At 39.3% G+C, this 109,810-nt stretch overlaps 1 protein-coding gene and 1 long non-coding RNA gene across 3 annotated transcripts; both read right to left on the bottom strand.

The window, feature by feature from the left end:
• Positions 1-6,262: 6,262 nt before the first annotated feature.
• Positions 6,263-7,688, bottom strand: LOC132115969 (uncharacterized). 2 transcript variants are annotated; one of them, XR_009425591.1, is made up of 6 exons: positions 7,526-7,688; positions 7,275-7,455; positions 6,898-6,972; positions 6,762-6,824; positions 6,527-6,679; positions 6,263-6,328 (listed from the first exon to the last, which is right to left on the bottom strand). It is a non-coding gene; the product is annotated as an uncharacterized LOC132115969 (long non-coding RNA). The 2 variants fall into 2 exon arrangements; XR_009425590.1 differs by having other exon boundaries at positions 6,762-6,972.
• Positions 7,689-11,371: 3,683 nt separating this feature from the next.
• On the bottom strand, positions 11,372-77,923 carry pxdc1b (PX domain containing 1b). The gene is made up of 5 exons (XM_059524423.1): positions 77,048-77,923; positions 37,947-38,038; positions 37,639-37,756; positions 32,162-32,273; positions 11,372-12,045 (listed from the first exon to the last, which is right to left on the bottom strand). Exons 1-5 carry the CDS (start codon positions 77,295-77,297, stop codon positions 11,916-11,918), a joined length of 702 nt encoding a protein of 233 aa, XP_059380406.1. The 5' UTR covers positions 77,298-77,923; the 3' UTR covers positions 11,372-11,915.
• Between the last annotated feature and the right edge of the window lie 31,887 nt (positions 77,924-109,810).

Genomic DNA, 109,810 nt, shown 5'->3' with positions numbered 1-109,810 from the left:
TTGAGGAGGGACCTCCTCTCGCAGGCCAGGGGTTCGATTTGGCACCCTCAACCGGAGTTGTGGTCCCTCCATGTGTGGGCGCTCAACGGTTACCCGCTGATCTTGCAGTGGGAGTGCTAAATACCATCACTCAGGCTAGAGCTCCGTCAACATGACAGCTGTATGCCTCGAAGTGGTCAGTGTTCTCCAGCTGGTGCACAGCTCGGGGATTTTCACCGCTTAGTTGTGAGGTGACGGAGGTTCTCTCCTTCCTACAGGAGCTGTTGGATAAGGGCAGAGCCCCATCCACACTCAAAGTTTATGTGGCGGCCATCGTTTTCTGAGACAGCGCTCGGTCAGTCAATAGGAAGGAACGATTTGGTCATCCGCTTCCTTAGAGGAGCTAGGAGGCTGAATCCTCCCAGACCTCCGTCAGCCCCTATGTGGGACCTCGCAGCGGTTTTGGAGGCCATGAAGGGTCCCCCTTTTGAGCCTATCCAATCAATTAGCCTCCAGCATCTGTCGTTCAAGACAGTATTCTTGTTGGCTCTCGCTTCAGTGAAGCGTGTGGGTGACCTGCACGCGCTCTCGGTGAGCCAGTCGTGCTTGGAGTTTGGGCCTAATGACTCAAGGGTCATACTCAAACCTAGGCACGGTTATGTGCCGAAGTCCCTCAACACGCCGTTCTCGGGCTCAGGTTATTGCCCTGTCTGCCCTGTCGGTGTCAGGAGAGGATAGAGACTCGAGCCTTCTTTGCCCTGTTAGGGTTTTAAGAGCTTATGTGTCTCGCTCCGCTGTCTTTCGACAGACTGAGCAGCTGTTTGTCTCATTCAGTGGACGTTGCAAGGGAATGGCTGTTTCGAGACAGACTCTATCCAGATGGATAGTTGATGCCATAGCATTAGCTTATGCTTCCAGGGGCCTTCAGTGCCCACTGGGCGTCAGAGCACACTCCGCAAGGGGCGTCGCCTCTTCGTGGGCGTGGTCTACTGGGATCTCCTTGCAGGATATATGTATGGCGGCAGGTTGGGCCTCGCCGTCTACATTTATCAGGTTCTATAACCTGGAGGTTCCCGCCTTGCAAGCAAGGCTGCTGTCGGTGTAGTCGAATCAGGGCCCTGAGGGGAACTCTGAGTTCGTGAGCGTTATGCGCTGGTGACTGTTATATGGGCAGTATTGCGTAAGACCCGCATTGCCACATTGGTCAGGCCTTGCCTCGGCTGTGTGATGTCATATTGCCGCATCTGCGGATGCTGCTAGATATGGGATGGAGGGCTTCCCCCCTTCCTGTCCTGGACTCTCTGTGAGTCCCTCGGGTGACTTTGCACTGTAAATCCTGGGCGTTGCTTCAGGTTTATTGGTGTGTGATCCCTGCGCGCACGGCGTTTTACATAGGGTTCCCGTAGCGTCTTAGCTAAGACGCAGTACGAGAGAGCTCTCGTAAGAGAACGTACTCGGTTACTAATGTAACCTCGGTTCTCTCTAGAAGAGCAAACGAGTACTGCGTTCTCTGCCGTGCATACGATTCACTCTGGTTCGCTTCGGCGATGAAATAAATCAGGTGAGTCAGCCTTTTCGTGCTCCTTTTATACGTTGGGCCACACCCGTTTTGGCGGGAAGTGGCATGAAGGGCATGAAGGGCGCGAAGCGCCCTTATTGGTCTGATGTTGCATCAGCCTGCACTCGATAGGCTGTGCAGTTGCCGCAGAACAGCCAATGAGCGAGCAAGCCGTCTCGCCTATGGCTGTGTACTGCTGCAAATGCGCTTTACAAAAATACAAAATTAAGGATAATTTTTTGCTTCAGTATTTCGTGAAAAGAGACTTTTCCCATAGCGTCTTAGCTAAGACGCAGTACTCGTTCGCTCTTCTAGAGAGAACCGAGGTTACATTAGTAACCGAGTACGTTTCTACACACTTTTGTGCGCTTTATTAAAGAAGAATTCCACAGGGTGGCAGGTTTGCTCTAAGAAATTCTACTTCAATTAAATTACATTTCTTAATACGTTTATTTTGACTGCACACACATAAAGGCTACACAGACTTTTTAAACTTGTAATAAATCTTAATTTCAGGGTTCCCAAACGTGATTGGGTGCATTGATGGCACCCACATTCCTATTAAAGCTCCATCTATCAATGAGGGAGACTATGTTAATAGGAAGTATGTGCATAGCATTAATGTGCAGGTAATAGGTATATTTTGGCTCCTTAATATTGGTGTTACAAATAAACTTCTTGCTCTCTATAGGTAATAGGTGATGCAACCCACCTCATCACTAATGAGGCAAAATGGCCTGGGTCTGTACATGATGCCAGAATATTTAGGGAGTCATCTCTGTGCAACAAATTTCAACAGGGTATGTTTTGTTAGACAAATTCTTGTGGTCTTTATTACATTTACAAAACACCTCAAACATTACAGGAGACTTCTATAGTTACTTGCTTGGGGACAGAGGATACCCTTGCCTCCCCTATATGATGACACCCTACCCTGATCCTGAGCCCGGACCACAGACACGCTTCAACCTGTCTCACAGCAGAACACAGGCCAAGGTGGAGAGGACAATAGGCATTCTGAAGGCGAGGTTTCAGTGTCTGTGTGGGCTCAGGGTCACTCCAAATAGGGCATGTGACATCAGTTGCTTGTGTGGTACTTCACAACATTGCCACAATAAGAGGAGAGAGGCACCCCCCCTGTCCGAATGAAGAGGACCTAGAACAACACCCATTGGATCTAGCAGACCACAGAGATGGCAGAATGCTTAGAGACATAATTTGTCAAAATCACTTTATTTAATGTGCTATTTCTTCATATCCTGAAGTAAAAGAGACATGACAGATTTGTATTTATTGCTTTACATTTTACATTATGTTCACATATGATTTTCACTTAAGGCGATGCTCCAGTAGTTCGATTTCAAGTTTGGCCTTTTTAAATGGCCAGCCTTTTCTCCTCTAACTGAAGCTGTATAAGGTCCATGTCCATATCAGTTTTTTTAATTTGCCTTAATAGATGGACCTTATATAGCTCATTTGCAGACAACTAGGAAGGCAAAGTAAATAAGATGATTAAAGAAAACCTGCTACATAGTAACATTATGTAAATAAGGACAACCAGGGACAAGTTCTTACACTGCTAAGACTATGTGTCAAGGTAGATGGACCCTCATCTGCATGTACATCCCCAGCTAGATTCTGTGACAGGACATTTTTCACTCCATCTAAAAAGCTATGCATTGTCCAGTATATGCATCATACCTCTGTGGGTCTCCCAGCACTTTCTAAGTCAGTCACAGCAGATGTGGTCTCTTCATCATCATCCTAGAGTGGAAATATGCAAGGTCTGGCAGACAAAGTGAAAGCTCTAAAAGCAACTGGTTCTTAAAATGCATCACTAACAATTGTGACAGACTGTGTTGTTTCAGGAGGATCCAATAATACAATGCGTCCATCAGCAACTGCAATAAAAAAAATTAAAAAAAAGATACTCAATGTGTAAATTACTAAAGTATGACAGACACTGAATAATGGCATTAGGAACGTGCAATAAAAAAAATTACTGTGTAAAGAATATGCTTTAAAATAGAATATGTATGCATAATGCACAAGTGAAACAATGAATGCATTTGGGAAGCATTTAGCCTTCTTCCTAATGAAGAGTTAATGATCGTTTTGTCCAAACGCATGACTAAATAATCATAAGTACTACTAAGTCACTTGAGTTGTCATGGGAGGAAGTGAAGTCTGACGAAGTGCCCTCTGGAATACCATCAACCACAGGGCGACCTTTATTAAGTGATAGAGCCAACTCCTCAGATGGGGTGAGTGGAGGTGGACCCCCGCCAGTTAGACGGGCCTCAGCCTTCTTTCTATTAGCTATATAGGAAGAATACTTTAAAAGTAACTCAAGACATTGATCTTAAAACAGTTAAAATAAAATATTACCTTTTTGGAGAATGTTTTTGTGTTTCATTTTGACTTGGGAAAGAGTTCTTTTGGCTCCAAAAGGATTACACCTTATAAAACAAGAGGCCTAAATATTTCTTGTCAATATACATTGCACTGTAAGCAACTGATGTAGAGAAAAGTAAATGCTTGTCGAGTCATGCCACATGCTCAAAAAGACAATTGTTCAACTTTGCAAATTAACAAAAGAAAGGCAAGCATATTTAAAAAAAACAAACAAAAAAAAACACGCATTTACTCGGTCAGTTATTTTTTGCCAAGCCAATTGTCTTTCCCTCGCTTATGCAGCTGTATTGCTTTTTTTCATTATAATTGGCTTGAACTCCTCATAAGCCAACATTAAAACTTCTAACTACACTTCGGAGAAGTACGCGGCACATGACTTTTCACCCTTAGTTTCCATGGTGACTCCTGAATTCGGCGTTCCATTGAAAATGCCTTTAGTATGCTCGCCGTGCGCGCGCATTAACTCGAGGTTATTAGCAGTAGGTTGATTAAACTAACTCGACACAGGTGTTTTGGAACCGACATACCCTGAGTAAGCAGGTTTTGGGTTAATCAACCCAGAGTTCATGGTTAATCAGATGGTAAGTTAACCCAGCTTTCTGGAATACACCCCTGGTTAACGGTCGCCATGATTTTGCCAAGTAAGACATGTTTATCAACATCAACATAACTTTAAAAATATATAGACTTAGCCCAGGCCCAATCCCTACCCCTAAACCTAACCCTGGCCATAATTTATTCTTAAAATCAGAGGGAAATGATAGCTAATTAACAAGGGTGCAGAAGCAAGCCTGAATGTAAGCCTAAAACTGACATTTCCTGAAAAGTTATCTCTTTATTCTGGGGGGTATTCCAGAAAGCAGGTTATGTGACATACCTGGGTATGTTTAAGGGTAAGTTCGTGGATAACCTCAACGTTCGGTTCCAAAAACAGAGGTAACTTTCTGGGTATGTATGTAACCATAGCAACTGACTCTCTGAAGATAACCTGCTCGAGAGCAGGTTATGTTTCAGTGTAACTTCGTTTCAGAAGGTTGGTGAGCATGGCGTGCCCTTTTGACGAGGATCCTGTGGACGTAGAAGCACAAATTATACGAGGTTTTTTTCGTCGGGAGAGGGTTATAAGACCGCGTATTGATGTGTTTGCATACCCTAATGAATATTTAAACGAGCGTTATCGTTTTTCAAAAGATTCATTAGTTTATGTAACACGTCTTTTAAAACCGCATATCGCAAATGTGACAAAAACCGCGGCTCTGCGCTTAGCACAGAAAACAGTCTGTGCATAGCACTAAGATTTTTTGCGTCTGGCCATTTTTTGTACAGTGTGGGCGATTCAGAGCATGTGGGAAAGGCAACTGTGTGTAGAGCCGTTCGTACAGTGTGTCTGGCACTTAAACAGTTGTTACCCACGTTTGTACAGTTCCCTGGCCATAAACCTCTGCTTGTTATTAAAGACGAATTCCACAGAGTGGCAGGTTTGTCCTTTGTAGTAAAATATATGACGCATATTTAATATTTAGTCATATTATTAATATCTATACATGTATTCATTATGCACACACTTCATACTTCCATAACTTTCTGTTTCAGGGTTTCCAAATGTAATTGGGTGCATTGATGGCACTCACATTCCTATTAAAGCTCCATCAATAAATGAGGGAGACTATGTTAATAGGAAATCTATTCATAGTATCAATGTGCAGGTAACAACTTAATTTTTTCCCCTTCTTAAAATCATCAAAGTCATTACTTTTTCCACTAACTATAGGTAATATGTGAGGCAACCCAAATCATCACCAATGTCGAGGCAAAATGGCCAGGATCTGTGCATGATGTCAGAATTTTCCGCGAGTCATCATTATGCCAGACATTTCAGCAGGGTATGATTTGCTTTATACAATTTTTGTTTTTACGTTTTTTCTATATTTGTGTTGTACACTTCAATCATTACAGGACAGTACAATGGTTACTTGCTGGGGGACAGAGGATACCCTTGTCTGCCCTATTTAATGACACCCTACCCTGAACCTGAGCCTGGACCACAGACACGGTTTAACCTGGCTCACAGCCGAACACGGGCCAAGGTGGAGATGACTGTAGGGATCCTCAAATCTCGGTTTCAGTGTCTGCGTGGGCTCCGGGTTAGTCCAGAGAGGGCATGCGACATTATTGTGGCTTGTGTTGTGCTTCACAATATTGCCACTATAAGAGGAGAGAGCCACCCTCCTTGTATTGAGGAAGATGGCCCAGAGGAACACAGACAGATTTTAGAGGCCAACAGAGACGGAAGACTTTTGAGAGACAGGATTTGTCAAAATTACTTTTATTAGTTTTTTTTGCACTGGTCTGCCAGGCAGTTTATTTCTTCATTTCCTGAAAAACAATAAAAGTGCAATTCATTAAAATGTTTTTTTTTTTTTTTATATTGCTTTACACATACATACATACATGCATACATACATACATACAGACAGACAGATAGATAGATAGATAGATAGATAGATAGATAGATAGAGACACAGACAGACCACTTTTAACATGCAACAGATTAATATTCAGACAAGTTCTCACCTTAAGGCGATTCTCAAGTAATTCTATTTCAAGTGCTGCTTTTTTAATGAGGAGCCTTTTCTCTTCCATTTGAAGCTGTATAAGGTCCATCTCCATGTCACTTTTTCTTATTTGTTTTTGAAGATGGACCTTATACAGCTCCTTTGCTGGCAACTAAGGTGGAAAAATGTAATAAATGAGATTGTTTGGTCAGACAATAAAATTCAAATATGGACACATGGACACAAGTTCTTACCCTGCTTCGATTGTGTGCTGAGGCTGAAGGACCCTCATCAGTGGGCAAATCCCTAGGTATGTACTATGAAAGGACAATGACAGTTTGTTACTCTAATGCAAAAAGGGGCCATACATCATAATGGTATGCATCATACCTCAGTGGATCTACCAGCATTGTCCACTTCTGTCACAGCAGATGTGGTCTCTTCATCGTCATCATCATCTTCATCCTACAAGACAAATATTCAAGTATAAATTATTTGGCAAAAAAAAAACAAAAAAAAAGTAAAAAACCTAAAAGTACCTGACAACAAATTTCTTTCTGGAGAGTCCAATAATACAATCCGTCCATCAGTATCTATAAGAACACACAACCCGTTAAATTCTCAATATTATCAAAGAAAATAATACATCATATGCAGTTAAATAAAATAAGCCTACATAAATTAATCTTGTTCAAAAAGCCTTTAAGTGACAGAGATAGTAATTTATCAGGACAAAAAATGAAACCAAATCATAGAGGTAAACTTACATGTCACCCTTTTTTCACCATCACTTGTGGTGCATAGTATGTGTGATGAACTGCCCCCTGGAATGCCAGCAACCACTGGTCGCCCTTTATTAAGGGACAGAGCCAGCTCCTCAGATGGGGTGAGGGGAGGTGGTGGTGGCCTCCCCGCCAGTTAGACAGGCTTCAGTCTTCTTTCTGTTAGCTGCATGACAGAATGAATATACTAAATCCTGTTATAATAATAGTTCAGTAATTGTGTAATCAAATATTACCTTTTTGCAGAATGTTTTTGTGTTTCATTTTGACTTGGCTTAAAGTTCTTGTGGCTCCAGAAGGATTACACCTTATTAAATAAGAAATATACATTATTATTTCAAGCTAAAGAAATAAATGGCAGGAAAAGTAAATGCTTTCATAGTGATTTAACATATTCAAAAGGATGTATAAGTCATAGGCCTACTTCATTATTTTGCATTTCAATAAAACGGGAGCCAATACCAAATTTGTAATTTAATACACTCACGCATTTACTCTTTCCGTTATTTTTTGCCAAGCCAGCTCTCTTGCTTTAGCCGATGCAGCTGTATTGCTTCTTTTTAACATTATTGACTTAAACTCCTCATAAGCATGCATTAAAACTTCCAACTCCGCCTCTGTGAAATACGCCGCTCTCTTTTTTTCGTTCTGAGTTTCCATGGTGACTCGTGAAATCGGCGATCCATTGAAAATGTCTTTATACATGCACCGTGCACGCGCATTAACTCTGGGTAACCAGTCAGAGGTTGATTAAACTAACTCTTCTCAGGTGTTTTGGAACCGACATACTCATGGTATGCCTGTTTGGGGTAAATCAACCCAGAGGTTATAGTTTATCAAATGGTAAGTTAACCAAGCTTTCTGGAATACCCCCCTGATCAGTGGATTAGATGTTGATCCAGGAACATGTTGTTACTTTGTGAAATCACGTTCACCACTGGGGTCACTTAACTTTATTTACATTTGTGTTGTGTTGTCAAGGACAGTCGCTGCCAAAGTACTTTTTTGCATTGATCACAACAGCGTTGGATTGACCCAAATAAACTATATTAAACTCAACATTCCAATTACATTAAATTCTGGATTGCCCAGCTCTATTAAAAACAAATAAGTAAAATAGAACAACAAACAAACAAAACATGCATTCTGCTTGCATGAGGTCCACTTGAAAAATAAGCTGTCAAGTTTCCCTGACAGACAGATATATTTTCAGGTTATTAGTGTCAAATCGATGTTCGGATAGCATTTGGCGAATCTATTGTGTTACAAAGTGAAACTGAGAAATAAAGTTCACGACTTGGGATATTTCAAATTAAAAGTAATCAACTTCTGATGATGTGACGTAGACTATTGTGAGCAGCACACCAAGCCCAATAATCGACCAAGCGCCGAAAAAAATGACTTGATGTGATATTACCATGTACTTTTACAGGCTTGAACGGATTCAGCAAGCATCTTTTATATGGTTGACTCGTGTACAGGCAGTTTTGATTAGCCTACTTAAACTGTTAGCCTTACAACTGTCATATTACATTATCACAATAAAGATTTGGATTAAATATATATATATATATATATATATATATATATATATATATATATATATATATATATATATATATATACAAAAATATGTTGTAACATTTGAATTGACATCACTTTCACTTTTAATCAATTAAGTGCATCCTTGTTAAAGTATTAATTTCTTTAAATACACCACCTTACTCACCACAAACTTTTGATCTACCGTTTTTGTGATGTACAACTTACAATTTAAAAAATACTATGAATGAACGGCAGGTGTAAACATGCTCTAATCAATTAATAGTGGCCGTCATAAAGTGCAGCTTATCAGAAAGAAGAAATTACAAATCAATCCAAGTAAATTTTAACACACACATATATATAAACAAACAGGTAGATGCTATTTGGAATCATATTTTGAGGGCTGCATGCACATTAGCTACGCTATTTTGAATATCTTTCTGTGAATAAAGTTGCTTTAAAGGATCAGGTTTGTTATTATAACTTAGTCTGATAATTCTGAAGAAGAAAAAAAAACTAAATCATAACACAAATTAAACATTGTTTAGCCACTGTAAAAGCTTTAATGACATGTTATTTATAAATTATTTACAAGCTGTACAAATTACTACAGTATAATTAGCAATACATGATGTGGTGCCCAGAAGTCAAAAATGTTTAACATAATGCTGCATATTAAAAAGTATGAAAATCATAACAGAAACAGGCAATGTGAAGTAATTATTTTCAATGCTTATTAAAATCAATATTAACTCAAAATTCCAGTGATCAAAAATAACTTCTTTAGGATCTTTTCTCTGATATGTATCATACTTTTTTGCAGTGTGCTCTGCATTTGGTCATGTCTATGTACTTTATGTACTTTAAGCACAGTCTATCTTTCTTGCACTTTGTTTGTGTCTAACAATACATGAATATCTTTGCTCACATGCATCCGGTTTTAGATGTGAGACAGGGAGTATTTCATGGTGAGGCATGATGGATATGACATGTCAGAGAATATGTTCAAATATATTATGTGCATCTTGAAGAATAAAACAAATTTAACTAAGCATCAGATCAATTTCAAATAGCAAAAATATGTAAATATCCTCTGTAATAGAATTACTTGAACCAGTCTCCCACAGTTTAGATCATTTTATTCTTCCTATTTGCATGCTTTAAAAGTGGGAGCGGAATATTAAAGCTACAAAATTTGTTAACTAAAAAAAAAAGAGCAGAACTTTCTCACGGGTAGAAGGGAAACTTGAAACATTACAAAGTAGGGGGGGTGTGTGGGTGTAATTGTATATGTGTGGACTAGGAGCCATGTGCCAAGTGAGTGTGCAAGCCCTTTGTATTCAAGAGAAAATAACAAAGTGCAGCTACTGTCTACAGTCATTTAGTAGAAAAGAGGTCATAAACTAATAAAATTATCTTTTGAGAGTGATTTAAATTATCTGACAAGAAAGACACCTCTACACATCTGCAAGCTTAATTTTGCTAACCCCTTAACACTACGCTTAATAAAGCAGTGATTTCATAACAAGATCAAAGGTTTTAGTTAATAAAATGAATTTGCATTTTTACATATGCCCTTTTTTCAGTTTTTGTCTATTTGAATCAGCATTTTAATTTACAGTAGCATATACAGTACAGACCAAACGTTTGGAAACATTACTATTTTTAATGTTTTTGAAAGAAGTTTCTTCTGCTCATCAAGCCTGCATTTATTTGATCAAAAATACAGAAAAAACAGTAATATTGTGAAATATTATTACAACTTAAAATAATAGTTTTCTATTTGAATATACTTTTAAAAAATAATTTATTCCTGTGATGCAAAGCTGAATTTTCAGCATCATTACTCCAGCCTTCAGTGTCACATGTAACATCCAGTCTATCACATGATCATTTAGAAATCATTCTAATATTCTGATTTATTATGAGTGTTGGAAACAGTTCTGCTGTCTAATATATTTGATGAATAAAAGGTTAAAAAGAACTGCATTTATTAAAAAAAAAATCTAATAATATATATTCTAATAATATATTTTCTTTACTATCACTTTTTATCAATTTAACACATCCTTGCTGAATAAAAGTATTGATTTTATAAAAAAAAAAAAAAAGAAAGAAAAAAAATGACTGACCCCAAATTACTGACCAGTAGTGTATATTGTTATTACAAAATATTTATATTTTAAAAACATAGCTTCTTTTTTTTTTTTTTTCTAAAAAAGTATCACGTTCTGAAAAAATATTAAGCAGCAGAACTGTTTCCAACTTTGATAATGAATCATCATATTAGAATGATTTCTAAAGGATCATGTGATAATGATCCTAAAAATTCAGCTTTGCATCACAGAAATAAATGATAATTTAAAGTATAATAAATTTAAAAACAATTATTTTAAAATTGTAATAATATATCACAATATTAAATTTTTTTCTGTATTTTTGATCAAATAAATGCAGGCTTGATGAGCAGAAGAAACTTCTTTCAAAAAAATTTAAAAATAGTAATGTTTCCAAACTTTTGGTCTGTACTGTACATCAAGATAATATTCTTGATATTGATAAATCCTTATGTGGATCTTCTTCTCCAGGAACATCTGCATATCATCATCTAATGCCAAAGGATTGTTTCTAGAGTAACCTCTTTCTGAAGAATAATTTTTTCAGGCAGGTTTTCTAGGCCTTGGGCCTTGAAAAAAAAAAAGAATCACAACCTCAAAAACAGTACAGCCTGAGCTTTACAAACAAAAGAAAATTAAATCTTTCAGGCCACCATCAGTCTGTACACAAGAAATAGCATTTCTTTTTTACAGTAGTACAGCTACAACATGATTCTACGTTGAACAATGAGGCACGTGGGTGAATAAGGTGTAATTTTGGGCTGAGGCCAACAAATCTGATGAACAAAGTCAAAGCAGGGAGCTTGCAGTAATCTCTGCATTCAAACTCATCATAAACACTACCAATCAGAAAATATAAGCGCTGGCACATCCATCACTTGGCAGATATTACATGCTGGATCTGAACTGTTTAGGTGGGATTCAGTGCTCCCCTTAAATGTCCACCCATGCAGAATTGTTTGTGTTACTCCAAGATGTCAGTTTCAAAGGGAACCAGGTGGTAGTAGGACAGGTTAGTGACGTAAGCTTCAGGATCATCGTCCATCAGGTCTTGATCCACAGGATCCAAAGATTCTCTCCCATCGTCATCATACCTGCATATTTAGAGATAATACAACCATTTGAATACATTATATATAAATTTTTTTAAGAAACAATATAACTCCAAAACAAGCTGCCTACTGGGACAGTATATTGAATGCCCCGATATACTTCAAACAAAGTTATTTTTTGTTCTTCGTTTGGGGTCAAAAAGAAGTTTGAAAAGGCGACGGTATACTGTTTCTGAACATTTCAACACCCTTGTGCTGGAGGCGGTGTGTAGATTAAAGTAAATGTGTCGCGCTGCTTTGATAAAAACAAAGGTTTATTATTATTATTTTTTTTGGCATTTCATTTATTGTACCCTTTAAATTCGCTTACTGAAAACAGCAGCAGCAGCACCATGGTGTAACATTTATTTGAAACATGTATTTGGTACTTTCATTCTTTCCATGGCTTTGGAAAACGTGTCTTGGATGTTCCTCTATGTCGCTTTTTGCATAACTCCGGGTCATCCACACCAAGCGTTGTTGCAATTTCTTCCTAGGAATTAAATGCTTAAAGTCTCTCTGCTAGCGATCATATGGGTACGGATATATTTTTGCCAGCTCAGCAATTCGATACAGTGTATTCAGGAGATGTTGTTCTATGCTTGGATCTCCGTATAGAATGAGAAACGAACCTGGGAAAAAAATGCACGTCAAAGAAGGTGGAGTTTCAAAACACACACACCGATTGCGTAACCGCCATGGACCAATGGATGCTCAAATGTGTTTAGGAGCCAAAACGAACACCCCTGGAAAGTTTGTTTTGGTGAGCTGTTTCAAACTGCTGAAACAAACTCAAAACAAACTTCATTTTGGCCTGACTTTGTTGGAAATTACATCATATTAGTTCTTTCTACGATTTTGTTTGAAGTATATATTTCTCCTTAAGGCATCATTAGTATACTTCTATGATAAAGGAATTAAGGAAAAGTTTGCTTTTTCAGCTGTAACAGGACTTCACAGTACCCCTACATTCATCTTTCTGTGTGAAGGTACCATATAAGGAAACACACAATATCAACAAAAAATTAAATTTATATGCCAAGGAAGAATATTTATTTATTTTTTGTTAAAACTATAGATTGTACACATTTTTGTAACCACGCTCATGGATTGGCTAACAGCCGAGTGTTTTATGGTTGTTGAAGTTTTCCTACACTGTCACAATTTTTGTTCTATATTATTTAAATTAACTGGATTTAGTTGGTTTTTAACTGTTCTTTGCTAAATCAGCAGGTCTAGCTGCAGCCGGACCACCCTGCAATCAACCTCTCTTAAGCCTCCTATCACCCCATTCAACTTGAACTGGGTGCAGAGGGAAATGTATTGGTTGTAAACTCTGGCCCCGCTCAAGCAACAAATCGCTGTTAATAGTGGGAAAAATAAAACGCATTCACTTTCAAAAAGAGAGCAAATTTCCTTTTCCATTTCCCATGAGTGTGCTGCCTTCAGGCAGCTTGTCACTCGAGCTAATCCAACCCCTAGCAACGTGGGCTGTGGCCTGGCAGGCCATTCCTGGTGTGTCATAGTGGGTTATGGGGATAATAAATCAAGGATATTCACTCCAATTCGGTTGAAGACCCCCGCGCTACAGCAGCATGGTCTCCACCTCAGTAGAAAGCAAGGACGCTCACGTCCTGCAAAAAAAAAGTGGGCTCTGGCTCATCCTTTATTTCAGACACCTGAATCGTGCCCTCATGAAAAGGTCGTTCAGGATGACTACCCTGAAACAGATCCTCTCGCAAATCTGCTCAGGGTACTGGATATTTTCTCTGGACCTGAAAGATGCATAATTTTACATCCAAATAGCCCCTCGTCATAAACTATACTTTAGATTCGCCTTCATGGAAGTGGCTTATTGGTACATGGTCCTCCCCTTCAGGCTGTCCCTGGCTCCCTTCACTTTTATGAAGTCCATGGATGCAGCTCTTTCTCTGAGGCAGATCGGAATCTGCGTTGTCAATTACCTCACCGACTGGCTCATGCTCAGGGTCAGGGACAACTTCGCCAAGAGCATGCTGCTCCCCAGTAAACAGATACCATTCCTGGGGGCAGTTTTCGACTCAACTCGAATGAGAGCTGTAGTCATGCTGGAAGTCATCCTGAAACCAAGGCACAGTTATACACCCAAGGTGCTCTCCTCTCCATTCAGAGAATGGGTCATTACGCTCTCTGCGCTTCCTTCCTCTTAAAAGGATCACAAGTTATCATTACTCTGCCCTGTCAGAGCTCTAATATTTTACATTGAGCGTTCAGCCCTCTTTAGAAGGTTGAAACAGCTCTTTGTTAGCTTCAGTAACATTTTTGCTTAAAGGAGACACTCGCTGCATTATACAATCAGTTGTAGCGAATTAGCTCAAATGGGGAATATGAATAATGAATTATAACTAGTTATAATTATAAATATTTAGAAGACCCACTGTAAGTATTTGTAAAGATGCAAATGATACTTAATGTATCAATTATTAAGACTAAGTTTGATACTTGCTAGTCTCGAAAGAGAGTCCTGATGCACTTTGGGGCTCCGGTAGGTTGGCTAAAGTTAGGTGATGAGAAGGAACCATTCTAAGTCAGAGGATCTTGATGAAAGGAAAGTCAAGGCCAAAGTACTGGCACAAACTTAGGGTGTCCTTAGAAGCGTTCTAACTCAAATCCTTATTTCTTTCCATCCTTATCCACCAGATCTAACAGAACCACAGACTGCCTAAGCAATGTGTTGGGAATCACTGGGCATGCCTGCAGCAGCTCAGGCTCTCCACACGGACACAGAAGACTTAGCAGAAGAAGAAAACAATGCGCGGAACTGTTGGCTGAGCCTTTTGAAGTCTGAGACAGTTCACACCTCTCAGGATGTGCTTGTTCAATGAGAAAGGCTGAAATTCCAAGTGGGAGAATGGAAATACTGGGGACTTTTATGACCCTTTGTCTGAGAGCATGGCAGTTTGCAAATGTAACTGGATCAGAAGTTGATATACAAACTAGTAAAGATTGTTAGAACACTTATATGTTGCATAAGTATCAATATATAATATACACACTCGTTTAGACCATTAGAAGGCTATTTGATAGAGACCAAATATGGTATAAGTGAGGTTATATTAACTAGTGATCTATCATAAGCATGCATAAAACAGTCAAATTCAACAGACAATATACAAGAAAAGCACTAATATACACAATGATCTGAAGGATATTGATATATGTGTATTCATTCAAAGAGAGGTTTTCTTATGAACTTATTAGAAAAGAGTCCATTTTATGGGCATTATGTGTCTCTTCTAAGGGGACATGACGTGAGTGTTGCCCTGCCCGCATTCTTTTCGGCAATAAAACTAGTGTTTTCTGAAGCCCGTTTCACACTGCACGTTGGACCCGGAAAATTGCCGGTACATTGCCGGGTCGCCTTCTGTATTAAAGCAAACACGTCTCGGGATTGATTCTGGGATTGATCCCGGGTCGGGGACCTAGTAACATTGCCAGGTTCAGTCCCGGAATAAGCGCTGTGTGAACAAAAGCAAGAACTAATGCCATAAAGTGTGTGTCGTAGTGATGACCGGCTGTTTTGAAGGCAGATCAACGTTCGCGATGAAACAAATATGTGCAAACTGAGATCAGTTAGTTCCTCACTTTCTGCGCTGAAGCTGAGATCATTCGCCAGCTTCAGTGAAAGTAAAAGTGCATAGCGTTTTCGACTCGTACATTACACGCCACACCCTGATGTCACATGTCTTTATGGGACCTTTACGGGTTGTGTGTGAACGCACACACATATTCTGGGTAATCACTGGCTGTGTGAAAGTGCAAAATCTAGCGACCCAGGAACAAGTGCCGGGACACATTACCCGTGTATTGTCTGGAATCGCAGTGTGAAAGGGGCTAGATAGTGTGTCATTAGCGTGTTTCCACTATCGAGTTTAAACCGGGCGTGCTAGTGCGTGCCAGGGCCAGTCGCGTTTCCACTGTCACTTCCAGGGCTTGATCGTGCCTTGCCGGGGCTTCCTCTGGGCCAACGGTCAGGGTTTTTTGGCCCGACGAAAACCTTGGGCCAAAGCAGGCCAGCTGGGGCTAGAGGAGGGGTTATGAACAAAGGCGGAGTTTCTCCGCGTCTAGAGAGCTCAGCACTGCGGATCAATTCAGAAAGATAACAGCTTTAACACCGGTATTAAAGACTTTTTAAAATAAGTTGAGCTCAAAACTCACTCTTAGTTAGCAGCAAGTGTTTGAAATAACTTGATCCGATGTGGATTATAATCACTAAACAAGGCAGAAATATTTAAAAGCGATGTAAAAGACTATGCACGCTAAACATTAACGTTACAATAGTAAACATGGTAAATATGACCGCTTGGATAAATCAGACGTCAGCTTCTTATTCTCTATCACAATTGTCTATTTATTAAGTAACATTTTATCTGTCGTCTGGTTTCGTGAGTTTAGCTCCACGTTGCATATCATCAAAATATAATGATTTTTGTTCGGGAGCTTTTATAAAAATAGAGAGTCTGCGCTACGGATCATTTCAGAAAGATAACAGCTATAACACCAGCGTTAAACACTTTTTTAAATAAGTCAAGCTCAAAACTTACTTTCAGTCAGCAGCAAGTGTTTGAAATAACTTGATCCAATGTGGATTATAATCACCATACAAGGCAGAAATATTTATAAGCAATGCAAAAGTCTGTGCACGCTAGGCATTAACATTACCATAGTAAACATGGTATGACCGCTTGAAGAAATCAGACGTCAACTTCTTATTCTCTATCAGAATCATGTATTTTAGTAACTTATATGATCCGTCACAAGCCTCGTCTCGAGAGTTTAGCTCCACGTTGCCTATCATAAAAAAATATAATACTGTTTTTTGTTCGGGAGCTTCTATAAAAATAGAGATATTATCATTCATTCTAAATGTGACATAGGCTACTGTGTCTACAAATAAACAGAAACTGACTCGACTGAATAAGCAGGCTATTTTCATAAATGTTAAAAATAAATAAAATAGAAATAAGTGTATTTATGTGTGATTAATTTTGAGTCCTGATAATTTAAATCAATATGATCAATGTATCACTTATTCTATAGTTAAAACATTGATGCTTTTGAATTAGAATATATAACAAAGCATGCAAACAAACGGCCGCTTTTATCATGTTCGTTTTGTGATTGCACATGTTCCAGTGACTTATTTCTTAGTTTTGTGATAACTTCTCTTTGTTGGTTAAATGATGAGGTTGCGTGACGTTGTTCTGAGAGGCGTGTAAAGGGCGTGTTTTAGTGAAGCGCAGCGGAGCTTCAGGCTCCACTGTGGAAACCCTGCGCTATTCTGGCCTCGGTGCTACTGGCCCGAGGCTATGAGCCCCGCCCGGCCCGCTTTAAGCCCTGGCTTGCACTGGCCCGACAGTGGAAATGCGGCTTTTTGTTACCATGGAACCAAAGGCACGTTGGCCTTTTTGAGGTGTTAGTTGCATTTCGGGGGAAGGATCCATAGACCCTTTGGTTAGATGAGGGGGTGTTAGATATTATTTGTTAAATATAACAAATAGGTGTGTGCCTGCTTGGTCCAAATGCTGCACAGTTGTAACAGAAAGTCTTTGACCGTAACACGCTTAAGATCTTGAGTTAGCTTACTTTTCGGTTCTCCACCCCTGGGGTACCAAAGTTATTTTTTCCCCATAGCGTCTTTAAACAAGACACAGAACTCGTTCCCAAATCTGGCATTTTGGAGAGGTGTTCTCTTCACGGATGAATCCTGGTTTTCACCGTACAGGGCAGATTGCAGACAGTGTGTATGGCGTTTTGTGGGTGAGCGGTTTGCTGATGTCAAAGTTGTGGATCGAGTGCCCCATGGTGGCGGTGGGGTTATGGTATGGGCAAGCTTAATGTTATGAAAAATTAACACAGGTGCATTTTATGGCATTTTGAATGCAAAGAGATACCGTGATGAGATCCTGTTGTGCCATTCATCTATGACCATCACCTCATGTTGCAGCATGATAATGCATGGCCCCATGTTGCAAGTATCTGTACACAATTCCTGGAAGCTAAAATTATCCCAGTTCTTGCATGACCAGCATACTCTCCAGACATGTCACCCATTGAGCGAGCATGTTTGGGATGCTCTGGATCGCCATAAACGTCAGCGTGTTCCAGTTCCTGCCAATATCCAGCAACTTCGCACAGCCATTGAAGAGAAGTGGACCAACATTCTACAGGCCACAATCAACAACCTGATCAACTCTATGTGAAGGAGATGTGTTGCACTGCGTGAGGCAAATGGGGGTCACACAGATACTCACTGTTTTTCGGACCACCCAATACAGTAAAAGTGCACATTTTAGATTGGCCTTATTGTGGCCAGCCTAAGACACACCTATGCAATAATCATGATGGCTAATCTGCATCTTGATATGCCACAACTGTGAGGTGGATGGATTATCTCAGCAAAGGAGAAGTGCTCACTAACACAGATTTAGACAGATTTGTGAACAATATTTGAGAGAAATAAGCCTTTTGTGTACATAGAAAAAGTCTTAGATCTTGGAGTTCAGCTCATGAAAAATGGGGGCAAAAACAAAAGTGTGGCATTTATAATTTTGTTCAGTGTAGATTACCACCAGAATGAATTTCAAATCAGACCAAGAGTGTGAGATATCCCTGGGTGGCCCGTACCGAGGTATGGACCCATTGCATGATTAGTTGTCATAAGTTGTGAGGTACATACTGTTTGTTTGGGGGGAAGTTATTAGGTGTTGGGTCAAGTTGTTGTTCCTGCTTTAATTCCTCAATGATGTCCCAGAAAATTGGAGCAATGATAACTGAAGGAGGAAGAATGGGTTCTAGGGTAAGCCTTTCAGTAGAGGGATCATAGCGTCTGGACAATGCATCTGCCTTGCTATTCTTACTGCTTGGTCGGTACATGACTATAAACTGGAAGTGAGTAAAGAACAAGGACCATCAAGCTTGGCACATGGAAAAAGCCTGCCTTGTTGGCCATGATGCTGGGAAAGTACAGCTCCGATCCCACAGTCTGAGGCATCTACTTCGACTACAAATGGGAGATTGGGGTCTGGATGTTTTGAGATGGCTGCTTTGGTGAATTTTTCCTTCAGGGTATTAAATGCATTGATAGTCTCTTCCGTGTATCTTAGTTTTAGGGGCTTGCCCTTCAGGAAAGATGTTAATATTGATGAAATGTTGTGATTTCAAATCAAACGTCTAAAGAATTTAGTGAAGCCCAGGAATTACTGAAGTTCCTTTACCGTGGTTGGTTGGGGCTATTCGGTGACTGCCTTTACTTTAGTCTTGTCCATCTTTACTCCATCGTGACTAATGTGGTAACCCAGTAAGGTTGTTTGTTTTACGTGGAATTTACACTTTTCCACATAAAGCTTGTTCTCCAATAGTTTAATAAGAACAGTTCTGACATGGTTGATGTCTTCCTTTTCAGATCTAGAGTAAATCAAGATATCATTGTGGCAAGTGGGGCGGGGCCGAGAGCCGTGGGAATGGAGCGAGGAGTAAATTGGGAAATGAGCGAGACCTGCGGAGGAGTCCCACGGAGGAGATGGAAGGATATAAAACAGGAGAGACGACAGTGAAGGACAAGAGAGGACCGGCCTAGATTTATTTTATTTTTGGTTTTGTTTGTGTCTGTTTTGTGTTTATTTTGATTATTAAAGTCATTTTAATTGTCGCCTCCTTCTTCCCGATGATTATGAATCATAATCATAATGCGTTACACTGGTGCCGAGGCCTGGGAGAAGGAGGGACGCACTGCTGAAGATCCCTCGCTGCTGTGGTGAATCCGCGGTGCCATTGAGCAGGGCGAGGAAGTGTGCTGCCATGGACGCAATGTGGAGGGGCGACTGCCGTCTGTGAGGGAGCGGAGGAGTCAGCGCCGTTCGCCGGAGAACCGGAGCTTGCTGCCGTACACCTGAACGGGGAGGAGCAGGGAATGGGGGACTCCTGCCGGCTGCCCAAAACCAGAGGAGCCATCAGCGTCCACCGGGCGGCGGAGGAGTGTCGTGCCGCGCCAGGTGTCGCGCCAGGCACCGCAAAGGAGATCACCCAGCTGGTGGAGGGCCGAGCGGCAGTGCGTCTGGGAACCAGAATTTTTTTTTCTCTCCTCTCTCCCCTCTCTCGTCTCTGTCGCTCCTCATCCTTCCATCTCCTTTTCTCTCACCTCGTCTGTCCTAACCCCAGGTTCCCGCAGGTCACCGTGAGTGGTCCCCCCCCCCCCCCGGAGGGAAGGGGGGGTGGGAGTAGAGCGTAGTCTCGTGGGTACCCGCCGGCATGCGAGGGGCGATGGGGGTATGTGGCGAGTGGGGCGGGGCCGAGAGCCGTGGGAACGGAGCGATTGGGAAATGAGCGACACCTGCTCGACCCACCGGTCTCGAGTCCCATGGAGGAGATGGAAGGATATAAAACAGGAGCGAAGACAGTGAAGGACGAGAGAGGACCAGGCCTGGATTTATTTTGTGTTTTGATTTTGTTTGTGCGCGGCAGTCATCCGTGAGGGGCTGCCGTGCTGTTTAGTGTTTATTTTGATTATTAAAGTCATTTTGATTGTCTGTCGGTTCCTGCCTCCTTTTTCCCGATGATTATGAAGTTTGGAATGCATTACATTCATCAATGTAGGCGACTACATACTGGTTGAGTAGGTCTCTGAAGATTTCATTAATGAAGGATCAGAAGACAGCTGGTGAGTCAGCATGACCTGATATTCATAGTGCCCCATATTGGTGAGGAAGGCATTTTTCCATTCATCTCCCTCCTTTATACTAATCAGATTGTACGCACTTCTTAAATCAAGCTTGGTGTAAATGGTGGCTTCACAAAGTTGTTCTAGAACTAATGGGAGTGGATAACAAAATTAAACTGTTAAATGAATTCTCTGTAATCAATGCAAGGTCTTAATCCTCCATCCTTCTTTTCTACAAAGATAAAACCTGTGGCGGTTTGATGATGTGAAGGGACGGATAAAACCTGAGCTTAGGGCTTCCTCAAAGTTTTCCTCCATGGCCTGGCTTTCAACTCCGGATAGTCTATGGAAGCATATGGGTAGCATTATTCAATTTGGAATGTAATATGCAAAATGACAATGCAATATGTAAAATGACAATGCATTTCTGTATTTACATTTACATTTTCCAATACATTTGTGCAACGTTTGGTGCAAAATGAAGATGAAAATTAAATTACATAATTTTCATTTGCCATTTCATACACCAGTTTTAATATGTAAAATGAATACTAATTTTAACGCTTTATAAGTTGCAAAATTAAAATGAAAATGTATTACAGAAATGATTAGATATGTCTAACATGTTCAAGCAAAAACTGTGGCAAAATGATCATTTAAATGCTATTTTTCTTAAATGCATTAACACTCACAGTCAAGACACTTAAGATTGCATTTTCATTCAGTGTCCGGCAATGAATGTAGCAAAATTCAATGCGCACATTGAAAACGCATTCCGAGCCGATCACGTCTCCGCCCCCTCGCGCCATGTCAATCACTGCGTGAACAAGGCGGGGCTTGCAGAAGGTCAAGAGACTCAAATCTCAAGAAGAGGATTTAAGTGAGAGAACATGGACAAGACAGTTGGCCCGTGTACGTTTTGATCATTTCGGTTTATGGCTTCAATATTTCATTCGCACTTGTAGGCGGAGCTGAAACGCTGCTTTTGTCTGATGGGTCGAATCGCTCCAGCTTCAGCTCGGTCTTTTCATTCTTTCAGGCAGAATAAGAGTCAGTGCGAGTGAAGCACTGTAATGTCTGAAACTACACTCACTGTTAATTAGCATAATATTTGAATCAGATGTAGCTGGGCACATAATTCGTGCTGCTGCGACTTGCAAGAGACCCCGTTAAATTATTTCTAGGTTGTATACTGTATTGTATAACTATTGTCCCACTGATAAAACAGTGCAAATAGTTCTGTCTCCTTGGATAACAGTGAAGTGGAAATAAATATAGTTACATTTATGAAATAAAATAAAATAGGATTTCTTGGAAAGGTAAGTCTGGCCAGTTAAATTAAATTATTTCTAGGTTATAGTATTGTATTAATATTGTCCCGCTGATAAAAACAGTGCAAATAGTTCTGTCGCCTTGAATAACAGTGAAGTGGAAATAAATATAGTTAAATTTATGAAATAAAATAAAATATGATTTTTTGGGAAGGTAAGTCTGGCCAGTTATACAGCAACATGAGTCAGACGAGTCTGAAGATCTGAGCTGAATTTGGTGAAACATTAAAGTTCTAGTCTGTGTCAATTACTCTCATAATAAATAATAATGTTACCCGTATTTTTCGGTATAAGTTGCATCAGTCCAAAAATACGTCATGACGAGGAAAAAAACATATATAAGTCGCACTGGACTGACTATTAAGTCGCATTTATTCAGAACCAAAAAAAACATTACCGTCTACAGCCGCGAGAGGGCGCTCTGGGGTAGGCTACAGGAGCACTGAGCAGCATAGAGCTAATTTTACTATTTTTATTTAGAAATGTAACTATATTAATTTTTACAATTATTTATTAATGTCACACACACATACCTAGTGCCTTATGACTTAAAATATGAGAGTGGTAAATATTACAGACATGGAACTGTTCAGTCTATTATTGATTTTTATTTCCAATTCACTTTTATCCAAAGAGAGAGAACTATTTGCACTGTATTTATCAGTGGGACAATATTCATACAATAATACAACCTAGAAATAATTTGCAGGTCGCAGCAGCACGAATTATGTGCCCAGCTACATCTGATTCAAATATTATGCTAATTAACAGTTAGTGTAGTTTCAGACATTACAGTGCTTCACTCGCACTGACTCTTATTCTGCCTGAAAGAATGAAAAGACCGAGCTGAAGCTGGATCGATTCGACCAATCAGATGAAAGCAGCGTTTCAGCTCCGCCCACAAGTGCGAATGAAATATTGAAGCCATAAACCGAAATGATCAAAACGTACACGGACCAACTGTCTTGTCCATGTTCTCTCACTTGAATCCTCTTCTTGAGATTTGAGTCTCTTGACCTTCTGCAAGCCCCGCCTTGTTCACGCAGTGATTGACATGGCGCGAGGGGGCGGAGACGTGATCGGCTCGGAATGCATTTTCAATGTGCACATTGAATTTTGCTACATTCATTGCGGGACACTGAATGAAAATGCAATCGTAAGTGTCTTGACTGTGAGTGTTAATGCATTTAAGAAAAATAGCATTTAAATGATCATTTTGCCGCAGTTTTTGCTTGAACATGTTATACATATCATTTCTGTAATACATTTTCATTTTAATTTTGCAACTTATAAAGCATTACAATTAGTATTCATTTTACATATTAAAACTGGTGTATGAAATGGCAAATGAAAATTATGTAATTTAATTTTCATTTTCATTTTGCACCAAACGTTGCACAAATGTATTGGAAAATGTAAATGTAAATACAGAAATGCATTGTCATTTTACATATTGCATTGTCATTTTGAATATTACATCCCAAATTGAATAATGCTACTACCCATATGCTTCCATACTAATCTTGGGTGGCATGGCATTGGGAAGCAGATATATTGTGCAAACCCATGGTTGGTGGGGTGGTAATTAGAGCTGAAACAACGAATCGATTTAATCGATTAAAATCGATTATTAAAATAGTTAACTAATTTAGTCATCGATTCGTTGCTAAATAATTTTTATTTGCCGTAAGCGGCTCATTTCATGCATATTTCAAATCTGCGGGGACCAAAGTGTGGCAGTAATGAGCCACCGGAGGTTTTACTCAGCCAGTACAGCAGGAGAAGTAGCGAATAGCCAATAGCTGGCCTCGTTTTATGTCACGTGCTTCCCGAACAGCGTCTCTGCAGCATTCAGCGTGATGTGGGAGTACTTTACTTTGAGCCTTCAAAAAAGAAGAGTAACCTGTAAACTCTGCACTACGGAACTGTTTAAGGGGACGTTCACATATCGCGTCTTTTGCGCGCTCAAGTTCGTTATTTCCAACACCGCACCGCATCGAGTTAAAAACATTTCAACTTTTCAGAATGCCGCAAGCGCACCGCGGGTCATGTGATAAGAACTAACCAATCAGCTTCGTCCTTTCCCGTAACAACGTTAAAAAGCTCAGTCAAGATGAAAGGAACAGCTGATCATAGTTGTATTTGGATTTCCATTTTGAAATAAATTTAGTAGCAGAGCTACTGCAAGCGATTTTTTGAGCTGCAAATCCATTTATCCTTTGCTGAAATATCCGCGTCTTCAAGGAGAGAGCACGTCATGGTTGCTTAGCAAAGGCAGACGCCTCAGGGGCGCTTCTGCCCGAGCGCTTTGGAAAGAAGGAGAAAGCGGTGCGCCTAGCGTTTTCCACGCGTTTTTAGGCACGATTTGTGAACGGCCCCTAAGACTTTCATTTGTGCAGATTCTCCAGTACAATGTTGTCTGCAAATGTTTAGTAGTAAAAGCTGATAACATTGCTTTTTAACAGTTAACATTTAAAGCTTTACAAACATGTTCGGTGATCAGTTTGTCGTTTACCAGTTCAAAATTCAGTCCTGCAGCCTAATTATGACTGAATGAGAGAGGTAAATGTTTAAAGATATTTGAAATGCACTTTTTTTCTAAGAATTTACTGCTCTTTTTCACACAGCAGGTTTTTTGTGTGTGTCCAATTTTTTTTTTTCTGGACAACCTTCTGATGGATTTTACTTTCAATTGTGAGTTCCATTAAGGTTTCATGCCATTGACACTTTTTTCGAAGGATTGTTTACAATTTCACAGCAAAAGCTATAAAGCTGTTTCCCAGTAAATAATAAAATACAATGCACTGCAATTTTATTCTGTTTTATCCTTATTCTTCGTGAAAATATGTTCTGAAAGATTCCTTAATAAGCTTTGTTCGGGATGTTAAACTACTTTAGGAGCTCTAAGGACTGCCATGGTGAAAACATTATTTGAAATCTACTTTTGAAATTTGTATGGGTCAGTGTTCTGATTGCAGAAGAGTTCGACAAAGGATTACTAACACAATAAAACAACTCCAGGTATATTTTTGATGAGGATATGACAGTGCAAAATGGTTAAAATCTCTTTAAAATCTATGCTGAAGGATAAAGACCATTTATTAATAATTTACTTGGGGAAAAAATTGAAAAAACTAAAATATAAGTACATAAACTGATTAATCGATTAATCGTAAAAATAATCGACAGATTAATCGATTATCAAAATAATCGTTAGTTGCAGCCCTAGTGGTAATTGGGTGGCTTTGGTCTTGCTGAACACCTCTGACATGTCGTCATAACAAGAGGGGGTTTATGATTTTGTGGGTATCTGGGCTTTCGATACTGGTTGTGAGACATGGTTGTGGGGCGGTGTAGTAAAACAGGGATTAATACAAAACATGGACCACTGGATTAATTCACCTTGATGCCAAGAGATGTCAGGGTTGTGAACCAATAGGCAGGGGTATCTGAGAATGTTTTCATGTTTAGGGGAATCAACAACGTACAGGGTAATGGACTCCAACATAGGCCAACATGGAGGGTTAGAGTTCTGGTTTGTTGAGTAATTTCCTCTCCAAAGAGTGTGTCATCAATTGCTTTGATCTTGATCAGGGGAGTACAAGGTTGAGTGGGAAGAATTTAATGGTCAACAATGCTTCTGTTTATTAATTTCAAGGCAGCTCCTGAGTCGATCATCACTGTGAATTCAAGAGAAACCTCTTCATTCTTAATTGTCACAGGTAGTGTGAATGAGTTATTACTCAACAATGAGAAATGTTCAGTATTCACCCTCGGAGCTGCTTGGGGCTTGTGTTGACATCCAGGGCTGTGGTGGCCTGCCTCACCACAGTAAAAGCTTAAACGAAGCTGTCAACGTCTTGTTCTTTCCTCCAAAGACAATCTTGATTTACCGAGTTACATGGGTTCGTTGTTAGGTTTAGTTTCAACTGGGGATAAAAGCTGAGAGGGATTTTTATGACATTTAATGACTCAAGTTGGACTCCTCTACCTCTTCTTCTTTTTTCGGGGCTTGTCTCATCAAGTTATCAATTATGGCTAGCGTAACAAAGTCAGAGAAAGACAAATCCTCTCCTTTACAAACAAGTTCAGTTTGTAATTTGAGGTTAAGGCTTTGCTGAAAGATCGCTTTAAGAGAAATATCATTAAATCCACTCTGAGCGGCGATCATTCTGAACTCAACAGCATACTCAGCAGTCGTGCGATTACCTTTTAATATATTTAGTAGTAGGAAGTTTTGAATCGTGTGTCTGTATCCCAAATGACTGCTGCCCAATCGATTGCTCTACCCGTCAGTAAAGTCATTAGAAATGCACACTTCTTTGCTTTGAAGCTTTACGGGTTGTTCCCAGTAGCCCTTTAATATCTCACTTTGTTAGGCAAAGGCCATTAGCAGTTTTGAAACTTATAGTGGATTCATTGGTGGCGAAGTATTCTGTAATGAGGATGCTAAGGCCGAGTCTGAATCCATGTGCGGGAGTTTATTAAGGGTAGCTTCAGTAAACAGTAATGTGAAGGCAGGCAGAGGGTCGAAACCAGAATAATGCTGCAATCATGTCAACACTTACAGGGGCAATCCAAAAGGCTAAGGTGAGCAGGCAGGCAAAAGGTCCAAACACATTTATCAGTCTGATCAGGCAAAATAACAAGGGGAAGAATCCAGGTAATCGGTAAACAGGCAAACAGGCAGAGTCATACATGGCAGTCAGAATATCAAAGAGAAAAACTTGGTAAGGCAGGTTAACTGGCAATACTTCGCAATCAGTATGAGCACAGTCTCTGACAATAAAGCAACCAAACAGGAAATGAGCATAGAGGAAGCAGAGGAAGTGGAACACAGTCAGTACTCGGGTGAGAGCTACCTCTGCTGGTTTGGCATTACACAGGCAAGCAGATGAGTCTTAGTGCTGCGTTCGACACCATAGATCATGACATACTCATAGATCGATTACAAAACTATACAGGTATTCAAGGGCAGGCTCTAAGATGGTTTAGATCCTACCTGTCCGATCGCTACCATTTTGTTTACTTAAATGGGATGTCATCTCATTTATCATCAGTTAAATATGGAGTGCCACAAGGATCCGTCCTAGGTCCCCTTCTATTTTCAATATACATGTTGCCCCTTGGTAATATTATTAGAAAATAAGGAATTAGCTTCCACTGTTATGCTGATGATACTCAGCTATATATCTCAACGAGACCAGATGAAACTTCACAATTATCTAAGCTAACAGAGTGTGTTAAAAATGTAAAAGATTGGATGACAAATAATTTTCTCCAATTAAATTCGGATAAGACAGAGATATTAATTATTGGACCAAAAAACACTACACAGAATCTTGTAGATTACAATCTGCAACTAGACGGATGTACTGTTACTTCCTCTACAGTCAGAAATCTAGGTGTTATATTAGACAGCAATTTGTCTTTTGAAAATCATATTTCCAATGTTACAAAAACTGCATTCTTCCATCTTAGAAACATTGCCAAGCTAAGAAACATGTTATCTGTTTCTGATGCAGAAAAGCTAGTTCATGCATTCATGACCTCTAGACTGGACTATTGTAATGCACTTCTAGGTGGTTGTCCTGCTTTGTCAATAAACAAGCTACAGGTAGTCCAAAATGCACCAGCTAGAGTCCTTACGAGGTCAAGAAAATATGATCATATTACCCCAATTTTACAGTCTCTGCACTGGCTACCTATTAAGTTCCGTATCAGTTACAAATTATCATTACTTACCTATAAGGCCCTAAATGGTTTAGCTCCTGCGTACCTAACTAGCCTTCTACCACGCTACAACCCATCACGCACCCTAAGGTCACAAATCGCTGGACTTTTGGTAGTTCCTAGGATAGCAAAGTCCACTAAAGGAGGTAGAGCTTTCTCATATTTAGCTCCCAAACTCTGGAATAGCCTTCCTGATAATGTTCGGGGCTCAGACACACTCTCTCTGTTTAAATCTAGATTAAAAACACATCTCTTTCGCCAAGCACATGAATAATGTATCTTTTAAATTGTGAGTGTAGTTGCATCTGATCAAATGTGCATTCTTATTCATTAGCTTGGGTTAAACTAATTTTACTTTGTTGGATCAGCAGCTATGCTAATGATGTCTCTATTTTGTTTCTATGTTTTGCCACGGGATTTACATGCCGTGGTAACTAGGATTTACAAAAGCTTCAGTCTGGATCCAGAACACCTGAGAAGAGATGATGCTGACCCTCAGAGGACCCCAGATGATGCTAACCTTGAATCAACAAACAGAACTAACAATTATTGCTACATGTGTGACTGCATCATATAATAACTATTAATTAATAATATTGATAGTTCATCGTCTAGCTGACTACGTCTTGTATTATTATTATTATTTTTTATTTTTTCTAAAATCCTGTCAAACATGCACAAACTACTAGCTACTACTAAATATTGTAGAAACATAATTTTCTGTAAAGTTGCTTTGTAACGATTTGTATTGTAAAAAGCGCTATACAAATAAACTTGAATTTAATTTAATTGAATGAGCCCAGAATGCAATGTGCAACGTTAAACATTTTCCTGCCATATAGAAAATTATTGTTAATAAAACATGTGGTGTAGCTCTATGGACAAAGACAGTGATATAAAAGATCGGTAGACATTTTATTCTATATTAGTGTTGAGCACAGTTGTCAATTTTTGTTTACTGTGTTGAGATTTGCTGTGTTTGGTCTCGTACTCTATCGCATATGTTGTCAGTGTTGTGTGCTTGCTTAGACCTTTGTTGTGATAAACAGTCACTTCAAGTCTATTCAGCTGAATTCAATTTCCGTTTTGTCCAACGGGTATAAAAAAGGTTAGTATACCGCGGCAGCGGTCACGGCAGCCCTCATGTTAACCCCTCCTCGTATGAAGAGAACTCGCAAACCATGCATCACACACTGTAGGCAGCGTAATCCTAACAACCTGCACACTTTGCCTATGTTTGCTATTACACTTCTTTCTTTTCCTATTGGTCTCTGGAATTGCTAGCCTGCTGTAAAGAAAGCCGATTTTATTACTTCTATTATTAGTCATTCAAACCTCAATCTCATGGCCTTGACAGAGACCTGGATCAAACCAGAGGACACTGCTACACCTGCAGAACTCTCCCATAATTTCTCATTTTCCCACTCCCCATTTGAATGGAATAGGTGGAGGTACTGGTCTGATTATCTATAATGATTGGAAATGTAATCCTTTACCATCTTTGGGTATCAACAGCTCCTTCGAACCTCATTCAGTTACTATTACCTACCCTCTTAAAATCCATTTTGTAGTTGTTTATCAACCCCCAGGGCCACTAGGTAACTTTTTGGATGAATTAGATGCGCTGCTCTCAACCTTTCCTGAGGACGGTACTCCTCACGTTATGCTTGGAGACTTCACCATCCACCTAGATAAACCTCAGTCTGCAGACTTTTACACTTTGCTTGCCTCAACCATATTAAACTATTAGCAGCTTTTAATGGTAACAGTGCTACTGATACTTTCTGCTCCACTCTTACATCTTGTTTAGACACTTGTCTTCCAGCCCATCCCATACCACCCCTTCTGCCCCTTGGTTATCTGATGTCCTCCACAAACATCGTTCTAAGCTTAGAGCTGCTGAAAGGGAGTGGCGCAAATCCAAAAATACTACTGACCTTAATGTGTATCAGTCACTCCTCTCATCCTTCTGTGCTAATGTCTCCACTGCTAAAAGTTAATTTATTACACCATTCACAAAAGAAAAAAGACCTCTAACACTAGCTTGCTCTATTATTTTTCTATTCTGTTTCCTTTTTATTATATTATTTAAAAAGCTCTTGTTATGTGTAATATGTTAAACTTACTGAGACTTGTTATAGCACTTGTATATCATTGCTCTTTTATTGATTTTGATTGCTTCCATTGTCCTCATTTGTAAGTCACTTTGGATAAAAGCATCTGCTATATGACTATATAACATCTGCTATAAATGTTATGTAAATATGGAAAAATACTTAACACAAAACTGTGTGTTGCATTTATTCTGGGGCTCACCTGCTTGTCTGTACATAATAGTTAGGTATTTTAATAATGAAGAGGGGCATAATGAGTTTGGTTTTTATCATCTTAGTCTATTATGCCACATTATGCCATGTTTTGCTGTATTGGAGGAAAATACTATATGCTATACATATTATATTAATAAACTGTATATTGAATTTGATATTTTAATAGCATCTTAATTCATTAAGCCATATTAAGTGATTCTGTTTTTCTACGGGAGGAAAACTTTGAGCATTGCATTCATATTCTGCTATTCTGTGGCCACAGATTTGTGGGTCTTGTCTTTTTCTTCTACAGATGACTTGCAGGACCCTGTATGTTATAGTACTAAATTAGTTTTAATGGTTTAAGCATCAAAGCGCCTTGTCTCCATTGGCAACACACGATTTGAGTCAATTACAAGTGACATTGCAGGTAGCAGAGAGTGCAAGTGGAGATTGCAAGCGACTTCGTAATTTAGTTTCCTTTTTCTTGTCTTCACCAATTGGCTACTGTTGTAAAATGTTGAGGGATTCAATCAAAAAGTAATCAATACATAAAAAAAAAAAAGACTGCAAGTGATGTCAATAACGGAAGCGCAAGTGTCTGAGAGTGCAAGTCTAAGAGTACATTTTTAGCTTTTGTTTTGCTATATTACCTGGTTTTAGATGTTTTTAATTGTTGTTTTTTCCTAAGCACTCAAAGTGCTTTACATTGTCAGGGGGTATCTCCTCATCCACCACCAGTGTGCAGCATCCACCTGGATGATGAGATGGCAGCCATATTAAGCCAGAAAGGAGACAGAGAATCACCCAGAGTGATTAAGCCAATCAGCAGATATGGGGATTGTTAGGAAGTCAGAGGCCAATGGGTGAAACCACAGAGAGTCAGGACCTCAGTTTAACGTCTCAACCGAAGGACAGTGCTTGTTGACAGTGTAGTGTCCCCATCACTACACTGGGGTGCTAGGACGCACACAGACTCCAGGTGGAGCACCCCCTGCTGGCCTGACTAGCACCTCTTCCAGCAGCAACCTAGTTTTCCCAGGAGGTCTCCCATCCAGGTACTGACCAGGCTCAGCCCTGCTTAGCTTCAGTGGCCAACCGGTCTTGGGCTGCAGGGTAATATGGCCGCCGGCTGGTTTTGTCTGAATTTTAAATGGTTCCTTTTGTTAATTCAGCTGGTTTTAACAGATTTTTTGATGTTTTTACTAAGTCAGATGGTTTTCATTGGTTTTCACTGATTTTAACTGGTTTTGTGCTAAACCATGCTAGCAACATGCTTACTGACCGTAATCCAACTAATCTAAGTATCCTAGCAAAACCCTAGCAATCACCCCAAGTGAACAGCTATCAGCATGGACAGTAGTCATCGATCACGTTATTGAAGAGCGCATATTGAGTCCGTGAGTAGCCCTACCTCTCCGCTCGGATCACAGGTGGATTTCCCTCACTATATGAGTGAGAAAGAGCGGCGCTAGCACGTACAGTTTTATGTCAACAAAACTGGATGCTCTCTCTCTCTTTAGATCTATCATCTCTGTCTGTCTGTCTATCTCTTCTATTGTTTAATCAAACTTCAGCTTAACATCTTTCAAACTACAAGCTTTAAAACCACTTCAGTCTAAATCTTTTATATGAAATTGTAAAAATATTGTTTATTTATTATGAAATTGTGTATGAAGACCTACATAAAAATCTTGATGATGATGACTTCACAATGTATTAGTCAACAGTGTTTGGGATGGAAGGAGGAACTGTGTAAATCATGTATTAGTGTGTGAGTAATTTCTTCAAACATCTAATAGGGAAGGTCTTGAGTTTCATTCCAGAGCTTCCTTCTCACACCCAGGGAAGGAAGTACCTTTTCCTGTGTGTGACACACTACTATGCACTCATGAAAAACATTACTACATGAATGTTGTCAATGGCATATATTTTAATATGAATGTAATCAGGGCTCTCTGACAGCAAAGCTTTCAAGATACATTTCTTTTATTGTTATATACTCTGAGACTTGGACTGGGATGACAGAGGCAATGCCGGACACTTACGAGTGCTGGGCTGAGTCAGTGGAGGAGGGTCTCTCTTTGTCCAGTGGAATACTCTCATCAAACACAATGGTCTCTGTGTTTGCCAGGCAAAACCCATTAGACCTCATGATCTCTGTAGAAATGTCAAGTGAACAGTCAGAAATCAAATAGACAACTCTGAAATACAACTCTCAAAGACTATTTATACTGTAGTATTATATATATTCGTAATAACTTTAACAAATGTAGTAATATGTAATACAGATCCATGAAAAATCGAGACATTAGCCACCTTCAAAGTAGGCACCTTGGAAACTCAAGTTCTCAGTTCTCAGAACTCAGTTCTCCCAGCATCTCTTCTACTATTCAAAACAGTCTGTAAAATCTTTGTTGTAATAGCCATCATCTGCCTTGCTGTATTTTCTTAAATTTCTTTGATGGTCTGAAATCTCTTGATGGTCTGTTTTTTTGTTTGTTTGTTTTTTATTATGAAAATCCATTGCTCACTGGCTCTGAATACATATATAGACAAGTCACGGGTCACAGGAGGGGATGCTCCCGATCAAATTATTAAGGCTAAGGATCAGCATTCACAAACCACTGTCCACTGTAATCATGACTTTATAAATGGGAAATAATGAAGTTTCTGATAGCATGTAAAGAACAGCAGAGAAGTGCTTACTCAGCACAGTGGAGTGCATTGTTTTGTTAACGTTGTGGTTTATTATATTGAGTCATATGGGACGCGGTAACACACAGCCCTCTCACAATATATTGCTTTACACATCTATTGCTTTTGCCGCTCAGAAATATTCACGCAATCATGCAGCACTTATCAGAAGATCTGCACTCTGGCGTGGTCAGCGCTCACACTCACTTATCTATATATAACCGCACTCTGGCCCACCTCTTCCAACTGATCTTAGCTGAAAGGGACTGCTAAACCGAATGATTACACTAGTCGTGCAGGTCTCTTAAAAGAAGGTGCCTTTTTAAAATGTTATGATCGAGGCTCTGGACTCCGAGCATTACTTGTTTTTCTATAACAAACTATAATATTTTCTATTAAAAAAATGTCCTTGAAGTGACAAATAGCTTGTTTTATATTTAATTTAATTAATGTTATAAGTTAAGATTTACAATAAATATTTTAACTTGCTACTATGTAAAAGGAATACTGCTGTAAAAAGCACCTTATTTGTTTAAAGTGTTTGCAAACCAAATGTTATTGCACTTTTGCTCATACGGCAGTACTTTTAAATGAAAAAAGTGCACAATACACTACTTTTGAATGAATTATTAATTTTGTGCATAACAATGCGATTAACTGCAATTAATCACAGGCAATCATGCAATTAATTGTGATTAAAAAATGTAATTGTTGCCCAGCACTAATTTAAAGTAAAACATTTAAAGCTTTTTTTTTTTTTGATGATTAGAGCTTAAAGCTCATGAAAGTCAAAAATCCAGTATCTCAAAATATTAGAATGCTTATATTTGAGTTTCATTAAATGACCATGCCTACAGTATACATTCTGAGTATCTCTTGTTCTTTGAAACCACAATAATGGGGAAGACTGCTGACTTAGCAATGGTCTAGAAGACAATCAGTGGCTACGTTCACATGCAATCAAATAATCCGTTTGTAATTGGATTGACAGCTCAATCGGACTGAAAAACGTTCAAATAAACACCTTAATCGATCTGATTGAGCTCAATCTGAATGAAATTTCGATCGGATTGAAGGGGGTGGTTTCTTCCTCTTCTAATACGATTGAGCATGCATGTAAACACTCGATCGGATTGAACCACGATACTGAAAGGACTGCACATGTGCAATGACGCAGAAATAACAATGACGTATGACGCACGGAACAAGCGGCTCTTCCTTTTGAATAAAGTGTTATTATAAAACTTTACTTTCAATCGGCAACTGTGAAGTGAGCAGGACAACCTTGTTTTGGAGACTCATCCACAGGCAACCCATTTTGGGCGCGGGGAGGGGCTTTTTTTATTTTTTGTGATAAATATGAGTAGCACAGCACAGTGGTTATTATGTGCAAACAGTGAGAAACTCTATATTTTCTATGTCACTTTCACTTTTCACTTTCACTATTTGAGCAGTGTGCACATGTCAAAAAATCTATTCCGATTTGTAACTTGTGACATATAAACCCACACATCAACTCGATCACTTTATTTAGCGTTCATGTAAACACTACAATCCGATTCATCAATCGTAATGAATTCTATGGAGCCAAAAGAGTCTCAATAAAGATAAATGCACACACTACATTCACATATGCACACACAGGATTCATACATGCACACACATGATTCATAAATACAAACACAGGATACACAAATGCGCACAAAATTTACAAATGCACACACAAAATTTAAAAAGCACAGAAGATTCACAAATGCATACAAAATTCAGAAATGCACACAAAATTCAGAAATACACACACAATTCAGAAATGCAAACAACATTTCATCTGATGCACACACACATATATCTTGATTTACAAACTGCTTGCGGTCTGTGAACTTCACTGCATTTGTGTGTGAATTTTGAGACTCCCCTGACTTGGCTCGACAAACAAATGCCTTTTTTTAAACAGGGAATGATCTGCAACCAATCAGATATCTCCCTTCTTTTAGCCAATCACAAGAACGCACTCCACGTGGGGGATTGTTTACTTATAAGCCAATCACATGAACATGTTCACACAGCGCGATATGCCTGTGGTGCGGCATATTATAGCCTACTTATTTATGAAATTGTATGAAAATACAGATGTTTAGATTCAGGTTTATTTTTGATTATTTTTTACAAAATATAAATTTAAAATGTCTCAATACATATAGCCCAGTGACTGCAGAAAAAAAGTTAACCATGGATTCATAAATTTGCAATAGGCAATTATTTCATTTTATTGAAATATTAATGAAAGTAAAAAAAAACGTTACACCTTTTTGAATATTTAAATATATCTAAATATTCTTTTGGATGCAATATAGAAGTCACTTTAATTATAATATTCGGTCCCTACATGAAGAGAGAGTCAGTGGTCCGCTGCGAGAGGAAAGTGACTCTCCGACTGCAAAAAGTGGGTATCCGGCTGCGTGAGGAAAGTGAGTCGTTCGCTTAGGAAAGTGAGTTGATCGCTGCGTGAGGAAAGTGAATCGTTCGCTGAGGAAAGTGAGTCGTTCGCTGCGTGACTCGTGAAGAAAGTGAATCGTTCGCTGCGTGAGGAAAATGAGTCGTTCGCTGCGAGAGGAAAGTGAGTCATTCGCTGCAGGACTCGTGAGGAAAGTGAATCGTTCGCTGCGTGAGGAAAGTGAGTTGTTCGCTGAGGAAAGTGAGTCGTTCGCTGATTGGCTTATAAGTAAACAATCCCCCACGTGGGGTGCATTCTTGTGATTGGCTAAAACAAGGGAGATATCTGATTGGTTGCAGATCATTCCCTGTTTAAAAAAAGGCATTTGTGTGTAGAGCCAAGTCAGGGGAGTCTCAAAATTCACACACAAATGCAGTGAAGTTCACAGACCGCAAGCAGTTTGTAAATCAAGATATATGTGTGTGTGCATCAGAAATACATTTCTGAATCTTGTCCTGTGCATTTGTGAATCTTGAGCGCATTTGTAAATGTTGTTTGCATTTCTGAATTGTGTGTGTATTTCTGAATTTTGTGTGCATTTCTGAATTTTGTATGCATTTGTGAATCTTCTGTGCTTTTTAAATTTTGTGTTTGCATTTGTGAATTTTGTGCGCATTTGTGTATCCTGTGTGTGTATTTATCAATTATGTGTGTGCATGTATGAATCCTATGTGTGCATATGTGAATGTAGTGTGTGCATTTAACTTTATTGAGACTCTTTTGGCTCCATAGAATTCAGTCCAATTGAACCAAAATGTGTGCATGTAAACATAGCCATTGACACCCTCCACAAAGAGGGGAAGTAACAGAAGGTCATTACTGAAACGGGCGGCTGTACACAGAGTGCTGTATCAAAGCATATTAAATCCAAAGTTGACTGGAAGGACGAAATTGAGTAGGAATGGGTGCACAAGCAACAGGGATGACTGCAAGCTTAAGAATACTGTCAAGCAAAGTCGATTCAAACACTTGGGAGAGTAGTGGACTTAAGCTAGAGTAACCACCCTCAGACATATTCAGGAAAAGGGCTACCAAGCCACTTCTGAAACAGAAACAATGTCAGAAGCATCTTGACTGTGCTAAGGAGAAAAAGAACTGGACTGTTGCTCAGTGGTCCAAAGTACTCTTTTCAGATAAAAAGTTAATTTCGCATTTAATTTGGAAATCAAGGTCAGGAGTGTGGAGAAAGACTGGAGAGAATCCAAGCTGCTTGAAGTCAAGTGTGAAGTTTCTGAAGTGATGATTTGGGGTGTGTGACATCTGCTGGTGTTGGTCCATTGTGTTTCTAAAGTCAATGCAGCCGTCTACCAGGAGATTTTGGAACACTTTATGCTTCCATTTGCTGACAAGCTTTGTTGTGTTGCTGATTTCCTTTTCCAGAAGGACTCTAGCACCTGACCACAATGCCAAAACCACTTCCAAGTGGTTTGCTGACCATGATATAACTGTGCTTGATTGGCAAGCCAACATGGCTGGCCTGAACCCCATATGGAATCTAAGTGATATTTTCAAGAGAAAGATGAGAAACAGTCAATCCAACTATACAGATGAGCTGAAGGCTCAGTAATGCCACAGACTCATCGCTTCCATGCCACATCTCACTGATGCTGTAATTTGTGCTAAAGAAGCCCCAACCAAGTATTGAGTGCATTAATTAACATACTTTAAAGAATTTAAGAAGTTTTGCTAATCCTTTTTTGATTGATTATAGGAAATATTATATTTTAAGATAGTGGATATTTTACTTTCATGAGCTGTAAGTTCTAATCATCAAAATTAAAACAAACAAACAAAAACCTTTTGAAATGTTTTTCTTTACATGTAGTGAATCTAGAACATATGAAAGTTACACTTTTTGAAATATAAAAAAAAAAAAAAAAACATTTTCATGATATTCATTTTTTTAGATGCATGTATATAAACTGTATACAGTACGTATATATGACTAAGCTGCAGGTACGGTATGCCTAATGCGACAAGGACTCTAACAAAATATAGAACTAGGGACAAATCAGTCAAAAAGGATGAGGATAGAGCAATTGTCTGTGGCCATCACCTGCAAAACCATTTCCTTTTTGGGGTTTGTATTGCTGTTGCCTCTCCAGTCCACCTGTTGTCACTTTCACACAATCACTTATGCTTCATAACTGGACAGATTGATATCCCTGAAGTTTAACTGACAGGCTGTTAAACGAATAAATTTTCCATAAAACTTTTAACAGTATTACAATAATTACACTATTAATGGCATTACTTAAATTTTAACAATATTACAATATAATATAATTTTGTAATATTAATAAATATTAACAAGCAGTTTAACATTAACTATACCTGAAATCTTAACTGGACTTTGAAAGCATGGCTGAATTTTGTGGACATTGTCGTTCCTCAGGACCTGGTCAAGCTGCGAGCGTTCAAAGAATGTTAAGACAACTTCTGACCTAGAAAACTGAAAAAAACATCCTTTTAGTATGCAATTTAAGATAACACTTCCAGCAAACCATTCAGGAATATGTTCAGGTAATTATATTAAGCTGTTAGCTGGCAAGAGGTAATAAAAAAATTACAGATGTTTTTTTGTTTGTTGCACTCAAATACACAAGTCCTTTTCTTGCTGGTGTCATAGTTGGATCTCTCACCTTCCAGGGCATGTTAATGGCATTCTTCAGCAGTCGCTCCACTTCATTTAGCTTTGTCTCAATGTCTCTTGCTTCTTTAATCTTGACAAGCCCTGTGTGAGAGCACAAAGATAACAGCATATTCAGCCTTTATCATAAGATAAGCATTCTGCCTCTCACCTCAAGATTTTATGTGCAGTTCAAATTTTAAGATGTGGCTCACTGACTAATTGGGTAACAGACCAATAACTATTTTACCACTTCTTTCATGAGCTTAGCAATCATTGTGCAGTCTAGACGAGGCAAGGAAAGGCAAGGCAAGTTTATTTATATAGCACATTTCGTACATAATTGTAATTCAAAGTGCTTTACATAAAATAAAATCATGAAAAGAAAAAGAATAACAAAAATAAAACAAGCAATTTTAAAACTTTAAAAATGATTAAAACATTAACTTAAAATGAATTTAAAAACAGTTAGAAAATGATTTTACATAAAAAATAAATAAATAAATAAAAAACAGTGAAAATATAGTGCTCATTCAATAAATGCACAGCTAAACAGATGGGTTTTGAGTCTAGATTTAAATGTGACTAGTGTTTAAGCACATCTGATCTCTTCTGGAAGCTGATTCAAACTGCGGGCAGCATAGTAACTAAAGGCAGACTCCCCTTGTTTTGTGTGAACCCTTGGTATTTCTAACTGACTTGAGCCTAGTGATCTGAGTGCTCTGTTAGGTTTATATTCAGTGAACATATCTGCAATATATAATATAGATGCAATATCTGCATCTAATTCTTGCAATGTTTTTTAAATGATAGTATGCTGATTTAGTTACTGCTTTGACATGACTACTGAAACTAAGGTCTGTCTCCAGAATCACAACAAGATTCCTGACTTGATTTTTAGTTGTTTGACCCCTAGAGTCAAGGTATGCATTCACCTTGAGAACTTCATCTTTGTTTCCAAATGCAATGACTTCAGTTTTTTCCTTGTTTAACTGAAGAAAGTTCTGGCACATCCAACTATTAATTTCATCAATGCATTGGCAGAGGGAGTCAATGGGGCTGTAGTCATTTGGAGATAAGGCTAGGTAAATCTGGGTATAATCAGCATAGCTGTGATAGGCAATTTGGTTCTTTCTCATTATTTGACTTAGTGGAAGCATATACAGGCTAAACCAGAGCAGTGCAAGAATTGAGCCTTGTGGGACTCCACATGTCATGGACGTCCACTTAGACTTATGCTCTCCTAGACTCACATAATAGCCTCTCCCTTCTAAGTATGACCTGAACCATTTGAGTACCATCCCAGAAAGCCCGGCCCAGTTTTCCAGTCTCTCTAGTAGTATGTTATGATCGACAGTGTCAAATGCAGCACTGAGATCGTCTTGGTTACGTATGTAACCAACGTTACGAATGGGATCTCCCCCGAGAGCCCAATCACCTTCGAGTGGTACAAAATGAGCCAATGGTACACAAAGTACCTTGGTCTGCGGGATTTGCATCGCGAGCTCCGCCCCGCAGAGCGGGTATATAAGGAGCAACGCGACCAACTCGCATTCAAGTCTTCGCTGAGGAGCCGAGCCAGTGACCCGGCCGTTCAGCGGAACAGCGGTGTGGCAAGGGGACGTAACGTCTCCGTTCCCTCCTTCAGGGAACGAGGGTTACATACGTAGCCAAGACGTTCCCTTTCAGTTGGTCACGTTCGACGTTACGAATGGGGTCCCTTACAAAATGCCACATGGCTGTCTTCCAGCGACCCGTTTGAGTGATAGCACCCTGTCGTGAGGCCAGCATGAGTGAGGGCCTAAGCTCACACAGAATACACTGGGTAGCATATTCCAGCTGGACGTATGCTAGCAGGCTGCCTGCCCATGGGAGGACTTACAGAAGGCAGGTATCTACCAAGGTGGTGATACATAAGAACTCTGAGGTACCCAGCCCGCAGGGTGGAATTTTCAACGACAGAGCTGGCAAGGGGCTTGCCAAGGGAAAGACACATGCTGCGGAGAGACTTACTGTGGACATACACACGTGGGATTGCCCAGAAAGGGGAATCATAACACATGGAGGCACCTAGTCCCACACAGGGCTGACCAAAGGGCATGTACACAAGTGTTGGACATTAACAGTGCTGGAGGAACCCAGGGTTCTGACTGAGGAACTCACCTGAGGGGAATAGCACACACATCCAGTCCGCGGAGTGGAATGGCGCAGCAAGCGGATTGACACCGAGCAGGTCCTTACTGGCCCGAAGAGGCGAGTACCCGGGAGGACACAGGCTCTACACGGAGATTATAAAATCTCGCGAATGTGTTAGGTGTCGCCCAGCCCGCAGCTCTACAGATGTCTGCTAGCGAGGCGCCATGCGCCAGCGCCCAGGAGGAAGCTACGCTCCTAGTTGAGTGAGCTCTCACCCCTAGGGGGCATGGCAGGTCTTGAGCCTGATAAGCCAGGACAATAGCATCCACTATCCAGTGGGATAACCTCTGCTTGGAGACAGCCTTTCCCTTCTGCTGGCCTCCGTAACAGACAAAGAGCTGGTCTGAGGTCCTAAGGCACCGAGTTCTGTCCACGTAGGTGCGGAGCGCACGTACTGGACAGAGCAGCGCCAGGGCTGGGTCTGCCTCCTCCAGGGGCAGCGCTTGCAAGTTCACCACCTGATCCCTAATCCCTAAGTGGTGGGAACTTTGGGCACGTACCTAGGCCGGGGTCTCAAGATAACGTGAGAGTTAGCCGGCCCGAATTCCAGGCACGCTTCGTCAACTGAAAATGCCTGCAGGTCCCCGACCCTCTTCACCGAAGCCAAAGCCGTCAGGAGCGCAGTTTTCAAAGATAAAAATTTTAGCTCTACTGAGAGCAAGGGTTCGAAGGGAGCTCTCTGCAGTGCTGATAGAACAACTGCGAGGTCCCAAGAGGGGACTTGTTGAGGGCGAGGCGGATTGAGCCTCCTTGCTCCTCTCAGGAACCTGATGATCAGATCGTGCCTCCCCAGAGACTTACCTTCAACAGGCTCATGGTGAGCCGAAATGGCGGCCACATAGACCTTGAGGGTGGAAGGAGACAGCCTTCGTTCCAACCCCTCCTGATGAAAGGAAAGCACTGACCCAATCGGACATTTCCAGGGGTCCTCACGCCGTGAGGAACACCAAGTGACGAAGAGGTTCCACTTCAAAGCATAGGCATGTCTAGTGGACATGGCTCTAGCTGAAGTGATGGTAGCTACCACCTGTGGTGGCAAGGTACCTAAACCTTCCGTGACCCGTCCAGAACCCACACATGTAGGTTCCACAGATCGGGACGTGGGTGCCAGAGGGTGCCCCGTCTCTGAGAAAGGAGGTCCTTCCTCAGAGGAATTGGCCAGGGAGGGGCTGTCGCGAGGAGTACAAGTTCGGGGAACCAGGTCCGGCCGGGCCAAAAAGGTGCAACCATGAGGACCTGCTCCTCGTCCTCCATGATCTTGCACAACGTCTGTGCAAGAAGGCTCACTGGGGGAAACGCATACTTGCGCAGGCCCAGCGGCCAGCTGTGTGCCAGGGCGGCCGTGCCGAGGGTGCCCTCGGTCAGTGAGTAAAACAACTGGCAGTGGGAATTTTCTGGAGAGGCAAACAGGTCTACCTGAGCGTCTCCGAAGTGTTCCCAGATCAGCTGGACCGACTGGGGGTGGAGTCTCCATTTCCCGGGGCGAGACTGCTGCCGTGAGAGCTCGTCGGCTGCACGATTGAGCCTGCCCGGAATGTGAATGGCACGAAGCGACCTCAGATGCTTGTGACTCCACAAGAGGAGATGGCGAGCGAGTTGCGACATGCGGCGGGAGCGTAGACCACCCTGACAGTTGATGTACGCTACGGTCGCAGTGTTGTCCGTGCGGACCAGAACGTGCTTGTCCTTCAGCAGGGCCCTGAAGCGGTGCAAAGCAAGACATACTGCTAGCAACTCGAGGCAATTGACATGCCACTGAAGTCGGGGTCCTGTCCAGGAGCCCGACGCAGCATGCCCGTTGCACATGGCACCCCAGCCTGTGGCAGAGGCATCTGTGGACACAACAACATGTCTGGACACCGGTTCTAGGGGCACGCCGGCCCGTAGAAACGAGGGGTCCAACCACGGGGTGAATTTTCTGGAGGCTGGAGTGATGGTCACTCGGAGCGTGCCCTGTTGCCATGCCCATCTCGGGACTCGGTCGTGAAGCCAGTGCTGAAGCGGTTTCATATGGAGTAACCTGAGCGGTATGACTGCCGCTGCGGACGCCATATGCCCCAGGAGCCTCTGAAACAATTTCAGTGAAACCGCTCTCTTGCCCTCGAATTGTCTCAGGCAATTCAGCAGTGACTACGCGCACTCGTTCGTAAGCCGCGCGAACATGGCGACCGAGTCTATTTCCATACCGAGAAAAGAGATCCTCTGCACAGGGGAGAGCTTGCTCTTTTCCCAGTTGACCTGAAGACCCAGTCGGGCGAGGTGTCTGAGCACCAGATCCCTGTGCTCGCACAACTGCTCTCGAGAGTGAGCTAGGATCAGCCAGTCGTCGAGGTAGTTGAGGATACGGACACCTTGTTCCCTGAGAGGAGCCAGGGCTCCCTCCGCGACCTTCGTAAAGACGCGGGGAGACAGGGCCAACCCGAATGGGAGAACCTTGTACTGATATGCCTGCCCCTCGAAAGCAAACCGAAAAAACGGTCTGTGTCGAGGAAGAATGGAGACATGAAAGTACGCATCCTTCAGGTCGATCGCTGCAAACCAATCCATCGGCCGAATGTATTCGAAAATGCGTTTGGGCGTTATCATCTTGAACGGGAGTCTGTGCAGAGCTCGGTTCAAGGCACGCAAGTCCAGAATTGGCCGTAACCCACCTGTCTTCTTGGGTACTATGAAGTAAGGGCTGTAAAAGCCGGACTTCATGTGGGCTGGAGGGACCGGCTCTATCTCACCCTTTGCCAGCAGGGTCGCGACCTCCGTGCGCATGACAGGGGCATCTTTGCCCACCATCGTCACGTGGACACCCCGAAACCTGGGGGGACGCCGGGTGAACTGAATCGCGTAGCCGAGCCTGAGCGTCCGGATGAGCCAGCGGGAAGGCCTGGGGAGCTCTAGCCAGGCTCCCAGAAACCGGATCAGCGGGGTCAAGGGGACTACAGGCGTACCCACGGTGGGGCAGCGTGGTGGAGCAGACAGCCCCGGCATGGGAGGCATCGCGTCCCTTAGCGGGGACGGAGTGCGGGCACTCATCTGACTCAAAGTAGCAAAGAGGGCATGAGAAGGCGGAGCGTTCTCGGGCCGGCTTTGCCTGGAAACTGGCAAGGGGAGAGGGGGACGAAAGCGGCGAGGAAGCACGTCGCCAACTGTCGTTCGTGGCCTCTTGGGACCCGGAGGTAGAGGAAACAGCTCTTTTAGTGAAGGTTTGGGTACCACCGGCCGCAGGGCCAGTGGCGGAAAAAAAAGAAAACGAGAACAAAGGATTCTCCCCCAGCCCTCCTCCGGGGGAAGGAGTGGTCCTGCTACCATCTCCTGACGAGCTGACGTCTCCAACTCTGGGTCGCCCGTCTCAGGAACGCCGCTCGGCCTGGCGTTTGGCAGGCTTAGGGGCAGAGACGGGTTGCACCACTCCTCGCTGTGGCCGGGGTGAAGGCAGCTGCTGTGGCCGAGCAGGAGTGGAGGAGGCCGCAGGGGGGCGCCCTCGGCGACGAGCAGGCTGAGGCGGCTGCGCCAGTGGCAGGGTGGAGGCAGCAGAGGGCCGCCGGGGCAGGATGTGCTTGATGGCCTCGGACTGCTTCTGGGCGGCAGAGAACTGCTGGGCAAAGCTCTCTACCGCGTCGCCGAAGAGGCCATCCTGGGAGACCGGGGAGTTGAGGAGCTGAGTCCGGTCAGGCTCCTTCATGTCTGCTAGGTTCAGCCATAGGTGGCGCTCCTGGACCACCAAAGTGGACATCACCTGACCCAAGGAACACGCAGTGCCCTTCGTCGCCCATAGAGCGAGGTCAGTAGCAGTGTGCGCCTCCTGCAAAACCCCTGGGTCAGCACTACCCTCGTGCAGCTGCCGGAGCAGCTTGGCCTGATAGACCTGAAGTGAGGCCATGGCATGCAGGGCAGAAGCGGCCTGGCCCGCAGCTCTGTAAGCCTTGGCCACAAGCGTGGATGAGAACTTACAGGCCTTGGAGGGCAGCTTGGGACCACCACGCCAAGCGGAGGCACTCTGTGGACACAGTTGCATCACAACAGAATGCTCCACCGGGGGAATCCCAGCATACCCCTTGGCCACCCCGCCATCGAGGGCAGTGAAGGCGGAGGAAGTACCAGAACGGTTTCGGGCAGTTAAAGGTGCCTTCCATGAACTGGTTACCTCCTGGTGCACTTCCGGGAAGAAAGGAACCAGAGGGGGGTGCTGGCGATCTGCATGAGCAGCCCCCAGGAACCAATCATCCAGCCTCGAGCGCTCAGGACAGGGTGGAGGGTTCCACTCAAGCCCGATGCTCTCCGCTGCCCGGGAAAGCACGGCCGTCAGCTAGGGATCAGACTCGGACAACGCTGGCACTCCCGAGGGAGGCAACGCAGCCGAATCCTCATCTCCCGAGGACTCAAGCCCACCTTGTGATTCGGCGATCTACATACGGTCCTCTTTGCGAGCCCCGAATGAGATGTCAGGAGCCTGAGAGGGTCCAGCAAACTCATCCGGAAACTCGACCGGCTGCGGCGTATGTGAGGGGGGTGTGGCCTGAGGAGGTTGGCTCGTCGGGGAAGCCCACACGGAAACCCTCAGATCACCCTGGCCACCAGCCGAAGTAGCCCTTTTACGAGAAGAAGAGCTAGAACGGGGTGTGGCAGAGGGGACTCTATACCTTTTAAGGTAATCGAGTCTCGATCTCAACGCCGAGATGGTCATGTCCCCGCAATGAAACATGAGCCATCCACGAACGCAGTCTCAGCGTGCTGGAAGCCCAGACACGTGACACAACGATCGTGACCGTCACGAGGAGCGATGTATCGACCGCACCCAGAAACACACGGGCGAAATGACATCTTTAAAAAGACGCAAATCGGCCCATATCTCTTTTGTGAAAGGAAATTGCTCTTTCAGAGGTGTTGAAGCGCTCAGGGGAACGCGGGAGCTGTCGCAGGAAACCCAGACGAACCACTGAATCGCGCCGTCACACCAACACCAGCTCTTGCTTGTAACACTCCGGTGATTGCAGCAAGCGATGTGCTCGGCTCCGAAGCGAAAGCTTGAATGCGAGTTGCTCGCGTTGCTCCTTATATACCCGCTCTGCGGGGCGGAGCTGGCGATGCAAATCCCGCAGACCAAGGTACTTTGTGTACCATTGGCTCGTTTGGACCACTCGAAGGTGATTGGGCTCTCGGGCGAGATCCCATTCGTAACGTCGAACGTGACCGACTGAAAGGGATCTAGCAATACCAGCACTGATATTTTGCCAGAGTCACAATTTAAGCGAATATAATTTATTATCTTAATGAGTGCTGTCTCTGTGCTGTGATGCGGTCGAAAACCAGATTGAAAATTGTCCAGGTATCCATTTGAGTTTAAGTATTTGTTCATCTGATTAAAAACTACCTTTTCTATAATTTTCCTATAAAAGGAAGATTAGATATTGGTCTAAAATTGCTCAAAATGGTGTTATCAAGATTGCTCTTTTTCAGGAGGGACTTAACAACTGCAGTTTTTAGGGAGTTTGGAAACATCCCAGAAAGAAATGAGGCATTCACCACTTCTAAAAGATCTGCTTCTAAGCAGTTAAGCACACTTTTGATAAAAGATGTGGGAAGTGTGTCAAGACAGCAGGTTGACGATTTTAGGTGCTGCACTATGTCTTCCAGAATTTTGCTATCAATTGTTTCAAAAATAGACATAGTATCTTTTTGATATTGTGGCCGAATCTGTCTGACCTCTGCATTACTTGAGGATGTGCTAATCTCCTTCCTGATATTGATGATCTTCTCAGAAAAGAAGGAAGCAAACTCATTGCATTTGCTGTCTGATAGCATTTCACTGGGAATCTGACTTGGGGGGTTTGTCTGTCTCTCAACAGTGGCAAAAAGAGTACGAGTGTTATTTAAGTTAATGTTTATAAGGTTTGATAAGAAATTCTGCCTAGCTGTGGCTAGTTTCACATTAAAAGCATGAAGGCTGTCTTTATAGATGCTATAGTGAATTTCAAGTGTTGTCTTCCGCCACATCCGCTCGGCTTTTCTGCATTGTCTTTTCATAGTTTGAACTGCTGTTGATCTTCTCCAAACTGATTTCTGTCTGTTTGTTTTCTTACTGACTATTATTGGAGTAATATCATCAATAACATTCTTAACTTTTGAGTTGAAGTAATCAAGGAGAATATCAACAGAGTCTGCAGAAATACTTGGTGTTAAAGAAATAGCCTCCATAAATAGTACACTTGTGTTCTCGTTTATGCATCTCCTTCTGACAGAGGCAGATCTAGATTCAGTGGTAGCAGAGATCAATATATCAAAGAAAATACAGAAGTGATCAGATAGTGCTAAGTCCTTAGTAACAATGGATGAAATGTTTAGACCCCTACTGATGATTAGATCCAGAGTGTGTCCACCTTTGCGTGTGGGTCCATGCACATGCTGAATCAGGTCAAAAGTGTTTAGAACCATTATCATTTATTTTGTAGTTTTGTTTTCTGCTTTATCTATGTGAATATTAAAATCCCCTGCAATTGCAAAACAGTCAAACTCTGTGGAAATCATCAATAACATTTCTGTGACCTCTTCAACAAATGCTGGAGAGTATTTTGGAGGCCTGTAAATAGTAATAAACAGAATGCGTGGAGCACCTTTCAGCACAATCCCTAGATATTCAAAAGACAAGTACTGACCAAATGACACTTGCTTGCATTGATAGACATCTTTAAATAGAGCGGCTACTCCTCCACCTCTCCTAACAGTCCTGCAGACACTCATGTAAGTGAAGTTAGGAGGGGCTGCTTCATTTAGGACTGTTGCACTGCAGCTGTCTTCTAGGCATGTTTCATTTAGAAACATAAAATCCAGATTGTTTGTGGTTATAAAGTCATTGATTATAAATGATTTATTTTTTAGTGAGCGAATGTTTAAAAGTGCTAACTTGATGGCAGTGCTTTGTGTCTTTACATCAATCTTAGTTTGATGCATAATAGGCTGCAGATTAGATGAGTTTGCCCTTCGGCTTGAGAAGGCCTTAGACTTTCTATCACGTGATAAAACTGAAATAGAGAAAGCTACAGGCACACTGGGTTCTGTAAGCTTGTTCTGTAAGCATTTGTGAATGTTGCTGCTATAATAGCGGGGACCCGACACATATCACTGAGTGCTGCTATCAGTTGTTTTTGGTTCACCTTCAGCAGATAGAGAGTTTGGGCCCTGGCGTTGTGGCAGCGGTCTGAGAGCTCTCATAGGAACAGGGCCCACAGGTGGTTGGGGGGGCTCGCCGTTTTTTTGTTGATATCTGAGGGCTAGCAGCGAATGAGTGAGAGAGTTTAGTCCGAGCATAAACCAATTCCTCCATTTTTTGTGAGAAGCACAAAAGTGGAGATGCTGGAGAGAGGCATAATGTATCTGGTGAGATGGGCTGTGTCTCTGGTGTTTCCGGTGGCTGTGATATGTTGTCCTGGCTTCCCTGGCTTTTTTCCAGAAAGTCGTCCTTGGGTGGTGAATTTTGTAGCTGTTTTGATATATCACAGTCTGTCTGTGAGGAGCTCTGTGGGCAGGGCTCAGCCGGGATAGTGTCCGTCCGCAGTGCTTGTTTTGGCTGTATGGTGTTATCAGTGTCCTTGTGTGATATGTCAACCACATGATGGCTCGGACCCGGTGTGTGTGTGCTGAATGGATTGACACACTCTGCTGAAGGATGACGGAGGAAGAAGTAGATATTTTCCTTAAGCACTCTAGCACCAAGTTTGTTTGGGTGGAGGCCATCCGGTTTAAACAGTTGTCTATGGCCCCAGAAAAGTTTGAAGTTGTCGATGAAATTCACTCCTTTTATACTGCAAGATCTTTGTAGCCATATGTTCAGTCCAAGCATCCGTGAAAACATATTTGTTCCCCTTGCTGGGAGTGGTCCACTGATGAACGACTGAACTTTAAGTCTTCGAAGTGTTTCAAAGAGTTCACTGAAGTCCTTCTTAAGGAGTTCTGACTGCTCTTTCCGAATATCATTCTTTCCCACATGGATGATGATTTGATTTGCAGTCTTGTGCTTTATCAGAATGTTCTTAAGTTCCTTGTTCACATCAGAGACCATTGCTTGAGGAAGGCAGCATGTTGTTTTAGTCCTGCTACTAATGTTTCTGATAACAGAGTCACCCACTATCAGAGTCCTGGGCTCGGCTGCGCTCTGAGCTTAATGCCACTGTCTGCTCGTCCTTGAGCGCCTGTTAGTAGTGGTGTTAGCTGCTGGCTGATCCGATCCATGTTTAATCACATTTGGGGGTTCCTCACCCACATTCATAAATGCTTGAAATCTGTTCTCAAGATGTATAGGGGGTGGTAGAATACCAGTATTTACAAGCCTTGTCATAGTCGAATCTGGGGTAGAGGAAGCTATGGCAGCAATACGAGAAACTCGTGACAATCTGATATCTCGTGTTCCTTTGGGTCTCGCTCCCTGTTTGTGCCATCGATAAGTGTGGCGATCTGTTTCGGCTTGTTCCTCTACACTTGGTATAAACTGTTGAGATTCAGAAGATTCATGGGAATCACCGGCTGTGTGCTGAGGGGTTCCATGACTACGATCTGCTGACTGTTCCGTCTGTTTTGGAAGTCCAGAAAGTAACTTTGTTTTAAGAATCCCAATCCTCTGTAGAAGTTTGCAGCAGTTCATACAACAAGTAGATCCAACAGGAGGCATTTTCTCTCTCTTCTGTTTGAATGTAGGCAGTTGTTATCCCGTCTCAGGAATGTAAGCTGTTAGCAGTGGGAGACAAAGTCTTCTTTTTGTAGTATTATTCCAGTCCCAATGTTTTTAGTTTTAGCGTTTGTGGCAAAAATATGTTGTTTGAGCACTGTGCTGATCTGCTGAAGTAAAAATCTTAGAAAAATCTGAGAAAAGTTCAGAAATAAGAAGCAAAGCTCAGAGCAGTAAGCTAGAATGTCCAAACGGTAGCAAAGCCGGAAGCTTTTTCAAGGGCGCAGCTATATCACTTTCAGGCAGAACCTAAAACAACTTTATTTGACCCCATATAACGTAATGGATCATAAAAATCTTGCCTAATTTAGTAAAAGTTTGGCTTAAATGTGAGCAGGTCTGATAAAGGTCCTGACCTTTTATGTTAACAATACTCAACATTTTTTAACAAGACATTTTTCTAAATTACATAATTTACAAGAGTGGCATACAAGAGAGAATGTACCAAATTACATGGAAGGCCAGGCATTTTTTTTATTCTCTGATGAGCAAAAACAAATGCTGCTAATATTTTCACACAGCTGCTTATGCTTTTCTGTTCAATGAGCACACATGGTGCCATCCCAGTGACAATTCTTCCAGCGTTTATCCTTGTCCTGTCCCATGAATGGTATCCCAGTCTGTCAAAGCATTAAATACTGCTAGATCCGATTACTTTTCTTCTCTTTTAGAAGAAAACAAACATAACCCCAGGTATTTAATCAATACATTGGCTAAATTAACGAAAAATCGCATCAGATAGTGCACTATAGAATCGTACTTTTATGACCACCATCAGTTCGTAGCAGTGAATGAAGATTCACTGTATCATATCGATCACAAGTGCAGTATGGAGTACCTCAAGGCTCAGTACTAGGGCCGATACGCTTCACGCTTTATATGTTACCCTTGGGAGATATCATCAGGAAACATAGTGTTAGCTTTCCATGTTATACTGATGATACTCAGCTCTATATTTCTTCGCGGCCCGGTGAAACACAACAATTTGAAAAACTAATGGAATGCATAGTCGATATAAAAAACTGGATGACGAGTAATTTCTTACTGCTAAATTCTGAAAAAACAGAGGTGTGAATTATAGGACCTAAAACTCTGCATGTAATAACCTAGAACACTGTCTAAGACTTGATGGCTGCTCTGTCAATTCTTCGTCATCAGTTAGGAACCTATGTGTGCTATTTGATCGCAATCTTTCCTTAGAAAACCATGTTTCTAGCATTTGTAAAACTGCATTTTTCCATCTCAAAAATATATCTAAATTACGGCCTATGCTCTCAATGTCAAATGCAGAAATGTTACTCCATGGATTTATGACCTCAAGGTTAGATTATTGTAATGCTTTATTGGGTGGTTGTTCTGCATGCTTAGTAAACAAACTACAGCTAGTCCAAAATGCAGCAGCAAGAGTTCTCAGGAAGTATGACCATATTAGCCCGGTCCTGTCAACACTTCACTGGCTCCCTATCAAACATTTTAAAATATTGCTTATTACTTATAAAGCCCTGAAAGGTTTAGCACCACAGTATTTGAATGAGCTCCTTTTACATTATAATCCTCTAGGTCCGCTACGTTCTCAAAACTCAGGCAATTTGATAATACCTAGAATATCAAAATCAACTGTAGGCGGTATCCAACTCTGGAATAACCTACCTAACATTGTTCGGGAGGCAGACACACTCTTGCAGTTTAAATCTAGATTAAAGACCAATCTCTTTAACCTGGCTTACACATAACATACTAATATGCTTTTAATATCCAAATCCGTTAAAAGGATTTTTAGGCTGCATTGATTAGGTAAACCGGAACTAGGAATACTTCCCATAACACCCGATGTACTTGCTACATCATTAGAAGAATGGCATCTACGCAAATATTAGTCTGCTTCTCTCTTATTCCGAGGTCACCGTAGCCACCAGATCCAGTCTGTATCCAGATCAGAGGGTCACTGCAGTCACCCGGACTCAGTACGTATCCAGACCAGATGGTGGATCAGCACCTAGAAAGGACCTCTACATCCCTGAAAGACAGGGGAGACCAGGACAACTAGAGCTCCAGATACAGCTCTCTCGCCTTGGGCACCAAATAACCTAGAGCCGGCCCTGGACTTGATTGCAAAATAAATGCACAGACACTATTTAAACTGAACAGAGATAGCATCAGTGAATTCAATGATGAACTGCCTTTAACTGTCATTTTGCATTATTGACACACTGTTTTCCTAATGAATGTTGTTCAGTTGCTTTGACGCAATGCATTTTGTTTAAAGCGCTATATAAATAAAGGTGACTTGACTTGACTTGACAAACTCCAGCACTTTACCTCCAATAAATTCTGCTCAAAGAACTTAATCTGGTTCCCCTTTCAGGTAGGCATGCCCACATGCACATCAGATTTTAAAGAGACATCTTTGCTTTTAAAGTGAAACTTGATGAAGTCTGTCATTGATGGAAATCACTCGACTGTTCTAGTCGCTGATTAACTTTTGTAGCTTGAATAAAGATTAATCTATATAGTTTATGCATACAATTTATAGTTTATGTGAAGATTGTTTTACATTCAATTAAATTAAAAGTTGTTATATTTTTTCAGAGCGTAGATAAATGTTAAAAAATAACACTTAATAATTCTACTGTAATGTTGAATGGCTATAATTAATGGCTAAAATTGAGAGGAAGATGCGTTTAATAGAGACAACATCAGCAGTATTATTTGTTAATAATGAGATTTTGTAAAGAGATGTCATTAAATATTTAACCTATACCATCTTTATGTTGTTTCTACTTTCATTTGGAGGCTCAGTGTGAAATGATGACAATATATTAGTAATCAATTAGTCACTTTACAACAATCAATTACAGCAAATGTGTGATTAATTCGTTAGTTTTATTTTAATTATTTTTTTATAATAATTATTTAATTATTTTGTGTTTTTTGATTGATTGACAACACAAATGTTAACCTGTAATAGAAGTTTCTGTTAATATTAATAAATTTTACTGCTGAATATGCATTTAATTTTAAATTCATTATTTTATAGAGCCCCCATAAAGAGATTGGGATGGCCCCCAACCCCCTTGGCCACCTTAAAATTTTCAATACGATAATCCAGCCCTCAAATGAAAAAAATAAATAAATAAAGGTGGCTCGACTTGACTACAGTTTTTGCTTTCAGCTTTTGGTATGGTTCTCTAAACTGACCATTGTGAATACAAATTTTCCCCCATTCACCAATTTTATTTTAGTTGGTCATCAGATGCTTCTGTATTAATTGGTTATTTGTCATAGCTACTTCTTGTGGCAGATTTCTTCAAGTTATGTTTATGACACATACATTGTTGTGTTAATTATATTAAACCACTGTATGGATATTTATATGCTGATATCACCATTGCTTTGTGCAATAAATGCTTTAAGGAAGATAATATAAAATAAATGTAATTAATAATAATTTGAGTTTTAAAATCTTTATTTCAGACCATAGCATCTTTCTTGGACATGCAGGCACAGTGGGCTGTTGTGTAAAGCATTTTCTTCTGCGTATTCTGAAGATCCACTCGGTTCGGGCCAAACAAACATGTTAATTCAACTTGCAAACAGCGTAAATGCATCTGTGCTAAAATGTTCAGTGACAGTCCTTAGAAACCCTAAGAAATAAGCATACCTATATATTTGTTTTTAGCTTCTTTGTTTTTATTGAGCAAACAAATCAGTATAAGTAGCTACAGCATTAGAAATGTTGAAATTGCTTAGAATAATACAAAACAATTGATGAATGGCAATCTAGAATGCTAGTGATAATCTAGACTAAATTATAACACGGATTAATTTCATTCATTAACGTTCAAAACTCAGCAAATAATAATAATACTCTAAAATAATAATAATAATAAAAAATGAATTAAAACTCATTCATCTTGCTGCTCAGAACCGGATTCGAACCGGATATCATACACTGCAGTGAACGCGCTCACAACAGACCCGGAAGAGAAGACAATGCTGAATAAAGTCGTAGTTTTTGCTATTTTTGGACCAAAATGTATTTTCGATGCTTCAAAAAATTCTAACTGACCCTCTCATGTCACATGGACTACTTTGAAGATATTTTTATTACCTTTCTGGACATGGACAGTATATCATACACACAGTTTCAATGGAGGGACTGAGAGCTCTCGGACTAAGTCTAAAACTAATCTCGGACTAATATCTTAAACTGTGTTCCGAAGATGAAATGAGGTCTCACGCGTTTGGAACGACATGAGGGTGAGTTATTAATGACATAATTTTGATTTTTGGGTGAACTAACCCTTTAAGAGTTTATGAAAGTCATGTTTAGTGACAGTTTAAAGATAATTATAATTTGTTTAAAATATAAAATTACTACTAATAATAAATAATTTCAGATCAGTAGCCCATGTACAAAGTAATTTGTACATGGGCTACTTTGTTTAAATTAAATTTGTACATGGGCTTAAATTTGTTTAAAATATAAAATTACTACTAATAATAAATAATTTTCAATCAGTAGCCCATGTACAATGTTGCTCATTATATGACACCCTTAAACTGTAATTTACTGTTTATGTATTCAGTTGAGTTTACAGCAATTATAGTACATTCATGGAGTGTAGCAGCACTATCATAGAATTCAGATCGCTTTATTAGCGAAATTGTTAATAGCAATGTGCATAGCAAATCAAGTCAAATTATTACTTTTGTTTATAGCAGCGGCAACAGAAAGTATCTGGTTGCATGAAATTTCAGCGATAACAGTAAATTAACTCTTTAAAATTGAAAGAGGCTTTTATAAGGAAAAGCAAGGCAAGGCAAGTTTATTTATATAGCACATTTCGTACACATTGGTAATTCAAGTGCTTTATATAAAAGAAAGTAAAATAATCATAAAAAATAATCACAAAAATAAAACAAGGAATTTCAAAACTTTGAAATTGATAAAAAAATGATTTTAAATTACATTAAGACAGTTAAAAATAGAAAATGATTTTACATGAAATGCAGTGCCATCATTTCGGGTTGCATAAAATACAGTGCAAAACATAAAATATAGTGCTATCAGTTTGGACATTACACGACTCATTCAATAAATGCACAGCTAAACAGATGAGTCTAGATTTAAAAGTGGCTAATGTTTTAGCACATCTGATCTCTTCTGGAAGCTGATTCCAACTAATTCTTTGTCATTATTTGACTTAGTGGGAGCATATACAGGGTAAATAAGTGCAGAGCAAGAATTGACACTTGTGGGACTCTGCATGTCATGGATGTCCACTTAGACTTAAAAGTCCCGTTCTTCGTGATCCCATGTTTTAAACTTTAGTTAGTGTTTAATGTTGTTGTTAGAGTATAAATAATATCTGTAAAATTCTAAAGCTCAAAGTTCAATGCCAAGCGAAATATTTTATTTAACAGAATTCCCCTACAAAAAACGACCCGTTTGGACTACATCCCTCTAGTTCCTGCAGTAATGACATCACTAAAACAGTTTTTGACTAACCTCCGCCCACAGGAATACACAAACAGGAGGGCGTGGTCTTGTTGCGCTCCGACGAAGAAGAGGAAGAGTTCCGTTTGTGTTTGTCGCCATGTCGTCGAAATGCTGTTATTTTCATCTCGGAGTCCAGTCAGCTTTGTTTGGCCTTCCCAGGGACGCCGTACTTGGAGATTAATGGTTACAATTTATGTTAACTCGGTTCCCGAAAATTATAATCCACATGTAAAACTATGTACAGCACATTTTGCTGAGGACAGCTTGCTGAGGACAGCTTTCTCAATCTCAATCAGTTTAATGCCGGATTCACACAAAGATTATTCCTGAAAGATGGAGCAGTTCCCTCTTTGTCTGGAGAAGGCGTTGTTTATGGACCACAACCGGTAAGTGTATTTTATTATTTAAGTTAGTGCGTTTAACAGTTTCTGTAACTTATTACACAAAGGGCAACGCTGTTTAGCTTTGTTAACTAGATGTTAGGGCTGTGCAAAAAAATCGAATGCGATTTTCATGCGCATCTCGTCAGTAAAAACGCTCCTGTGATTATAAGTACATCTCCAGCACATGCTCCTGAACACTTGCTTCTCAAAACTAGCCCAATCTCGTTTCCAGGAGGGCAGCGCGCACTAAGCTGGTGTCGAATCACAACACAGGAACCGCTGGCACAATCACAACTCGTTACGTATTTCTGAAGGAGGGACTTTATAGAACAAGGAAGTCATCAGCCTGTTTTTATGACAGTGAAAACAGCGTTATACAGATAATACTGAAAATACTGTGCTTTTTTACACGCGAGATATGAACACGTTATATTGCACACTGTAAACACAATCAAAGCTTCAAAAAGTACCATTTGAGTACCATCCCAGAAAGCCCAACCCAGTTTTCCAGTCTCTGTAGATGTTATGATTGGCAGTGCCAAACGCAGCACCGAGATCTAATAATACCAGCACTGATATTTTGCCAGAATCAGTGTAAAGACGGGTCAGAGACGTTCGGATCCATATGTAAAACTTTTATTATAAGAATGGTCAGACAGGCAGTAATCAGGATTGGCGTCAGGTATGTCAGAGAAATCCAAAATCGGTAACAATGACAAACAGAGATCGGGGGAGACAGCAGAGAATCACAGTCGGTATAACAATCCAAAGGTCAGACACGGAAGGAACAAACACAGGGAAAATGCTCGGAAATGTCAGACAGGCTAAACAAGACTTCACAATGATTGACAGTCCAAACACAGTTTATATAGGGGAGTGGTAATGGGAAACACCTGGTGGTGATTAGTCCTAAGCATGGGACTCTGGGAAATGGAGTTGGAGATGAGAATGGACACAAAATGTAAGTCCTGAGTGGAATGCCCTCTGCTGGAGTTCATGGGCATTCCCGCTGATGATCGTAACAATCAGAATTTTTAGCGAATATCATTTATTATCGTAATGAGTGCTGTCTCTGTGCATAGATGTGATCAGAAACCAGATTGAAAATTGTCAAAATGGTGTTATCAAGATTGCCCTTTTTCAGAAGGGGTTTAAAAACTGCAGGTTTCAGTGAGTTTGGAAAAGTCCCAGAAAGAAGTGAGGTGTTCACCACTTGTAAGAGATCCACTTCTAAACAGTTAAGCACACTTTTGAAAAAAAAAAAAAAGATGTGGGGAAGTGTGTCAAGATAGCAGGTTGACGATTTTAGGTGCTGCACTATTTCTTCAAATATTTTGCTATCAATTGCATCAAAAATAGGCATAGTATCTTCTTTTTTAAATTGCGGTCAAATCTGTCTGACCTCTGCATAACTTGGCATGGGCATGTGCTAATCGCCTTCCTGATGTTATTGATCTTCTCAGAAAAGAAAGAAGCAAACTCATTGGATTTGCTGTTGGTGAGCATTTCACTGGGAATCTGACTTGGGGGTTTGTCAGTCTCTAGCAAAAAGAGTGTTGTTCAAGTTACTGTTTATAAGGTTTGAGAAGAAACTCTGTCTAGGTGTGGCTAGTTCCACACTGAAATCATTAAGACTCTCTTTATAGATCCTATAGTGAATTTCAAGTTTTTTCTTCCGCCACATCCGCTCAGTTTTTCTGCATTGTCTTTCACACTCTGAACTGCTGTTGATTTTTGGATCAAAGGAATCAAGGAGAAGATCAACAGAGTCTGCAGAAATGCTTGGTTTTAAAGATATAGCCTCCATAAACAACACACTACTGTTCTAGTTACTGTATCTTTTTCTGAAAGAGACAGATCTAGATTCGGTGGTAGCAGAGATATGTAAAAGAAAATACAGAAGTGATCAGATAGTGCTACGTCTTTAATTAAAATGGATGAAATGTTTACTGATGAGTAAATCTAGAGTATGTCCACGCTGAATCAGGTCAAAAGTGTTTAAAACAGTTATCATTACTTTTGTAGTTTTGTTTTCTGCATGATCTATGTGAATATTAAAATGCCCTGCAATAAGAGTATTTTGGAGGTCTGTAAATAGTGATAAACAGAATGCGTTTAAACACAATCCCTAGATATTCAAAAGGCAAGTACTCACCAAATGACACTTGCTTGCATTGATAGACATCTTTAAATAGAGCAGCTAGACCTTCACCTCTCCAAACAGTCCTGCAGACACTCATAAAACTAAAGTTAGGAGGGGTTGTTTCATTGATGACTGTTGCACTGCAGCTGTCTTCTAGCCATGATTCATTTAGAAACATAAAATCCAGGTTGTTTGTGGTTATTAAGTATTTATTAGAATTTTTTTTTTTAAATAACTTTTGAGCAAGCGAATGTTTAAAAATGCTTACATGATGGCAGTGCTTTGTGTCTTTACAGCAGTCTTAGTTTGATGCATAATAGGCTGCAGATTAGATGAGTTAGCCCTTCAGCTTGAGAAGGCCTTAGACTTTCTATCACGTGATAAAACAGAAATAGAGAAAGCTACAGGCACACTGGGTTCCCGCTTGTTCTGTAAAAATTTGTGAATGTTGCTGCTTTTATAGCAGGGACCCGACACATATCACTGAGATCTGCAATCAGTTGTTTTTGGTTCACCTACAGCAGATGGAGGGTTTGGGCCCTGGCATTGTGGCAGCGGCCGGAGAGCTCCTCAGGAGGAGGAGGACGAGTTGGGCCCACAGGCTTTGGTGGTTGTGGGGTCCGCCATTTTTTTGTTGATATCTAGGGTCTTGCAGCAGATGAGTGGGAGAGTTTGGTCCCAGCATACACCAGTTACTCCATTTTCTGTGAGAAGCTTAGAAGTGGAGATACTGGAGAGCGATAATATATCTGGTGAGATGTTAGATGCTAGCTGATCTGATCCATGTTTAATCACATTTGGGGATTCCTCACCCGCATTCCATTACTTCTTCAAATCTGTTCTCAAGATGTATAGGGGGTGGTAGAATACCAGTATTCACAAGCCTTGTCATAGCCGAAATCTGGAATAGATGATGCTACTGCAGCAATACGAGAAACTCATGACAACCTGATGTGCATTTGGGTCTCGCTCCCTGTTTGTGCCATCGATTACTGTAATGATCAGTTTCAGCTTGTTCCTCTACACTTGGTATAAACTGTTGAGATTCACTAGATTCATGGGACTCACCGGCTGTATGCTGAGGGGGTCTATGATGATGGTCTGCTGTGTGTTCTGCCTGTTTTGGAAGTCCAGCAAGTAACTTTGTTTCAAGAACCACAATCGTTTGTAGCATTTTGCAAGTAGCAAGTTCATGTAGCAAGTAGATTCAACAGGAGACATATTCTCTCTCTTCTGTTTGAATGTAGGCAGTTGTTTTTCGGTCTCCAGAATGTACACTCCTGGTAGTGGGAGGCAAAGTCTTCTTTTTGTAGTATTATTCCAATCCCAAAGAGTTTTCAGTTTTAGTTTTTGTGCCAAAAATCTCTTGTTTGAGCAGTGTGCTGATCTGCTGAAGTAAAAAAATAAAATCTAAGAAAGGTACAGAAATAATGAGCGTAAGCAGGAACGTTCCAACAGTAGCGAAGCATGTAGAAATAATTACTATATTTAAAAGTGCATAGAGATTTTGTGAACTCTTCAAAGTGAAATATTTAATTTCTTATAGTAATTTTAAGTACTTTTATGCAGCTGTAGCAGCAGTATGCATAGCTATTCAGATTTTTCAATTTTTCAATATTCAGATCGAGAATTTAATAGCAGTAGAATGGCATAGCAAATGTAGATGCAATGTTATAAATAATATTAGCAGCAGTCTGCATAGCAACCAATTATTATTGCTAATACAGCAGGGGCAGTAGAAAGTACTTTAGTTGCATGAAATTTCAATGATGATGCATGGATAGGCTACACCAATTCCAGTACTTTCATGAAGTGTAGCAGCAGTATCTACAGAGTTTCAGATTGTGTTATTGGCAAATTATTAATTTCAGTATGCATAGCAAATTAAATTAAGCTTTCAGTTGCAGCAGCAGTAAGTAGACCATAGTTGCTGACGTTTCAGTGACTAAAAATGGATGGTATGTGAACTCTTCAAGTGAATAGGCATCATTTGCATTTTGTTTATTTAAAAGGGGCTTATAGCAATTCTAAGTACCTTTGTGCAGCTGTAGCAGCAGTATGCACCGTTATTCAAATATAGAGAATATAGAGAATTTAATAGCAGCAGCATGAATAGCAAATTTATATGCAATGTTAGAAATAATATTAGCAGCAGGAAGTCAAATTATTGTTGCTAGTATAGCAGCAGCAGCTGTGAAACAGACATTTTATTTCTTTGCTTATTTAACAGGGCTTACGGTATATTTTGTGAACTCTTCAAAGCGAATAAGCTAAATTTGATTGTGTTTGCTTGTTGATATAGACACTTATAGCAATTCTAAGTACTTTTGTGCAGCTGTAGTAACAGTATGCATAGCTTAGATTGCTAGTTTAGGGAATTTTAATAGATGTTAAAATAATGCTTGGATAGTAGTGATTTTTTTTAAGTGAAATAGGCATTTTATTAATTTGCTATTCAATTAAACAGGGTTTATATATCTCTTCAAAGCGAAATAAACATTAATTAGTTGTGTTTTTTATTTAATAAAAAGTACTTTTGTTCAGCAGTATGCATAGCTATTCAGATGCAAGGTTAGAAATAATGTGAGTAGCAGCTTGCATAGAAAGTCATTATTGTTGCTGATATAGCAGTGGCAGCAGATAGTGCTTTAATTGCATCAAATTTTAGTGATAACTCATGGAGGGTAAATTAACTATTTAAAGTGTAGTAGGCATTTATAACTTTGCTTATTCAACAGGGCTTACTGCAGGTTTAGTGCCGCTAGAGTAGATTATGCTTAGCAAATTCTGATTAAATATTACAACCGCAACAGCTTGCATGGTAAATTCCTACTACAATATTGTGAATATCATGAACAGCAACAGTGTGTACTTTAACTCAGTATTGAAATGTTAGTGAATATTATCAATAGCAGCAGTAGCAGAAGTTTTGTTGCTTTCACCATATTGCACTGCATACAATGCGGACAGCTTTACCTAACATAACGGGTCTATTAACTTTGTCATGTTGAGGCACTGGCATCTGGTGTACACACTGTGTTAGAGTAAAATAGGCATTTGCCTAGCTAATTATATATGCCTAATTAATGGAGCCTTACAGCAGTTCAGTCTCTTTGTGCAGTAGCACCAGCATGCATACGCATTCAGTCATCAAAATTTTTCTCAGCAGCAGCATTTCAATATTGAAAATTTTAATTTGGACACAATTAATATAAAGGGAGACAACTACATTTAAAGGGGTTATATGATGCAATTTAAATTTTTCCTTTCTCTTTGAAGTGTTACAAGCTCTTGGTGCATAAAGAAGGTCTGTAAAGTTTCAAAGACTAAAGTCTCAAATCCAAAAAGATATTCTTTACCAAAGTTAAGACTCTGCCACGCACCCCTAAAATGGCTCATTCAAACACACCCCCACATGTTTACATCACTATGTGGAAATATGTAATGCCGCCCAAATGTTCACGCAAAGAAAGAAGGCATGGTTTCAGTAACCGCAGATAGTGTTGAAGCAGCCATGTCAGGGAGATGCTGTGTGTATCTAGGCAAAAGCAAAAGCACTTTATTTGGCCTTCCAAAAGTAGATGCATTTAGGATTCTTTAAGATTACTTACAACAGAACAGCAATGCACTTTATGGATGAACCGTTTCGTGAACCTAGGAGAGGAGGTAATTCTGACTTTGCTACGACAATCTGGCGCTTCTAAATCAGCTACTGTAAGTATGTTTTATTATTAGTTGAAGTATTTGCTACTGAATGTTCAAATGCAGAGTTTTGTGCGTTGGGTCTGTGTGTGTGTGTGTGTGTGTGTTTGTGTGAGAGAGAGAGAGAGAGAGAGACAGGGTCACAGTGGAGTCAGCTGTCTTAACCATACGCTCGTTTACTGCAAACACATACGAAATGTATCACTGTGTATGTCACACCACTCTGTTCCCCTTTCGGGCTTGAACTGATGGTAAAACTAAGGATATTATTAACTGTGCTTACATTTATTTTGAAAGATTGAGCTCGTGATTATGGAAAGGGCCGTTACATTTCCTGCTCTTCATGCTGCTGACCCACGACTGCACTGTCAAGTTTAGCTCCAACCACATCATCAAGTTTGCAGATGATACAACTGTGGTAGGTCTCATCAGCAACAGCGATGAAACACACTACAGTGGCACAGCTGGTTGAATGGTGTGGCACTAACAACCTGTCCTTCAGTGTCAGTAAGACAAAGGAGGTTGTGATGGACTTCAGGAGAAAATCCGTTGACCACCCCCCACTGACCATCTACTGCTTAACTGTGGAGAGAGTCAGCAGCACTAAATTCCTGGGGGTGCACATCACAGAGGATCTCACCTGGACCACCAACACCATGTCACTCTCCAAGAAGGCACAACAGCGCCTACACTTTCTCCGCCGGCTGAAAAGAGTAAGCCTCCCTTCACCCATCCTCACCACATTCTAAAGGGGCACCATTGAAAGCGTGCTGATCAGCTGCATCACTCTCTGGTATGGGAACTGTTGTGCAGCAGACCGCAAGACCCTCCAGCGGACAGTGAACACAGTTGCAAAGATTGTTGGTGCCCCTCTCCCCTCCGTCCTGGACATTTTTCTTACACAATGCTCCAGCAAAGCCAACAGTAAGTGAAGGACCCCACCCATCCAACCCACAGTCTCTTCCCGCTCCTACCATCAGGAAGACTGTACCAGAGAATCAGAACCCGCTCTTTTTCTACCAGGCTGTGAGAGCCCTGAACTCAAATCACCCCACCTCCCCTCTGAAACCCCACTCAAACCACCTACCTCCTGAAACATGGACCATCTGGACATCTGTATTTTTGTAGCACCGTGGTCCTGTTTTCATTCCACTGTATGTCCACACCAGGGCTGGGCCATATACATATATATATATATATAAAAATCTCGATTTTGTAACAAAAAATTACGATATTCTATATATATCTCGATAAGTTTGCATTAGTTTTTAAATAATAAAGAAACATTAATTTATTTTTGCCCCCATTAAAAAAAAAGAAAGTAAAAAAAGCTATTTAGATTGAACAGCTATTGTTGTAAATACAAAATGTTTAGTGCAAATTTAAGCAGTTAAACAAAATCTAGACCAAGTGATCACTTACTACTTTTCACATATACATAGTGAACACATGTATATGTAACTGAAGTAGTGCAAAACAAGTACAAGTGCATGCTGTCAACTGTTTTAATGCATGCAATTCAGAATTTAAACTGTACAACTGGGGCAAATAATTCAACTAGTTTTTAGCTAAGAACACAAGTCTGTCAACTGTCTCTGGTTTAAGAGAAGTGGTGTGGCATGAAACTATATTCCCACTGGCACTAAAAACCCTCTCAGATGTGAAGCTAGTTGCTGAAGAACATAGGTATATATATATATATCTATATATATATATTTTTTTTTTTATTTAATTTTTTTTTTTTTTTTTTTTTTGGCGAGTATCCCGGTTCCAGATCAGTGCTGCCCTAGAAACGTCACCCCCACACTGATCACACAATCAAAACACCTGTGCGTGATGAGTATGATCATCTTCACCAAGCCTGGGTCTTCCAGCCAGGGGAAAGGGTGGTGGTTCTGGTCCCAACAGCTGCGTGCAAGTTCCTGGCAACCTGGCAGGGGCCCTACACCGTGGTGGAACAAATGGGGCCAGTTATGTACTATGAGCGGCAGCCCAGCTGGAGCAGATCTACCATGTGAACCTGTTCAAGAAATGGGCTCCCCGGCCGGATCAGCTCGCCGCGCTCGCCCACACTGCCCCTCCAGTTGTGGACATGGACCCGAAGCTGTCAGCGACCCAGAAGACGGAACTCGAGGCCCTAGTCCGGCAGTTTAAAGATGTGTTCTGTGAAACCCCAGGTAGAATCACCATAATCGAGCACAAGATCCGCACGCCACGAGGAGTCGTAGTCTGCCAGTGGCCCGAATGTCTTTCTGCTCATTCACAGACTCTGTTGGTGCCCCGGGAGAGAGAACTTCACCACAGCACTGCACCCCATGAGTGGAAGCCTGCACCAGTCACCCGAGCACGTCTGATCAGTTGTGTGTAAATCACCCTCCGGGGCACTTACCAGCTGTACCGAGTCTGTGTTCTCATTCATCCTTGACTATATATATATATATATATGAATACCAAAGACTTATGCACTCTCTCTCTGTCTATATTATGAAAACTGGTGAAACAAATGCAAAATATTATAACCGTGAAATTCCTAATAGTAATTTCAAATTGTCATAGCCTATGTTTCTCTATTCACACAACAGTGACTGAGTAAGTGCATTTATACAGCAATCCCAATGGCAAACAATACAGTCTATGTCTCATGACAGAACACAGACTGGTTGAGTGACACTTTCATTTTGTTCAGAATTGGTTGTGAGTGACAACCAATGGGAGTAAAGTCAGTGGAGAGCATGTAATTCATCTGCTGTAGTGGAGCGTTAATGAGGGTAACCATTCGCATGGTTGCCAGATTGCTTTATATAATAAAAACAGCAGTCAGAAAATGTATCCTTGTAACGGCGAAGCTCTTGATATTTAAACTCTTGATATCTGGCAACCACACCCACGAAAGCTCACGTAGTAGAGGCATGTAGACCAGTCCGCAATAACATGTTGTTTTCTCCTTTTTTGGAAGTTTGTTGCATTATTTTGGGAAAGTATGCTTGAATTTGAAATATTTAATATTCATGATATTTTCAAATTTTACATCGTCAAAATTTTTGCAATATTATTACTAATATTCAATATATCGCCCAGCCCTAGTCCACACCGTTAGCAGAATGAAAAAGCTCAACTTGAACTTGAACTTGAAAATTAACATTGTCACCATGCTAAAATCTTCAGAGATGTAATCATTGAAATATATATATAAATATATAACTCTCGATGGCGCAGACTGACGGGTTGTTAATGTAACTGATGGTATTCAGAGAGTTAAACGACTTCATGCTGCATATGCAGCCATTAGCGTACTGCTCTATATGGCTGGCTAACATTCACTTGATATTCCTGCAGTGTGCTTTCAGAGTTTCTCTGAAACCGTCCACATTCCCCAATTCCTCTTGCATACATCTGCTTCTGGTTATTTTATATGTTATTTGTGCAGCAGCAGTATGTCTTAAATACTCACGACACTGTATCGCCATATGCATCGGCAATATCAAGTTTCTGTACTTGCTTGCAGCAGCAGCTATAATCTACAACTACAGCAATAATCAGCAGCTGACCAGATCTATCCCGCCAAGACCAAGTACATTAACACTGTCATATCCATCACCATGCTAAAATCTTATGAGAGTTGTCATGATTGAACTGTTTTTCCCAAAAACTTAAGTTATAGTAGCTTAAATGTATTTACAGTTTTTTACAGACGCTAGGACACATTTTTCAATACTTAGGTCACTTTTACAAAACTCTTCACACAGTTCTCCTAACCAACTTTCAGCTTGGCAAAGCAGTTCATTTAACATTCAAAATGCACTACAACTACCAAAAAACTTTCTTCAGGTCTCAAATCAACTCATTCTTCCAGAACACTAGCAAAGGTTGACAGCCGACAAACACACTTTGTCACACACAAAACAATGACCTAAAAAACCCTAACAACATGTAGCATTATACAATGTTTTCTTGTGTAAAACGAGGACACATCTCTGTTTATAAATCACTGCAATATATGTTACTGGAATGAATCAGACATGATGCAGAATTCGTCAATATTTTATGTCGTTTATTTATTTTAATTTTTTTGCACTGAGTAATTCCAAAATACATGAATTTGTATCCACACCATCCACTGATACAGATACAATAGTAATGCTAATCTACTAATTGTCCAATTGTTTTTATAGCATTTAATTTTAAGATTTAAAATATATTTCTTTAAAATATTACTGTAGAAATGTAGCAAATTGCTGTCTTATTCAGTTTTGTATTATGTTGTTGTTTTGAACATAAGTTTAACAGTTTTGAAAACAGTATGTAAGCATGTGCAAACTGGCCTATACGTACAAAGAGTTTTGGCAGTTGTTGTGTCTGAGTGAGAAAATAATTCATGAAATTTGAGAGATGTAGTCATTGAATGCATCTTGTGCCAAAGCAATGATAATTGATCCTCAGTAGGGCTGCAACTAACGATTATTTTGATAATCGATTAATCTGTCGATTATTTTTACGATTAATCGGTTTATGTACTTATATTTTAGTTTTTTCAATTTTTTCCCCAAGTAAATTATTAATAAATGGTCTTTATCCTTCAGCATAGATTTTTAAGAGATTTTAACCATTTTGCACTGTCATATCCTCATCAAAAATATACCTGGAGTTGTTTTATTGTGTTAGTAATCCTTTGTCGAACTCTTCTGCAATCAGAACACTGACCCATACTCTAGCAAATTTCACAAGTAGATTTCAAATAATGTTTTCACCATGGCAGTCCTTCGAGCTCATGGCAGTCCTTAGAGATGTTAAACTACTAAAAGTAGTTTAACATCCCGAACAAAGCTTATTAAGGAATCTTTCAGAACATATTTTCACGAAGAATAAGGATAAAACAGAATAAAATTGCAGTGCATTGTATTTTATTATTTACTGGGAAACAGCTTTATAGCTTTTGCTGTGAAATTGTAAACAATCCTTCGAAAAAAGTGCCAATGGCATGAAACCTTAATGGAACTCACAATTGAAAGTAAAATCCATCAGAAGGTTGTCCAGAAAAAAAATTTGGACACGCACAAAAAACCTGCTGTGTGAAAAAGAGCAGTAAATACTTAGAAAAAAAGTGCATTTCAAATATCTTTAAACATTTACCTCTCTCATTCAGTCATAATTAGGCTGCAGGACTGAATTTTGAACTGGTAAACGACAAACTGATCACAGAACATGTTTGTAAAGCTTTAAATGTTAACTGTTAAAAAGCAATGTTATCAGCTTTTATGACTAAACATTTGCAAACAACATTGTACTGGAGAATCTGCACAAATGAAAGTCTTAGGGGCCGATCACAAATCGTGCCTAAAAACGCATGGAAAACGCTAGGCGCACCGCTTTCTCCTTCTTTCCAAAGCGCTCGGGCAGAAGCGCCCCTGAGGCGTCTGCCTTTGCTAAGCAACCATGACGTGCTCTCTCCTTGAAGACGCGGATATTTCAGCAAAGGATAAATGGATTTGCAGCTCAAAAAATCACTTGCAGTAGCTCTGCTACTAAATTTATTTCAAAATGGAAATCCATATACAACTATGATCAGCTGTTCCTTTCATCTTGACTGAGCTTTTAACGTTGTTACGGGAAAGGATGAAGCTGATTGGTTAGTTCTTATCACATGACCCGCGGTGCGCTTGCGGCATTCTGAAAAGTTTAAATGTTTTTAACTCGATGCGGTGCGGTGTTGGAAATAAAGAACTTGAGCGTGCAAAAGACGCGATATGTGAACGTCCCCTTAAACAGTTCAGTAGTGCAGAGTTTACAGGTTACTCTTCTTTTTTGAAGGCTCAAAGTAAAGTACTCCCACATCACGCTGAATGCTGCAGAGACGCTGTTCGGGAAGCACGTGACATAAAACGAGGCCAGCTATTGGCTATTCGCTACTTCTCCTGCTGTACTGGCTGAGTAAAACCTCCGGTGGCTCATTACTGCCACACTTTGGTCACCGCAGATTTGAAATATGCACGAAATGAGCCGCTTACGGCAAATAAAAGTTATTTAGCAACGAATCGATGACTAAATTAGTTGACAACTATTTTAATAATCGATTTTAATTGATTAAATCGATTCGTTGTTTCAGCTCTAATCCTCAGTTTAGCCCACATAGACTTCTGTTGTGCTCACTGTGTGAAGAGTTTTGCAAAAGTGACCTAAGTGTTGAGAAATGTGTCCTAGCGTCTGTAAAAAAAACTGTAAAGTGAAACAGATTTATTGTTGTAGATTAATATTGTGGGCCCTATCTGGGCCTAGTGAGGGCTACCCTTCTAATTCAGACTGTGAAGAGTCTACAAAAGTCCCCGCTGATGTAATGACTGTTCATTACTAATGTCTCATGCTGATGACATCACCTCTTAGGGCAGTACAGTTTTAGGTCATTAAATCATTTTTAGACCGTTTTGACTCTATAGTCACAGCTGAGTTATGCTGTTAATGTTATACCTTTAAAATTACTCTGGACAGAAAATATAAGTGTAGAAGTTTTTTTTGATAACACTCCAGTAGCATGAGTCAGACAGATGCAAAAGTACATTCACACTGCAGCAAATAATATATATATAAAAAACTTGTTAACTAGATGAGTCTGGACTATAATGTTATCTGTGTGTCAGTATTTCATGCATGCCTTCCATCTTAAAGGGACAGCATTCCAAATTAAATACCTATCTGTCATTAATGTTAACCAACAAAAGATGTTAAATAAATGTATACATGTTAAGTAAAACCTACAGTATCTGAAAAATGTATCTCTATACATTTAATTTGTATCTCTATTGTATTTGTCTTATTGTGCTTCTTTAAATATATAAATAAATGTATATATATATATAGGGTAACACTTTATTTTGATAGTCCACTTTAGACATTCTACTAGCAGTAAGTAACTTTGCAACTACATGTCAAATAGCAGTTAGTAGAGTATTAATAGACTGTCTGCTTAATATCTTCTAACACTTTCTTTGTCAACTTATTGTCAAATTATACTAAGCCTAAACCTACCCCTAACACTAACCCTAAACCTACCCAGACAGTCTACTCTGAGAGTTAGTAGACATGTAGTTGCAAATTTCTGAGATTTAGTTGATATGTAGTTGACATGTAGTTACAAAGTTACTTATAGTCAGTATAATGTCTAAAGTGGACTATCGAAATAAAGTGTAACCACACATATATATATATATATATATATATATATATTTATTTATTTATTTATTTATAAGTTGCTCCTTTTTCACTTAAAGGGATAGTTCACCCAAAAATGAAAACTGTCATAATTTATTCAAGGTTTTCCAAATTCAGTCCTTGATTCAAATTTCTCATAAGCTTAATTGATTTGGTCTAAACAGAGAAGAATAATGATTATTTTTATTTGAAAACTACATATAAAATAGCTACCAAAATTAATTTTGGTAACTACAGTTTGGCTGACTAAAAGTAGTGACTTAAAGTTGACAAAAATGCAATGACTTTTCGTCGACTAAAACTAGACTAAAACAATGAAAGACTCAAATGACTAAAATGTGACTAAGACTATTAAGCATTTTTGTCTCAAGACTAAGACTAAGACTAAATCAAAAATGCCTGCCAAAATTAACACTGTTTTCAGTTACTGTTTGTAAACAATATTCAAACCTTGTCCCTCCTCATGAATAGGCTCAGATCATTCAGAAGTGTATACCCCTGCCCTTGACATGATATAAGTTGCCAGAACACACACACAGCCCAACCTGCAGCAACTCAAAAGTGGACTATTTGTGGGAAGATAAGCGATGAGGTGTTTTGCAAGTATTGTTTTAAATATTGCATTAAATATGCATTTTTTTTTTTTGTATATAGGAATGAATAGTTACAATAAAAAAAAATCCTTAGGGGAACAAGAGGGCCCTGCGCCCATTGGCTCGGGCCCTAATTAGATGACTGGCTGTAATTTGCAAGTGAGCTGTCTTCAGTCTAGCTCGCCAATAAACAATTGTGTCATCATAAAAATGTAATAATAATGAATATCAATCTGACAAGTTAGTAAGACAATAGTAACATAAGTAAATTGTTTTAGTGTCGAGATATTACAAATTAGTGGAGCTTCCCAAGCTTCAGACACAGACAACACACCCACTGGATAAAGGATGCAGCCCAGAAATGAGCACAGCAATAGAAGATTCAAATAAGAAAATACAGGCAAAGGACAATATCTATGTAGATAAAAACACCACCACACACTTCTAGTGGATCATAAAGTAATGGATTATTTTTGTAAGAGTCTACAGTTTATTTTTGTGAAAATCCTATAGTGTGCCTTTAAGGAAGATACGACTCTTTCCCAAACAAGATACAAGCTAAATGTGACTTAATCCAACTATGCTGTTTTCCTAACAGATATCCATGCTCTTCCGGTGATCTTCCTGTCAGGATTTGCAGTGGAAGTTTTTGTTTCCTGTGGTCTATAGATTTAAGCCTATGTGGGGTAAAAACTAGGGTCTTTTTTGAGTTTTAAAAGACACTTTCAAGTTGTCTAATTCCAAAAAGTTTACATTCTGCTAACATTTTGTCACCATTTACTTTGAAATGTTTCCATATGGATAACAAAAGAGTAACCAGTGTTAACAGGCACCACGCAGATGGGGGGAATGAGAAACCACTTTGATACCTGTTTTTTCTCCGAGTTTATTGATTTTGTCCCCTAATCAGCATTCAAATTTCAAACTGTCCCTCAGTCACAGTATAACACATTCAGATTTGTTGAAAACAAGCATGATGTGGCTTAACATGCAGTTCACTCAAGCAGATGTACTGAACTGATAAGAACAAAACTGTTTCACAAGAAACCTGTATGATGTTGAAAAAGACAAAAATAAGAGCAAACATATCTAGTTATGTTTGTTTATTTAACTGTTACAGTTTTTTCAGACGCTAGGACACATTTCTCAATACTTAGGCCACTTTTGCAAAACTCTTCTTACAGTTCTCCTAACCAACTTTCAGCTTGGCAAAGTAGTTAATTTCACATTCAAAATGCACTACAACTACCAAAACACTTTCTTCAGGTCTCAAATCAACTCATTCTTCCAGAACACTAGCAAAGGTTGACAGCCGACAAACACACTTTGTCACCCACAAAACAATGACCTAAAAAACACTAACAACATGTAGCATTATACAATGATTTCTTGTGTAAAACAAGGACACATCTCTGTTTATAATTCACTGCAATATATGTTACTGGAATGAATCAGACATGATGCTGAATTCGTCAATATTTTATGTTGTTTATTTATTTTTATGAATAATTCCAAAATAGAAGAATTTGTATCCACACCATCCACTGATACAGATACAATAGTAATGCTAATCTACTCAGTCTTCTCCATTTGGCCACAGGTTCTCATCCACATCACATCTTATCTAGGGTAATACACCTAGGAGAGAATCTTCTGGCATGCCTGATCCATCCCCTGTCAATCTTCTGCTGATATGTCCAGGCATCCAGCATTCATTGTGTCCAGGAGGGAGATTTGATCATGTGGATGGTCATATTTATAATTGTTTTAATAGCATTTAATTTTAAGATTTAAAATATATTTCATTCAAATATTACTGTAGAAATGTAGCAAATTGCTGTCTTATTCAGTTTTGTATTATGTTATTGTTTTGAACATAAGTTTAACAGTTTTGAAAACAGTATGTAAGCATGTGCAAATTGGCCTGTACGTACAAAGAGTTTTGGCAGTTGTTGTGTCTGAGTGAGAAAATAATTCATGAAATTTGAGAGATGTAGTCATTGAATGCATTTTGTGCTAAAGCAATGATAATTGATCCTCAGTTTAGCCCACATAGACTTCTGTTGTGCTCACTGTGTGAAGAGTTTTGCAAAAGTGACCTAAGAATTGAGAAATGTGTCCTAGCGTCTGTAAAAAACTGTAAGCATTAACACTATCTTAGGGCTGAACAATAATGACAAAAATCATATTTGTCGATTGTTCCCTTTAAATTGAAATTTACATTTACAGTTTTTTCTGAATGCTTAAGTGCTAATCGTGATTCTTGTAGCACAATTTCTAAAACTATTAATACGTATAGCAAAACCACTCACTGAGTTTGCAAAACTAAAAGCACAAACACTGCTTTGCACTCAGTTTGCAATTTTGTAACACACACTTTGCAAAACTGTAGGCACAATTCACTGCACAACACTCTTTTTGCAGAACTTTAAACACAACTCACTGCTTACAATCAATTACCAAATTTCCAACACACTCCTAGCAAAATTATACACATGTATGGCTATCATTAACACTATTTTATAGGGCTGTGAATCTTTGGCAAGGCAGCGATTCGATTCGATTACGATTCATAGGTTTTCGTTCGATTCAAGAACGATTTTTGCAAATTTAGAACGATTCAATTCGATTCAATTCACAATTAAATTCGATTCGATTCGATTATAACGATTCAATTCTGCATTCTTTACGTGCATTCACGGGATTATTTACAGTTTTTCTCAATTGCTAAAACACTAAACCCTATTGTTTGAACCAAATGCTCAGTTGCCTGAACCCACTGATTGAATCAATCACTCTTTTGGCAAAACCATAAGCACTTTTCACCTGTTTAGACACAACTTGTCAACACATTTTCATTGTGATGCACCTGTGCTGCAGAATGGTGAGCACAAGTGACAAAAGTCAAACACAATGAAAGCACAGGTGTCACCAGTTGAACACAACAACTCAAAATTGATCACACTTGTGGCTAATGATGTGAGGGAACATATAAGCCAGTTCAGAGAGCACTGGTTTGTGAGGTCTTACAATGGATAAAAATCTGAGAGGAAGAGTCCGTGTGAGAGGTTGTCGAGGTGGTCAAGGTGGTCAGCAAAGACAAAGAACAGTAATATCTGATGAAATCAGAGCTACTGTGATTGACCATGTTCTTGTCCATGGTATGAGCATGAGGGAGGCTGGACAAAGGGTACAACCAAACCTTAGTAGATTCACTGTGTCCACCATAATCCGAAGATTTAGAGAAGAGAACAGCTAATAACTTTTTTTTTTTAATTATAGCCTAGTATGTAAATGCTGACAGCAATTACTGTAAGACATACTATATACTGTATCACAGTATACTGTAAGTAAATATATGTTCCAGTACACCACTTTACCAATGTACTGTAGTATTGTAATGGAGGGTTGGTCTAACTGTTTGTAGGCCTAGTATTCCATGTATATTTTTTGTAACTCCATGTTCTCTTTTTGTAGAATTGAAAGACTGCCACATGGGGGTGGCAGGACAGGTATGTTCTCCCCACACCAAGAGACCCTAATTGTTGATATGGTCCGTGAGAACAATGCCATTAAACTGCGTGAAATTCAGCAGAAGATCATTGAGGACCATGTAAATTTTGAGGGTATAAACAGTGTCAGCCTCTCTACTGTTGATCGTGTCCTCAAGTGCAACAGACTGCGCATGAAACAGCTATACAGAGTGCCTTTTGACCGCAACTCAGACAGAGTAAAGGAGCAAAGATTCCAGTATGTACAGGTTGGCATACATCCAGACACATTCAATGTTGATTACTGTAGTGATTTACTGTAGTGGCCTAAATCACTTTCCGTATCACTTACAGAACTATATCTATTTCTACAGAGGGTTTTTGAACTGGATGCAATGGAAAGACCCCATGAATACATCTATATGGATGAAGCTGGGTTTAATCTCACCAAAAGGAGAAGGAGAGGCCGTAATGTGATTGGCCATCGGGCCATTGTTGGTGTTCCTGGGCAGCGTGGTGCCAATTTCACATTATGTGCTGCCATCAGCAATCATGGGGTTGTCCACCATCATGCCAACCTGGGGCCCTACAACACTCACCAGCTCCTCATTTTCCTCAATAACATGCGAGATGCTCTGTTGGGGCAGCAGGATGAGCATCCCATCTATGTGGTTGTTTGGGATAATGTGAGTTTTCACAGAGCCCTCCAGGTTAGAGAGTGGTTCAATATGAACCAAGATTTTATCAATCTTTGCCTTCCACCATACTCCCCTTTCCTAAACCCCATTGAGGAATTCTTCTCCTCATGGCGGTGGAAGGTATATGAACGCCAACCTTACACCAGGGTAAATCTCCTGCAAGCCATGGGACTTGCCTGTGGTGACATAGGTGTGGAGGCATGCCAAGCCTGGATACGGCATGCCAGGGTTTTTTTTCCCCGTTGCCTGGCCAGAGAAAATGTGGCCTGTGATGTGGATGAAGTCCTGTGGCCTGACCCAGTACGGAGACATGATGCTGTGGCTGAATAATTCACTTATTTGTATTTTTTGTACTTTATATTTACAGTATACATAGGCTTACTGTACACAAGTGGTAAGCACGTATGATTTCTGTTTGTTTTTAAAAGTGATACAGTACATGTAAATGCACAAGATTTCTGTTTTGTCTTTTTGTACAAGTGCTAAATGCACTTTTTTTTTTTTTTTTTTGCAACTTGCATTTAGCCTACAGTGAACAAACATTTATTTCACCAGCTTCATGTCCTGAGTATTGTGTTTTCTATTTTTCTACGTAGTGTTTAGTGACTGTTCAGTAGTTTTTTTAATTTTGATTGACTCGGGGCACGATTTGACAACATAGTTCAGTTTTGAGCACAGATTGAACTGTTTTGAGGTGAAAGTTTGGTTTTGCAAGAAGTGTCTGAGGTTTTGTAAATGTAGCTTGAAAATTTAGTTGTGTGTTCACAGTTTAAGAGAAAAGGTGAGCTGCTTTCAAGAAATGTGTTTTAGCAATCAAGAAAAACTGTAAATGCTTTTACTAAATTCTTTAAATGCTTAGTCAGGGGGCAAATTACAGTAGCATTTATGGTTAGAGAACTATAGGTTAGAAAAAAAACAAAAAAAAACTTTTGTCCATTGTTAAATGCTAGTTTAATGATGCGACATGGCATACGTAAAAATGTATGTAAGCCAAGTTTTTAAAAAAGAGCTTAAAGAGTATTATGTATAAGCTAACATTTTGTCACACCAGGGCCGTAGCCATAATTTCAGAAGTGACAGAAATGTCAAATACAATCATTTTATGTATGTAGCCTATATAATAATAATAATAATAATATATTTTTTTTTACAAGAAATTATCTTCTTTTTTAATTACTTTTAATTAGCTGTAATAAATCAAATACACAGCTGGACAATAATCAATCATTTGTAATCAATATTTTTTTCCTAATGGCAATTTTATGATTGTTTTATATACTAGGCTAGATTTAATTAGCAATTATTTAAATTTTCTGCACAGAATAAGGTAGAAAATATACTTTATAGTTTCTGTACTGTAATAAATGTCAATTAGCACTGCATCATTTATAAATTGTTTGTGTTTTTTTTTTACAGAGCGAGATCGTTTCTCTTTCAGTGTGAAAACGTCTTCATCTCTATTTAACTTTTCCTCTCCATCAGCGAATGATTCTGAGAGAAAACGTGCCAGATGTCTGTTTGCTAATGAAACAAACGCTACTTTCATGCATCTGATTATCAGATAAATCTCGCGCTCTTATTTCAAGGTCGTTGTTAATGCTGTGCGTATGATTTAGACACTTACATTTCTGCTCCGTCCATGCAATAAACACAGCTGTCGACGGCTCCGGTAACTCCGTTGGTAAGATGCAGAGAGCCATTGACAAACTACAGAAAAGTATAACTACTTCACATTAGCATTACTGGACACGAGTCCTATAGATCACACGTCAGCTGCATCAGAGACGAACGGAGTGCGAGCGCAATCCTGTGACAGTCTCAGTCGGTAAACAGTGGAGCGCGTGAAGGACAGATAAGAGGCACGATTCACGAACACTCTTCAAGGTCTCCATTAATTTGTGCGTGTAGTAATTTAATGTGTATACATTTTGAAAGCATTGAAACGCTATAGAAATCGTGATTCATTCGATTCTTAGTATTTTGAATCGATAACTGTCCAAGATCGGTGATTCACGATTAAAAAATCATGTTTCAAGATCGATGCATATGAATTGACAGGGTTTGTAATCGATGCATCGAGAAAACGAGTGAATCGTTACACCCCTACTATTTTGCCAACTGTCTGGCACACTTTCACATGTGAAAACTGTTTTAGATAATTAGTTCACTTTGCAATCAGCCTAAGCACTATAAATAAGCCACAGGTAAGCTGTCTGTGTGGAGTACAATGGAAGGAGCAGTAAGAGTGAGAAGAGTGAGAATCAGAGGAGGCCGAGAGAGAGGACCTGGAGGTGAAGAAGTTGGAGGAAGAGGACGTGGAGGTGAAGAAGCGAGAGGGTTATAGAGAAAGTTAGAGGAAGAGGACAAGGAGGAGCAAGAAGAGGATGAGGAGGCCGAGGGAGAGGACGTGGAGGTGAAGAAGCGAGAGGGTTAGAGGAAGTTAGAGGAAGAGGACAAGGAGGAGCAAGAAGAGGACGAGGAGGCCGAGGGAGAGGACGTGGAGGTGAAGAAGTTGGAGGAAGAGGACATGGAGTTGAAGAAGCGAGAGGGTTAGAGGAAGAGGACAAGGAGGAGCAAGAAGAGGACGAGGAGGGAAAAGAGGAAGGGTAAGAAGAGTAAGAAATAGAATAACTGATGACATCAGAGCTACAATAGTGGACCATGTCATCAACCATGGGATGACCCTGAGGGAAGCTGGCCAACAGGTTCAGCCTAATTTGAGCCGCTACACTGTGGCAAACATCATTAGGACATTTCGAAATGAGAATCGGTAAGTACTTTGTAGCTCTGCCATACTCTAATGAGAAACACAACAGTACTACATGCAAAAATACTGAAATTGTTACTTTACAGAATTGCTAGACGTCCAGATGTTGGGGGCAGAGGAAGAATGTTCACTCCAGAGCAAGAGACCCATATAGTGAACATGGTGATTGCCAATAATGCAATAAGACTTAAACAATTAATTGCCGCTTTGAATGATTATGTAATTGTGGTCGCAATTTGAAACTTGATTAATTGTGCAACCCTGCTTTATCTACATATTCACACTGGGATTGTTGCAGTGAGTTTTCCAGCCATGGATCTACATGTTATGCAATGTCCGTGTAATTCACAAATACAAGTGTGGGTGTTTACATTTGTACCTGATATTCACTACATTATGAGGACCAAATGCCTCCACAAATATAGTTATACAAGTGTATTCGAAAATTTTGGGGACTCGTGAGGAAACAAGCCTCCAAATCATATAGAACTAAGTGTTTTGAAAATCTAAAATAGCAGAGAATTTCCTGTGAGGGGTAGTTTTAGAGGTAGGATTAAGATAACAGATAGAAAATACAGTTTGTTCAAAACCATTACGTCTTTGGGAAGTCCCCATAAAACATAAAAGGATTAGTGTAAAAGGAGGCACCCCTTACAACACACACTCAGCCTCAGTAATGATATAAGTCAGAGAAGCAGTATATTGTATATTATACTTGTTGATAAGCTTTTTAACTCAAAACAAGCAAATAGGTATCGTTTCAGAGCTATTTCCACATAAATGTAACTAAATTTATGCAAATTTAACCTTCTGAATAGCATAGGATTTGGCCATGAAGAGAAGGTCCAAAAAACAGACTTTTGTTCAACACTGATGCAAACATAAAACCTGAGTAGCACTGTCAGATTCAAACTCTAGATCCAATAACATCTGGACCACAACAAGTAAGGTAAAATAATAATAATATCAGGGAAAGATGAGCAAAAAGGGTCAGTATTCTGGAAAGAAGTAATTTTCTTCTTGTCTTGTTTCTGGGGTGCCGGTGATATTGTTTTCAAAAGTTGTGAATGCTTATTTCCTTAGTAGAGTGATATGTGTAATGTTCTGTCCTGGTATGTGAAATCTAAAAAAAAAGAATAAAAAACAAGGCTGCTCTATATTCAGAAAGCTCTTGTCACTGAGTCATCTGTTTCAAAAGGCAAAGAGCCACATGATAGGTCTGGTTTGTGTGTCACTGTATCTAGTACAGTGTGAATTATTAAGCAGAATACTTGAACCTTGTTCCCAAACCAATAAACACATTTGCTTCCAGTGGGTACTTTTAGTGGAAACCATCTGGATTTTTAAAGTAGAATACAGTACAGTAGGCATAACTGTTTTTATGATGAAATATTTTTGATATGACTACTTCAATAAGCCTTACTACATAACATCAACACAAATCATTTTCATTTGGCTAAAACAGCTCATTGAGTTTATAACCACAGATTTCCAAGTGTAGAGAAGAGTAGTCTAGTGTAATCGAGTAGAGATGTTTTATTGCGCTATTAAGTCACAGATGAGGCGAATAGTTATTCATAAATGTTGTGATTTGCAAAATTTTTCTCTTTAAAATGCAGCAAGCAAAAGTAAACAAAATATTAAATAAATCGAGTAAACGAAAAATGATTTGTAGAATAGAATAGATGATTCGAGTAGAATTTAATAACACTTGGCACCTACCTTTTATCAGTGGGGACTTTAATAAATCTCTCCTGTCTTCAGGGAAAGACTCCACCAGTCTTTTTAAAAGTTTTCCCAAATCTGAGGAGCTTCTGTGCAAGTAGAGTATATTTCTGTCCGACCATTCAGTCCTTATTTCAAAGAACTCCTCTTCCTCTCCTCTAATGATGAGCCTGCGGATCCCGTTAACCCAACAATCCTTGACGAACATGTTCACCAGGGATGTGCCCTCAAAAATCGCCGATGCCATATTCAGTACCCTCACACCAGCATTCTGTAATGGGTGGATTTATCCTTCTGGTCAACTTCAACAGCATTGAAGCCAGTCAAACTGACTCATGGTCTAGTTTGAGGGGAAACCCACACATGTGAAGGATAATATACGAGTTGGCCTTCTTTAAAGGAAACGACGGTTTCGATTCGTTTGCGTCTTCAAACGTGGCAAACGGATATGCAAGAATAGCACATCTCTAAAAACAACTACACAAATAAGTAGCTAGTTAAGATATTATCCTAAATAAGTATTTCCATTCTTCCATTCGTTTTTCTTCAGCTGAACGCGCGGATCTCAAATCGTCGAACGTTTTATAAAATTACGCCCCATCCTTCAAAAAGTTAGTTTAGGCGTTCTCTTAAATGTTTGACACAGTTTAATATAACGGACTTCGATAATTCGCTTGTACGCATCGGTAATTTGAGCCTCTTTAATCCCATTAGATATTGTTAATCACAGATAAAGTCCAGAGACCATCATCTGACCAGAGTACGAAAACAGGCCGAGTTTTCTTACTGGCATAAAAAAAGCGTTTCCTTCTGTTGACAGAAGTTGAGTCTTCACCCCTCCTTCCCTCTCATTCTCTTTCCCCAACAGTGCTACGCGAGGAATTTACGCGCGCGTGTGTGTGTGTGTGTGTGAGAGAGAGAGAGAGAGAGAGAGAGATCACGCCTAACGAACGTCATTATATGAGCATGTGGTCTTTATTTGAGAAATGTTGTCATTTTACATGCGTGGTTACATGTGTGGTCGGTACTACGACAGTGCCACGTTAAAAATAAAATGTAAAAATCTAAAATGACGAGATTATAGTCGTATTGTTTTGAGAATAAATTAAAAATTACGTAAATAAAGTAGAAATGTTTTGAGAATAAAGCCAAAATTACGAGAATTAAATCGTAGCAAATAACGTTATAATATTTTGAGAATATTGGCTGTGTTCGAGATGGCATACTAGCTTACTGCTAACTGCCCAGTACACAGTGTATACTGCCTACTATTTTTAAAGAATAGTGTGTTAAACAGTATACAATGAGCAACAAATGTTTCAGAGTAGTGTGCTAGTCACATGACAAAAAATTAATTCAGCACAGCTGCTGAAGTTGTTACCTCACAAATAAATGTATTAACCATTCTTTTTACAAAATTCATAGCCTAGTAAACAATGCTATATTGCCCAATTGAACTCATTTCATAATTAATAGACTTTACATACTGAGCAGAATTAATAATTGTGTAAATAGTAGTTAGGTGGTAGATATTTATATTTCAGTACTGTAGTACAACATAAAACAGTATGCAATAACATAGTGTGTTTAAATTATCATACTTAAAAATATTATTAAATGAATGCAATTATTGGAACAAAAACCTCCCTGTGCTAACCACATAATAATACTGTATTATTAATAAGAAGTTTTATTTCCAATTTTAAAAATAAATGCCTTTCTGATCTGATATGTGGTGGGAAAAGGAGTAGCCTAGAACAAGTTTTGGTAAAGGGCGGCCTCGAACTCAAAATCTTTCATCACACGTCTTTTACCTGCTGCGCTACTTATATATTATATTACTTCAATATTTTTATTATTCAATTATCTTTAAAATAATCTGTACTGTATAAAACACTTTAGAAATAAAGGTGACGCCATTTGACTTGATCGTAAACGTGCTGTAGAGATTAAAGTACAATTTATGTCCTACTTATGATATTGTTTTTTAGATAAACAGCGATAGTTTGTTGTTTACAGTAACATGTACTGTATGTATAAAATTGTTTTATATTTACCATTCCCCGCCTCCAGTTCACTCACAGGTTTGAAGATGAAACATTACATGGAGTGAATTGCGTGGTGTTAGCGCAGTGGATAAGACACATGCCTTTGGTGTGAGAGACACGGGTTCGAATCCACTGTGAGACACCAATGTTTCCCTGAGCAAGACACTTAACCCCTAGTTGCTCCAGAGGTGTGCAACCTCTGACATATATAGCAATTGTAAGTCACTTTGGATAAAAGTGTCAGCTAAATGAATAAATGTAATGTAAATTGCGTTCTGGGAAACAGTATCCCATGCAGTGTCTTCAAATGCATACATCAAATTTCAGCAAATGTAGCAGGTGATCAGGGCATTCCATGCATACAGAACATTCTCTTACTATTGACAGAATAGACGCAGCATACTGCAATATAATAGGAGTTGTGTGGAAGTATGCCATTCTGAACACAGCTTCTTTACTGATTTCAGTGTACTTGAGTTATATTTAGCAGATTCTGGTAAATATAGTAAGTCACCCAGGTATTTCTTGCATACAGAAAATTTGCACACTATGCACAGCATACATACTTCTGCAGAAAAAGTAAGAGTAGTATGATAGTATGGCATTTTGAACACAGCAACTGTGCATGCAATTGCCCGGATTGGGAGCACCAGGAGTTGTCAGGACTTTCAAAAAGGTACGTATATGTTCCCAAGCATTAAAAGGTACATATATGTACCATTTCATTTAAAGGTTAAGGTACAATATCAAGAGCCAGCCCTGATTGGCTGCTTGATTTTCATTTGAAAAGAACGTCCAGTTGGCGGTCTTTCTTTTGGCGGAGACGAAGTCATAGGTTCTTTCAGGGCTTTCAGTAAAACCAGCAGTGTAATATTTGCAGTGTTAAAAGTAATTAATTCCCAAAGAGTTGAATTAAAAATCTACAGTGTTAAATAGTAATCAAGTTCAGTGTTGTTATATGGTGTACTTTCACTTTTACACTAAAAGTGCGGAATAAAAAAACCTGCCGAATTGTCTGGACTCCGCCCCTCAGTGACTGCTGCCTCGCTAGGCGAAGACGCCATTCTTTCTTCGAGCGACCGAGACGGTAAGTTGGATTGCTTTTCCCTTGATAAAAGTACACTGGAAAAACATTTTTGCTGATAATTTTTAATCAAAATATGATTGGTGGTGAACACATTTACAAATTACTAACTGCGAGTGTTTTTGTCAGGTTTAATGATGATTGTGAGGTGCAGTTGTAAGTTACAGAAGCGTTAAAGTTTCTCATCATTCGGTTTCCTCAAAAAAGGTAATTAACGTTACGTGTAAAATAACTTTTTGGAATGTGCTTACAATGTAAGTCATTTATGCTTTACGCTTCTTTTTTTTTTGTTCGTCGACACGTCCTCTCGCCTCTGTTCCCGAGGCCTGGGTTTACTGGAGTCTGGCGCCGAAGACTGAAGCAGCTAACTTTACACTCGGTACGTTTTCTACTCAAATGAGAGAATTCATCAAATGGTTAATGTATTTGTTTTTGAAAGCATTGAGTGCGGCATTTCATTACGCGCTAATAACAACTTTGTTTTTCTGACTCATAACACCATGTTGAAGTGCCTGTCTCCTCGCTGCAGATGTGCAGTCTTTCTGCAGCCAGAGCTGCTATAACGCGGAACATTTACCAGTCATTTGGTGGACGTTATCTAAAGCAAAATTCTGAGACTAGAGCACGTTTAAAATCTTCTATAAGCCACTGGCTTGCGTTGCTTGTTCTCAGTGCTGAATATCATGTCTGTCATTTCATATCTGCGTCAAGACCGAGCGCCAACCTCCCGCTCTCTCTGGTGAGGCCAATAAGGAAGTGACTAAAACTGCAATTCATCGACTGGCAGCTTGAGGGTGGCTGCAAAAGGGAGTCAGTCCCATAGACTCCCCATGTTAAAATGGCCAACTTTACAGCAGGAAAAAACATGTTTACAGCCTGGTTCAAAACATGATTTTGGTCTAAATAGCTAATTTTGTCCTTTATGACAACTGTGAGGGGGTGATTTTTTTTTATAACTCATCCGTTTAAATTATATTAAGACTTAAAGTTCTGCATAATTAAGGGCGTAGCCACTTGAGTGACAGGTGGATTGCCGCTCCTGACACTGCCGTCGTGCTAGGTGGGTGTGGCTTCAGCAACTAACTCCCGCCTTTTTGTCCATTTTTGATTGTCCGGGAGAGTCGCGCGGTGACGCGCTGCCAAGATGGCGACGGCCCGCTATACACACTTTAGGCTTCAAAAACACACTTCAGGAGTCTACGGGTGACGTCACGGACACTACGTCCATGTTTTTATACAGTCTATGGTCAAGACACAAAACGCGCTATCATCAAGTTTTTCTTAAGACGTTAAACGTTACGTTTATGCAAGTATTGTGAAAGTACGCGCAGCCCAGCACGTCACCTGTAGGAGAAAAAAATACAGTCCGTGGCGACGGTTTGCAATCCATCCTGTCAGTTCATAAACCGAGGGAACAGTTTAAGAATTCGTGAGTACGGTTTATAAACCGATGGGACGGATTGCAAAACCGTCGCCATGGATTGTATGTTTTTCTCCTACAGATGACATGAAAGTGAGTTAAAGGTAGGTTAAACTGCAAATCTGTCAGTCTTTCAGTTTCCTTCAGTGCCCACTGGCAGAGCGTGCATGTACTTTATCAAGTCATATGGCATCCTATTTTGGTTTAAATAATGTCCTAAATACTTCCAGATATACAAGGTTACGGATTAATTGAGAAATATGTCTGTATCTATCTATAGTTTCTTTTCACATTATAAATAATAAATAGTCAGATAAATTCTTAACAAGTAATGTAGTAGGCTACACTGTTCATTTTAACATGTCTTATTACTCATGTTACTCATTAAAATTATGTACAAATGTAATACTTGAATAAAAGTTGTAAAAATACAAATGTATTTAATAATCAGATTAAATACATACTTAAATTGTTTCAGGCCTCCATGTAAATATTGCAGAATGTTTCATTGAATGAAGGCTATATAAAAAATAAAAAATAAAGTTTATGATTTGACACCCATTTTATAGACAGTTCTCATCATACTCATAATTAGGGGTAATCACAATTGTTTCACCACATTTACTTATTTAAATAACTGAAATAAGTGTTGTTGTTTTTTTATCCTTTTTCAATAGAATTGGCCCAGACTTCTGCAGTGTCAAGTGAAGGAAGCTCCCATGAGTCTGATGACTCTGTGTGTGATTGATGGAAGCCCTTCAAGAAAGGAGCAGAATGCTGAAGATGACGCCAGAAGTGTGAGTCTGTCTCATTTATATGTTATTCTGTGTGCAGTAGAAATTTAAAATGCACAAATGAATATGAAAAATTTAAGTTTAACTGGGCAGGCACACAATTTTAGTTTATGTTTACACCTGGAATTTACTAATTACTAATTTAAGATATCAAACTGCAAAAAGATAAATGGTAAGTTGACCCAACAATGGAAAAATTGTCATAATTTCTCATTCTCTGTGATTCCAAACCTGCAAGACTTGCATTCATTTTCAAAACACAAATTAAGATATTTTGAATGAGATAATTTCCTTCCATCAACAGTCTACACAACTACCACTTTAATACTTCAAGAAGTTCATAAAGAGATCATAAAACTAATCCAAATGAATTGAGCGGTTTAGACCAAATTTTCTGAAGAGACTCGATCACTTTACAATGAACAGAATTACTTTTTTTAACATTGATCAGGGAACATAAACAGAAAATTTGGACTAAACCACATGATGCATATAAATTACTTCTCTTTATGGATTAGATCTCTTTATGAAGTATTAAACTGGTAGTTAAGGGACAGAAAACTTATATTCTATTAAAATATCTTCAGTTGTGTTTCAAAAATAACAAAAGTCTTGGCTGAGTAAACTAATGAAATGTTAATTTTTTAACGAATCCTGTAATAAAAGTGTATGGCCATATGTGTCAGCCAAGATGTGTGCTAATGTCAGGTTGTGAACTGAGCCACTGTGTGACTACACAATCAACTTAGCAAAATGGTTCCTGAGAGAGAAGTGAGAAGTTTTCTCCAAATAGCCAAGTTCCTGGCTTCTGCCAAGACCTTCAAGGACCCAACTGACCTCGAAGTCAGCTGTAAAGGAGGAAGAAACCAATTGTCTAAGGTTAGACTATATTTCAGAATAACAATATCTATATTTTTGCTGTATTTTGCTGTAACTGTAGTCTGTGTTCATGCATTTATTTTATTTTTTTTGCTGATTTTGTCATATCTGTTATCTAGAATGGACAATTGGTCTTCATTTGATTCCCACATCATCACAAGGCTGCAAGGGACCTGGAAAAATGTCATCCTGTCAAGCTGAAAAACATCTTCAAAAAGGTACATTTGGACATTTCTGTCACTACCTTTTGTCTGCCACAAAATATTGCCAGATGGGTGGTATATCAAAAACACATTTAATATAAATAAAATCAGTTGGAGAGCTGACATTTACTGTTACTTTTGTCTTATATCTGCAGGAACTAACAAGAACAGCTTGATTGCTGAGAAGAGATCACACAGCCATACCTGCATGCTGATGGGACAATGAGGAACATCATTCATGGATGCTACACAACTCAAATCCACACGTCATATTTGTTCATGTCTAGGTAAATTTGATGATGTTGTGTTTTATTAACTATTTTATGTTTATGTGCAACACTTAATGAATGTAACTAATTAACCTCTACACATCTGGTATATGCTTTAAAGTTGCCAGTTTGCCCATTTGTTCAATAAATGTTGAAATTTACACATCTGTCTGAAGACTCTTTATTTTATGTCTAATCTTGTACATTACCTTTATTTTTAACATAATAATTAACTTTTTTTTTTTTTGCACTGAAAAGAGGACTTAATTAATTACACTTAAAACAACCCCAGGGGTGTTAAATACACTTACTCAGTAGATGAACGTTTATATGTCACAGTTAGACATTGTTTAAAATGAAATGTAAAATGTGAAAATGAAAAGGATTGAATAAATTCTGATTTTAATTCAGCGTGTGTGTGTAAATTATATATTTATGTCATATCAAGGATTGTACCCTGTCAAAGCCAATTTTGTACCCTTTTTGAAGGGTCCCTTTTTGTACCGTTAAATACAAAACTGGTCTCTTAAGGTACAAATCACAAGGGTGCAAATTTGTACCCTATGCCAAGGGTACAATAACTGTACCCTTGAGGGTACAGCCCCAGTGACAAGCCATTGTACCCCTAAAGGTACAATTATGTACTTTATTTCCTGAGAGTGTAGTGTGCCAGCCACCTAATAACAGCAATAAGATTTGTGCTTTTGGTAATTTTAATAGTTTATAAAAAATTATCAGCTTTTTAAAATTTATCATTTTTATAGCAAAATACAAATTCTAATTCGATTAAATTAAAAACAACAACAACAAAAAAAATCATACTATTGTCACGATCTTCAGCTGGAGTGCCCAGGAGAGGAGAGTAATTTTAATAGTTTATAAAAAAAATTATCAGCTTTTTAAAATTTATAATTTTTATAGCAAAATACAAATTCTAATTCGATTAAATAAAAAAAAAACAACAACAAAAAATCATACTATTGTCACGATCTTCAGCTGGAGTGCCCAGGAGCTCCTCTAGAGGGTACTCCATCCCAGAGCTTTGCCACAGTCTCAACCTCAAGGCGATATACTTCAAACGAAATCGAAGAAAAAACTGATATGACATAATTTTGAATTAAATCAAAAGTTCATTTTGAGTTCATCTCGGCAGTTCGAAACTTTCTGGGAAGTTTGTTTTGGCTCCTAAACACCTTTGAGCTCCTATTGGTCCCTGGCGGTTATGCAATCAGTAGGTTTGTTCTGAAACTCCACCTTCTTTGGCGTGCATTTTTTCCCCCCTAGGTTCGTTTCTCATTCAGCGGAAGTCTGAGCATAGAACAACATCTCCGGAATACACTGGAGTGTCGAATAGCTGAGCTGGCACAAATATATCTGCACCTGTACGATCGCTTGTGGAGAGACTTTAAAGATTCAGAGAAAGCATTTCATTCCTAGAAAGAACTTGCAACCAAGCTTGGTGTCAACGAACCAGAGTTATGCAAAAAGTGACATAGAGGAACATCCGAGACAAGTTTTCCAAAGCCATGAAAAGAATGAAAGAAAAAGAGTAAAGATATAAGGTAGCAAGTACAGAATAGTGTTTCAAATAAATGTTACATCATGCTGCTGCTGCTGTTCTTTCAATAAGCGAATTTAAAGGGTACAATAAATGAAATGGCAAATGGTTATACAATAATAAACCTTCGTTTTTATCAAAAGTAAATCATGACACCACATAAAATATAAAAAGGTGTAACAGTTTATCCAGTTTCATAAAATAAACTAACACTAATAAAATAAATGGACTCCCAATATTTTTTTCCACATCATGCTAAAGTTTTCAGTCTATGAGCCATTCACACTTCCCATAAAAGACTGAATATGTAAATAGAATGGCTCTTTTGTATTACAAAGATGATACTTGACTCTGAACTGCTGCTAATCATTATTCTTTTGTCTGTAATATTCGGGCCCATCTCACACGTAGATTGTCTACACTTCTTCATTTCATTGTTGTTTTGTTTAGGGGATACGCACAAGCAGCGTGACACGTTTACATTAATCTACACCCCGCCTTCCAGCAGCGTGGGGGTGTTGAAAAGTTTGGAAACAGTTAACTTTCGCTCAGCCTTTTCGAATTTCTATTTCCCCCCAAATGAAGAACAAAAACGAACTATGTTTGAAGTATATAAGGGCCTTCAGACGTCACACCCATGGACCATTGGCTAAATGTCTGATGCATACGGCACACAAAAGTGGAAACACTTCAAGAATCATCGGATTGGTGGAATTATACAGGATTTCCAGTAGACGTGCATGTCGTGTTCTGTAATGTTCCAACTGGAAATGATGCCGTGACGCCAAATAATGAAAGAAGAAAGCAGTGTTGGAAATTTGTCAAATTTGCGGCATAAAATTTTTTAAAATACGTCTGAGAGTTTTACACACCGGTCTGTTATTGTCGTGACATTTCCACGCCCTGAAACGTGACGATGTACTGTATTTGGTTGAAATCAACATTTTGGTCAAATGGCCTCATGTGCTGACCATGAATTCGAGACCTTCAGCCGTCAGTCTTGTTTTTGCCTTGACTTGTTTTTGACCTAGGATTGTTTAATTTTTTCTTGTGATCGTTTGCAAAAACCGTTATTATGAGGAAATTTATACATTTACAGTGCCACCCACTAATATTTTATATGTATGTATATATATATATATATATATATATATAATATTGTCTCTTTGACCCCAAGATTAAGCTACAGTAATTTCTGCAATTCTCCGGCTGTGATCCCTGGAGAGTCTTTGGCCACTCAAACTCTCCTCCTCAGCATGCATTAGAATGATATAGACACATGCTCACTTCCAGGCCGATTTGTCACATCTTTAGTTAATTGGAACTGCCAAATTATTGCCCTGATGGTGGAAATTTGTATTTTCAATGCTATAGCAATTTTTTTACAGCTACTTTCTATTTTGTGAAGCTCAACAATCTTGTTCTGTATTTACAAAAAAAGGATTTACAAATGGAAACTGTCTTAATTGCTTTCTTATTAAGTGAATAAAAAATCGTCTTCACATAAATTCGAATTTCTTTTTCAAGAACCAAAAATAAAGGATTGGTTTTACTGTACTTACATTTGTTGATATGAAATTTCTCAAAAATGAAAATTAAATGTATAATGTAATACTCTTTGGTTTTATTTGAAGGGATATTAGTAAAACCAAATAAAACGTTTTCTAAGCACAAAAGAAAAGTGATTGAAGTGACATTCGGCCAAGTATGGTGACCCATACTCAGAATTTGTGCTCTGCATTTAACCCATCCGAAGTGCACACACACAGAGCAGTGAACACACACACACACTGTGAACACACACCCGGAGCAGTGGGCGGCCATTTTTTATGCTGCGGCGCCCGGGGAGCAGTTGGGGGTTCAGTGCCTTGCTCAAGGGCACCTCAGTCGCGGTATTGAGGGTGGTGAGAGAACTGTACATGCACTCCCCCCACCCACAATTCCTGCCGGCCCGGGACTCGAACCCACAACCCTTCGATTGGGAGTCCGATTCTCTAACCACCAGGCCACGACTTGAAAGTGGGGTCAATGTTATCAATTATAAATCTAGTCAAATCTTTCCAAAATATTTTTAAATAATAGCAATGCCAAAATAAATGAAACAAAGTTTCAGTACTCATATTACAAAAAGAACAATTCAAATCAATGTCATTTTTAAATTTAACAAGAAAATTATTTACTGGGTAATAATTTTAAAAGATACTTTTATGAAAGCAGGATAAGCTTAAAGGAATTTTATCTATTTTGTAACTGAAAATCAAGAGAAATCTAAGACCACCTAGTTTGGAAAATACAAAATTAGGTTTAAAATTCCACAGAGAATTTGGATTTAGAGTAAAATGTCTGATCCAGTTAATTTTAAAGGTATTATTTAGAGTGCAGAAATCAAGAAAGTTCAATCCTCCTGATTCATATGTATTCATTATTGTAGATTTTCTAATGTAATGCATTTTATTTCTCCACAGAAAATTAAACAAAGCAGTATCAACATCTTTACACATTTCCTTAGAGAAACTAGTGAAGTGGCTGCATAAACTAATCTTGACAGTCCCTCTGCTTTACACAACAAAACTCTACCTTTTAGGGATAAATCCCTCAAAAGCCAATGATTCAGTTTTGCCTTAGTTCTCTGAAGAATAGATTCAAAATTAATCTTACACCTAGATTTCTGATCTTTCGTGATAACAACCCCCAAGTATGTTACAGAATCCTTCACTGGAATATTAGCAATTTGTTGTAAGTCACAGTCTTTAATAGATAACAATTCACATTTATTAATGTTTAAACAAAAGCCAGAGGCTTTAGAAAAGGCCTCTATTACTTCAAGAGCAATTGGGACCTGATAATGATTTTTCAAGAATAGTGCAGTGTCATCTGCTAGTTGGGATATGATAATATTTCTACCAGCTACAGATATACCTTTTAAGTGGCTTGATCTAACATAAATATTCATTAGCTGAACACAAAAAAGAAAAAGGTATGGTGAAATGGGACAGCCTTGTCTGACACCACGTTTTAAATCAAATCTAGAGGAAGAACCTCCTTTAAGTTTAATAGAACTCTTTGTATTCGTATACATTGTTTGTATAGCTTTACAGAAGAACTCTCTAAACCCAAATGTTTTTAATGACCTAAAAATAAAAGCATGCTCTAAAGTGTCAAAGGCTTTATAAAAGTCTAAGAAAAGAATAAATCCTTTATCCATACATAAATTAGAGTAGTCCAGCAAGTCTAAAATTAGCCTTATATTATTTGAGATATGCCTTTTCTTTAAGAAGCCAGATTGGGCCTCATCTATAAGGGGATCTATAATTGACTTTATTCTATTTGCAAAGATGGCGCCGCACATGGCTGCTTCAGTGCTTGGCTCTCCAGTGTTTGTACTGTTTTTGTTCGTTTTTCCTGTTTTTTGTTTAACAAACACGATCAGCTTCACCAGGGATGAACTGCTGAACATTCGGCAGAACACACCACATGATATTTTTCCGGATTTCTATTATACAGACGTTTTACTGAACATTGTTATCGGAGGAGCAGCGGCGCTGATCAAGCGCTTCAGGACGCGCAGACGGGGAAAGCGAGCGGGAGCGCTCGTCAGACTCAGGAAGCGCGGATTTCGAACGCCGTTGCCTAGCATCCATCTCGCAAATCTCCACTCTCTACCCAACAAAACGGACGAACTCCTTCTGCTCTCTCGGACAAATAAGGATTTCTCTCACTCTGCTGCTCTGTGTTTCACGGAAACCTGGCTGAATGACGCCATACCGGACAGCGCACTCCATCTGCCGGGCTTTCAGCTGTTCAGAGCGGACCGCGAAGCAGAATCAACGGGGAAATCGCGCGGCGGCGGGACATGCTTTTACATCAATGAACGGTGGTGTACAGATGTAACTGTATTAAAGAAGATGTGCTGTCCTGATCTAGAAACACAGTTTATCAACTGCAAGCCGTTCTATTCGCCGCGGGAGTTTCACTCGTTCATTCTGGTTAGTGTTTACATCCCTCCTCAAGCGCAAGTAAGTCTGGCTTTACAGAAACTCGCTGATCAGATCACAGAAACAGAACAACAACACCCGGACTCTGTTTTAATCATTCTTGGGGACTTTAATAAAGCCAATCTCTCCCGTGAACTGCCAAAATACAGACAGCATGTTACCTGTCCCACCAGAGACAGTAATATACTGGATCACTGTTACACCACAATAAAGGATGCATATCACTCTGTTCCACGAGCAGCTTTGGGACGTTCTGATCACTGTCTGGTTCATCTTATACCGACCTACAAGCAGAAACTTAAATCTGCTAAACCTGTAGTAAAGACTGTGAAGAGATGGACCAGCGAAACAGAGCAGGATTTACAATCTTGTTTTGACATCAAAGACTGGAGCATTTTTGAAGCTGCTACCACCGATCTGGACGAACTCACAGAGACCGTAACATCCTATATTAGTTTCTGTGAGGATATATGCATTCCTACCAGGACTTATTTAACATTCAACAATGATAAGCCATGGTTTACAGTAAAACTCAGACACCTTCGTCAGGCCAAAGAGGATGCCTACAGAAATGGGGACAGGGTCTTGTACAATCAGGCCAGGAACACACTGAACAAAGAGATTAGAGCGGCTAAAAAGACCTACGCTAAAAAGTTGGAAGACCAGTTTACTTCCAACGACTCTACTTCAGTTTGGAGAGGACTGAGAGCCATCACAAACACCAAGACACCATCCCCTTGCACTGAGGCTAATCAACGACTTGCTAACGACCTGAATGAGTTTTATTGTAGATTTGAAACCCCCAACACCCACTCTGACCATCTCCCTACACAACCATTAACACCTCCTGCAATCCCCCTCTCCATACCTCCTGCTCTTCAAATCTGTGAAGATGATGTGCGCCAGGTCTTCAAGAAAAACAAAAGAAGAAAAGCACCAGGCCCAGATGGCGTTACACCAGCCTGTCTGAAAACCTGTGCTGACCAGCTGGCCCCCATCTTTTCACAGATCTTCAACAGATCTCTGGAGTTGTGTGAAGTGCCTTCCTGCTTCAAACGCTCAACCATAATCCCCATTCCAAAGAAACCCAAGATAACAGGACTTAACGACTACAGACCTGTGGCTCTAACGTCTGTCGTCATGAAGTCGTTTGAAAAACTGGTTCTGGCTTATCTGAAGGACATCACTGGACCCTTAATGGACCCCCTGCAGTTTGCGTACCGAGCAAACAGGTCCGTGGATGATGCAATCAACATGGCATTGCACTTCATCCTGCAACATCTGGACAAAACAGGGACTTATGTGAGGATCCTGTTTGTGGACTTTAGTTCGGCTTTCAACACCATCATCCCAACAACCCTCCAGACCACACTGACCCAGCTCTCTGTTCCTAGCTCTATCTGTCAGTGGATCACCAGCTTTCTGACAGATAGGCAACAGTTAGTGAGACTGGGGAAATTCATGTCAAACAGCTGCTCCACCAACACTGGTGCCCCTCAGGGATGTGTTCTCTCCCCTCTGCTCTTCTCCCTGTACACCAACGACTGCACCTCTAAAGACCCCTCTGTCAAGCTCCTGAAGTTTGCAGACGACACTACAGTCATCGGCCTCATCCAGGACGGTGACGAGTCTGCTTACAGACAGGAGGTTGAGCAGCTGGCTGTCTGGTGCTGTCTTAACAACCTGGAGCTGAACACGCTCAAAACAGTGGAGATGACTGTGGACTTTAGGAGAAACCCCCCTGCACTTTCCCCAATCACCATCATGAACAGCACTGTGACTGCAGTGGAGTCATTCAGATTCCTGGGAACCACCATCTCTCAGGACCTGAAGTGGGACAATCACATTGGCTCCATTGTGAAAAAAGCCCAACAAAGGTTGTACTTCCTTCGCCAGCTGAGGAAGTTTAACCTGCCACAGGAGCTGCTGAAACAGTTCTACTCAGCCGTCATTGAGTCAGTCCTGTGTACTTCAATTACTGTCTGGTTTGGTTCAGCAACAAAATCAGATATCAGAAGACTACAGAGAACTGTTCGGACTGCTGAAAGGATTATTGGTGCTCCCCTGCCCACCCTCCAAGAACTGTACACATCCAGAGTGAGGAAAAGGACTCAGAAAATCACTCTGGATCCCTCACATCCAAGTCACCCCATCTTTGAACTTTTGCCATCTGGCCGGCGCCTCAGAGCCGCAAATACAAGAACAGCAAGGCACAAGAATAGTTTCTTCCCCCAGGCAATCTACCTCATGAACAGTTAAATGTTTCCCACTTAAACTTATGTAAAAATGTGCAATATCCTTATATTTATTTGTTACCCCTCCATCCTAGAACATTCCTGCATCTCACTCAATCCTATTCCATTATCATTTATAGCACAATTGTTTATACACTTATTTATTTGCCAATTTGTAAATCTCCTGTAAATTTTTTTTTTGTCTGTGTGTTGTTGTCTCTGTTTACTGGAAGCTTATGTCACTAAAACAAATTCCTTGTATGCGCAAGCATACTTGGCAATAAAGCTCTTTCTGATTCTGATTCTGATTCTGAAGATCAGGGCAAAAATCTTATAATCATTGTTTAATAGTGAAATAGGCCTCCAATTGTCCAAAAGCAACAGATCTTTTTTGGATTTTGGAATCAATGTTATTAATCCTTGAGTTAATGTAGGTGGAAGAACTTGATTTTCTATACTTTCCATATAAACCTCTTTAAGAAAGGGAGCGATAAGATCAGAAAACGTTTGGTAGAACTCGGCTGTGAGGCCATCAACCCCAGGAGATTTATTAACCTTAATATGTGAAATAGCACATAAGACCTCTTCAATAGTAATTGAGCTTTCACAAAGTTCTTTTTGCAGAGGGTCGATGGCCTCACAACTGAGCCCAGAGATAGAGTTAAAAAATTCAGAAGCAGATTGCTCAGAAAATTTGGAGGAATATAATCTACTATAAAATTCTGTACAAAATTGATATTTTAGCATGATCATCTGTTACAACCCCATCTATTTTAAGTTTGATTAATTAAGTTTAATTTGTCCAATTTCAATTGTAGGGTTGCTAACTCCGCTTGTTCATTTTCATTTGGACATGATAATGAGGAGAGACCAGCTAATTTTGATATAATATTAGCCTCCTGAACACGTCTCTCTTTTGCCTTTAAGCTTCCCTGCTTTCTAAGGTACTTGGCAGTCTCAAATTTGAGTAGCTCCCAATTACTGCAGAATTTATTTTCTGAAAGTGCTTTGTACCAGTGATTTAAAATTATATTTTTAACATCTATCTTAATATTATCAAAATGCAGCAATGAATTATTAAGTTTCCAGAATAAACTTCTACCCACAGAATATGAAGAGTTTTTGAGGTTAATAGAAATAATGACAGCTTTATGGTCACTAAAAGGTGAAGGAATCACATTAACATAAATATCCGAAGAACCTAGATTTGCAGATACCAGCCAGTAATCTATACGAGATTGTCTGTTGCAAGCTTTGTTACTCCCAAGTGTACAGTGATAAATCAGGAAACTTCAACCTCCATATATCAACCAAGTTAAATTTCTCCATAAAACGTTTAAGATTTTCATTCTGAGTATAAGATGTTCTTGTAGGAAAACAATCAAGTAATCCATCCAAAACAATTTTAAAATCACCCCCTATTACTAAAGTTAAATTTGGGAATTGTGACAGCCCTTTGAGAATATAATCTTCTAAGGTTTTTGGATCATTTTTGGAATTATAACCATAAACATTTGCAATTAACAATATAGTACCGTGAACTTTTATGATTTGACACACAAAATGACCTGACCCATCACAATCTGATTAACGATGGCAGTTTGCACGCACAGCTACTAAAAGATTTACATCGGTCAGACAGGTTGCTGACGTCATCAAGCTTAGTTTGAGTCTGTGCGTCAGAAACGGAAGTGCTAAAAATCGCTAAAAATGGGCTTCACTTGTCTCAATTGAGTTCCAATGGGGTCGCTGTGTCCATTTCTTTTACTGTCTATGCCGTTAGCGGCTGACAGTTGCCATGGATACATGCCGCGTGCCCTAAAGTGACATTCGGTCATGTGCTCATTTGATCGACAGCTGCTTGGATCCTATCTCCAGTGTAGCTATATTACTTTTTTATTAGAGCTCTATGTAGTTTAGCAGTCTTAAATGCAATAACTAAAATAATTTATTTCCTAAAAAATTTTCTTGTCGGCTTACCAACAGTTTATACAATACAAGTTTATTTATATAGCACAAATAAACAGTTTAATATGTAAATGAAAATAATTAATTTATTTGTCTTAACCTGTGTTATTTTTCACTTTCTTTTCTTCATGTTTTTCTTGGCATTCATTCTATAACATTCTAGTAGAGCTCCTGGGATGCAAACATATTTTCTTCATTCATGCATAAACCTAATTGTAGCTATGTTCAATTATATTATTGAAGGGCATCATGATTTTGATGTTTAAATGCTGAAAACAGACTCCTGATTTAATGACGTTTTTTCATTACAGAAGTTACTCCTATTTTCTTTTTCCAGAAATGAAAATTATTATTTTAACATTAACTTTATTATACAATGTATTCAAATCTATATAGTAAAAAAAAAATAATATATATTTTTTTTATTTTGCAATCTGTTATTATTACAGTTTATTTTAAGGATTTTGTTTTAGGCAAAAATACCTTTTAAAATCAAATATGAGTTTATATTAGTTTGATTTTGTCAACTATCTTTGTCTGAGTTGCAAGGTGTCAGGTCCTGTGTTGGGAAGGTTACTTTGGAAATGTTATAGGTTACAGATTACAAATGACCTTATTTAAAATGTAATATGTAGTGTCACTGTTTCAAGTGACTAAGTAATTTAACTGATTACATTTGATTTTTAAAATTTCTATTGTTTTCAAATTTTGATTATTTTGAACCATTTAAAGCAGGCAGGGTTAATGTTAGAGTGGTACTCAACACTGATTACTCTCAGATTTCAGAATCCTTCTTCACTTGAATTAAGACTATAATTTAATTGTAAAGTACAACCACCTCAAAATAGGACTTTAGCATCTCTTTTTACTTTGCAATCTTTTTTAGATTAAATACAGATTTAAAATCATAAGATATAGTTTAATAGCTATGATACTGTTTTCGAAATCAAATCTTTGCATAGGAAACATTGGCATCTAACAATGCCTTGGAAAAAGCCAGTCAATCTAAAAATAAAATAAAATAAATAATCATTTACATAAACCAAAATAGTAAATAAAACAGTTATGGAATAAGCATGTGTCATATTCTGTGTCTCCAACTCCAGAAACATTGGTGTCTCATATTTTAAAAATTTATGTGTGTGAAAATATTCAAATGTAACACCCTTTGTAATCATTAAAAATATCATAATTAACTGTAATTTAATTACAGTTTACATTACATTAACAGATTACAGCTACATTTATTTAGCAATTAAATTTAGTTCGGGCCCGAGCAAGGAGGGGGCACGTGATTGGCTGTGGAGCAGATTGACCACGCCATCTGATGAATGAGTCAATGTTTTGTTCGTTATCTGGCTCGGCTCGGTGTTCATCTTCAGTTCTCTCTTCACATCAGTTCAGTCAGTGTACTGTTTGAGTACATGAATTACTCTGGGATATTGGTTTGTTTGAACTCGGAGTGTCAGCCACATTAAAAAAGTTAACAGCTTAAGTCATTTGTGGATTAATGCGTATTAGAGATGCGAACCTTTTAAAACGATTCAGTTCGATTTGGTGAACTGTATGATTCGTTCGCGAACCGGATATCCAGACTGCTTTGATTTGAACTCTCTCTCACAACAGACACGGAAGAGAAGACAATGCTGAATAAAGTCTTCGTTTTTGCTATTTTTGGGCCAAAATGTATTTTCGATGCTTCAAAAAATTCTAACTGACCCTCTGATGTCACATGGACTACTTTGATGATGTTTTTCTTACCTTTCTGGACATGGACAGTATACCGTACACACAGCTTCAATGGAGGGACTGAGAGCTCTCGGACTAAATCTAAAATATCTTAAACTGTGTTCCAAAGATAAACGGAGGTCTTACGGGTTTGAAACAACATGAGGGTAAGTTATTAATTACATAAATTTGCTATCTGGGTGAACTAACCCTTTAATATTATATTGACCGTTCGCAAAGACCCGCCTCTTTTAGTTACTGTGTGACAAGCCGCTGTAAGGTCCAGGCACTCGGCCCAAGGAAGGTATCCGGTGCTGGATGAAGGTTTCCTGCGTGTTCGGTCTTTCAGCGCGTAGAGTTATTCATTTTAGGTTAAACTCAAATCTGACTCCATTTCATCATTTAATCTGACTCCATTTTAATATGACCTCGAATTTAGGTTGGAATGCAAATTGGTTGTATGTCTGTTTCTAATTAGTAGGCCTATTCTTCTGACATCTGATTATTCTGGTTAAACTCTTTAGTTTATATTAACTTGTTCATTCGGGTGCTCATGTCGCTAACAAGGATTCAACGTAATCTACTAGAGTCAATAATTTCAGAGTAAAACAGAATAAAATCAAATATAACAATTTATTATCAGTCAGGTAAATATGTATTCTGCCAATTACATATCCAATTGAAACACATCAAATCATATCAATACAAAACATCAAATTCTCAAAGATGAATCTAAAAGTAAAATATGCATACCTGACCTTAGAAAATACATAGTATGAAGTGAAGAGACACACAATACACTACGGGCTTTCTGGCTACAGAAATCGCCCTGATCCTTTTGCTGCAATCGTTTAAATACCTCAGACCAAGACAAACATCCCCCGAGATGAAGACAGAAACTTTTTACATGGAGGACCCTAGGAAAGGGCACTCCCATCACAGTAATCAAGATATCTCTTGACTCTTCGGATCTGTATTATCTTCTAATCTACTTTTGTGAGATTGAGACCATTGTACCAGTTGCACTGAGACATTTCAAATGATACCAGACATGACTGTTAGTTCACTTGCATTGACATTTTCATGTAATCATTTTGAGCAGACTGAGTAGAAGGAAGAATGGGTGAAGGGATTTAAAATGAAACAAATGGCCAGAAGGGGAGGGGGTCTCCTGCTCCTCCACTCTGTGGGGTGTCTCGAAGATGCCCGTGTATGTTTGTATTGTCTGTTTCTCAGGAGATCAAAGTATCTCAGGTTCTTTCATCCTTACAGTTCCTCCGTTTGACCCCCAATGGGTCACATTCAGATGAATCCAATGGGGTCACTGTTAGATGATTGTTTATCTTCGAGATGTTATCTCAAAATTGTCTTTATGATGCCAGCAGCTTTTAGAAACCTTATGAGGGCTGTAAACATCTGCAGAACACTCAGTCTCAGCATGTGTGTGTTGCTTGAGTTTGGCAGGTGGATGAATGTCTCCAAGGTTTCTACCTGTGGTTGAGCTCAGAATGTGAGCACAGTTCATTGGGTCAATCTGAGCCTTTACGACTTGTTCATTTTACGCGTCATTCCTTTATGGAGAAACCTCTGCTCCTTATGGCACCTTCTCTTGGACGGTAGTCTGACCCATCTTCGTGAATCCTCTCACCTCCAGCGGTGCAGTTTTCTAAGCAGACTTCAATAGGTGAAAGTGTTCTCCTTGCTTACACACTGATTTGTTTGGGACACGTGAAAAGCATCTTAATGGCCATTCAATGACTGAATTCTGATCAGCTTAATGTCATCACCCATGGAGTAAGATAGAAAAGTCATAAGTTAACATAAGAACAATAAAACAAAACAAAAAAATACCCTGATGAATTCATGTCAGCCAGTGCAAGTGGTACATCTGATGTTAAAAGTTTTTCGAGGTCAAATATGGTAGAGTGGTCCCATGTACGCATAAATTTTGGTATGAATGAATCAAAGGAAATGCAGCAAGAGGTCAGTATAACTTGAGCATTAATTTAGAGGTATGCATCAATAAACATCATATAATAACAATAATAACAATATTCAATCACAATTATGAAGGTATATACAATAATCACACTGTTAATTCAGGAATCTTCTATTGCAAGACACTTTAGAAGATCTAAGGTTTTTAAGAAGTGACTTAGAACATGATTAAAACATTTTTCTACAATGTAAATCCTAAATTCCTTGTAACAGGTGTGTGTGTGTGTGTGTGTGTGAATGGGTATCTGATATAAAGGCTAAGTCACAGTTGATGGTTTGGTAAAGTTTAAAATTTTATAATTGATTGATAGAGATGAAGTGCAGGCACTTCATATTTGATCATTTTAATAATGTTTATTGTCATTAGTGATGTGTTGGGAAACCAGGGGCCCTCTGGCTTGTCAACCATCCTAATAACAGAAAGATTCAAAATTTTAAATTGTAAAGGCTTGTCTGCCTCTGTGTTCAAAAATTTGCACCATCGATCTGTGTCTTGTTGTGCAAATGTGTGTTACAGTGTTGTTCCATGAATTTTTTAGACAGTTGCAGATAGTAGATATGTTGTTTCTTTTGGGAATGTAATTAATTCTATTGTCCTGTGTGTGTGAGGCTGTGTGGTTCTGTCTGTGTGAAGATGGACAATAGATCTTTAGTGGAGTACCACGTTTGTAATCTAAGCCATCATTGTCTTCTGTTTGTAGTGTACAGACTGGATAGTCTAAATGAGGTGATGCAATGGTGGAGGTGTGTGTTCTGTGCTCATGTCTGGGAGATGAATGGAGCCTAATCTATAGCAATCAGTGTTGCAAAAATTTAGTTCCGGTTCTAATCCGGGAGGTCATGTAGATATTTGTATAGTGATGTTCTACTGTGAGATATGAATGGCCCCTTCATGTGTCTTCTCATTCATCTCCCACATTTCAGGCTATGTGACAATTCTCCTGTCCTGGCTTGGTGCAGATGGGACCAGGCACCTTCCTGGTATCTGTCTTCCAAAGAATTGCAGTGGTCAACCTGAGACAGAAACAAATACAAAGAGAATCACAGTTAATTTTGAACTTTTCATCAGTTTCATGTTCAGGCATGTGGAATTATTTTAACTACATTCCTCCTCATGTACTGTAGTTTTAATCCAGATGTCACATGAAATGGAGTTCGGTTGGTCAGATCTGAATTACTGCTACTGTTTCAGTGCAGTCTGAGTGTGTAACGCCTGATGCTGCTCTTGCAGTAGAGCCCTCACAGTCTGCTGTGTCATGAGCATTAGAGACCCCAGGTCAGCTTGGGACATTTTCTAGATTAATTGGTGTTTTTATCACCCATGTCGTCATGCATTCCAATGGATCAATGTCCATGGCTTTAGTTGCTGTTGCTCTTATTACAGTCAGAACTGTGGGCAGAAATGTGTTCACCTGTTTCAGTGTTGTCTGTTTGACAATTGTTGTTTTATGGTGTTGTTCACACATGCAGATCTCTGTGGCACATAAAGACTTTCTGTATTTTACACCCCACTCTCATTATTTTTCAAGTCAATTTAAAAGATTAAAATATCAAATGGTGTTTTGTGGCTGCATACGACTGTGGCTTTGTGTAAATGCTGTCATGCTCCAAACAAAGGAAAGGAAGTTTTACAATTATGTAAATTTGGTCCTGTTGCTGGAACAGGTAATAGCCTCTAAATGCGAGTGTGAGGTGAGATCTGGCTCAAAATACTTCCGTAAAATGTTTTATTTTTGCAAGATTAGTTGCAAATTCAGTTTCAATTTACAAATAATATTAGCCATTCTCTCTGATCAGATCAAATTTTTAGTTGGTGCTCCTCAGTGAAGGATGAATTGGTTTGCTATCGCTTGTGCCACACTATTGAAATGAAATCACACTTCCTCCCTTTTGGCACTGTGAAGCAAATTAATCTGCCACAAGGTTTAAGTTCTCACATATTGCATTATTGTGTTAAAAAAAAGTTGGGGTGAGGTACAGTGACTTTTTGCTGATATGTGAGGAGATCGTTTTCATTAAGACATTTATGAAATCACACTGTGGCCACATGGCAATTCTATGCTCCTCTACATAGTTTAACTGCAGCTATATGGAAAATAGCAGAGTGTACCACTCAGGAGACAAACAAATTCTACATAGATAGACACACATGCAACTTGAAATTGCGATGTAATTCCAGTATTAAAGTTATTCCAGTTTTACACAAGACACATGGTCTAGAATGCATGTAGCATATACAACCTTAAACCTAAGTGTTTACACACTTACAGTAAAGCAGTCATGTGTTTTTTAAAGAATAAACTCAACTAAGCTATGTGTACATTTAGTAGCACAAACAACTATAATGTGTGTTCTATGCGCACAATGTTTAGCACAATTATAAATTTGAAAAATGCAAACAGGATTATTGAAATTTGGATGTTTCCATATTAAACTCATTGCTATTAAACTGCTAACCCACTAGCAAGTGAAGTCAGTAGCTGAAGGCCTTGCATGAACAATGCAGTCAACTCACTAAGAGTTTTATCTGAGGTAGACTTGTTACATGTAAACCCCTGATCTTTGCCTTTAGAAAGCGATATTCTACGTTTCAGAAAATAAGGTGGAGGTCTACCCCTTCCCAGTGACCAGCATTTTTCCTCTGTATGGCCTATTTTCTGTCAGGAAGAACAAAACCTGCTATCTTTGCCACAGGTTTGTTTGCTGTGTTCTCCTGAAGTTTGAGGATTTTCATGACTCTGTAATGCTTTCTTTACACAATGCGCTCTGGTCCACGACTCTGCGCTATTATGGTGCTGCATCTCCTTAAGAACTGAAATCGGCACACTTTCTTGAGCAGTGGCACAGGCTTCCTCTGAACTAAAAGTTCTAGATTCATCACAGCAAGTCACCTCCTCCAAGAAGTGGACATGCTTTTCAGTCCCATTTCTTTTAGAATAATTCCCTTCTGTCATCCACTGCGCAGATGCAATTGTTTGGGGCTTTGATTTCCATCGGTTTTCTATCCTTGAACCCCAATCTACAATCGCTCTGAATGTGTTTTCGGCTGAATCTGCTCCGTTTAACAATGTGTGGCAGTGGAGGGGCACCTAGGACAGTAGCAGACTATGCCACGATGGGAGTTACACCCAAAGAATCTTGTTCTCTCGTTCTAACCAGGCACTCAAGTTCGTGGATGGATCAGCCAGAGACAGTGGTCCATACAAAAATGCATTTTTTATTATTACTTAAAAACACACAATGATCACACCCCCGAGAGAAGAGGAGGACAGGGCGGAATCTTACCAGTGGGAGACTAGTGGCTCGAGCAATGAGCATCCTTAAAAGACACCCCAATCACACGTGTCGATTTCACACACACACACGCACCGCAAGGGAAATGGCCACACTCAGTGAACACAGCCACAGCACACACCAAGGGACCCACCACCGCAAGGGGCACTGCTCCCACTGGCAGTTCTCAGCACCTGGACAAAATGGACACTTGAAAGTTAAACAAACGAAAATAACAATTACAACACAATGTCTAATCAGTCACCCGTTCCAAGGCCCAAGGTTATACTGGGGTTAGCAATATGAACAGGGACTCAATCACACAATAAATCAAAAATAAACAATCAAACCTAGACAAATCACATAAAAAGGTCAAATGAAAACATCACAACTGAGTTCAATCCTCCTTGGTCCAGTGTAAAAAGGCAATCGGGTACGACATAAATCTGTGAACATATAACGTGAAGAGTATAAGCAAAGCAGCAATTGTTCAGCGTAGATGTAGCCAACTGGCGGCCGCACCCCCGGTTAAATAGCACTCCCTATGATTAACGACATTGCGTCACAGGCGCTGAGCTCTGATTGCTGATAGCAGAGCGCACACTCAGCTGGTGAAAGGGCTGCTGCCGCACCGGGGATTCTGCGGCGCTATGGTAGACAGGTAACCAGGCAGACATCAGGTCACTGGGCAGGTAAACAAGACAAGTCGCGTACCGGTGGCATCATTTATCCAAAGAAAAGTCCCGGTTTATAAAGGGGGAGTAGTCCTCGCGATTGGCTCAAAGTTACCTGCCCAGAACCACCCACAGCTGCAGCAAATCAAGCGTCACCCAGGGAAGCATGAGCCAGAAAACTGCATCCCGCCACAAATGCATTTTGGACTGGAGTGCCAGCATTGTTCTTTATGAGTTGTAATAATGGTTCGTGATCACGGCTTGCATTTTCTAGACCTGAATATTCTTTGTATGTCGTCCACAGACGTTCAGCGTATGTTTCAAATGGTTCATTGCTTTCCTGCTTAATTTCTAGTATCCTGCTCCAATCTGCGCTTGTTGGACCCCTAATATCTAGCAATGCCTGTTTTAATCGTTCAAAGATACTTTCGTCAGTTTCGTTATTGTTTCGCTTGATTATGTCTCCAGATTTCATTTGAGGGGTTAATTTAGATCGGAGTTCTTCAGGAATGGTTAAGAGTGCGATTTGCCATACATCCCTAGTTTCCAATTTATACACTATGGCTTGTAGCATCAGTGTTTCCCAATAGGGTTGGAATGTTGGAATGGAATCATTCCCACGATCTGTTTGTGTGTTGTACACTCTTCGCATGTTAATGGGCGGCTAATCGTGGTTATTTCATCATTTGCATTTGTTATGGTTTTGAGTACAGCAATTTTAACTGATTTGGAAGGTTTTTCGCTGAATTTTGCTCTGGTTTTAATCGGACTTCGCTGATTTTGTTCTCCGTGTCTCTGAACAGGATCTCGGTTTCTCTGAGAATCTAATGCGGCAACATCATCATCATCACTATCGCTGTTTCTATCATAATCAAAGGTTTCATCCAGTGCCGCTTGCTTAACTGCAGCCACTGGGAAGCCTGCATTATTACTGCAGTCTTCAAGAGCTGATATATAATTATTGCCGGTTTGTAGTTTCTTTTGAAGCTCTTCGAGTTTTCTTGACATCATCTCACTCTTCAGAGCGCGCTTTTTTTAATTTCTTTGATGCTTGTTATTGTTCGTTTGTTTTCAGCTATTGTCTCGAGGTCATTTTTACGAAGCAGGTAGATGATAGCAGTCGGGATATTTTTATATTTTGATTTAGATGCCAATTTTTTGCCCTCCGCCAAAAACCAGGCTATAATTTCGTTGTTTTTCCATTTGAGATTGAATCCTTTATCGTTTAAACGAAGAAGTGTGTCTTTTATTTGTAATGCTTGAATTTCCATGATCTCCTGATCTACACTGTCACTGTATTGTCCCTGAAAAGCCATGTTTCCCGGTTAATTCTCCCCCCACCGGATTTCTACGGTCTCCGGTCTAACAATGGGTATGTCGACCCGTTCTAAAAATGTGTCTATATGTGAAATGCAAAAAGCTTTCCCTCAACACTTCTAATAAGAAAAAGGAATGAACTTAACACAGCAGTTGTAGACAGGGAAGAAGCTCAAACCTTATATCTTCAGAGAGAATCAATTTGAAATTCGCGCTGGGAAGACGTCACTCGCATAAGTAGGCAGATCACGTCGGCTGGGTCACCACTTTGTAAGCTCCAGGCACTCGGCCCAAGGAAGGTATCTGGTGCTGGATGAAGGTTTCCTGCGTGTTCGGTCTTTCAGCGCGTAGAGTTATTCATTTTAGGTTAAACTAAAATCTGACTCCATTTCATCATTTAATCTGACTCCATTTTAATATGACCTCGAATTTAGGTTGGAATGCAAATTGGTTGTATGTCTGTTTCTAATTAGTAGGCCTATTCTTCTGACATCTGATTATTCTGGTTAAACTCTTTAGTTTATATTAACTTGTTGATTCGGGTGCTCATGTCGCTAACAAGGATTCAATAATTTCAGAGTAAAACAGAATAAAATCAAATATAACAATTTATTATCAGTCAGGTAAATATGTATTCTGCCAATTACATATCCAATTGAAACACATCAAATCATATCAATACAAAACATCAAATTCTCAAAGATGAATCTAAAAGTAAAATATGTATACCTGACCTTAGAAAATACATAGTATGAAGTGAAGAGACACACAATACACTACGGGCTTTCTGGCTACAGAAATCGCCCTGATCCTTTTGCTGCAATCGTTTAAATACCTCAGACCAAGACAAATATCCCCCGAGATGAAGACAGAAACTAACAATTCGAATTTGCATTAACTCAGGTCCCAAGCCTGGGTGGTTTTACAACTCAAAGGGAATAAAGGGTAATTTACATGGAGGACCCTAGGAAAGGGCACTCCCATCACAGTAATCAAGATATCTCTTGACTCTTCGGATCTGTATTATCTTCTAATCTACTTTTGTGAGATTGAGACCATTGTACCAGTTGCACTGAGACATTTTAAATGATACCAGACATGACTGTTAGTTCACTTGCATTGACATTTTCATGTAATCATTTTGAGCAGACTGAGTAGAAGGAAGAATGGGTGAAGGGATTTAAAATGAAACAAATGGCCAGAAGGGGAGGAGGTCTCCTGCTCCTCCACTCTGTGGGGTGTCTCGAAGATGCCCGTGTATGTTTGTATTGTCTGTTTCTCAGGAGATCAAAGTATCTCAGGTTCTTTCATCCTTACACCGCTCTCACGAGTCACGTGCATCATGTTCTCACCATAGACTGTATAAAAACAGGTTCTCACTCACGCAGTGAAAAATACATTGCGGGGCAAAGACTAGAGTGATTACGCACCGACATACAAGAGAGAGCTCAGAGCAGCTTACTGGGTTGCCAACCATTCTGTATAATACGGAATCGTCCCATATTTGACACATAAAAGTCTTGTAGTTGATATGAAAGTGATTATATTAAAAGAGATGGTACAGGTTTACCCCAGTGTTCCCCCTTGTTGTGTTCCTGTCTCCCTCATAATGTGTCAATCATTTCTGATGAGTTTCTTAAGGTATCTGGAGGAGGGAAATAATAATAATTTAATTAATAATTGTTTTTTATCTATTATTTTTTTGCACTGGAAAGAAAGTTAATTATAATGGAAGTATAATTATATTAAGATATTTGCACTACACTTCCTTAAAATGTTGTCTAATTAAATTACAAATATTTTTTTGCACTGGAAAGAATATTCTAGAAGTCTAATTCTATTGAATAAGTTTGCACAAGGCAACAGAAAACTGATGTGTTTATTTTTCTTCAAATGCAGTCTAAGCCAATGAGTTTTGAATGTTATATGTTGTATTTGTTTAAGTTTAAATAAAACGTATTATAAACTAAACAAATCCATGGTTCATTGTTGGCAAAATGATCATGATAGCCTTTATATTTCACATCTATGTGGTTCAGTCTTGTATATTGATTAGGGCTACTTTGCTATTCTATAAATATATAGGCCTAATAAATTGTATTATATTATGCTATAATGTATTAAATATATTTATCTAAATGTATCAATTAGCTTCCACAATATTCACCAGAAGTCATCATTTCAGGGGTTATTTTTCAAAATGTTCTTCAGTGGGGGCATGTCACCGGGAGAGAATTCATTTTGTAAATGCTCGTTTTGAGACCATGGTGAACTTGAGATGGTTTTGCACAGGGCACTTGTTTCTAGTTCAGACCCTGAGGTGTTAAAGTGAAAGAAGCTCCTAATAAAGCTGCTGTCGCCATTTGTGTCAATGTTAATCAAACATCAGAAAGAAATTAATTTACTGCCCTTGACTGAATCACGTTGATGACTTTATACAATATAATATTATTCAGTGCTTTAAGTTTTTCAAGTAGCTATTTTCTTAATTGTATATTGTAAATTGGAATTGGTCAACTGTTATTCTGAATGATTCTAGATTATATTTATGTAAAACAACTTAACCCTTGTGGATTGTTCAAATTCACTACCCTTTCGAGTTGTTCGGGATGAAAACATCCACTCAATTAAACTGCTGTAAAAATGAGATTCATATTTTTTTTTAAATGTTTTTTTGCATAAATCTGTTAATCAACCTCAGTCCTGATCAAAACTACCAAATGTTTTTAAAAAATCCAAGATTTTAACTTTTTAATTGCTAAGTTCATAAATGATGTCACTGATTTGGGGGGGCACACACAAAATGACTTATTTTCAATATAAAAGTAATTGTGGCTGGATTTTTTTTTTTTACTTTTTATAACAGTCTTGGGCATGTCAAAGATTAGTAGCAACATTGGCTTTGATGCATTTTTAGTTTTTGTGCAACATTAGATTTAATTTTTTTCTCCCTAATTTGTTGTTGGTGGCTGTTTTTGCCCCATTGACTTCCATTATAACGACATTTTTTGATTGCAAAGCCATGACACCATGTAATCATGCATTCTTGATTGTTTGTGGTTTTCCCTTTTGGGAAGAGGTAAAATTTGTTATTTTTACAGTTGATCACTAGGTGGGACCATTAACCATTTAGATAGGCCTGTGCAAAAAAAGCTTAGTTTCTGACTTGTATATGAAGCTATATGGAGTATAACAGCATATTATATTGAGTGTGTATGTGTGTGTGTGTGTGAGAAAGAGAGAGAGAGAGAGAGAGTGTGTGTGAGAGAGACCTTTGCGCACTTACCTTAATGTATTTCAGAAAATCACAATGTACACCTCAGCTCTTAGAACTACATGGAGTAAACAAAAGTGTATTTATGCACCTGCTGCCTTTTAATGGTGGTGAAAGTATTCGGTTGTTAAGTGATGACGAAGAAGAAGCCTTGTTTTTCCGGGTCCAGGCCTCAACTCGCTTCACTTGAGAATATGACCTCAGCAGCCGTTTATGAGCACTGTTTATTCATATTGATCATTTAAGTTGAACGCTTTCAAACTTACGATATACACTACAGTCTCCGTGCTCACAGCGTCCCAAACACAAATAATTTTTATAGATTTTTTTATATTTATATTTTCATTGTCTGGCTATCTGGTACTTCGGTATAGAGTTAAAGGTTAATATTATAACTTTTTTGCTAGTATTCTATCACATTGTGAGTTTATATTAGCACCTTTTGTTGTTTTCTCGTGGTCACTGATAGAGCGTTTGGACACGGAAGCGCTGCTACGTGACGTCAGACTTAACAAGCGAATAGACTAAACAAAAGCAAAGTACGTGGATTTAAACACTTGCATGCCATCGTGCTGGATATTTAATGGTGAGAAGAGCAGCAAGCAACACGAGAAAGGGCTTGACTTGTACCAAAGTTTTAGAAATGATTATGTAGCGTGACCCCTCCAGCGAGCTGCAGCTTATTTGAAGTTGGTATTGCATTTTGGTTCATAATACATTATTTTCATAAATTTGATGCGAAGTAGATTTTTTTACAGGATTGTAAGGTTTTAAACTGGCTTTACCATCAAGAAAAGAGGAGCATTTCACATATAGGCCATCTGTACTTTTCACCATCAAAAGGAAGCAGGTGCATAAACACACTTGTTTTATTGTTTACTCCATGTAGTTCTGAGAGCATGAGGTGCATATTTTGATTTTTTCAGATACTGTACATCAAGGTAAGTGCACAAAGGTCTCTCTCACTCCCTCTCTTTCTCTCTCTCTCTCTCTCTATCACACACACACACACTAAAATTTGCTATTATACTCCATATAACTCCATACAAGCCAGAAACTAAGCCTTTTTTTGCACAGGCCTATCTAAAGGGTTAATGGTCCCACCTAGTGATCAACTGTAAAAAATAACAAATGTTACCTCTTCCCAACAGGGAAAACCACCAAAAATCAAGAATCTCACACACACACACACAAACACTATAATTTGCTGTTATACTCCATATAACTCCATATACAAGCCAGAAACCAAGCCTTTTTTTGCACAGGCCTATTTAAAGAGTTAATGGTCCCACCTAGTGATCAACTGTAAAAATACAGTTTTTTTACCTCTTCCCAAAAGTGAAAACCACAAACAATCAAGAATGCATGATTATATGGTGTCATGGCTTTGCAATCAAAAAATGTCGTTATAATGGAAGTCAATGGGGCAAAAACAGCCACCAACAACAAATTAGGGAGAAAAAATTGAAATCTAATGCTTCACAAAAACTAACAATGCATCAAAGCCAATCTTGTTACTAATCTTTGACATGCCCAAGACTGTGAAAAAAGGTAAAAAAAAATCCAGTCCACAATCACTTTTTATATTGAAAATATGTAATTTTGTGTGTTTTTTTTTCCCAAATCAGTGACATCATTTATGAACTTGGTAATTAAAAAGTTAAACTCTTGGAATTTTTAAAAATATTTGGTAGTTTTGATCAGGACTGAGGTTGATTAATAGATTTATGCAAAAAAAATTGAAAAAAATATTTATCCGATACATTTTTACAGCAGTTTAATTTAGTGGATGTTTTCATCCACGAACATCCCGAAAGGGTAGTGAATTTGCCCACAGTGTACCGTTGAGTTTTTGAAAAATTTCAAAGCATTTTCCCAAAATATGTGTCAAAATAAGATTTGTCACCAAAAATCATTCCATTAGCTCAAACACAGAGAAAGTTGTGGCCAAAGTAAGACTCAACTTTACCCCCTAGTGGACGAAAACGTCCCCAACAACACACAAGGGTTAAGCAGTGTTTTAGAAAAATGCGGGTTTTTTTTCCTCTTTATAGTTGATGACCTAAAGTGGTGGGGGGGGCCCTGCAGTAACTCATAGCCCGGGGCCCAGTGAGCTCTTAATGCGGCCCTGGTTACATGTAACTAGTTACTGCCCAACACTGGTCAGGTCTGATGATAAAAGAAAAAGGACAGAATTTTTCAAGTGTTGGAATGGAAATGGCAGATGAGGGACGAAACAGGGACGTCCGCTTTTTGACATTCGCTGGCGGACGTTCAGAGGACATTAGTCAAGGCAAACCAAATCCTAAAGCGGACGTACTGCGGACCTAAGCGGACGTTCGGAACATCCGGGGGTCATCCCCTGTTTGCTGGGATGTTACTTTCTTAACGTAGCCTATAAAAATAAAAAATGAATAAAATAACAGGAGAGTTTCAAAGTGGCTATTGTGCGTAAACTTGTTTTCCCGATCACATGCCAAACTAATAACACTGTCATCATTAAATCTATAATTCCTGCTTTCTGCTGTGCAAATTTTGTTTGTGATGAAAATTAAAGTAGCTTAATTTTTGTCAGTTATTTTATCTTAAAGGATCGATGAAGCTCTTAAAGATTTCAAAATCATATACTGATAATGCAGTAGCACTGTAAGATTACATTTGTTTGAATGCATTATTGCAAAAGCGATTGCGTGTGATTGTGCTGTATCGGTTTAAATCGTGCTTTAACCCGAAAATAATCAGTAAAAGGAACAGACAAACTCCTTGAGAACTACACTGTAACATCCCGCTTGACTCTTGCAGTCATTATAACCTGATCAAGCTAGCTAAATATGTTTAACGTGAATTATCGCTGAATATTTAATGTAATTAAAGGAAATCCATCGTAGCGACAGAGAACTTTAATCCCTGAGTTTTATGTAAACGTTTGGGCACCCCTCTGAGGCTGCATAATAGATCTCTTTTTTATAAGATGATATTATATAGATTATGCTATTCAGTTTCTAGAGAAAGTTGCATAATGAGATGCTTTTTCTGTGTTGTATGAAAGTCAAATGTGAAAAAATAGGCTTTGCAAAGTTGATTTTAATACCTGTAGTCTCTTATTTTTTTATTAATTACAACACAATATTGATTTGATTGGCTCAGTGAACTTTAACACTGCAAACTAAGGTGCAATTATGGGAAATTATATTTATGGTAGCTTATTGCTTGTACTTTTCCTTAATTCTCTTCTGGAAAGTAAGAACATGGGAACCTCAAAATAACTCCCTAATGAACTAAAAACTAGGATACTTTGTCAATATGAATTAGAAGGATACAAAAAAAGGGGGTTTAAGGTCGCTGTCTCCACAGACAGAAATATAGTTAGAAAATGGAAGATCACAGGAACATCTGATCTGAAAGGAATGGTTAAAATGGTCACAGAAAAACTACAGACCACCTCCAAAGAGAAACATCTCACTGCTGATAATGTCTTTGTATAAACAAGATGATTACATTATTTTAAATGAGTCTACCTCCCAAGATTACATTTATAAACATGAGCCGTGTCCAAAATGTAAAGGGGGAGGTGTTGCTACAATTTTTTAAAAATATTTTCAGTATTTCTCAGAGGGCAGGCTTCATATAACATTATCCAGAAAAAAATTGTGTTAATGATAAATCCCCTGTGATGCTTGTACTGGCTACTGTATACAGGCCACCATACAGAATTTATTAAAGAATTTGCAGATTCTATATCAGTTAGTGCTGACTGCAGATAAAATTGTTGGTCATCTCTTTTAGAAGGAAACAAACATAACCCCAGGTATTTATTCAATACAGTGGCTAAATTAATGAAAAATAAAGCATCAACAGGTGTTGACATTTCCCAACAGCACAGCAGTGATGACTTTATGAACTACTTTACTTCCAAGATCGATACTATCAGAGATAAAATTGTAACCATGCAGCCGTCAGTATTGCATTAGACAGTGCACTTTGGGGGCAGCTGTGGCCTAATGGTTAGAGTCGGACTAGTTAGCCAAAGGTTGCTGGTTTTAG

Source organism: Carassius carassius, chromosome 35 (assembly GCF_963082965.1).
Source record: "Carassius carassius chromosome 35, fCarCar2.1, whole genome shotgun sequence".
Taxonomy (NCBI): domain Eukaryota; kingdom Metazoa; phylum Chordata; class Actinopteri; order Cypriniformes; family Cyprinidae; genus Carassius; species Carassius carassius.
The sequence above is the reverse complement of the archived record's forward strand: the minus strand, read 5'-3'. Positions and strand labels throughout refer to the sequence as shown.

Bases quoted from the DNA above. Each gene is read 5' to 3' on its own strand.
- pxdc1b (XM_059524423.1), bottom strand. From the start codon at position 77,297: ATGGCATCGGCGATTTTTGAGGGCACATCCCTGGTGAACATGTTCGTC. The intron at 38,039-77,047 runs GTAGGTGCCAAG...GCTCTCACACAG, and splicing joins AAAGTCCCCACTGATAAAAG to GGCTTGTCAAGATTAAAGAA. The intron at 32,274-37,638 runs GTATAGTTAATG...ACATTTCTACAG, and splicing joins AAGTCCAGTTAAGATTTCAG to AGATCATGAGGTCTAATGGG.